The 144,179-nt window shown below is 41.1% G+C and overlaps 1 non-coding gene and 1 pseudogene across 1 annotated transcript; both read right to left on the bottom strand.

Annotated features, from left to right (window-relative positions):
• Positions 1-69,878: 69,878 nt before the first annotated feature.
• On the bottom strand, positions 69,879-136,364 carry LOC147431194 (uncharacterized; annotated as a pseudogene).
• Positions 136,365-137,811: 1,447 nt separating this feature from the next.
• On the bottom strand, positions 137,812-137,883 carry TRNAW-CCA (transfer RNA tryptophan (anticodon CCA)). The gene has a single exon. It is a non-coding gene; the product is annotated as a tRNA-Trp (tRNA).
• Between the last annotated feature and the right edge of the window lie 6,296 nt (positions 137,884-144,179).

Below are 144,179 nucleotides of genomic sequence, written 5' to 3'. Positions count from 1 at the left end.
ACTATCCCTTTGATATATCTACTAATGCACATTTTACACCTAATAGTTCACATAAACATTTAATATTGATCTTTGACCATATACACATGAGTAAAGTTGACCTAGGGCTTCTTTGAATAGTGACCTTTTGGTCCTCACACCTCCAACCAGTGCCATCTCTCTTCTCCCTCTTCATTCTCGACCGTCCTTCCCCTACAACTTCAAACTCTCACTTAATTGACATCCCCTCTTTTTGAAAAAATACTAAGCATGATACTCACTCAAATTACTCAAAATAACTTGTTCCCATTAATCTCCATTTGCTTGCATTCCTTATTCTCTTCATATAATCATCATCCTCTCTATCATGGACTTGAATTGTGGATTCAAGTGGCAAAGGCTACCCAAAGTAAATACTATAATAACCTCCATGCAAGATGACCAAGTTTGGAATGCCACACTTACAACATATATATCGTTCATAAGATTCATATACAAGCTTTAGTAGAGGGTATAATTCTTTTGAATAGCATGCAAGTTCATAAGATTCATATACAAGCTTTAGTAGAGGGTATAATTCTTTTGAATAGCATGCAAACTGGTGTCCATCAATGGAAAGTGTCCTAGAGAATCTCCCTTCTCCAAGCATTCTTATGTAATGCTTTGAAAACAAAGTGTACTCAAGCTAGGCAAGGCTCAAGCTCTTGAGTGTTTTGAACAAATTCTCCATGAGGACATTCTTGTCTGCCAACATGTTAAGTTTAAGGTGGGTGTCATCAATATTATGGGACAATGATAGTCTCCATAAAGCTAGGCATGAATAGGTACATATGCTCTCTCTTGACATTTCATTTTGATGTTTTATGTACATGGTAACCACGTGACTTGGACACGGAATTATGATGGTTGTGTAATTGATTATGTGATTAGAGGTGTGCTATGTGGTATGATATGCATATCATATTGCTACTTGGAATCTAGTTTGGTTGAGGTTTCTTGAGTTGATTTGCTAGGTTACTTTCAGACTATGGCAAATATGTTATTTTCTATCAATACTTCATAATATTCTATTGAATCAAAACTACTTAGAAATGATGCTTTTTTTAAAGTTACATTTCAAGATAATAAGAGATGTGCATGAGCATACATTACCACAACAAAGATATGCATATTGTTACATTTGCTTTTTGGTGATTGAAGGATTGCACGATCTAATGTAGACTTTTCTTATGCCACGCTAATATTTAAAGATATTTTTAATGTAATGGAAATGGCCTATGAACTTTGAGAGTAGCAGAACTAGGAAATTAGATGAAGCACTTTTGTGAGATTAATTTGTGAGCATAGCGGGTGAACTTAATTGATGGTAGCAACATAAACATGGTACTTAGTTAACTTGGCACGAATTATACTTTTTCAAGAGAGAGAGTTTAGAGAACATGACAATAGTTGAGGACCGGATTCATATGGAGCCGGTCCCCCCTCCAATAGGCATTTGTATTATAGTTTATCCCATCAAGAGAGACTTGGTACAATACAATCTTTCTGTTCCTTGTGACCTAGGTGATGCAACAAAGGTGGAAAGCTTCATGCATCACAAACATAACGTAAGCTTTGTAGAAAGCAATATTAACTATCCCAAGGCCTCAAACACCTTCAAAGGTGGAGAGAGCTAGCGGGGAATGAGGATAGGGAAGAGGAAGAAGAAACATTCCATAGGAGAAAGAAATAGTTGCTCACTTATCATCACTCTTCTTGCTAGCATACATAATAGCATAGTAATGAAGATGGAGAATATGGTAAGCTTAAGCATTGAAGCATGGCTCTTGGTTGGATTTGCATTCCATAGTTAAGAGTGTTGGTGTAGGCTCTCACTTCTCACAAGCTTGGAGAAGGAGGTAGAGTTCCTCAACTTTCACCAAGTGAGAATGAATCCACAAAATGAGTGTGTGTGTGTGTGTGGTGTATATCCTCCCCCATCACACCCCTTGCTTGCTTGGGGCGAGTTCTACTTTTTGTACATGCCTTTAGATCATTGGACTCCTCTCCCCCTAGAAAATCACATGCAACATGCATTTCAAGTACATGGGTGGTCTTTGGACAAGACTCCTTACCCCTTAGAGAGAGAGAGCTTGACAATATCTAGATATTTGTTGGATGGAACTAGAAGATCATTGGACCCCTCTTTAGCCCAACCAATAGCATTCAAGCACACCATGTGGTTAAGCATAGGGAGAGTCTGACATGTGTCCCATGTGCCGTTTGAGAAAAGGAGTGCCCTTTGGGTGAGTGGAAGGATAAGTCAAAGATTCCCCTAACTTTGGGACTTTCATGCATAGGAAGCTTCTCAAGCACCTTCCTCATTAAGTTTGTAGGGTCTCTTTTTGACTCAAGCACCTTACCCCCCCATGCATGGGAAGCTTCTCAAGCACCTTCCTCATTAAGTTTGTAGGGTCTCTTTTTGACTCAAGCACCTTACCCCCCATGCATGGGAAGCTTCTCAAGCACCTTCCTCATTAAGTTTGTAGGGTCTCTTTTTGACTCAAGCACCTTACCCTCCATGCATGGGAAGCTTCTCAAGCACCTTCCTCATTAAGTATGACAAGCACCTCAAGTACCTTATCCATCAAGCATGGCAAGAACCTCAAGCACCTTAGCCATCAAGCACGACAAGCACCTCAAGCTTAGTTCGGGTTCCTGTTGAGATGTCGAGCTCTCCATGAGATGGCACTCTTAATAGGCCTTGGTGACTGTTGACCACATTTACATCATCGACAGGGTTGGTGACCGACATGGCGTATCCTCGGCAGGGATTCTACAGATGGCATATCTATCTAGCCAGCATAGCTACTTAGCGGGCTCACATTATGGACCACATCTCTCTTTTGGTTGTACTACTGATATAGTCAATTTTTCATTATGTAAATACACACTCATTTTGTGAAGTAGATGAAGAATAAAGTTCAGCCCTCTACCGTGTGTATCTTCTTCTCTGTGTGTGTTTGTGTGCAGCTTGGGAGAAGGTCTCTCTCTTCTCTCCTCTCTCTTTTCATATGGGGTATCAGAGCCAGGTTAGAGCTACTGACACACTGTACTGACATGCTGATCTCCAGCAGTCTATAAATGCAGTCTACAAAGTTTGGTACTAGACTCAATTTAGGATCTATTTGAGAGATAGAGTTCTGGTACAGGTAATCAAACATGGACGACCAGATTTGCAGTTTTTTGGTTTCTGTGCAGGTTGCATATTTTCATGCAAAATTGTGTGCAAACAGAGTTAGTACATGTATGCCTGATTGTGGATACATGTATATGAGCTGTGGTCACTCTTGTTGAGTGTTTAGTAGATCACATGTACCACTATAGCAAGGTTGCAGGTTTTGTGCAAGTTGCAGATTTTTGGAGCTGTGTAGGAATATGGAAAACAAGTTCAACCAAATCGTTAGTGAGAAGTTGGACAATAATAATTTTGCTACATGGAGGTTTTGGATGACAAACTTCCTACAAGGAAAGGGCTATTGGGATTACATTGAAGGTGAAAATGATGAACCTCCATGGTGTCCCAAAGAGAACGCTACTCCAGAAGAGAAAAAAGCCTTGAAAGATTGGAAGCAAGGCAAAAGCAAAGTCATGTAATGGATATCTATGAGTGTCTCAGATAGTATGATGGTTACTTAGAGAGTGTAACCTCTCCTGCCATAGCATGGAAGAGCTTAGAAAATCTCAATGAAGACCATTCCAGAGTCAGGAAGTTGCAGCTCAAAACAGAGCTAAATACAATGAAGTGAGGCAATATGTCTCTCGATGACTATGCCTCAAAGATCAAGACAATAACAAATTCTCTTGGATCTATTGGTGTCACAGTTGATAACGATGATATTGTTGCTGCGACATTAGAAGGGCTTGGAACAGAATACAAAAACTTCAAGTCCTCTATGAATAATAGAGCAGATGTTCCTAACTTTACAGAATTGACAACCATGTTAATTCGTGAAGAGAATAGTCTTGGTCTTGGTGCATCCTCTTCTCAGAGAAATATCAGTTCTGATCAACAAGCATTCTATTCAAATAGAGGCAGAGGTAGAGGTCGTGGCACAGGTGGTGGTCGGGGCGGTCAATATCAGAATTGGCAGCAAAATTAGAGTCAAGGTCGTGGAAGAGGAAGACAAAATTATAGAGGTAGGGAGAGAGGTGGAAATAAAAATGCAAACAGAGATCAAAATAAAGCATCTGATGTTGAATGTTGGACATGTGGTGAGTGGGGTCACTACTCAAATGAATGTCCAACAACATGAAGGAGGCCAAATAATAGAGGTAGAGGGAGAAGGCTGCAAAACAATTATGCTGCAACAAATAGGAACAACAATGATGATGACTGGTCCGAGCAATTATTTGTTATGAAGCATATGGTAAATGCTATGACTGCAGATATACATGCTAGTGACAATGTACGGTATGTGGATTCAGGTGCTTCTAAACACATGACATCCCATGGTGCGTGGTTCAAAGAGATGAAGCAACTAGATGGACCAGGTTATGTAGAAATAGGTGATGATTCAACTCATCCTATTGCACATGTTGGAGAAGTTTCCTTGCAAATGCAAGATGGAAAAATGAAGTACTTGGCTGATGTGCTTCATGTTCCAAATATTACAAAGAATCTTGTTTTAGTTGGGAAAATGATAGAACAAGGATTGCAGGCCCGGTTTAATCCATATGGTTGCTATGTGGAAGACTACAAGAATGACTGCAGGTTGATTACAGAAGGAAGACGTGTTGGCAGGATGTTTACTTTGGATGTGAATATGCTTGCAGTAAAAGCTGCTATCTTTGCACAAGGTGCAGGTGTTGTGGCCGATGTAGATATATGGCATAAAGGCATTGGTCATGTAAATGAGCATCAATTGCGCTCTATGCAATCAAAATAGATTGTTGCAGTTTTGCCAAATTTTAAGGTTGATGGCATGAAAAAAGTATGTGAGGCATGTCAATTTGGTAAGTAGTCACATAATTCCTTTCCACAAGAACGTAATGTATGTAAGAGGCCACTTGAGGTGGTACATACAGATGTATGGGGCCCGATAAAGACTAACAACATTCATGGAAGCAGGTATTATGTGTCGTTCATTAATGACCATACTAGAAAAGTGTGGGTCTATTTTATGAAGCAAAAGAGCGAAGTATTTGATCATTTCAAAAGCTTCAAAGCTTCTGTTGAAAAGGAAACAGGTGAACAGGTAAAGACACTAAGATCAGATAGAGGGGAAGAATACTTCTCCAAAGAGTTTTTTGATTTTTTGCAAAAAAATGGTATACACAGGCAGTTCTCATGTTGATACAGTCCACATCAAAATGGAGTTGCTGAGTGGAAGAACAGACATATTGTAGATGTGGCAAGAGCCTTGATGGCTAAAAAGGATATGCCTCATCATTTTTGGGATGAGGCAGTAAATACAGGTGTTTACAGTATGAAAGGACTCCTACTGCTGCTGTGCACGGAGTCACTCCTGAGGAAAAGTACAGTGGCAAGAAAACAGATTTGTCACATTTAAAAGTGTTTGGGTGCATTGTGTATGTGCACATTTCAGACAAGTTGTGCACAAAGTTAGATCCCAAGGCTGAAAAATGTATTTTTGTGGGTTACTCAAATGAGCAAAAAGGGTACAGGTGTTACAATCCTGGTACTCATGAATTGCATGTAAGCAGGGATGTTGTCTTTGATGAGATGGCAGGCTGGTACAGTGATGTAAAGGACAATATTGGGGTTGATGTAAAAGGGCCTGTGGATGCTTCAAGTGGGAAGCAAGAGTCAGATGCTTTAAGTGGACCAAGAGAGTCCTCTTCTAGTGGTTCTATTAACAGGCCATGGAGTGGTAGATTCCACACGCAGGTTACACCGCAAAGTGCAGCACAGGTCTCTCACAAAGGAAAAGAGAAGGTAAGTGAGCCCCCATGTATGACTAGTGTGTCTTCAGGTTCCTCACACATTGATGCAGATTTTGATGGTTCATATCAGAGTCTTGATGAGGAGCTTGGTATACGAGCATTCAGAACCCCAGGTGTTAGAAAACAGATTGCAAGGACACCTGGCAGTGATTCAAGACCACGCAGGTCTAATAGGGTCATATTTCCTGTGGACAGGTTGACTTATGATGGATATGTTACTCATCATTATGCTTACATGGAAAAGGTTGTTCAAGATGTAGAACCCACATGTTTTGAGGATGCAATTGGCAATGAGAATTGGGAAAATGCCATGGATGAAAAAATGGCTGCACTTGATGTAAATCAAACTTGGGAGTTGGTGCCATTACCAAAGGGCAAGAAAGGCATTGGGTGCAAATGGGTGTATAAAGTAAAGCATAAGGCTGATGGTACAATTGAAAGATATAAGGCAAGGCTAGTCGCAAAAGGGTATGCACAAACTTATGGTAGAGATTATGAGGAAACCTTTGCTCCAGTAGAAAAGATGGCTACAGTACGCATTGTCATTGCGGTGGCTGCAACAAAAGGGTGGTTTATGCATCAAATGGATGTCAAGAATGCCTTCTTGCAAGGGGAGCTACAAGAAGAAGCGTATGTGGAGCAGCCACCTGGTTATGAAGATGGTAAGCATCCAGATTATGTTTGTCATCTTTGTAAGGCCTTGTATGGGCTGAAGCAAGCACCTAGAGCGTGGCATGAAAGAATTATAGAATTTCTTTTGCGCATTGGATTTTGTATGTCACATGCTGATGATAGTCTGCATGTACATTAGAGTGATGCTGAATTTGTGCTTATTACCATCTATATAGATGACTTGATTATTGTGGGTGACAAGGAGATAGAGATTGAGCATGTTAAGGGTCTTCTCAAGAAGGAGTTTGAGATGAAGGATTTGGGAGAGCTGTGCTACTTTCTTGGACTTGAGTTGATTCATATGATAGAGGGCATATGGTTGTCTCAGAGATAGTACGCATTGGATATGTTATCCAAATATGGTATGGCTGATTGCAAGCCTATTTCTATGCCCTTGGATGTCAATACAAAGTTGAGTGCACATGATGGTGATGTACTTGAGGATCTCACTATGTATCGCAGGATTGTGGGTGGTCTCATTTACTTGACTATCATGCGGCCAGATTTGAGCTATACAGTGGGACTTCGAGTCAATTTATGCAGCTTCCATGGAAGCCGCACTGGGATGCAGTGCACCGTACATTACACTATGTAAGGGCTACATTGGACCATGCACTATTTTATGCTGCAGATGTTCCAGTGGAGTTGCATGGTTACACAGATGTAGATTGGGCTAGTAGCACCACTGATCAATGGTCTAATAGCGGGTTTATGTTTACACTTGGGAGTGTTGCCATCACTTGGAGCAGCAAGAAGCAGCCCACAATTTCCTTGTCTACTACAGAGGCTGAGTATAGAGGTGTTGCAGTTGCAGCATGTGAGGTAGCTTGGTTATGAAAGCTACTTATGGATTTGAGGTTGCAGGTGGACAGAGAGGTTGTCATTTATTGTGATAACCTTAGCAATATTCAGTTGGCAAGGAACCCAATATTTCATGCGCGGACCAAGCATATAGAGGTCCATTACCATTTTTTTCGAGATCAGGGTAGGCGACATTGACTTGGTTTATGTCAGCACAGAGGAGCAGGTAGCGGATATCTTCACCAAGGCCCTAGAAGCTGAGAAGCTCCATCATTTTTGGACTATGCTTGGAGTCCTTTAGTTGGCGTCGAGCTTGAGGGGGAGTGTTGAGATGTTGAGCTCTCCATGAGCTGGCACTCTTGGTAGGCCTTGGTGACCGTTGGCCACATTTACATCACCGACACGGTTGGTGACCGACATGGCGTATCCTCGGTAGGGATTCTAAAACTGGCATATCTATCTAGCTAGCATAGCTACTTAGCGGGTTCCCATTATGGACTGCATCTCTCTTTTGGTTGTACTACTTATGTAGTCAGTTTTTCATTATGTAAATACACACTCATTTTGTGAAGTAGATGAAGAAGAAATTTCAGGCCTCTACCGTGTGTATCTTCTTCTCTGTGTGTGTCTGTGTGTAGCTTGGGAGAAGGTCTCTCTCTTCTCTCCTCTTTCTTTTCAGTTCCCACCTCAAGGTGAAAGGACTTTTAACCCTAACCATTGGAGGTCTTTAATGAAGCTAACCCTAAGGTCTTTTAAGCTCCATTAGATGCACATTGCTCTTTGATAGACTACCTCCTTTTGGACCCATATTGAGATGTAACCATCTCCCCTCTTGGTCCCTTGCTGAGATAAGTCTAGAAGCACTTATTGCACATTGCTCTTTGGTAGACCATCTCCTTTTGAACCCGTATTGAGATGCAACCATCTCTTATTTTGGTCCGTGCTGAGATAGGTCTAGAAGCACATGTTTCAATTCTAACTCTTGTTCCGGTTTATTGCACATTGCTCTTTGGTAAACCATCTCCTTTTGGACCCGTATTGAGATGCAACCATCTCTCCTTTTGGTCCTATGCTGAGATAGGTCTAGAAGCTCATGTCTCAATTATAACTCTTGTTCTCCCACATTAAATGATCAGTTTAATATGAGAAAATCATTTTGGTAAGCTAGATATTAGATTTTATGACATTACCTCTCTCTTGAAATCATAGTCGTCCTCGACCATGAGGTAGAGAAGATAAAGCCTAGTCATTAGTCCATGTTACTTAGCGGGTAGAGGATCCCTTTTTACCCTTCGATATCATTCAAGATGGATGACTAATCCAGTTAGTGCTTGGGAGACGTAGCTGTTGCAAGCATGTATGCTCTTTAGTCCATATCATTCTTCCAAAGTAGAGTGACAAGTTCTACTTTTGGTGGTTGGGAGACGCCGTCACCACAAACATGATTCTAAGCATGTATACTATTTAAATTTGTGCACAATAAAAAGAGATCTAGTCTTATAAGACAAAAACATTGTTCATTTAAAATGCATTTTCATATGCTTATTCTAGTGCAACCTTGTAAGCATTGACAAGGTTCATATTATCCTTAAGCTAGGTTCCTTGCATCCATTTAGCATCTTTAAAAGGATACTTCTTTAACTTAATAAGATATCATCAGATAATCTTACTGTTTCTTAATACCTTGTCTTCATGTCATAGGATGGACTCAAATTGAAGTACTTGATCTCCGATGTTTGGAGGGTCTGCAACCATCTCTCCTTTTGATGGTGCTCCTTTGCAAGGCTTACGTAGGCTCTCATGGAAAAAATGGTGCATGAGCCAATGGTTGGGGCAACTTTAATTGAGAAGCCATCTCATTGATCGGCTTAAGAATTTAAAAAGGAACATAGTATCTTTTTGCTAGGTAGCATAATACTCTTGGTGGCCCATAGGATTCTTGCTCGTAGTATGCCTTGGACGAGCTTTGAGAAACTTTAGCAAGATCCAATCATTTTACTTAAAGGCTAAGGCTCTTCTGTGCTTATAAGCAGTAGCTCTTTTTGCCTTTGCTTTGAGATGGATGCAACCTCTTTAATCTCTGGAAAAGATTCTTGTGAGTCTCGGTTATATTCATCAGCAGTGAAGATCTTCCCATGTACTTTAAGTAGTAAGGGACTTTTGGATCTTCCCTCTTTAACCTCGAAAGGTGCTTTCCCCATAGAAGTATGTACAATGTCATTGTACGCATACTCCATAAGAGGTAGGTACTTCTCTCATTGAGAAGTAGGTACTTCATAAGAGGTAGGTACTTCTCTCATTGGGAACATTGATTCACTTCCATGACATAGGCTTTTAGTAGATCAAGAATCATTAGATTAGTTATTTCATTTTGGTCATCCGTTTGTGGATGATAGACTGAAAGAGAAATTTAATCTACTTCCTAGATCTCAAAGAGACCCTTCTAGAAATTACTGGTCATTCTAGGATCTTTGTCTGACACTATGGGTGTTGGAAAGCCATGATGCTTGAAAATTTGAGATATGAAGAGGGTTGCCATTTGATGTGCCTTAATAGTCTTTTTGACATGCATAGAGCGTGTTTTCTTGTTAAGCCCGTCGAGCGACTGCAACAATCCAAGTTGCTTCCCTCGATCAAATTTCAACTTTTTCTATACCACGCATTTGAAACATGCTCTTGTATGTTTACTTTTCATGGTAGACCAACAGAAATACATCTCTACTCTTTGAAGAGTAGATTATGGATTCCCTCTTTGCCCCGCATAAGGAGAAGTATGGGATTCATACATGACTCTCTTATTGTATGGGTGAGTAACACATAGCCTATTGGCGTTTGGAAGATAACCATCCTTCAAGGTGAATGGTTCTTTTTTTTTTCTTCCCTAATGCAAAGGCTGTAATTACATACTTAAAGTCTCGGTTAGTAGTGATAGCCGTTTTTCGGCTCTTTGTAATTGCCACAGTGAGTTACCTCACCCTACCAAAATCACCCAAACACTGTGGCTATCCCTACCATTTCACTGTACATAGGCGTGCGTGAGTTAGGGGACTTTTCCCATATCTCCTTACTGAAATAAAAAACCCTCAATTAGCTAGTCATTGGGCTAGTTGAGCCAAAAATATAAAAAATATAAAAAATATAAGTATATTATGGCCCATGCGTATGTAAATATTTCTTTGTATATAGGGCCTAAATAAAAGATTTTTTCATAATTATTTTGGTATTTATTTAAATATTTCTACCTAGGTGTGTGTTATTTATGCTCTGTACATTGCCTCACCATTACCACAATTTTTCTTACCATTTTTCATACTCTTTATTCCATATAGAAATATTTTCATGTAAGCTTCTTTTATATTTGGTGTAACTCCACCCCAACAAAAATCCAAAAAAACTAGTTTTATTTATGTGTATATTTTTTCACTATTGTGATTTTTCCCTTCCTACATCTATTTTGTTTTTTTTCTAAAAAATTAGAACACCAAAAATATTTATCTTTTTATGGTAGCCTCATAATGAGAGAGATTTCTTTTGACCCCTTTATATTTTTTCCACTTATATTATTTATATTTGACATGTACATATTTTTTAGACCCCTCAATATTTGATTTTCTTAGTTGTACTATTCACTTATATCATGATCTCAACAATATCTTCAATTATAGACCTACCAAATAAGGTCAAGGGTAGGTGGCATGCATACATGCACTATGGAGGGCTCACTCTTGGAGGTATTCAAAAGAATCATCCAAAGAAGGACCTCACAAGGACCTTGTGCATTGGAAAAAAACGATCGGTTTTGCTGAATTTTTAAAGTTCACTTGCTCTCCGAATTTGAAAAGGTGATACAAACAAAAGTTGTAGCTCGTGGGCTGAACTTTTGCCTCAAATTTTTTCATATTTTTTTGAGCTACGAGGTGTGAGCTTTGATTTTATTAGTGGACCCCAGTTTTTCCATGCTATGCAGCCACACTCTCTCTTCCACTTTATCATTTTCCTCTTTCACACACACTTCTCCACTCAACTCTACACCCTACTCACCTTCTCCTCAACCTTGAAGAATAAGAGAAACCATGGTGAACTCATACCTCCCGCACACAATTCCATTCCAAAATTGACCACCTAGTCTCATTTTTCCTCCTCCAAATTACCCATATCTATAAAAAAAACCACAAAATTCAGCCTCTTCTCTTAAAAGACAGCATCATGGTGGTTGATTACTCAGCTTCAATTACCTTGTCTCTCAAAGAAGGTCAAGAGTGGAGAAAAAATGTACCGTCAAGCTAGTGGACCGTCAACAAGCGTCAAAAATTGGCCCTACTCAAAACACTTGGAGCATCAACCTTGTAAGAAATCCACCTTTTCTTACCTCTTAAGAGTTTTTCTTCCTTATTTGTGGATACTCCCATTGTAAATATCCAATTCCATTTGTAAATTAATACTAACTCTACTAACACCAACCCACTATGAAAAGTCCTATTACCTCCATTTCTCTCCTCTCTCTTTCCCCACCAACTTCTTGATAATTCCAAGCAAAAGAAATTAGATAAATTGCTGAAAATCTAACCCAACCATGGTTAGAGGAGTAACCCTAGCCTTCAAAATTGCTATAAAAGGAGGGTGTAGCTAGCACAAAAGGGGGAGCCATAAGCAAGAGCGCTATGCTATAGCTTGAGAAGCCAAGCTCAAACTCTCTAGAAGGAGCTCTTGAGTGGAAGCTCATTGTCTTATGCATGTGCATGTGTTGTAATAGGAGATTAGCAAGGGAACTCTATGCCATTGTAAGAGAGAGAGTGATCATTCAATTGAGAGTAGGAAATCTATCATTTCTCCTACTATTGTAAGACCAACATTTGTTGAATCAAGGAGGGTGGATTTGGACTAAGCTTGGATACTTTGTCTCCCTTCCAACGTGAAGTAATGGACAACAATGATGCGTAAGTGTCTTGGTGTTTTTTGTTAAGTTCTTGATAGCTTGTCTCTGGTGTTGTCATCAATCTAGCCATAAATCCCACATACTGTAAGAGGGCGACAGGGTGGAGAGGACTCCCCTGGCCTTAAGACAGTGATTGGGGTGGCTTTTCTTGTGATGTATTGTGGTGAAATTTACGCAAGCTATGTTGAACAAATACTAATCTCACTTTGATTTGTCATGACAGATTTGTAAGAAGGTATTAATGCAACAAGCACCCCCTCCCCCTTTCTCTCTCTTTCTTAAACATATAGTTGTGTTTGCTTGATCATTGCCGATACGTTTCAAAGCAGCCCGAGCACTATCTCTCTCTCCCTCTCTCTCTCTCTCTCTCTCTCTCTCTCGTGTTTTAGTGTGTGAGAGTGTTCCATTGATGTTAGGGTTAGTGTAAATTCCTTGCTTGTTTGTGGGTTGCTCTAACGATTCTCCTCATTTGCGTCCTAGTTCGCTCTTAAACTAGGTGGTGCCCCTTGTGTAGTTGGGATTTGGCTGTGGGTTTGTTGTTTTGGTTTGTGTTGTGTTGTGCCCCAGCCCCATTGAGCAGCACGGGAGCCTTGAAGGGTGTCTAGAGGTTGCTCTTCTTGTTGCCCGCCCCGGACCGCCTCAGTAGCATACTCATCTATCATAAAAGATAGATCATTGTGAGTTGCTATAGACACCACATTTACCCTTGGTCGTTGTGAAAGTGCATCGACCACTTGATTGTGCTTGCCAACAATGTGAGCAATATGAAATTTAAATTGCAAAAGAAAATTTGCCAACCTCATTTATTTGTCGGAGAGCTTGGTTTGCATCATGAAGTTCTTGAGGCTTTGTGATCCATTCGTAGGATGAATGAAGTCCCCAAGAGATAGTGTTTCCATGTGTTTAGGGCATATAGAATAGTCAGTAGCTCTTTTTCGTATTTGCCCAAAACTCACTTATCAAAGTTGAGTCTTTGACTCTCATATGCTATGGCATGCCCTTCTTCAAGCAAAATAGCTCCAAGGCAATTACCACAAGCAGCACATTGGACTTCAAATGGCTTTGAGAGATCTAGTAGTGTGAGCACATGTTGAGAAATAAGATTCTCCTTAAGCTTCTTCAAAAGCTTCTTGTACTTTTGTAGTCTATGAATACTTAACGTACTTTTTTGTTAAGTCATGTAATGGGCTTGCTATTAGCGAGAATTTTTTTAATGAAGCATCTTTAGTATGGACACATACCTATGAAGCTTCGTACCTCCTATAGACTCCTTGGATTAGGCCATCTTTTTATTACCTCTAACTTTGTTGCATCCATATGGGTGCCATCTTTAGAGATAATTTGACCTAAGTATTGAATCTCTTGTAGGAAAAATTCACTTTTCTTTTGATTAATGAAAAGCTTATTCTCTCTCACAACTTGAAAGATTACCTAGAGGTGTCGATTGTACTATTCAAGAGAATTTGAATGGCCTGAAGATTTTTGTCCATCATGAGTTTGAATGCGTCTGGAGCATTTGTCAGGCCAAAACTTGTAAATTATCAAATAGATCTTATACACGCAGCACGGGAAATCTATTTTTAATAGTTATCTTATTTAGTGCTCTATAGTCGACACACATGTGATATTGTCATCCTTCTTTTGCACTAAAAGTAGTGGTGAACGAATTGGAGAGGAGCTAGACCTCACCATCCCTTTTTCCACCAATTCATGCACTTGCCTCGTGATCTCCTCTTGTTGAGCTTGTGAAACTCGATAAGGAGGCTTGTTAAACAGTAAGCTTCATGGTAGGAGCTCAATTGCATGGTCATCATCCCTCATTTTAGAGGTAGATCACTAGGGATTTCATCAATGAAAACATCTTGGGATCCATTTAGGAAATTAGACAACTCTAATTCCTCTTGATTCCCTTTATTGCAAGGATATGGTGTTCCCCGACTCATTAGCATCTATGTACATGCTCTTTCCCCTAAAGGTGAAGTAGATTCTCCTTTCAAGGAAATTCATGTTGGAAACCGTGCGGTTATACCATGGTGACCAACGATAAAATTCTCATGTTTGAGAGGGGAGATGAAGAAATCCTTTTTGTCCACATAGCTTTGGACATAAAGCCTTAATTTTCCAATTAAGGAAGTAACTGAGACGTCTTGTCCCTTGATAGCTCCATTGGCTTTCAATGAATCTCCCATCTCGTGGGCTTGTATGCCTAGCTTAGTGGTCAACTCCGTGGATATGAAGTTGTGAGTTGAACCAGGTCACTCAAAATAAAGGCATCATGCTCTTGCATCTTTCCCCAAGCAAAGGAAAGGAGAAATCCTTGGCAATGAGCATCCTCTTTTGAAGCTTCAAACATAGAGGCTCTAGGAGTCTCATTGCGTGCAATTCTCTTGGAGAAAGGACGATAACCATGGCCTTGCTCCTCACACTTAAAACATTTGTTGTCCTTACGAAAAGCTTCTAGCTCTTTAGGAGAGAGTTTGTATTTACCTTTGTAAACTCCTGTCTCCTTGGACCGATTGTTGTTGTTGTTGGAATAGCCTTGGTACAAATTTTGGGCACTAGTTTTTCTCTTGGCATCAGTTTTTTCTTTATTTTCCATGCGCTTGACATTCTGTCTAGCCTCTTGTTTGAAATTGATGCGTGAAGCAACCATGGTATGGTGGATTGCTTTGGTGATAGAACCACGCTGTTGAGAGTTGACATACTCGGCCATCTCTTTGGGTAATCCCGCACCAAATTGTTGCTTTTGCTCGACGAAGTCTATCTTTTGAAAGATAATAGCCTTGAGATATAAATCCCAAAACTTGTCCATATATTTGTGGATAGACTCATGAGCGAGAAGATTTAAACTTCTCCATTTGGTAAGCACTTTGTCCTTTGCATCACTTGCAAGGAATTCCTTCATGATGGAAACTTGTAGAGTTTTCCATGACTTTGGGGTGTCGCCGTTGCCATGAAGGCTAGCCCACCATTGACGAGCCAATTTTTGGAGACCTCGTCTCCAAAGGCCCATCAGATTGTTGGATGAATGCCAATACTTTGTTAGTAGCACCAAAGGTGCCATCATAGGTGAGAAAAGAGGCACTCTTTCCCCCCACTTTGAACTTCTTGAGCTTTTGTGATCTTCCCCATGCAGGGTAAGATTTGTGATGTCCTCCCCTCTTGTATTCTATAGGAGAATAGCCATAGCTTTGTTAGCACCAAGCTAACACGGACACCATTTTTCGGAGTTCTCTTTGTAAAACATTTATTATTTTGATAAATTGGGAATATTGTAACTCCTATTTTCTTGGATAAACTCTGTAATTAATGAGACGGGGCTACAAGCTTCCATATTGTATCAGTCAGTCATTACCCAGCTTTGGTAGAACTCCAGATTATTAGTTTTGACCACCCAAAAACCTTGGCTAAGGTATAAAAGCCAATTTTTGTAAGTTTTTGGATAAGAAATATATAGCATGAGCTAACGGCGGTCACTTCTCTCCTTTCGCGCTTCCTACTCCCTCTTCGGTTGTCACATTGCGATTACGTTTGTTGCATTGCAATCGCAGGTAAGAGCTCTACGCTTTGACGTAAGCAGTTCACAGTATTTCATAGCCTTTGGCGTCGCGGACCTTCGGCCTAATTTCATCAGAACTAGGAATTTACACTTTTAAATAAAAAACTAATCATAGGCGGGGTATTGGAGCATCATTGCTAAGCATTTAGATGCATTTTGGGTCGAAAACAACTAGGTCAAAAATCCACTGCTGGTAATAATCGTGATTTTTGAACTTGACCTAAAGTGGGGTTTGAGACCATAAGCATGTGTGCTTAGGTCTTATAAAATTTTCCTAGAAGTTTTGTTACGTTTGGATGTCATTTGATGCTGTAACGGATGTGATTTGTTTGCCGATGAGCGATTGGCTTTTGGTGATTTCAGTCACTTGAGTGTAGCCTGAGTTAGATGCGAGCTGTTAGTTGTTTTTCGAAAGATTGACAACCTCTTGTAGCCTCTATGCACTAGTTGAGTCAGCTTCGTCCCATGGTTTGACCCCGGGAGGTTACCTAATAAAAATGTAACCTATCACATGAGTTCAAGAGAAGGGTATTTAAAGTTCTTGAAACTTACAGAAATATATATACAGCAGGGCTTTATTTTTTCAAATTTGAAAAAAACTTACAGATTTTAAAACAAAATGGTACAGTATGTTCCTAACAAAATTCACAAATAAGGGATTTTACAAACATGTCTTGAATGCACGTGATATGGTAGGTTTACACATAGTGAACCCCGCGAGGGTTTGACAAATTAATCGTAGTTCTCGCTAATACTGCAATAGGATAGGATGGTGAGGTTAAACATGCATCCCACATTTGGCGCCGCTGCTGGGGATCGAAGAGACCTGAACTACGTAAAAACAAGAGCGTCTTGTGTAGTTGTCCTTTAACTTCCTCTAGGTTCGCCTAGAGTTCAAAACTTTCTTCTAGAAACCGCATAGCTTAAGATTGTCGTCTTTTGTTGTGTAGAGATAACTTGGAAGTAATCGTACTTGTCGAGTGCCTTTAAGATTGTAGGATTGTAGATTTAGATTAGGATTTTGAGAGTGATTGATAGACGAGAAGAGTCTTAAGATCAGTACTCAAATAAACATAAAACACAAGAAAACGAGTGTTTGTGGACACTTTCCACAACCCCATTGCATGAGAATCTAGGAGTAGGGTCAATAGGATCCGAGGTGGATTTTAGAACATTTCTCTCTGAAAGAATCAAGTGTGAGTTGTTATTGGAAGTTGCAAAATTTCAGGTCTACGGCTAGAAATAGCTCAAAAAGACTCGAAACCACTCAATCCGACTAGAGAGTAAGCTTAAGAGTTGTTTGAACCCGTTGGTAAGCTCAAAGACACTTCGATGTAAAAAATTTCAAGAATTGGCCAAAACTCAGATTATTTACTTTTTTCTTGACATTTTAGGCCAAATTAAGTTTTAACTTGATTCATAGGCTTAAAATAGCTTATATAAAGACTGTCTTTGAAAAAATTGCAAAAAAGTGTTCATTTCAAGCCTAAAGTAAATAATCACGATTATGAACTTTCTGCTCTAAATTGACCAAGGCTCATACCATGGACTCATTCCATGTGTACAAACAACTTTTGTAAAGGCCCAAGAGATTTGGATCACTAAATTGGCAAAAAACTGGGTAAAAAGTAAAGTTTGTACTGACTTTTTGAATCTTGAGTGTAAATCGGAGAAAAATTTATCCAAACTTGTTCAAAATTGATTCATAGGCTTATATTGATGTGATAAACATGTGTACATGCTCTGTTGACAAAAAATTTGCAAAAATTTGTCAGTAGTAAATAATCACGATTATTGACATCTGCCATATTTTTAAACTTTTTTGACCAAGTCAGCATACCACTAGTTTCACTATGTTGTAATAAGCCCACAAACCAAATTTGGTAAGGTTTGGATCACTGCATTGAAAATTGTGACTAAAATTACAAAGTTAGTCTGCGGACAGATAATTGATGACCATTTGACCAAAAATTGTCCAAACTTGATGAAACTTGGCTAGTGATCTTAGCTTAAGGTGCTTGACAGATCTTGTCAAAGTTAGGGTAAAAACTTGTAGAATTATAGCTGGAGTAAATAATCGCGATTATTTACATCTGCTTCAAAACTTGATGATTTTGCAAATTTGAGTAGACCACAAGGTCAAGCACATCAAGTAGACCTCACAAATCCATTTTGATGAAATTTGGATCCCAAAAGTGAGACTTAAGCCAGATTCTCAAAATCAGAGTCTGCGGATACAAAACAGTTGATAAACTTGATCAAATTTTGTTCAAACTTGTTGAAATTTGTCCAGGGACTTTAACAAGTTGTATACTTGGTAAACCAATCAAAAAAGTACAAAAAACTGACAAAAGTAAATAATCGCGATTATTTACTTCTACTATCCAGAGACATCAATTTTGACTTTTGAACTTATACAGTGATAGACCAACATAATATAAAACCACAGGGCAATTTTGGATTTAATCAGATCAAAATTGATACATGTACACTCAGTTTACAAGTTGCAGATCAAACCTTTGATTTTTTGCTAAAGTTGAATTTGAAAGTCAAACTTGACTCTCATAGCTCGATTTGAAGTGATAAGAGACCAATCACGAGAGTTCTCAAGAGCTCTACTGTCTTTATAGAAGAATAGCTAACTTGATCAAATTTGTATAAGAATCAGGTTGCAAACGAGAAATCAGTGGCTTGACAGAAAGTTGCAATTGAATCAAGTGGAAATTGACGACAAGTTAATCCAAAGGTGAGTACTCTATCCAGGGCTTCATAAGTCTATATGAACCTTAGATTTGGTCGTGTACTAGGAAATCAAGGCATACTCGGAGAAACCTCTAGTAGAGTATCCACCGAAGAAAGCGCGAATCAAGGCACTTCCTTGCACACAATTCCTGAAGAAGTCTTAGACACTTTTTCAGATTCAACATCCAAAATGTCTTCTTACTCGACTCACTCAAAAACCGGAACGACAGTGCGATATAAAGAAGTATGCTATTTGCATTGATGACCATGGTATTGAGTTTGAAGAAGAGGTTAAGGCAAACAAACAAGGAAAAATGTACATGGATCAAAATGGAACTCAGTATTTACAAGTCGAAAACCCTGACGTGATAGACAAATGGGGGTTAGAAGTAAACACCATAACCCCGGATATGTCAGCAAAATAAGGACTTGAAGCCTTTGAAACGTCTTAGTACGGATAATCCTACGATCGGAGTCTATTGTTGGAAAGATAGAAACATAAAAGATCTTTTGTGGACTTCTCATGCCAAACCAGGACAATTAACAGTCATGAAGATCATCTATATCTTCAAGATCAAAGATAAGGGATCAGCAGACCTACCAACCTACCTGTTTAGGGATTGTTATAACAACAACTTTGTCATGATGACTCCTGAGGAGGTAGAACAAACCAAATACCAAGGGTATTCCATACGGGATTGGATATTGGGGCAAGGACCAGAAACAATTCCAAGAGATGAAAACCGTGAGAGATCATTTGAGAGTAATGTGAAGAAACTAGAAACCACCTCATCACGTAGAAAACCGGGTGACACTAAGGCCAGTTCAGGGCTACATGAGTCACTATTTCCAACAGACTGGTTTGAAGGACTCGGAACATGACCAACTTCCAGAAGACCGGGAGTTGAACCAAACAGACGCTTCAGACCAGTTGATTTTCAAAAATGGGTCAGAAAATACAGTGGATTAGGGGATCCATACAACCACTTAGCAAGTGCTAAGAGCAGAGCGTATATTCGATTTCCATACTCAATTCGAGAGGTTTGGAATGACATTAGAAGGAAAAGCATTGACATGGTTCCAAAACATTCCACCAAGGTCAATCATGGACTTGAACACATTAGCTCAAGGATTTGTAGCCGCTTGTTCCAAAACGGGGATCAAACATGGTAGCTCAAAATCTACAGCTTTAAACAGAAACATGGTGACTCTGTTAGGGATTGTGCAACTCGAATGAAACAATACATTGCCAAATGCCCAGAACTGGAGATACCTGAAGAACGACTTGTATCTTTGTTTCTGGAGGGACTGCTAAACAAAGAACTTCATGCTATACTCTATAGTAAAAAGAATACAATCCTAGAAGCGTGTGTGTCGGATGCTATTGACCTAGGAGACAATTGCAAGATTTTCAACGAAGAAGATGTCCCTAAGGATAACCAAAGCAAGAAAACAGTATCCACTAAACCAGCACAAGTGGGAACAGCTGTTGTGGCACCACTCATGGCCATAGAAGATATGCTTAAAAGGATGAACGACATGATGAACAACATGCAAAAAGCACTTATGAGGGGACCAGGACAAGGGATACCTCCACAGGGACAACCAATTTAGGCCACAAAAATGGTGTGCAATCGAGAATAAATGGACCAACCATGAGACCCACGAGTGCTAATTCATACCAAAGTATGATGGGAACGTTCAATACGTGCCCATGAGGCAACAAGGACAACCCATGTACAGATATCAACCTAATATGACCCAAGCTCAAAGACCACCAGTGGGTATGGAAAGACCTCAACCTGTGCTGGGACAAAAACCTCCATATCCAGGACATAATGCAGTGCCTATAAACTACATGCACTCTGAAGGAGTCATAGATGAAGAAGCATTAGTGCTTGTTACACCCTATGCAGAGCCTAGTCCATCTATAGTAATGGTAGAAGGAGATTGGTTTAATCCACATCCACCACCAATGGAAGAAATAATGACTTATGCTCCACCAGAGCTCGCACCAATGTATTATGTAGGTAATCAAGGTGTCAGACCTCCCATGGTAAGACCCATGATGAAGCCAAGAAGAGGAAACTGTCATAACTGTGGTGCTGATGATCATTGGAAAAATGAATGTCCAGAGCCTGACAAAAACCTTAAACCAATTGAAGCCAATTTCATACAATGTAGCAAAAAGGGAGGACACTTTTCAGAAGATTGTCCTAAAAATCCTTTGAACAAGGATAAAACGATAGTAAACGTAGTTCAAGTGATACCTAGTAGCTCATCAGAGAGTGAACCAATTGTTCCAATTAAGGTGATCACTAGAGCCCAAGCAAAGAAAAAGAAACACAATTCCTCTGATGATTCAAAAAATACGAAAGTTTCCTCTCAAAGAATCAAAAGAATCAGAAGTAAAAGATATGAGATGAGAAAACAAAAATAACGGATTGAAATCGAGGAGAAAGCAAAGAAGTTATTCTAGGAAAATTTGAAAGAAACTGGAAGTGAATTCAAGGAAACAACCGTGAAATCTAAAGGATCCATTCTGATTGATAAAATTTTTGAGCCTATTAATGCCGCCTTGGAAACCTACCAAGCAGGACTTAAAGCAGGCCAAAACATGGAAAACAAGTGGAAAAACTATCCTTCTGCAGACATGGAAGCAGCTAAGCTGGAAGCTTATCAAAATTTGGTAAGAATCACTCAAGAAATGCTAGAAAAACAAAAAGCCAAGCTTGAAAGTATTGCAAAACTTGAAGAGCTTGTCGAAAGCAAAATCCGATGTGGTGGCAGAACCTCACCTTGACACAAACGAATCAGACCTTATAGTGCCTGACAATGAAGATGCCTTATACGAAATTCCATTCGTAGAGGAAGACTGGCCATGACACTTATGGGAAAAAGTAAGAGAGATCAATGATGGGAGCCTAACTCTAAAGTCAGCTCCTATAGAGGAAGTATGGTTGGATAACCTGCCTTTTGTTATGAACATGGATTTACAATCCTTGTACAGGGATTACGGATCGGAAACTTCAAGAATGTCGAAACCATTGACATTAAAAACATTACCTTCTTACTTGGGAAATAACGAACATGAATCCATCGTGTGCAAGACCACTCAAGTAAAAAGAGCTGAACAGACCCTAGAAGTAGACAACATTCATTCAAGCATGTCTACACCCATCCAATGCACTCTTACCTTGGGAGAACTCTTAAAACACAGACCATACTTGTGGAATTACAGAAAACCCTAGAGAAGGTGGGTATTACTGGGTTAATCTCGAAGAATTTGGAAAAATTGAAAAATGAAATGGAAAACAAAGAGATTCGATCAGTTCCAACGAACAATTCGGAGAATATTATGAAGGGGAAGAAGGAAACACCACCCTCCCAATGAAATATAATGACATTGAAACCATGGAAATACTGGATAGTGGAGCTGGCATAGCCATAGCCACTAAAGCAGTATGGGAATCCTGGGGACAGCTAGCCATTAGAAAAACTCGAATGAAATTGCAATTGGCTGACGGACACATTGAGAGACCATTAGGGCTGCTTGAAAAAGTGATAGTCAATTCCTGTGGAATTGAATATCAACACACTTTTGCCATAGTAGACTTTGGGAAAAAACTCAACTATGAAATCATATTGGGAATACCTTTCATGCAACAGGTACAACTTATCCAAGATTGGGGAAACAATTATCTGTACTTGAAGCAAGTGGGATCGATAATAACAAGAGTAAATCTAAAAGATCACACTTATAGAGATGTTTTGAAAACACCCATCCAAGAGTTTGATTCAGTCTCTTCGGCTGAAACTAAACTCCCATCGTGGTTAAACAAAGACACTCCTATTTGGATGTGTGGAGCTTCATAAAATGGAAGCTTAAGACGAGAAGAATGTATCCTAGAAAGGGACTTCACAGACGAAGCCTATATTCCTGAAGCCTTTCCACAGCATTTATTTGAGCCATTTGAGTGGACTCAAATTTTAGCGACAATGGATGTATGTGTGAATACGTCTATGCCTACTCAATTTTGCAATGAGGATGACCACGATATAATTTCCATCCAAATGATTTCAATCCTCAACATTGAAGACAAAGATGAGGAACCCAAGGACTTAATGAAAGCTCAACAGGTCTTTTTGGACCTCTATTACGATGCAACTGATGAGTTAGATGGACACTCAGCTACCTCAGAAGATTCGGGGCCAGGAAAAGAGCATACGAGAGCTAAGTTACTCTTAAAAGGAGGGGAGGAAAAGTTTTTTGACTTTCCAAACCAGAAATCAAGAAGACAAAAATGGTATAGACGAAAGAGAGACACCAGAATTGTGAAAACACGACCTATGCCATCAGTCTCCAGTAAAACACAATTCCTGATGCAGATAGATGCTAATGATTATGTCAAGGACAAAATAACTGGCAGATATCCTTCAAACAAAAACTCAAAAATGTCTCAGACATCGAGAATAACAAGGAAGGTACTCAAGAAAAATCACAGGATAAGCACTCATGACCAGAGTCGAGCCGAAAAAGAAATATCAAGACTTGAAAAAAGCTCTAAAGGAGATGTGCACAACTGAAATGGAAACCACGGAAGAAGACGATAAGGATGTAATGCATGTTCCATCCCATTACAAAAAGTATACTCTTCAAGACCAAAAATTATAGTTGAACAACCTGTTAAGGAACTAAGGAAACAGGGCGAGTCCTACGAAGGACCTAAAAACGCTAAAAGGATAGACTTGGCTGAACTAGGAGAAGAACCTCGACCTGCTTACATTGCGAATGACCTAACAGAAGAAGAAGATGCGAAACCTAGTAGACAGAGACCATACACGTATAATGAAACATTTGCTAGGAAGATAAAAGAAGAGATTGAAAAAATGAAGGAAGCCGAATTCATTTATGAAATTGAACACATAGATTGGGTGTCTCAAATTGTGGTAGTACCCAAGAAGAATGGAAAACTACGAGTGTGTGTTAATCTCAAAAGGGTGAATGAAGCTATAGAGACAACTTTCCTCTTCCAATAACTGAGCATGTTTTAGAACGAGTTGCAAAAAAAGAAGCTTACAGCTTCTTAGACGGCTTTTCGAGATACAATCAACTTTTGGTTGACCCAAAAGATCAGCACAAAACTGCTTTTGCAACAGAATGGGGTATATTTGCCTATCCGGTTATGCCGTTTGGGTTAACTAATGCTCCAGCCACGTTTCAAAGGTTGATGAGCCATGCTTTCAAAGAATACCTTAGGAAATTCTTAGAAGTTTATATGGATGATCTATGCATACATTCATCAATCCGGGCTGATTATTTTGAACACCTCAAAAAGGTATTCAAAAAATGTAGACTTTATAGGATTTGCTAAAATTCTGAAAAGTGCACATTCATGAGTAGACAAGGAAAAATTCTTGGACATATAGTGTCTAAAAATGGCATAGCTACTGATATTGAGAAGATTCATGTCATTGTTGAAATTCCTAGATCAACAACAATAAAGGGGGTACAAGCCTTCATGGGACATTGTGGATATTACCGACGGTTCATTGGCATGTACACTATAATTGCAAAACCCATGTATAGCTTGATTACGCACTTTGAATGGACCGAGGCATGTGAAGAATCCTTCATGAAGCTTAAGCAAGCTCTCACCTCAGCTCCGATATTGAAAGCATCAGATTGGCATAAGGTATTCCACGTATATGTAGATGCTTCCAATTTTGCTATTGGTTGTATACTAGCTCAACCAGGAGACGGGAAAATTAACTTTCCTATTTCTTATGCTAGCCGACAATTGAACATGGTGGAAAAGAATTACACCACCATCGAAAGGGAAGGATTAGGAATGATCTATGCCGTTAAAAAGTATAGACATTACCTATTAGCCAACAAGTTTGTGTTCTTTGTGGACCACCAAGCTTTGTTGTATTTGGTCAACAAGCCATGCAGCACAAGGAGAATAGTGAGATAGTTCATCATTCTTCTGGAATTTGATTTCATAGTGGTTGTAAAAAAAGGCACTACACATCAACGGGCAGATCATTTGTCAAGGATTGTTTAGGGGAATCACCTAAAGGGGTAGATGGTGATCTACCAAATGCCTATTTGTTCTCCATGGAAATGATACCTAGATGGTCGGAAAACATTGTGTCATTTATGACAGTAGCTCAAGTGGATTCACAAATACCACTTCCTATCACAATCGGATTAATAGAGAAATTGGCTATGTATCAATTACTAGCTGGAAGGCTATACAAAAGAAATCGGGGCATTAATCCTGAAGAAAAAGAACAATACATAAGACAAGCACATGTTACTATAGTAAGACTTCACTTTGCGGAAGACCAAACTATGCAATGAATCTTGAGACTTGGAGTATTTTGGCCGACTATGAGGAGAGATGTTCGATCTTTTGTAAAGGATTGCCCTCAATGTCAAAACAAACACCCATACCTCATGTAACATTGTTTCAAATGTCACCTGTTCCTAAGTGGAGTAATTATCTGGTTACTTATCGAGCCAAACGTTTCCTGAGGATATGAGTAAACGCCGTCACAAAGAGCAATTGAAACGGAAGCAAGAGACTATGCTCTTATTGAAAACCAATTGTAGAGGAGAGGTAAAGATCAACATTTGTGTCTTTGTGCAAATGAAAACGAGTATATTCCGATTATAGAACAAGCACATGCTGGATTAGCTGGAGGTCACTTTTCTAGTGGGACCACCGCAAGAGCAATCTTGATGGAAGGCATATGGTGGCCAACACTTTTTGTAGATACCAAAGAGTATGTTCAAAGGTGTGATGCTTGTCAACGAGCAAAAATGCCAACACGAGTAGATAGCATGCCCTTAAGACCAATGATGGGGACTAGAGCTTTCACAAAATGGGGTATAGATTTTGTTGGACCAATACAGCCACCTTCTTATAGAACTCAAGCTCAATATATCATTGTAGCTATGGGATATTTGACCAAGTGGTTCGAGGCTAAAGAAACTCAAAAGAATGATGCCAAAACCATTGTTGCGTTCTTATATGAGTATGTATTCATAAAATATGGACTGCCAATAGAGATTGTTAGTGATCGGGGAACTCATTTCCTCAATGAGGTAATAGAGTATTTGCTTAATGAGTTTATGGTCATCCATAACAAATCAGCTTCGTATCACCCACAAGCAAATGGCAAGCTGAGCATACGAATAAAATTCTTAGGTCGATGCTGACTAAAGTGGTTAGTTCAGGAAGCACAAACTGGGAAATGAATTTCCATGCTGCTCTATGGGCTTACCGAGTCTCATTCAAAACAGCTCTAAATGCTACACCCTTTAACCTTGTTTATGGTCTTGATTCCATACTTCCAATAGAATTTCTATTGACGACATTAAGGGTAGCACAGAATCTTGAGTGGACTGGACATGAATTGTTAGAAAGACTCGAAGATTTAGGAAAGCTAGACGAGCAAAGGCTAACTGTTGTAGCTCATATCCATTCACAAAAGCAGAGACAAAAACAGTTTTTTGATTCCCACTTAATCACAAAAATCTTCAAGAAAGGGGACTTAGTTTTAGTCTATTCCCTTAAGCAACACATTCCCAAGTTTAAGAAAAAGGGAAACGAACCGTTTATCATTGAAGATGTATCTCCCAGTGGAGCAGTAAAATTTTCCACCCTAGATGGTGAACCAATGGCTAATTGGATTAGTGGATGTCGTTTAAAGAATACAATAATTTGCCACTAACCAATGAATTGCTAAAAAGAATGCATGCAGCCAGGCAAAGAAAGATCAAACAACAGGAGGTTATTGATGAAGCCATAGAGGAAGCTCGACTTCAGGTACTCAAAAGGAAAGCTGCTCACAAGAATCAATAGATACCGATTCTCATCAACACTCTGGAAATAGATGATCAACAATGGGAATTACCTAAAGACGCAGTTTCAACAGATGATGACTGGTTAGATGGAATGGACCTGCGCATCAAAGTACAGCTCAAAAATTATAGCACCAATGCTTTGGTCGACACAGGAGCTAGAGTAAATGCAATCAATTATTCCACATACAAGAAGGCAACAAGTCAAGCATTGACGGCATGAATAGCGACAATCAAAAGATGCAATAAGAACCCAACTCCAACATTGGGAGTAGTCAACTTGAACGTGATAGTACATGGATGTTCATGTCCTCATCAATTTGTATGCTTACCGGATGAACACATGAATGAAATGATGATTCTTGGAATTCCCCTAGATGCGAACATAGAAAGCAGTACCAGATTGGGATATAAATCAGCTAAAGCTATCACCTAAAGGAGGGCAACTCATTGTTCTAGTTGCACCAAGCAAGGAGGAATGAAAAGGAAGCAATCAGCAGACCAAACCACGAAGTAGTCAATCTTCTCCATCCCCTCGACAATCAAATGCTACAAGTAGCATGCAAGGAGTCAAGAAAATTTGGGTACCAAAAGCACAGCTTAAGGATAAACCGATTCAGATCTGGGTGCCTAAAATTTCACCGACAAAACAAAAGAAGGTTCCAAGGGTTAAAACAGAGAGACGGGCATCTCTGAGCAATGAACCTAACATGGATATGGTTTGGAAGAAAAAGGAGCACTTATCTTCTCCACAAACCAATAAACCAATCAAGCAATGGTGAGTTAAGTCTCAAAAGACTCCACCACACCATGCAACACCAAGCCGACCAAGATACCAATGGCGAGAAAAAGCTCGACAACAGTCAAAAGTGCTACCAACAGCTCAAGCAATTAGTGTGCTGAAGCATCCGGACGGTACAATCAAACAGAGAGCACACAAGCTACAAGATTTTCTCTTTGCAAGACATCAACAGCAAACCTCGACATCGAAAACCCTTGAGTTAATTACTCAAGACCCAGCTCTTGCACAGCATATTGGTTTGAATTGCATTGATCTTCATAACATAGTAGAGCCAACCACGGCTATGCATAGACACAATTGTTCAACTCATGCACACAGTCATCCCGGAGTACGCCATCTAGGAGGGGTGGAAGGGCATTAAGTACCAAGTAATTAAGGGAAATGTTTGAAGAGGGAGGAAAAGTTTGATGATAACGTGTGATTTTTTGCAAAATTACCTAATAATGCCCTTATAATTCATCATCAAGGGACAATTCACTGATAATATCTTCCCGATGAGTGTAAATAGTGTATATACTATCAAAAAATCATCAAAAATAGTCCTTTTTTGGGTATTTTTCATTATTTTTATTGATAATGAGCCTTAAAAATAGAAATAACCAACAAAAAACAATAGAGCTGTGTTTTCCAATGGATTGTTTCTTAATTATTGGATTTTTACTTTACTTTTTTAGAGCATCTTGATATTTTCTTTGATTTTTTCAAATAAACAAGTCAAATGTAACATTTAATGGCCTAAAAACTTGTGTGTAGCGGAAATTAGCATGAACATAGTGGGCATTTCATTAGAATAGATTCCTAATGAGAATTACAAGAGTGCTTGGGTGGAGAGAGCAACAAAAAGCATGACACCTAGTTAGATAGCATGAACAATACTTTCAAAAGAGAGAGAAATTAAGCTATTGACAACAGTTGAGGACCGGATTTGCATGGAGCCGGTCCCCCCTCCAAAAGGCTTTGTATTATGGTTTCTCCCATCAAGAGAGACATTGTACAATACAATTATTTGCGTTCCTTCAAGACTAGCTAGTGCAATGAAGATGAAAGCTTCATGCACTAAGCAAAACACTTAGCAAACACAACATCAATTATCCCCGGTCTCAGACCCAAGACCTCACATACCTTTGAAGATGGTGAGAGCTAGCAGGGTATGAGAGTAGATATAGAGGAAGAAGGAGTATCTTACGAGAAAGATGTACATCTCCTCACATAATCACTCATATTAGCATAGCTTAGCTTAGTAATTAGCATGGTAGAGGAGATGAGCATGCATTGAAGCTTGGCTCTTGGTTGGATTTGCATCCACATGCCAAGAGTGTGTCGATGTAGGCTTCTATCTCACAAGCTTGGAGTAGGTGATGAGCTCTCCATTAAAGCTTGGGAAGAGATAGTCTTCTTTTCTTCACACATGAGATTGTGTGAGTGTGTGTGTGATAATGCCCTGTAAAAATCAGCCCCCTCTCTCTCTTGGGCGAGCCCTCTTGCTAATTGCTCTTGCTATCCTCCCATTGGACCTCCCCAGGGCTAGCCAATGACTATTAATTAGCATAAGTGATAGCCTTCTGACATGTGTCCCCCTTTCCCCTTTTGTGAGAGCTTTAGGTAATTTAATAATTCAACTAAACTCTCATTGTACCCCTTTGCCTCCTGGCCAATAGGAATCAGGCAAGCCATTCGTCTGTTGAATGCTCATTGGACCCCTTGGGAGACTGTCCAATAGTCTTCTAGAGGACTTAATTCTCATTGGTTCTTTTATTAAGTGTTTTTAAATTAATTAAACTAGATTTACTCTAGCCTAATTCTCATTGGTCCACCTCCAAGGCCATCCAATAGGAATTGGGTACACCTTGTGGACATCTGGCCTAGGGAGCTGACATGTGTCCCTCATTCCCTTTGTGTAAAGGGAGCTTGTGTGTGTGTGTGTGTGGCTTTCTCTCTCATCCCCTACATGCTAGGCTCGCCCCCTCCTATGTAGGGATGTGCAAAGACTTTTTTGGACACACACGCATCCAATTCCCCTATGGTTGACCTTCGGACACAACCTTTGAATTTTGAAACCTTAGCAATTTGGAAGTCTTAATGGGCTGAACCTTAGGGTCTTTTTAGCCCATTATTGAACATGGATCTTTTGCAGATGGCCCCCCCTTTGGATCCCTATTTTCCCTCCTTTGGATCCCTACTGTGGCCAGTCTGCTAGCTTAACCAATATTCTATCTTTTTCTCCCCTGGCACTTCCCCATATTAAATGATCAGTTTAACATGAGAAAATCATTTAGGAGAATTAGATGTTGATTATTATGACATTACCTCTCTCTTGAAATCATAGTCGTCCTCGACTATGGTGTAGAGAAGATAAAGCATATTCAGGAGTCCTTTTCTTAGCAGGTAAAGGATCCCTATGTTACCCTACGACATCATTCCACAATGGATGACTAGTCCATTTGGCGCTTGAGAGCCTGAGGCTGCCGCAAGCATGTTTGCACATTAGTCCTATCAATCTTCCATAGTAGAGTGACAAGCTCTACTTGCTGTTTGGGAGACGTTGTCTCCGCAAACTTGATCTAAGAATGCATACTACTTCATTTTTGTGCACAATAAAGAAAAAGAGAGTCTTATAAGACAAAAACTTTGTTCATTTTTAACATTTTGTACATTTGCTTACTCTTGGGAAGCATTGTAAGCATTGACAAGGTTTAGGTTATCCTTTAATTGTATGCCTTGCATCCATCTAGCATTTTCAAAAGGATAATTCTTAAACTTAATACGATATCATCGGATAGTCTTACCGCCTCTTAATACCTTGTCTTCATGTCGAAGAATGGACTCGGGCTGCAGTACCTCCTCTTGGTCCCGATCTCCGGTGGGTCTTCAATAGTTGGTTCTTGAGGTGGCTCTCCTTTGTAAGGCTTTAATAGGCTCACATGGAAAGCATTGTGTATGGGCCAATGATTGGGCAACTTGAGTTGATAGGCCATCTCATTGATTGGCCTAAGAATCTGGAAGGACCATAGTACCTTTTTGCTAGTTTAGCATAGTCCTTTTGGTGTCTCGTAGGATTCTTACCCATCGTGTGCCTTAATCGAGCCTTGGGAAACTTTAATAAGACCCAATCATTTTCTTTAAAGGCTTGGGATCTTCTGTGCTTGTCAGCAGAGCAGCCTTTTGCCTTTGCTGTGAGATAGAGATAGCATCCTTAATCTTTTGAAAAGATTCTTATAGGTCTCGGCTATACTCATCTGCAACGAAGATCTTCCCATGTACCTTAAGTAGCAAGGGAATTTTTGATCTTGGAAAGGTACTTTTCTCGTGGATGTATGTACAATGTTATTGTAAGCATACTCCACTAAGGGTAAGTACTTCTCCCATTGGGATCTTTGATCTACTTCCGTTACATAGGCTTTTAGTAGATCGAGAATTTTTAGGTTAGCTATTTCACTTTGGCCATCCGTTTGTGGATGATAGGCCGAAGAGAAGTTTAGCCTTGTCCCTAAATTCTCAAAGAGACCCTTCCAGAAATTACTGGTCATTCTAGGATCTCTATCCAACACTATGGACATTGGCAAGCCATGGTACTTGAAAATTTGTGAAATGAAGAAGGTTTCCATTTGATGGGCTTTGATAGTCTTTTTGACAGGTATAAAATGAGCTTGTTTACTGAACCTGTCTACTATCGTCCATATTCCCGTATTCCCATGGATAGACTTAGGCAATCGAAAGATAAAATCCCGTATTCCCATGGATAGACTTAGGCAAATCCAAAGATTAAATCCATGGATATGCTCTCCCATGGTGAATTAGGGATTGGCAAGGGTTGAAGCAATCCAAGTTGCTTCCCTCTATCAAATTTTGTCTTTTGGCATACCACACATTTAGAAACATACTCTTGTATGTTCACTTTCATGGTAGGCCAATATAAATATGTTTCAATTCCCTTTAAGGGAGACTGAATCCCTCTATTCCCTGCATAAGGTGGAGCATGTGATTCATACATTACTTTCTCACGTAGTGAGTTAGTAATGCATGGTCTATTGCCGTAGAGAAGATAACCATCTTGTAAAGTAAATGGTTCTTCTTTCTTCCCTAATGGAAGGGCTGAAATCACATCTCTAAAATTGGGATCAATAGCATACTCATCTATCATTGAAGATAGATCGTTGTGAGTTGCTATGGAAACCGCATTCACTCTCGGCTGTCTTGAGAGTGCATCAGCTACTTGATTATGCTTGCCAGCAATGTGAGCAATATGAAAATGAAATTGCGAAAGGAAATTTGCCCACCTCATTTGTTTGTCGGAGAGCTTGGTCTGCGTCATGAAGTACTTAAGACTTTGGTGATCCGTTCGCAGAATGAAAGGAGTCCCCAATAGTGCTTCCATGAGTCTAAGGCATGTAGAACTGCAAGGAGTTCCTTTTCATATATGCCTAGAGCTTGCTCAACAGGGTCGAGCCTTCGACTCTCATAGCCTATGGCGTGCCCTTCTTGGAGCAAAACAGCTCCAAGGCAATCACCACAAGCATCACATTGGACCTCAAATGGTTTTGAGAGATCCGGTAGTGTAAGCACAAGTTGAGAGATAAGCTTTTCTTTAAGCTTTTAGAAAGCATTGTTCTCCTTAGCAGACCATGTTTACCTAACGCTTTTATTTGTTAGGTCATGTAATGGTCCCGCAATTTGTGAGAACTTTTCTATGAAGCGTCTATAGTATGCACACATACCTATAAAGCTTCTTAGTTCATGAAGATTCCTTGGTTTAGGCCATCCTTTTATTACCTCTAACTTTGATGGATCCATTTGGATGCCATCTTCAGAGATAATGTGACCTAAATACTGAATCTCTTGCAAGAAAAATTCACTTTTCTTTCGATTAACATAAAGTTTATTCTCTCTCAAAACTTGAAATATTACCTGGAGGTGTTGCTTGTGTTCATCTAATGAATTAGAGTAGATGATAATATCATCAAAGAACACTCCAGTGAAGGTTCGATGAGGCTTGAACAGCTTCTCCATCAAGCGGTTGAATGTGGCTGGTGCATTGGTCAAGCCAAAAGGCATGACGAATACATTGTCATGCCAAAAGGCATGACAATGTATTCGTAAAGACCAAATGTGGTGCGAAATGCGGTCTTTACATTGTCTTGATCAACTATCCTTATTTGATGATAGCCACTTTTTAGGTCAATCCTACTGAAGTAGGTCGATCCTTGTAGCTTATCAAATAGGTCTTCTACCCGTGGAACGGGAAACCTATTCTTGATAGTGATCCTATTTAGTGCTCTATAGTCGACACACATACGATATGTGCCGTCTTTCTTTTGCACTAATAGCACAGGTGAGCAAAATGGAGATGAGCTAGGCCTAACCATGTCCTTCTCAACTAACCTATGCACTTGCCGCATAATCTCCTCGTGTTGAGCTTGAGAAACTCTATAAGGAGGTTTGTTAGGTGGTGAACTTCCTGGAAGAAGTTCAATTGCATGGTCATCATTACCTCATTTAGGAGGTAGCTCACAAGGGATGTCGTCAATAAAAACATCTTGAAACCCCTTGAGAAAATTGGATAACTCTGATTCCTTTTGGTTGATTTTATTTTCTTTTGCTAAAGCATTAGGTTCATTTTGAGAATCTTTAACAAAAATCATGTACACGGAAATAGAACTCTTTATTGACTTGTTGAAAGCTGGTGTATGTACAATGGGGATAGTGTTACCCATTTCCTTAGCATCTATATACATGTCTTTTTCCCTAAACTTAAAGGAGATTCTCCTTTCAGGGAATTTTACATTGGCAGCCAGGCAATCAAACCATGGTGCCCCTAGGATTACATCCTCATGCTTGAGAGGAGAGATAAAGAAGTCCTCTTTGTCCACATAGCTTTGGACATGAAGCCTCAATTTCCCGATTAAGGGAGTGACTGAAGCTTCTTGCCCCTTGAAAGCACTGTCTGCGGGTAGGACATCTCCCATCTCGTAAGCTTGTATGCCTAGCTTGGTGGCCAACTCTATAGATATAAAATTGTGAGTAGAACCAGGGTCAAAGAGAATAAAAGCATCATGCTCTCTTACCTTTCCCCAAGCATGGCATAGAGAAGATCCTTTGTGATGAGTTTGGTGAGTCTCCTCCTCTTGGATTTCAACCAAGGAAACTCTAGGAGGATCTTGGCGGTTGTTATTTTGGGGACAAGCGCGGTACGCATGCCCTTGTTCGCCGCACTTGAAACACCGGTTATCCTTGCGATAACGCTCAAGCTCTTCAGGAGAGAGTTTGTTTTTACCTTTGTAAACTCCCTTCTCTTTAGCTTTGTTGGAGTTTCCCTTAGGAGACTTTTGGACATTGTCCTTCCCCTTAGGCTCGTTGGAACCCTTGTTTTCCGTGGGCTTATTATTTCTTTTAGCCCCCGTTTGGAAATTGATTCGAGAGGCCACCATAGTATGGTGTATTATTGCCGATATGGTACGTTGCCTTTGGGAGTTGACATACTCCACCATTTCTTTGGATTCATAGGGAGAGAGCTTTAAGCTTCGCCATTCGGTGAGTACTTTGTCTTTGGCATTGGTGGCCAAAAACTGCTTCATAATGGAAGCTCTTAAAGATTTCCATGTTCGCGGAGCTTCACCGTTGGCTCGTAGGCTAGACCACCATTGCCTAGCGGACTTTTGAAAGTGCATAGCTACATGGCGTAGCTTAGAGGACTCCGTGAAGCCCTCATCTCCAAACGCCGCATCAAACTGTGGATAAAGGCCAAGACTTTGTCTGTAGCACCAAAGGTGCCATCATAGGTAAGGAAAGAGATGCTCTTCCCTCCCTCTTTGAACTTCTTTAGCTTGGATGACCTCGTCCATGCGGCATAGGATTTCCTATGGCCTCTTCTTTTTGATGGTTCAAAGGTTGCACCTTCACTTTCTTCAAAAGGTGAAGAATTTGAAGAAGGTGGAGAAGAGAGTGACCTCTTTCTCGCCTTTTTCTTGTCTTGATCTTCGTCGTCTTCACCATCACTTTCATAAGAGGAAGAGGATGAAGAAGATGGAGAAGAGGGTGTCCTCTTTCTCGCCTTTTTCTTCTCTTGCTTTTTATCATCCCTCTTTGAATTATGGTGTGGAGAAGAGTGTGATGGTCTTCTCCGCTTTGGTGGTGATGGAGAGCATTTAGCCCGCCGTCTTCGTGGAGCCATCTCCGCCGAGGTGGCGGGAGACTCACTTCTTTCTCATTCCTTCGGTGGAGGCTCTTGAGTTCTCCTTTGGGAAGGAGATGCATCATCAAGAAGTAAATTCTTGAGCCCTTCGTATGGATTCTCTTCTTCTTCCCGAATCGGAGAGAGACCTCTGTTGGGAGTCTCACAAGGAGGCTTCCTAGGTGTTCTCTCATCATGGTGATGAGCTTGGATAATCCCATGAGCACGGAGCTGCCGTTGCACTTCACTTTGGAGTGATGGATTGCCCATGGCTTCTTGAAGCCTAGAAAGAAGATAGTTAACAAGCATCAGAGCATCATTAGTAGCTTGCTCATTAGCAAAATCAAAGTTATCAACATTAATTTCACTCTTTTTACTATTGTCAGCCATTCTAACAACTTTTAGGTGTAAACTTTTTAGGTGTACTTTGGCACTTCAAGCCCTAGTTGCTACTCCTCTTTACCCCTTTAGAAAAAGCACTCAAGCTACCGTACCTGTGGCTCGAATACCATTAATTGCAAGGAATAGAAGCGAGGGTCTTTCAACACCAAAATAGCACCGGCTCCTGTCAAGCTTCTAATAGCTCAATAGTGGTCAAGCCGTAGGCAAGCCCCATAGCACTCCACTATTAAGACCATAGCTCTCGACGATGATGCCCCGTTCACTGCACGAAGGTAGGTGCACTGCAAGGCTGAAAAATTCATATTCTACTTACTCACAGGCAATTAATAATACCAACCATTTATAGCTAGCTTGAGGACCTCCCTTCTTGAGCAAGAAAAGAGAAACCTTGTGCTCTGATACCAATGTAACATTTAATGGCCTAAAAACTTGTGTGTAGTGGAAATTAGCATGAACATAGTGGGCATTTCATTAGAATAGATTCCTAATGAGAATTACAAGAGTGCTTGGGTGGAGAGAGCAACAAAAAGCATAACACCTAGTTAGATAGCATGAACAATACTTTCAAAAGAGAGAGAAATTAATCTATTGACAACAGTTGAGGACCGGATTTGCATGGAGCCGGTCCCCCCTCCAAAAGGCTTTGTATTATGGTTTCTCCCATCAAGAGAGACATTGTACAATACAATTCTTTGTGTTCCTTCAAGACTAGCTAGTGCAATGAAGATGAAATCTTCATGCACTAAGCAAAACACTTAGCAAACACAACATCAATTATCCCCGGCCTCAGACCCAAGACCTCACACACCTTCGAAGATGGTGAGAGCTAGCAGGGTATGAGAGTAGATTGAGAGGAAGAAGGAGTATCTTACGAGAAAGATGTACATCTCCTCACATAATCACTCATATTAGCATAGCTTAGCTTAGTAATTAGCATGGTAGAGGAGATGAGCATGCATTGAAGCTTGGCTCTTGGTTGGATTTGCATCCACATGCCAAGAGTGTGTCGATGTAGGCTTCTATCTCACAAGCTTGGAGTAGGTGATGAGCTCTCCATTAAAGCTTGGGAAGAGATAGTCTTCTTTTCTTCACACATGAGATTGTGTGAGTGTGTTGTTGAGATGTCGAGCTCTACACCTTGAGCTGGCATCCACTACGGGTCTTGGCCGCTTACGGCATTTACTCACTGGCGCGTTAGGTGACCGACACGGAGGATCTCTGCCAGTGATTCTACAGCTGGACTACACTTATAGTGCCAGCCTAGTACGCTTCTAGCGAGTTCACACTTAGTGACCGCATGTACATATGTGCTACTTTTCAGCTTTAGCACTTAGTCATTTTGTACTCTCTTTTCTGTAAAGAAGAAGAAGAAGCTTTCCATCTCTGTGTGCTTTGTTCTTGTCTTGTGTAGCTCTCTTGCATCCTCATTCTTTACATGGTATCAGAGCCTGGTGCAGGCAAGAGAGGCTAAGAGAGCAAGAGCATCACAATCCCTTCGTTCGCAATCCACGACCAGATGCGTACAAGTACAGTGGTTTTTCGCACAAGTTTCTGAACAGGTCTCCAAAGTGCAGTATACAGAGATTTACTGTACAAGTACAGTGGTTGTGAAACGCTTGATTGTGGACACTCGTTGAGTGTAGAAAGCGTTACAGGGACCACGATAGCAGGTTCAGCAGATTTGCAGGTTTTTGCAGATTGCAGCTATTTTGTCTTAGTGCTTCAAGATGTCTGACGGTTTCAGTCAGATTGTTACTGAGAAGCTTGAGAAAAATAACTACCCTGCATGGAAGTTCAGAATAACAAATTTCCTAAAAGGAAAAGGTTATTGGGACTATGTAGAAGGAGACAATGAAAAGGAACCAGAGATTCCCGAGGCAAATGCTACAGCAGAACAAAGGAAAGCTTTGAGGGACTGGCAACAAGGCCAGAGCAAAGTGATGTATTGGTTGTCTATGAGCATCACAGATGGCATGATGGGCTATCTACAGGATGCTGAAACCCCCGCCATTGCATGGAGAAACTTAGGCAGAGTGTTCGAGGTGAACACCAAGGCCAGGAAGCTTCAACTAAAGTCGGAGCTAAATCAGGTTAAGAGGAACAACCTCTCAATCAATGATTATGCCTTGAAGATCAAGAGTATCATTGAGGCTCTTGGATCTATTAAAGTCTCAGTGGAAGACGATGACATTGTCCGTGCATGCTTGGATGGTCTAGGAGATGAGTATGTACATTTTAGGTCTTCCATGAATACAAGAGACGACATCCCCGTGTTCCAAGATTTGATTTCTATGCTTATTCTTGAGGAGAAGAACCTTGATACATCTTCTTCTCATGGCAGAAATAATTCTGAATAGGCCTTCTATTCTAACTCCAACAGAGGTAGAGGTAGAGGTCGTGGTCGAGGCCCAAGGGGTTGCAGGGGCCAATTTTTGGAAGGTCAATCAAATCAAAACAATACAAGTGGCAGGGGAAACCAGTCTCAAGGCAGGGGGAGTCAAAGAGGTCGTGGTGCAGGATCAAGCAGGCAGCAACATACTCCAGATAGTAGAGAATGTTGGACTTGTGGTGAAAGAGGTCACATGTCACGTGACTGTCCAAAGGGAAAAGCAAGTAGAAAGAGAGAACAGGGCAACTATGCATCTACTAGCAGAGATGCAGATGATAGCAAAAACGAGCGCATGTTTGTTATGTAGCATGTAATGAATACAATGACTGCAGAGAATTCCACCCAAGATGATGTTTGGTATGTGGATTCAGGTGCCTCTAATCACATGACGTCTCGTGGAGAGTGGTTTAGAGATATGCGCAAACCAGATGTGTCAGGCTATGTGCAGACAGGAGATGACACAGCTCACCCCATTGCTCATGTAGGTGACATACCTCTAAATACGAAGAGTGGGAAATCAAAGTACTTAGCAGATGTACTTCATGTCCCAAACATTACAAAGAATCTTGTTTTTGTTGGACAAATGGTTGAGCAGGGTTTGCAGGTTCGCTTCAATCCAAATGGCTGTTATGTAGAAGATTTCCAGAATGGCTGTAAGCTGATCACAGAGGGCAAATGTGTGGGCAGAATGTTTACGCTGAATGTAGACATGCCTGAGGTAAAAGCTGCATTATTTGCACAGGGCACAGGTGTTGTGGCTGATGTTGACATTTGGCACAAACGCATTGGCCATGTCAATGAGCAGAGATTGCGCAGCATGCAATCAAAACAGATTGTAAAAGGTTTGCCCAAATTCAAGGTGGATGGTATGCATAAAGTGTGTGCAGCATGCCAGTTTGGAAAACAGTCAAAGGGCTCATTTCCACATGAGCGCAATGTATGTAAAAGGCCACTTGAGGTGGTGCACACAGATGTTTGGGGTCCAACCGATACTGCAAGTATACATGGTTGCAGGTATTATGTCTCTTTCATTGATGACCATACAAGGAAAGTATGGGTCTACTTCATGCGTAACAAAAGTGAAGTGTTTGGTCACTTTCAAGACTTCAAAGTCATGATTGAGAACGAGACAGATATGCAAATCAAGACATTGAGGTCAGATGGAGGGGGAGAGTACTTCTCCAATGATTTTTCAGATTTTCTGCGAATGCATGGTATACACAGGCAGTTTACATGCAGATATACTCCACAGCAGAATGGGGTCGCAGAAAGGAAAAACAGGCACATTGCAGAGGTTGCACGTGCATTGATGAATGAGAAGAACATGCCTCATCATTTCTGGGCTGAAGCTGTAAATACAGCTGTGTACATTATGAACAGGACACCTACAGCTGTGGTGCATGATGTAACACCTGAGGAAAAGTTTACAGGTACAAAGCCTGATTTGGCACACTTGAAAGTGTTTGGCTGCATAGCTTACGTGCATGTACCAGATGAGTTGCGTAGGAAATTGGATCCTAAAGCACAGAAATGTATTCTTGTGGGATATTCCCTTGAACAAAAGGGGTACAGGTGCTACAATCCTACTACACGAGAATTACGAGTGAGCAGAGATGTAGTCTTTGATGAGATGAGCAGCTGGTACAGTAATGCACATGGCACTATTGGGGCTGATGTAAAAGATGATGTGGTCGTACAAAATGTGAGGCCACAGTCACAAGTTTTGAGTGGACCACAAGAGTCCTCTTCTCGTGGCTCTGTTGAGAAACCATGGAATGGTAGACTACGTACGCAGGTTACTCCACCACCAGGTACAGGGAATGTATCACGAAAAGGAAAGGAAAAGGTTGATGAACCTCCCTTTATGGTTGATGCATCATCAGGTTTTTCACATGTAGACATGGATTCAGATGGTTCTGAACAAAGTCTTGATGAGGAATTTGGAATTCCGGCTGTCAGGACACCTGGTGTAAGGAAAGTACAAGAAGATGCTAGAGGGCAAAGGAGTGATCGAGGACCGCGCAGATCTAATAGAGTCAGAAATCCAGTTCAAAAATTGACTTATGATGGGTATCTAGCGCATCACCAAGCCTACATGGCTAAGGTGATACAGGATGTGGAGCCCACATGTTTTGAGGATGCAGTTGGAAATGTGCATTGGGATGATGCAATGAATGAAGAGATGGCTGCATTGGAAGCAAATGACACATGGGAGTTGGTGCCATTGCCAAGTGGCAAGAAAGCTATTGGCTGTAAATGGGTGTATAAAACCAAGCATAAGGCTGATGGTAACATTGAGCGTCACAAGGCAAGGCTGGTCGCAAAGGGTTATGCACAGACGTATGGCATAGACTATGAGGAGACCTTTGGTCCAGTGGCAAAGATGACGACTGTGAGAGCTGTCATAGCAGTGGCTGCATCTAGAGGATGGATTATGCATCAAATGGATGTAAAGAATGCCTTCTTGAATGGTGAGTTGCAAGAGGAAGTGTATATGGATCAGCCACCTGGTTATGTCGATCCAGGTTACCCAAATTATGTATGCAGACTTCTCAAAGCTTTGTATGGTTTGAAGCAGGGCTCTAGAGCATGGTATGACAGGATTGCCAAGTATCTTGTCAGTATTGGTTTTAGGAGAGCTCATGCTGATCATTCACTCTATGTACGTGAGAGTGATGTGGGGATTGTGGTCATTACCATATATGTAGATGACCTTATTATTGTTGGTGACAATGCTATGGAGATTGACCATGTGAAGGGTCTTCTCAAACAGGAGTTTGAAATGAAAGATTTGGGCGAGTTGCGCTACTTTCTTGGCATTGAAGTGATCAGGACTCCAGAGGGTGTATGGCTGTCACAGAGACAATATGCTTTGGACATGTTGTCAAAGTATGGTATGGCTGATTGTAAGCCGATTTCCATTCCCTTGGATGTGAATGCAAAGCTGAGTGCAGAGAAGGGTGATGTTGTTGAGGATGTCAATATGTACAGGAAGATGGTGGGTAGTCTAATCTACTTGACTATCACAAGTCCAGACTTGAGCTACACAGTAGGCTTGGAGAGTCAGTTCATGCAGCTTCGGAGGAAGCCACATTTGGATGGAGTACGACGCACACTTAGGTACGTGCAAGGGACTCTTGACTACGCATTGTTCTATGCAGCAGATGCACCATTAGCATTGTATGGGTATACAGATGCAGATTGGGCAGGTAGCATTGTTGATAGGAGATCTACGAGTGGTTTCATGTTCTCTTTTGGGAGTGCTGCTGTTACTTGGAGCAGCAAAAAGCAGCCTACGGTTGATTTATCGAGCACAGAGGCCGAGTACAGAGGTGCAGCAGTTGCGGCGTGCGAGGTAGCTTGGCTACGCACATTACTTGAGGACTTGGGAGTGCAGGTGGACCAGCAGATTGTCATTCATTGTGACAACCTCAGCAGCATGCAGTTGGCTAGGAACCCAGTGTTCCATGCTAGGACCAAACACATAGAGGTCCATTACCACTACGTTCGAGAGCGAGTGTTGGCGGGCGACATCGACTTGGTCTACGTCAGCACAGAGGAGCAGATAGTGGATATCTTTACCAAGGCCCTCGGAGCTGAGAAGCTTCGACGTTTCCGGACTATGCTTGGACTCTGCGACATGCAGAGCTCGAGGGGGAGTGTTGAGATGTCGAGCTCTACACCTTGAGCTGGCATCCACTACGGGTCTTGGCCGCTTACGGCATTTACTCATTGGCGCGTTAGGTGACCGACACGGAGGATCTCTGCCAGTGATTCTACAGCTGGACTACACTTATAGTGCCAGTCTAGTACGCTTCTAGCGAGTTCACACTTAGTGACCGCATGTACATATGTGCTACTTTTCAGCTTTAGCACTTAGTCATTTTGTACTCTCTTTTCTGTAAAGAAGAAGAAGAAGCTTTTCATCTGTGTGTGCTTTGTTCTTGTCTTGTGTAGCTCTCTTGCATCCTCATTCTTTACATGTGTGTGTGATAATGCCTTGCAAAAATCAGCCCCCTCTCTCTCTTGGGCGAGCCCTCTTGCTAAGTGCTCTTGCTATCCTCCCATTGGACCTCCCCAGGGCTAGCCAATGACTATTAAGCAGCATAAGTGATAGCCTTCTGACATGTGTCCCCCTTTCCCCTTTTGTGAGAGCTTTAGGTAATTTAATAATTCAACTAAACTCTCATTGGACCCCTTTGCCTCCTGGCCAATAGGAATCAGGCAAGCCATTGGGCTGTTGAATGCTCATTGGACCCCTTGGGAGAGTGTCCAATAGTCTTCTAGAGGACTTAATTCTCATTGGTTCTTTTATTAAGTGTTTTTAAATTAATTAAACTAGATTTAGTCTAGCCTAATTCTCATTGATCCACCTCCAAGGCCATCCAATTGTTGGTGTATAGACGTCTGTGCCTTGCCCGACCGCCCAGAGTCTGGGCGCCCACTGACTTGTACACCTTATACATAGCATAAGTGTATAGGGGGCTGCTCACTCTTTGCAATCTCCCCACCCATATCTGTGTGTCGTGTGTCTCCTTCTCTCTCTCACTCTCCGTCTGTGGTGCTCCCCGATCCCCTTCAATTGGTATCAGAGCGACAGGTGTGAGAGAGTAGATGGACGGCTTCGCGATGAACTCGTCAGCTATGGCGGAGAGGTCACAATCTGATCGATCACCTGTCTCTGCCATGAGCACAAGTAGCAAGCTAGATAGCAAAACCACCTCACCAACAACACCTTGAAACTGTCTACAAATATGGCCAGAAACACAATGTAAAACCTGTGAGACACACTCCAAAATAGAGCTCCCGCAATGTCAATACAAGCCTCGCCTGCTCTAGTATCACACTACAATCTGTGAGCTAATCACCAAGCCCACACTGTGCGGTATCGATGCATACACACACACAAAGAAGCACAGAAGAAAGTCGTTCAGTTTTTGGCAGTTTGACAACAGTCTACTATTTTGCTCATAACTTGAGCTACAGAGCTTCGATTCCAAAACTTTTTGGTTCAAAACGGAGCTCGCTTTGAGCTCTACGACTTTGTAGAAGGAATTGTTTTCTGATTCGGAGTGCAGGTGGGTCTGAAATTAAAAACGCAGAGACTGTTTTTCATGACAGTTTTGGACTCTGTTGTTTTCTTTGCTGCAGACAGCTTACCCATGTACACTGCAGGTAGCAGGCACATATGAGGTGTTACAAGATTGGGTTTGACTCCCTGGTACAGGTTGAGTCTAGTACTCCCACAGGTGTTGCCAGTTGCAGTTAAGTGGTTCTTCTGCAGTGTTGTGGCTTGCATACATGGTGTTTGAGTAGGTAATGCTCTATGTATGCTTATGTGGTGAGCAGTAGATCTTGTGAGCAAGTGCAGAGGTTGGTTATGGATGACATATATGATCACCTGTGGTACTCTTTGTGAGCATTTGTTGGACACAGGTTTGCAGAGCTTATGCATATATGTTGAGTGTAGTTTGATGCGCATTGATTGCTCGTTGTATTGAGCTTGCAGGATAATGGTTATTTTGTGTTGATAGCCATTGTGCGTCATAACTCTGGCGAAATTTTCCCAGGAGTTTTATGCGCATCATTTATGCGATCTAGGTAGAGATTGCAGGTTGCACTCAGCATTTGCGTGCGGTGTTCTCTGCAGGTGGGAGATTTGTGTGTGTGTATGCATCGATACCGCACAGTGTGGGCTTGGTGATTAGCTCACAGATTGTAGTGTGATACTAGAGCAGGCGAGGCTTGTATTGACATTGCGGGAGCTCTATTTTGGAGTGTGTCTCACAGGTTTTACATTGTGTTTCTGGCCATATTTGTAGACAGTTTCAAGGTGTTGTTGGTGAGGTGGTTTTGCTATCTAGCTTGCTACTTGTGCTCATGGCAGAGACAGGTGATCGATCAGATTGTGACCTCTCACAGATGCGCGTGTTTGATGGGTCAGACTTTGCGGCATGGAGAGAGTGTATGCTTTATGCATTGACACAGCGAGGGTTGCATGGACCATTGAGTGGTGATGCAGGTAGACCTTCATGCTTGTCTGACGATCAGTGGCAGGAGCTAGAGGAGATGGCACTATCTACACTCTCTTTGCACCTTGCGGAATCTGTATATGCTCTTGTTATGTATGAGACTACTTCGAGAGCACTTTGGTGCAGATTACATGAAATGTATGATAGATATGAGTCATCACGGACTCGTGTGAGACATGTACATTCACGAGTACGCCGACAGGTGACATGTTGGTATTGTGGTCATTCTGGACACGTTAGACGGCGCTGTTTTTGTCGTATGCGATATCGTAGGAGACATGGCAGTCTCAGAGATGTATGTAGTGATGCCATGGACTCAGTTGCTTTGACAGTTGAGGCACATGTAGTGTCGGAGTATACTAGTGACGGGGATGTCACTTTTACCTCGAGCTATACACGAGATGCTATACATGTGGATAGTGCACTCCCTTCGCAGTGGTTGCTAGACGCAGATGCTATGTTTCATGTCACGCCGCATCGTGCATGGTTTTGTAGCTATTCTAGCGGGATGCTTGGCAGTGTACGTTTGACCGATGGATCGATGCATGCGATAGCAGGTGCAGGAGATGTGAGACTCTCATTACCGAGTGGTGCATCTTACTTGTTACGACATGTGCGCTATGTACCAGATTTGACAGTGAGTTTGATCTCGATTGGTCAGCTTAGAGATTGTGGATGTCAGATTTCGCTACGAGAGTGAGATTTTGTGATGCATTTGGGTTCGCTAGTGATTGCGAGAGGTGTCAGGAGTGGTACAGGTTACCCATTGCATGTGGATCACGCAAGAGACGGTGTTGTCTCTGTGATCATGCAGCCAGGTAGACAGCGAGAGAGCAGGCGAGTCTCTTTTGCTCATGGGTTGCAGGGTACTTTGCATGGAGTGCAGAGTAGTGAGCTCGTTGTGCACACAGTTGGGGCACGACTTGAGCAGTCACACAGAGAGGTGACAGAGTCAGACATGCATGCTTTGCTAGTGACTGAGCAAAGCAGAGAGTCATTTGTGCGAGATACTTCTATGCAGGATAGACAGGTAGAGCAGTCTTGCTCTAGTGAGTCACGACAGGAGGACGTTGTGCAAGAGTCTATGCATACGGAGTTAGAGCATGAGAGCTCTAGTGAGTCACAGCAGATTGAGTGGTCATGTTTGTAGTGGACGATTGCAGAGGAGACTGAGATGTCAGCGATTATGCAGTCATTCCTTTCTATGCTCGACAGTGAGCATGGGGATATAGTTGTGCAGGATATGTCTTCCAGCAGACACCTAGAGCAGCTGGTTTGCTCTCAGGTTGCACGACAGGTTGATGCGTCTTTTGTGGACAGTCAAGAGATGCATGTGGCTGACACGCCTTGTCAGTCAGAGATGCCTATTGCCAGGGATATATATGTTGATGCATGCTCCGTAGAGCTAGCGGGGCCCGCTAGCATTGCATCGGCATTCGGTGGTCTCATGTATGAGATGCTGATCTTGAGACCGGATATCGCAGCTGTAGTGGGAGCATTTGCAGTTGGGGTTGTCAGTCGTTTGTTGACTGATGATGGCATAGTGCACGAGGGAGATATGCAGGTATTGCATACATACTTGCAGTACGTGTGCGGTACGTCTTGTGGTGTATAGACTTACACGGGAGCAAGACAGCCGGATGCACACGATCGTAGCCAGCCAGTGGGCATCGGTTGAGAGCAGTTTTCTCTCGCCTTTTGTAGTCTTTAGACTAGGTTCTCTTGCTTAAAGGCACAGTTGCCTTTAAGTGGGAGGTTGTTGGGGTATAGGCGTCTGTGCCTTGCCCGACTGCCCAGAGTCTGGGCGCCCACTGACTTGTATACCTTATACATAGCATAAGTGTATAGGGGGCTGCTCACTCTTTGGAGTCTCCCCACCCATATCTGTGTGTCATGTGTCTCCTTCTCTCTCTCACTCTCCGTCTGTGGTGCTCCCCGATCCCCTTCACCAATAGGAATTGGGTACACCTTGTGGGCATCTGGCCTAGGGAGCTGACATGTGTCCCTCATTCCCTTTGTGGAAAGGGAGTTTGTGTGTGTGTGTGTGTGGCTTTCTCTCTCATCCCCTACATGCTAGGCTCGCCCCCTCCTATGTAGGGATGTGCAAAGACTTTTTTCGGGACACACAAAGCATCCAATTCCCCTATGGTTGACCTTTGGACACAACCTTTGAATTTTGGAACCTTAGCATTTTGGAAGTCTTAATGGGCTGAACCTTAGGGTCTTTTTAGCCCATTATTGCACATGGATCTTTTGCAGATGGCCCCCCCTTTGGATCCCTACTGTGGCCGGTCTGCTAGCTTAACCAATATTCTAGCTTTTTCTCCCCTGGCACTTCCCCATATTAAATGATCAGTTTAACATGAGAAAATCATTTAGGAGAATTAGATATTGATTATTATGACATCAAAAATTAATAATAAATAGCAGAGAAGCTCAAAAACGGAAGACAAAATGGTGATCAGAAAGACAAGGCAGAGGAGCACAAAAATTTTCAATGAAATCAGAAGATGGAAGCGGGAAGCTTAAATTAGGCGGCCAGGCCTACTTTTGCAAAATTCTTGCAGAATGAGCTACAGGAATCTAATCAGGGAAATTTTTGAGTCTAACATAGATTTCACGGCCTAATAGGACTAATGGGGGAATCTGGGAAAATTTGGTTCGGGAAGTCCGAGTATAGATATCCAAGGTAGGCTAAAACCACTTCATTTCCACTTGGAGCTTTTGCAGAGAGAGATTTCGGCCTCTTTTGTGCGACTTTTTTGGAGTCCACAGTTGACCATTTTCAGTGCCGTCTCACACGAGACATGAGGGCTAAGTTCTATACTCGTCAATGATCTATTTTGTACGGCCGGTAGCTAGTCTAAAGCCCTAGAAAAAACCCTAGAAGCCGAGCAGTGCACAAAGACCTACAACCTAAAACTGACCATAGCGGCCTGCCAGCTTGACCAAATCAGATGGGATTTGAACCATAGCATGCCCTAACATAATAGAACCTTTCTATACCATTAGATGACCATTCGACAGGGGTCGAGGGGGTCCCCAGTAGAAAAGTTAGGTGTTTGGCAAATGCCAGAATTCCGACCTGACTCCACAGATGGCTTGCTTATGAGGTCCATATACAATGTATATTGGTTTGGTGAAATCCATCAAGCAAAGCCCTTGAAAAGCAGAAAATGGCTCGAAGGTTACAAAGCGTCAAATTTGACATACGAGGTCAAACTGACTCCAAATGAGCTAGAATTGGACAGATTGCTTCACGGCTATGTTGCGGACAAGTCCAAAGCCTCAAAGTTGACCGACCAACCCAACAGAAAGAGTAGTCACAAAAAACGGTGATTTTAGAGTCGACAAAGCACAAAGTGATGTCGGCATGACCAAACTTGATCAAATTCACTTTAGGACTTATATTAGGTGTATGGAATATGTGTAGGTCAAAATTTGTGAGTTCTGCAAAGATTTTGTCACTATTGTAAATAATCACGATTATTTACTTTTGCATCAATTTTGCTTGGAAATTGTCATCTCATCTCATCTATCATGTGTACACACCTATTACATGCCAAAAATCAAGTATGAGCCAAAATGACCACCCATTACTTGGAAAATTGTCAAAAAACAGAAAGAAGTCTTTGCAAGCCAAATTTTGGGTTATGGACCACATTTCTTGATTTAAATCACATTATATCTCATGTACAGGGTCTATACAATACCTAGAACCAATTTGTACCAAAAAATGTCAATTTTGGAAGAAAATTTAATAATCGTGATTATTTACTTTCTAGTCAAAATTGGGGAATTTTGATATTTTGCCATCATACATCCAAAGTATATGATGTCTTAAGCCCACTAGCCAAATTTGAACCAATTTGGAGCCCAAAATCTCAAATTTCTTTTATATCTATTGTTTCAGAGATCTAAAGCCAAAATTTGGTACCATTTTCACCCTATGCATCCAAATAAGCCCATATTTCACTCAGAGCATGTATTTGGTATATACTTCAAGCCTATGAAGCCAAGTTTGCAAAAAGTTGAAAATTTTCCTCAACTGTAAATAATCACGATTATTTACTTTGGTTGCAAATATTTGTTTTGACTTTACAGTTTTGTTCCTTGCGTGTTTATATGCATCTTTGCTTGTTCAAAAATTGATTTGAAACAAATCGGATCAAAATTGTCAGCATTTCAGCCTAAAGGACATTTCAAAGAAATTTCGACAAATCTGATAAATCGAGCCATGCAAGTAGCGGAGAGGGCTAGAAAGAAGCTCAACCAAAAGGAGAAACTACAAGAACTGCCCGCTTATCAACTAGACCCCGAGTCAGTCAAAGCAGCCAAGGCATCATACCTCTCTAGGGAACAGCTAGAAGAGCACCACACTACAGTATTCACTGGCATATTCAAGAGTGAAGAGGGGCATTAGGTGGAGTTGCAACTCCTACCCAAAGAAGTCTATGATGTAGCCGCAAAGCCAGAGACAAAAGAGGCTAACCACAGGTTGGGACTCAGGGATTTCTACGAACAAGAGCCTTGTGGAATGGATTTTCAGAAAGCTTACGAGCTTCTATCCACAATTGAAGAAGATGGAACCGCACGGATATCCGACACCCAAGGGAACAAGGTCGAAGTGGTCATCACTAAAGAGATAGTGGTAGAGGCACTCAGACTGCCCACAGAAGGAATGACCATGAGAGCAAGGGACAGGAAAATAGCAAGAACATTTACCAAAGAGACAGTCGCGGTTAAATTCACTGACCTCATTCACAAATAAGTGGAAGAGCCAGCCCGTTTGTACCACCAGCACTTTTTGGCAAAAAGTCCACCAAGGTACACTACGCCAAATCACTCCATGGCCACCACATTCACTCAAGTTCTCAAGTCAACAACAAGACAACCAGTGGACCATGCGCAATATGTCCTGACTACTTTGAAGGGCACCAAGAAGGAAGGGCACCAAGAACGAAGGCAAAATCACTTACTTGGGTGCGCCAGAGGTCTTGACGAGGATAGCATATCATGCCATCGGCATGGTCGACAATTTACCACTTGCTCCTGATCAGAACACCGAGATATTGGCAGCACAACCCTCTCCAAGAGCTACAAGGTCAGGAAAAAGATCATATAAATCTGATGAAGAGTCAGTTGATAGCTCGTCGGAAAGGCACAGCATCGAGAGCTCTGACAACAAGGAAAAGAAAGCTCGCAGAGAAGAAATGAAAAGAAAAGCTGTGGCCGCACATGAAGAAGAGCCCGCACAAAAGCAAGTGCACTTTGAAAGAGAGAAATAGGCCTACCAGCGCAGTAGACAAGCACAAGGGAAGGACCCAAAAAATTGGATGCCTGCTGGACTCAAAGGCCCTAGAACAAAGCACCACACAAGAAAAGAAGTTGAGGATCCAACATAGCGTTTGGAAAGAATGTACCAAGAAGCTGAAGCCCTCAAGCTGAAGGATGCAGAAGACGTGGCAAGAAAAGCCAAAGAGGCGGAAGAACAAAGACAAGCCGAAGAGACGGCCAGAGAAGAAACACAAGAGCAAGGATATGGATCTCCCAGACCAACCTCACCGCCTACCAAACAACAGGAACACCCCATGCCAAGCCCACCACCATCACCTAAGAAAGAGAAAGATTCTGAGCCCACCAAACAAACAGAATCCGCACAAGAAGCTGACCAGCACGAGAGACAAAAAGAGAAAGAAGCCGATCCAAAACAGGAAAAGGCCGCCGAAGATACTCAAAAGTCTGAAGAGAAAAAGGCAAGTGAATCTGCACAAGAGACTGATAAGAGGCAGATCCAAAAAAAAGAGTCTACCACTGCACAAGAGAAAGAACCCGAGCCAAAGAATGAAGAGAGTCCGGCACCAGAAGAGACAACAAGGTCTGAGCCATCACCTTCTACTTACACTTAGCCAGAAACCGCTAAGGCATCAAAGCCTCAAGATGATGAAGCAAAAGACCAACCATCTACCTCCACACAAGAACAACCAGCAGTTATGACAGATCAGAAAGACACACATGAGGCTGCAGGCACATCTTAGCTGGAAAGACAAGAGGAGTAGCAGTCAAATGACAAGGTAATAGTACAAGTCAATGAATATGCACAACAGATGCAAGAAATGATGGAGAGACTCCATTCAGCAGCATTAAACTGCATCACAAAGGCCAAAGAACTTGAGATGGTGATCGACACTCTCCAAGGAGAGTTAGAAGACAGGATGACTATCATCACTGATCTTCAAAGGCAGGTGCAGGAGATGAAGGCAGAAGCTGAATAGCACCAGCTAGCTAGGGATAGGCAGCAAAAAGAAATGGAGGAATTAGGTGATTTTCTCACCAAACTATCCGACGCCTGGAAAGCAAAAGACAAGCAGCTAACAGAAGTTACAAATGAACTTCTTACGACATCTCTGTCAGCTCAAAAAATTCAGGTGCAATCAGATGATGTTGCCAATGCTTCTCTGTAGTACTCTGAACAGTGGATCAATGATCATGCAATTTTCTTACAGCAAATAAGAGAAAATCCAGTCGTTGCCTCGATCAAAGGGACTGACGAAGTATACAAGGCACTTGAAAAGAAAAAAAAAGATCTTGAATTAGAATTAAAGCTGGAACAATCACATCACAGGGACCTAGCACTGGTGCGGGCTCAAAGAGAAGAGGAGCTCCTAAAGGAAATAGTAGAGCTCAAGCGATTTAATCAACTCCTCAAAGATGGGAAACCAGACACGCAGGAAGATGCAAGCACTTCAGAGCTACCGTAGATAGACATACCCTCAATCTTGTTTGCTAAGTTTGAGACAAAGTCCACAACAGAGCCGAGTGGTGATGAGGATTTTTAGGTTCACATTACAGATGCAGACATAGTGCCAATGGTCCAGCTGTCCAAAGCTGAAGAAGACGCACTGAAAGAGAAAATCACCCTAGAGGTGGATGAGCAGTGGAAAGCCGCAATGGATTGGGAGTTGAGACTTTTACACTCTGTCAACATCACTCAACTCACTCCCAATCATATCAATGCGCAAACCCTCTCATCAAAGTGGAATTACTACAGGAAAAAGAGAGACTGTACAAAGATATGCAAGAAGATGGCGCAGATAAAGACCACCCAAAGTGGAGGTTAAGCAGGTTGAACAAGAATCCAAGATAACTGATTCTGTTCACAAGAGCACATGCAACCCTTCAAAGAGATCCAACATTTTGTCATGTACCCAGAGTAAGGTCATGGCAAGAGCATGAAGCATTGACAAAGAAGAGGCCAACTTGGCTTAGCTACCCTAGGCTGCCAGCTCCAAAGAGAGGACAAGCGACAGAGGAATACATGGTGAAAACCCTAACGGGCACCATGTCTTTCTTCAAAAGTCTACTAGATCTCTCTTGTGCCATGTTGTATAAGATCTGCAGAACGTTGCTCACATGTATACAAGATTTTAATGAGCCTGAGCAAATAAGAGCCCCATGGATATCATTTTTAGAAGGTAACAAAGGCTTATGCTACGATCTAAGTGGGAAACCTTCAGAAGAAGTTCTTTAGGGCTTCTATGCCAGATGTATGTTCTTGCCATCGAATAATATGTTGGCATTTGAAGAAGCCTTCTACATTGGTTTTTCAAATGGCGAATGAAGATATTTGCAATGGTGATCAGCAACCTCACATCCAGGTTTGTAGTCTACTCAACGGTGGAGCTGAAGAATAAAGTGACAATGCAATTTTTGCAAGTGCCCAACAAAGAAATAAGAATGTGATACTAGAAGGAACTGGATGCGCTTAAAGACCACCTCGCCAGCCGTCAATCCAAAGACTATTTCAGCCCATAAAGCTGTGTCAAGGGACGACACAGGCGAGGAGGGGGAGAATGTTAGTAGTAGCAAGCTAACACGGACACCATTTTTCAGAGTTCTCTTTGTAAAACATTTATTATTTTGGTAAATCGGGAATATCGTAACTCCTATTTTCTCGAATAAACTCTATAATTAATGAGCCGGGGCTACAAGCTTCCAAATTGTATCAGCCAGTCATTACCCAGCTTTGGTAGAACTCCAGATCATTAGTTTTGACCACCCAAAAACCTTGGCTAAGGTATAAAAGCCGATTTTTGTAAGTTTTTGAATAAGAAATACACAGCGTGAGCTAACGGCACTCACTTCTCTCCTTCTCGTGCGTCCTACTCCCTCTCCGGTTGTCACATTGCGATTGCGTTTGTTGCATTGCAACCGCAGGTAAGAGATCTACGCATTGACGTAAGCAGTTCACAGTATTTCATAGATTTTTGCATCGCCAACCCGCGGCCTAATTTCATCATAACTAGAATTTACACTTTTAAATCAAAAACTAAGCATAGGCAGGGTATTGGGGCATCATTGCTAAGCATTTAAATGCATTCTGGGTCGAAAATGACTAGGTAAAAAATCCACTGTTGTTAATAATCACGATTTTGGAACTTGACCTAAAGTGGGGTTTGAGACCATAAGCATGTGTGCTTAGGTCTTATAAACATGTCCTAGAAGTTTCGTTACGTTTGGATGTCATTTGATGTTGTAACGAATGTGCTGTTTGCGATTGGCTTTTGGTGATTTCAGTCACTTGAGTGTAGCTTGAGTTAGATGCGAGTTGTTAGTTGTTTTCCGAGAGATTGACAACCTCTTCTAGCCTCTATGCCCTAGTCAAGTCAGCTTCATCCCATGGATTGACAAATTCATCGTGGTTCTCGCTAATACTACAATAAGATAGGATGGTGAGGTTAGACATGCGTCCCACATTTGGCCCCGCTACTGGGGATCGAAGAGACCTAAACTACAGAAAAACACGAGCATCAAGAGAGACTTGGTACAATAAAATCTTTTTGTTCCTTGTGACCTAAGTGATGCAATGAAGATGGAAAGCTTCATGCATCACAAGGATAGCATAAACTTTTAGAAAGCATTAACTATCCCAAGCCTCAGTCCCAAGGCCTCAAACACCTTCAAAGGTGGAGAGAGCTAGCGGGGAATGAGGATAGGGAAGAGGAAGAAGAAACATTCCATAGGAGAAAGAAATAGTTCCTCAATTATCATCACTCTTCTTGCTAGCATACATAATAGCATAGTAATGAAGATGGAGAAGATGGAAAGCTTAGGCATTGAAGCATGGCTCTTGGTTTGATTTGCATTCCATAGCCAAGAGTGTTGGTGTAGGCTCTCACTTCTCACAAGCTTGGAGAAGGAGGTGGAGTTACTCAACTTTCACCAAGTGAGAATGAATCCACAAAATGAGTGTGTGTGTGTGTGTGTGGTGTATATCTACCTCACCACCCCTCCTGCTTGCTTAGGGTGAGTTGTATCTTTTACACATGTTTCAAGCTCATTGGACCCCTCTCCCCCCTAGCCAATTACATGCAGCATGCATTCAAGTACATGGGTAGTCTTTGGACAAGTGTCCTCCTTACCCCTTAGAGAGAGAGAGAGATTGACAATATCTAGATATTTATTGGATGGAACTAGAAGCTCATTGGACTCCTCTTTAGCCCAACCAATAGCATTCAAGCACACCGTGTGGTTAAGCATAGGGAGAGTCTGACATGTGTCCCATGTTCCCTTTGAGAAAAGGGGTGCCCTTTGGGTGAGTGGAAGGTCAAGTCAAAGACTCCCCTAACTTTGGGACTTTCATGCATAGGAAGCTTCTCAAGCACCCTCCTCACTAAGTTTGTAGCGTCTCTTTTGACTCAAGCACCTTACCCCCCCATGCATGGGAAGCTTCTCAAGCACCTTCCTCATTAAGTTTGTAGGGTTACTTTTTGACTCAAGCACCTTACCCCCAATGCATGGGAAGCTTCTCAAGCACCTTCTTCATTAAGTTTGTAGGGTCTCTTTTTTACTCAAGCACCTTACATCCCCATGCATGGGAAGCTTCTCAAGCACCTTCCTCATTAAGTTTGTAGGGTCTCTTTTTTACTCAAGCACCTTACCCCCATGCATGGGAATCTTCTCAAGCACCTTAGTCATTAAGTATGACAAGCATCTCAAGTACCTTAGTCATCAAGCATGACAAGAACCTCAAGAACCTTAGTCATCAAGCACGCACCTTAGTCATCAAGCACGACAAGCACCTCAAGCTTAGGTCGGGCTCCCACCTCAAGCTCAACCCTAGCTTGCCTAAGGTCAAAGGACTTTTAACACTAACCATTGGAGGTCTTTAATGAAGCTAACCCTAAGGTCTTTTAAGCTCCATTAGATGCACATTGTGGTTTGATAGACAACCGCCTTTCAGACCCGTATTGAGATGTAACCATCTCTCCTCTTGGTCCCCTGCTGAGATAAGTTTTGAAGCACTTATTGCACATTGTCCTTTGGTAGACCATCTCCTTTTGGACCCGTATTGAGATGCAACTATCTCTCCTTTTGGTCCCGTGCTGAGATAGGTCTAGAAGCACATATCTCGATTCTAACTCTTGTTCCCGTTTATTCTCCCACATTAAATGATCATTTTAATATGAGAAAATTATTTGGGTAAGCTACATATGAGATTTTATGACATTTAGTGTAATATGAGCATTAAAAATCTTGAAAATAATGTTTCAATTCCAAAAGCTCAAAAATGGAAGGTCACAAATATAAAATCCCCCACGGGCCAAAAGCAACCTGCATAATATCAATGATCATAAGTCAAGGAGGTGTCGGGTGGGAGTGTTTCTTCCTCTTCCCCTAGTAACGTTACGAGACTTTCCTAGCCTCTGTTAAAGTTAGAGGATGAACTAGGTGTCAAAAAAGATGTGAATGAATTATTGGGGGTGGTTAAAGAGTTAGGTCTTTTTAGCGAGGGGGAGTCATCATCTTCAGTACAAGGCTTAAGTAGACTGGTGATTATCTTAACACCTTAGTTTTTTAAGGATATCCAGCATAAGCCCACAAAAGATATTAAAAGCAAATTGAGCAGCCACTAATTGTTTGGCTTGGCCTTCTAACCAAGAGCAGATAAGGGATAAATGAAAGTCCATAGGTTTCCTGGGGAAAAGTTGTTCAAGATCGTTGAGGATATACCAGATAGCATAGTCAAACCACATAATGCTAGATTCACATGAGGCTTTGGGGTCAAGAAAATTGCAGGCACATTTTACATATGGCCAAAACACATTCCAGATTGATTCAGTGTATAAGTCTAGATTGCTTTTAGAAAACTCCATGTTCCCTTTTGTCCGAATGTACAATTCTACATTACAAGAGCATTTGGAATGGTCAATAAAGTTAAGGTTGAATGGGGCTTTAATGATTTTCCCTTTGTCAAGGAACTGTCCTCCTTTTAGAATCCTGAGTCTGAAATCCTCAACTGTGGAAGCAGGTAGATTAGCCAAATATACCCAAGTTTCACTAAGAATTGGTGCCAGAAAGGCTTTGTTAGGTAAAACCCAGAGCTGATGGTCCACTCCAAAGGACTCAATTTCAATTTTTCTAACAGGTAAGAAAGTAAAAAATTTTCACTTTGGGTACCACTTCCAAAAGATTAGAGTCACTAAGAAAGCAAAGATTGTTTTGAAACTCCTTGACAGATTTAAGCACAGAACTATCTCTGCAAAATATGCCACCTGTTTGAGGGATAGTTGGCGTAGCAAGGGTACTGATAAAATATGGATTGATGCCACATAACAGGGCTAGCTCTTGTTGGTATGTAAAGAAAGTAAAGGTAGTTGGGCTATGTATGGGAAATCATAGCAACCCCATCTTTGGAGTCCTTGTCCAAGGTAGCCAAAATCTTGACCCAATCATTGAAAGAAAGCATATGTAAGATTGATAGCTTTTTATCTGTGGCTAAGACCAAATCATAGATTAATTGAGAAGCATCCATAGTGAAAATACAACTCAGGACAAGAGAGGTTGCCACAGAGAAGGGTTTAGAGGTTAATTCCAGGCCTTGCAAAAGAGCAAGGGGTGCAATAGACAAACTTGTTAGTAAGCAAGGGATTCTTTAGGGTACGAAGTAACAATGCTTTTGGCACGTTGAGCCAAAAAAGGTCTAGTCCTAACAACCAAGGCTTTTTTTGGAGAATGGTCCTTTAGATGAAACCTGTTTTGTTCTAAAATACTTGTATGCTTCTCCGGGTCGTGGATGACACTCTTGCGAGCAGTCAGTTTATAATGTTTGTGATCCTAAAAGATAATGGAAAATTATGATTAGTACTATAGGTTGGACCTGCAACCCTTAAATCAGTAAAATCAAAGACTATGATAGCTGTGAGCAGGTATCCAGAAATATAGCCGAAGAGGGACCACCTAAAACCAGCCAACCAAAATAGGAATTATAGACAGTGGGTCCAACTTAGAATTATGATTCAAGCTAGTTTCCAAAGCCAGCGCCCTGGTTTTCCCAAAGAGTTGGAAAAACCTTATGTATAGAATGTTGGAGGGGGGGACTAGGGAACACACCCAGCACACAAACAGCTGCCCCTATATAGCTCACGTTATTCACAGTACCCCTATCCTCTTGAAAACACCTTTGAAAAATACGATTCCCACTAGCAAGGCCTCGCCTGCACTTCACCCAACGCACAAACGCTCTGCAAAATCCTCACACAGTGGTCACACCGATCTTGCCCGCTTTGTGCTCTTCCACATCCCAACACCTCTCTCTCTTTCTCTCTCACACACATAGAGGGCACGAGGGGTGTACATGCTCACACACACCGGCACCACACACCCTAGAGACGAGCAAAGAAGAAAGGGGGGAAGGGAGAGATTCGACGCCAAAAAATGACAATGACAACGTCTCCTTCAAAGAAAAACACCATGTACAAAATCCATATGGCCTGCTCTAGGTCGCACCATGGCCATCACAAATCCGTACAAAGGGGCACACACCTCCCTTGAAGCTCGACTCCATCAACACATGCCTCGATGAAAAAATTCACCGTTGGCTTCACTTCGGCAGAAGCTTTTCCTCTTGCCAGCCCTTGCTAGCTCCTTCTTCTGCAAGGCGCTCGCCCTTCCGATCCGTTTCACAGATGATGCTTCACCATGGTGTGCCGGCTTCGATCGCCGAGCGCACAAAACCTCTTTTCTTCTCTCCCCCCACTTCTCTTCTCTTCCCTTAAAGAAAAAAACTCTTCAAAAAAGCTTTGTCTTCACTCTCTTCTTCCTTTCCTTTTTTTTCTCAAGATTGCTAAAAAGGAACTCTTTTTGCACTAGCGCCCGCCGACGCCAATGTCTTTTGGCTCTCCACGCACCTCCTTTTTGGCTTGCACAAAGGGCAAAGGCTATAGAGATGCCTTCTCTTTTTGTTGACTAAAATAGAAAAAAAAAAAACGGTTGAGTTATATTTTCAAGCATATTTTGATAGGCCAAAAATGCCGATTGAGATAGCGGGCACTCATTTAAATGAAGAGTGTGTAAATCTAATAGTGGACATGTCTTGAGTTTAATTGTTAATGAAAAAGCGTTGGTTCATTTTGGAAAATACATAATTTTTTGATTGGTTGATGGCAGCAAAACACACTCGTTACAAAGCCAAAAGACACTCATTTCAAAGATAGAGGACTCCACATCTATTTAATTTTAAATTGAAAATTTAAATGATGGCCTCTAGAGCTAGTGCGCATTCAAGGCATTCATTAAAAGGATGCCATGCACCAAACTTCTATCTGTCGTGTTGCTTGATTTCTCCCAAGCCTACTAGCAAGATCCCAACAGGCCTTACGTTGAGTCCCGAGTCCATATTTCTTGAACCAAGCTGTGTGTGTGTGTGTGTGTGTGTGTGTGTCTGTGTGTGTGTGCGCGCGCGTGTGTGTGTGTGTGTGTGTGTGTGTGTGTGTGTGTGTGTGTGAGAGAGAGAGAGAGAGAGAGAGAGAATGCTTGAAGCCTCCCCAAATAATATCTACAGTGGATAAGGAAGCTTTCCACTGGCGTTCTACGTCGTTTCTTGACCTTTGCCTTATGTTTTCAACCACTTCCAACAAGCTCCTTTTCCAAGTTTGGCATAGCTTCTCCCTTGCCCCTTCTCCATCGTATAGCTACTTGCAATTTTACATCCTATTGATTCAATACCACTATTTTTGAAAGGGTATTGATCCAAGGACGGTTGGGGTCTGCAGACAGCTATGGTTGAATGGTTGGGTTGTTCATACTTGTATATTATTTATGGTTTACTTACTACTTCCCTCGTCTCCATGGATCAAGAAACAAAGTATTTGGGAGCCAGGTTTTGAGTAGCTATATCCACTAGTGGGAGCCAAAGTCAAGATTTTTTGGTTGCCTTGTGTCTGATGGTGCCTCCAGCATGTACAGGAGTTGGAGCAGATGGTTGCACCAGGTTTTGATGAATCGAGTCTGCAGCCCTTCCGGTTGGTGAAGACTTAGCAATAGCATGCTTGAAGGATCCATCATCACTGTAGCTTCTCATGCTCGGGAGGATTGCTCTTTTTAATGCTTCTTCCTAGTGTTTAGAGATATTATTGATAGTCGCAACCCCATACCATTAGAAAAGTGCTTGGTAATTTTGTACTTAGAAATAGGCAAGTACTTGGTTATTTGTATATGGTAATGAGGAAAGCTTGTCATAATAACCAATATCTAATTCTCCTAAATGATTTTCTCATGTTAAACTCATCATTTAATATGGGGAAGTGCCAGGGGAGAAAAAGCTAGAATATTGGTTAAGTTGGCAAACCGACCATAGTAGGGATTCAAAGGAGGAAGATAGGGATCCAAAGGGGGGGCCATCTGCAAAAGAGCAATGTGCAACAATGTGCTTTAAAGACCCTAAGGTTCATCCCATTAAGACTTCCAAAATATTAAGGTTCCAAAATTCAAAGGTTGTGTCCAAAGGTCAACACTAGGGAAATTGGATGCTTTGTGTGTGTACCAAAAAGTCTTCAAAACTCCTCCAAAGGAGGGGGCAAGCCTTGCAAGTAGGGAATGAGAGAGAAACACACACACAAACACACACACACAAACACACACTCACAAGCTTCCTTTACACACAAGGAATGAGGGACACATGTCAGCTCCCTAGCCCACATGCCCACAAGGTGCACTCAAATCCTATTGGATGGCCATGGAGGTGGACCAATGATAATTAGGCTAGAACAAATCTAGTTTAATTCATTTAAAAACACTTAATAAAAGAACCAATAAGAATTAAGCTCTCTAGAAGATTATTGAATAGTCTCCCAAGGGGTCCAATGAGCTTTCAGCAGTCCAATGGCTTGCCTGATTCCTACTGGCCAGGAGACAAAGGGGTCCAATGAGATTTTAGTTGCATTAATTAATTACCTAAAGCTCTCAAAAAAGGGGAAAGGGGAACACATGTCAAAAGGCTATCACTTATGCTACTTAATTCTCATGCTAAGCCTAGAGAGGTCCAATGGGGTGTCAGCATGAGTAATTTGCATGATGGGTCGACCAAGAGAGAGAGAGGGGGCTTAATTTCTCAAGGCATTAAAACACACACTTACACAAGCTCATGTGTGAAGCAAGAAGATTCTCTCTCTCCTCTTCTCAAGCTTTAATGGAAAGCTTATCACCTACTCCAAGCTTGTGAGAAGGGAGGCCTACACCAACAACTCTTGGATTTGTGATGCAAATCCAACCAAGAGCCAAGCTTCAATGCATGCTCATCTCCTCTACCATGCTAATTACTAAACTATGCTATGCTTATATGAGCGATTATGTGAGAAGACGTACATCTTTCTCATAAGACTACTCCTTCTTCCTCTCAATCTACTCTCATACCCCGCTAGCTCTCACCATCTTTAAAGGTGTGTGAGGTCTTGGGTCTGAGACCGTGAGGGAAATGATGTTGTGTTTTAGAAGTGTTTTGATTAGTGCTTGAAGCTTCATCTTCAAGGAACACAAAGAATTGTATTGTAAACTGTCTCCCTTGATGGGGGGAAACCTATAATACAAGGGCTTTTGAAGGGGGGACCAGCTCCATGTAAATCCGGTCCTCAACTGTTGTCAATAGCTTAATTTCTCTCTCTTTTGAAGTATTGTTCATGCCTATCTAACTAGGTGTTATGCTTTTTGTTGCTCTCTCCACCCAAGCACTCTTGTTATGCTCATTAAGAATCTATTCTAATGAAATGCTCACTATGTTCATGTTATTTTCTGCTACACACAAGTTATTAGGCCATTGAATGTTACATTGGTATCAGAGGACAAGGTTTGTCTTTTCTTGCTCAAGAAGGGATGTCCTCAAGATAGTTATAAATGGTTGGTATCATTAATTGCAATTGAGTAAGTAGAATAGGGATTTTTCAGCCTTGCAGTGCGCCTACCTTCGTGGAGATAACGGGGCATCACCGTCGAGAGCTATGGTCTTAATAGTGGAGTCCTACGGGGCTTGCCTACTGCTTAACCACTATTGAGCTATTAGAAGCTTGACAAAAGTCGGTGTTGTTTTGGTGTTTTAAGACCCTCTCTTCTATTCCTTGCAATTACTGGTATTCAAGCCAGGGTACAGTAGCTTGAGTGCTTTTCTAAAGGGGTAAAGAGGAGTAGAAACTAGGGCTTGAAGTGCCAAAGTACACCTAAAAGTTTTTAGAATGGCTGACAATAGTAAAGAGAGTGAAATCAATGTTGATAGCTTTGATTTTGCTAATGCAGGCTACTAATGATGCCCCTATGCTTGTTAAATACCTTGTTTCTAGGCTTCAACAAGCCATGGGCAATCCATCCCTCCAAAGTGAAGTGCAACGACAACTTTGTGCTCATGGGATTCTCCAAGCTCCCCACCATGATGAGAGAGTACCTAGGAAGCCTCCTTCCGAGACTTCCAAAAGAGACATCTATCCAATTTGGGAAGAAGAAGAGGATCCATACGAAGGGCTCAAAACTTTGCTTCTTGATGACGCATCTCCTTCCCAAAGGAGAACTCAAGAGCCCCCACCAAAGGAACGAGAAAGAAGTGAGTCTCTTGCCACCTTGATGGAGATGGCACCACGAAGACGGCGGGCTAAACGCTCTCCATCACCTCCTAAACAGAGAAGACCATCACACACTTTCCACACCATAATTCAATGAGGGATGACAAAAGGCAAGAGAATAAAAAGGCGAGAAAGAGATCACACTCTTCTCCATCTTCTTCATCCACTTCCTCTTATGAAGAAAGTGATGGTGCGGACAAAGAGAACCAAGGCAAGAAAAAGGCGAAAAAGAGGTCACCCTCTTCTCCATCTTCCTCAAATTCTTCATCTTCTGAAGAAAGCAATGGTGCAACTTTTGCACCATAAAAAAGAAGAGGCCATAGAAAATCCTATGCCGCGTGGAAGAGGTCGTCCAAGCTCAAGAAGTTCAAAGAGGGAGGAAAGAGCATCTCTTTCCTTACCTACGAGATGGCACCTTTGGTGCTATGGACAAAGTCTTGGCCTTTATCCAACAATTCGATGTGGCGTTTGGAGATGAGGGCTTCACGGAGTCCTCTTAGCTACACCATGTAGACATGCACACTCAAAAGTCTGCCAGGCAATGGTGATCTAGCCTACGGGCCAACGGTGAAGCTCGACAAACATGGAAAGCTTTAAGAGCTTCCATCATGAAGCAGTTTTTGGCCACCGATGCCAAAGACAAAGTACTTACCAAGTGGCGAAGCTTGAAGCTCTCTCCCTACGAATCCATTCACAAATATGTAGACAAGTTTTGGGATTTACATCTCAAAGCCACTGTCTTCAAAAAGATGGATTTTGGAGAGAAAAAACAACAATTTTGTGCGGGCGGGCTTAACTGAAGAAATGGCGGAGTATGTCAACTCCCAAAGGCCACGCACCATATCTGCAGTTATACACACCATACTATGGTGGCTTCTCGAATCAATTTCCAAACAGGGGCTAAGAGAAATTCTAAGCCCACGAAAAACAAGGGTTCCAATGAGCCTAAGGGGAAGGACAATGTCCAAAAGTCTCCTAAGGGCAATTCCAATAACCACAAAGCTAAGGAAAAGGGAGTTTACAAAGGCAAAAACAAACTCTCTCCTGAAGAGCTTGAGTGTTATCGCAAGGATAACCATTGTTTCAAGTGCGACGAGCAAGGGCATGCATACCGCGCTTGTCCCCAAAAGAACACCCGCCATGAGCCTCCTAGAGCTACCTTGGTTGATATCCAAGAAGAGGAAGCTCACCACAAAGGATCTCCTCTATGCCATGCTTGGAGAAAGGTAAGAGAACATGATGCGTTTATTCTCTTTGACCCTAGTTCTACTCACAATTTCATATCCACAGAGTTGGCCTCCAAGCTAGGCATACAAGCTTACGAGATGGGAGATGTCCTACCCACAAACGGTGCTTTCAAGGGGCAAGAAGATTCAATAACTCCCTTAATCGGGAAATTGAGGATCCATGTCTAAAGCTATATGGACAAAGATGACTTCTTTATCTCTCATGCTTCAGGATGTAATCCTAGGGGCACCATGGTTTGATCGCATGACTATCAATGTTAAATTCCCAGAAAGGAGAATCTAATTTAGGTTTAGGGAAAAAGATAAGTACATAGATGCTAAGGAAATGGGTAACACCATACCCATTGTACATATGCAAGCTTTCAATAAGTCAATAAAGAGCTCTATTTTTGTGTACATGATTTTTGTTAAAGATTCTCAAAATGAACCTAATGCTTTAGCAAAAGAAAATATAAAAAATCACAAGGAATTAGAGTTATCCAATTTTCTCAAGGGGTTTCAAGATGTCTTTATTGATGACATCCCTTGTGAACTACCTCCTAAACGAGGCAAAGATGACCATGCAATTGAACTTCTTCCAGGAAGTTCACCGCCTAGTAAACCTCCTTATAGAGTTTCTCAAGCTCAAAAAGAGGAGATTATGCGGCAAGTGCATGAGTTAGTTGAGAAGGGCATGGTTAGGCCTAGCTCAGGCCTAGCTCATCTCCATTTTGCTCACACGTGTTATTAGCGCAAAAGAAAGATGGCACATATTGTAGGGTGTCGACTTAGAGCGCTAAATAGGATCACTATCAAAAATAGGTTTCCCATTCCACGGGTAGAAGACCTGTTTGATAACCTACAAGGGTCGACCTAATTTAGTAGAATTGACCTAAAAAGTGGCTACCATCAAATAAGGATAGTTGATCAAGACATTGTAAAGACCTCATTTTGCACTACGTTTGGTCTTTACAAATACATTGTCATGCCTTTTGGCTTGACCACTACACCAGCCACATTCAACCGCTTGATGGAGAAGCTATTCAGGCCTCATCGAACCTTTACTGGAGTGTTATTTGATGATATTATCATCTACTCTAATTCACTAGACGAACACAAGCAACACCTCTAGGTAATATTTCAAGTCTTAAGAGAGAATAAACTTTATGTTAATCGAAAGAAAAGTGAGTTTTTCTTACAAGAAATCCAGTATTTAGGTCACATTATCTCTCGAGATGGCATCTAGATGGATCCATCAAAGTTAGAGGTAATAAAAGGATGGCCTAAACCAAGGAATCTTCATGAACTAAGAAGCTTTATAGGTATGTGTGCATACTATAGACGCTTCATAGAAAAGTTCTCACAAATCGCAGGAGCATTACATGACCTAACAAAGAAAAACGTTAGGTATACATGGTCTGCCAAGGAGAACAATGCTTTCAAAAAGCTTAAAGAAAAGCTTATCTCTGCTTACACTGTCGGGATTCTCAAAGCCATTTGAGGTCCAATGTGACGTTTGTGGTGATTGCCTTGGAGCTATTTTGCTCCAAGAAGGGCATGCGATAGCCTATGAAAGTCGAAGGCTTCACCCTATTGGCAAGCTCTAGGCATATATGAAAAGGAACTCCTCGCATTTCTACATGCCTTAGACTCATGGAAGCACTATTTATTAGGGACTCCTTTCATTCTGCAAACGGTTCACCAAAGCCTTAAGTACTTCATGACACAGACCAAACTCTCCGACAAACAAATGAGGTGGTAAAATTTCCTTTTGCAATTTCATTTTCATATTGCTCACATTGTTGGCAAGCATACTCAAGTAGCCGATGCACTCTCAAGACGACCGAGAATGAATGAGGTTTCCATAGCAACTCACAATGATCTATCTTCTATGATAGATAAATATGCTATTGATCCCAATTTTAGAGATGTGATTTCAGCCCTTGCACTAGGGAAGAAAGAGGAACCATTTACTATACAAGATGGTTAACTTCTCTACGGCAATAGGATATGTGTTACTAACTCACTACGTGAGAAAGTAATGTATGAATCTCATGCTCCTCCTTATGAGGGGCATAGAGGGATTCAGTCTACCCTAAAAGGGATTGAAACATGTTTCTATTGGCCTACCATGAAAGCAAACATACAAGAGTATGTTTCTAAATGTGTGGTATGCCAAAAGACAAAGTTTGATAGAGGGAAGCAACTTGGATTGCTTCAGTCTTTTCCAATCACTAATTCACCATGGGAGAGCATATCCATGGATTTTATCTTTGGATTGCCTAAGTATATCCATGGGAATACGGGAATATGGACGATAGTAGACAGGTTTAGCAAACAAGCTCATTTTATACCCATCAAAAAGACTATCAAAGCCCATCAAATGGCAACCCTCTTCATTTCACAAATCTTCAAGTACCATGGCTTACCAATGTCCATAGTGTCAGATAGAGATCCTAGAATGACCAGTAATTTATGGAAGGGTCTCTTTGAGAATTTAGGGACAAGGCTAAATTTCTCTTCGGCCTATCACCTGCAAACGGACGGCTGAAGTGAAATAGCTAACCTAACAATTCTTGATCTACTAAAAGCCTATGTAACGGAAGTAGATCAAAGGTCCAAATGGGAGAAGTACTTACCTTAGTGGAGTATGCCTACAATAACACTGTATATACTTCCATGAGAAAAGCACCTTTCGAGGTAATTGAGGGAAGATCAAAAAGTCCCCTGCTACTCAAAGTACACGGGAAGATCTTTGCTATAGATGAGTATAGCCAAGACCTACAAGAATCTTTCCAAAAGATTAAGGATGCTATCTCTATCTCACAGCAAAGGCAAAAGGTTGTTGTTGATAAGCATAGAAGAGCCCAAGCCTTTAAAGAAAATGGTTGGGTCTTACTTAAATTTCCCAAGTCTCAATTAAGGCACACGACTAGCAAGAATCCTACAGGACACCAAAAGTACTATGCTAAGTTAGCAAAAAGGTACTATGGTCCCTTCCACATTCTTAGACCAATCAATGAGATGGTCTACCAACTCAAGTTGCCCAGCCATTGGCTCATACACAATGCTTGTCATGTGAGCCTACTAAATCCTTACAAAGGAGATCCACCTCAAGAACCAACTATTGAAGACCCACTGAAGATCGGGGACAAAGAAGAGGTGCTACAGCTTGAGTCCATTCTCCGCCGACATGAAGACAAGGTATTAAGAGGCGGTAAGACTATTCAATGATATCTTATTAAGTTTAAGAATTATCCTTTTGAAGATGCTAGATGGATGGAAGGCATACAATTAAAGGATAACCTAAACCTTGTCAATGCTTATAATGCTTCCCTAGAGTAAACAAATGTACAAATATTTAAAATGAACAAAGTTTTTGTCTTATAACACTCTCTTTTGCTTTATTGTGCACAAATGTGAAGTAGTATGCATTCTTAGAATCAAGTTTGTGGAGACGATGTCTCCCAATGTAAGGTCTCCGACCCCGAGCTAAAAGAGCACCATTGTACCATGAAAAGATCATAATGAAAAAAGTTACTATTTTTAGCAGTTTTCAAATTCTGTCAGTGTCATGATGTTTAGAATATTTTTAAGCTTGAAATGTGAATTAAAATAATTTTTGTAAAACAATTTCAAAAATAGTAAGTTTTTGGTCTCCCGACCCGTCTAGTTTTGACCGTCTCAAAAAACTGCACCCATACCCCGAATTTGAAAAAAATGCATTTTTGGACCTCGGGGGCTGCTAAATATGGCAGGTACTCAGTCTAGTACGTCTTATTTCGAGCTCCGTGTAGCAATTTACGGTGTCAAAATCCGACTCATATGACCCGTTTTAGCCTAAAACCAATTTTTCATAAAATTGTCCGGGGAGGCACCGGGGGCTCGGGGCTGTGTGGGAACAGGTTCCAAGCCACTCCATACCAGCTTTAGCAGCTAGGGGGCGCCCTCTTGCCTTGTGGGAGTCTTTGGGAAGTTTCCAAGCTTGCAACTAAGTATGAGAACCAGTTAACTAAACCAATTGGACACTTGGTGGGTAGGCAACTAGACTTGCCATGCAAGGACTGAGTGCTCACTCAGATGCTTATAGCAGCACAAATCGATTTTCAGCCTGTAGGAGCCTATTTAAAGGCCTACACACACACACACACACACACACACACACACACACACACACACACACACACACAGGCTCACACACACACCCAGTGCACACACACACCTACACACACCTTGGGGAGGTGCTGCCGGTACACACACACACACACCTACACACACCTTGGGGAGCTACTGCCGGTACACACACCTTTTGAAGGAGAAGCAAGGAGGGAGGTGCTGTCGAATTCTCGCCTCAAGAAGCTCGATTAGATCAGAGAATCGAGAAGATTATCAGCCCTTAATCACGATAACCAAGGTTTAATTAATGCCTTCTGTAAATTCTTTTCATTATCATCTAAATTCCTCGTCTATTATGCTTACTCCTAGTCGTAATTCTCTATAATTACTCTCTAAATTCTCCTTAACCATATTCTAATATGTAATCATTACACCATAGCTGAATTATCAGCCATCCATGATCTTTAATTAATGATTAGTACATGATTAATAGAATTTTCTCTCTCTAGATAGCATAGTAATTAACCAGTAAGCCGGTAATTGTGTAGACCGACGAGAATCGCACTCTTTTATCACTCATTAATATTGTAGCTGAATTAGATTCATTTCTCTTATGTATTAAGATATAATTAAGGTAAGATTAATATGTCATTAAGTCTCTAAGAGGTGGTTTTTCTCACACCTATGCATGCGGTGATTCTGCACCCTCTAATTGCTAGGAAAGAGATTAATCGTGCTTAATTCATCTCTCTGGTAATTCCATTAGTGAAGTCCTATTATTCCTAATCATGTAAGCCGAGTAATTATCCTTAGAGCCAGTTCCCATAGGATTATGTGTCATCCATAATGATTGCTATATGAAAAATCTAGACCTCTCCTATAGGAGGGATTAATTGATGTTGCTAATCTATCTATTGGGTTGTTATGACGCTTGCGAACCTTAGCTTTTTCTCCAAGCTAATTATTTAAAGTAGTGAGTAAAATGGCTCCAGTTAAGAGAACTCGCTTCGGTGGTGCCCACGACCGCGAGGCAGGAACAAGCAATGTCAATGGAAAGGGAAAAGCTCCCATGGAGGAACAAATACCGGCCATCTCATGGGCCATCAACGAAGAAATGGAAGAGGTAGGTCATAATTTCATTCAAGCTGTTTAATTTAACATTGCACACGTTTAGTTAGGAATGAACATATCCCCAAACATGTTGGAGAAATCCGACAGAAACCTCGGCATTGAATTCATTGTACATTAAGTTCTAAAGTAGGAAGGAAATGATTGATGGGTATGCTGGTTGCAATAGGAAAGAATGTCTGCTAGGGAATCAGTCCAATGTTGAATCAGTCCCGACCCCCCTACTGATCACAGGGGGCAGAGTTCCTCGTTAAGGGCTCTTAAATCCACGACTTGCTTTCCATGCGGTGGATACCCACGACTTGCTTTCTATGCGGTGGGAACCCACGTCCTGCTTTCTATGCGGTGGGAGTGTCCATGACGTGCTTTCTATGCGGTGGACATACCTAGTTGTATGGGCAGCTAGGCGACAACGGGAGGAGTGAACTCTCGCTCGAGGGGGGATGTTGTACCTCCTGAACATTGGAATTTTAATGAATAAGTTTGAGTAGAATTTTTACTAGAATACTGTCTTGGTGTTGTTTGCAATACTGGTTGAAGGGCTGTCTTAACAAACAATGTGCTTCGGAATTAAAACAAGGAATGTTTATGTTGAACAACCTTTGTGGTAGTAATTAGGTCACACAAGGAAGTGTGAGTGTGGGGATGGAAAGTGGGGGCTTGGCTCAGGTTGCCAATGCCTACGAGATGGGTGGTCCCGATTGGTCGAGAACTCTCTGTCCCCATTGTGCTTACTTCGATATTAGTAATACTCATTGCCCCTAGAGTGGTGAAATCTCAAGGGTACGTGCCTCTGAAACATGGGGAAAAAGGCGCTCGGGGTTTCTCTCCTCTTGGAAGGTGGGTCTTAGGATCGCTAGATAGTTTAAGTACGCTTCCCCTGCGAGGTGGAGCTAGATCTCCTTGCTAGTAGGCTCGAACTCGACTCACCTATGATGAGAGATCGTCCGCTAGTCGAACCCTGAACCATTTTGTTTGCTTCCGCAATAGATCTAGTGGCCATCAGGTTCACCATCAGATCCGTCGTCCTGATATGGCGGGGTGGGGACCTCACACCCAAACACCAAGTAGAGCTTGTCACTCTACTATGGAAGATTGATAGGACTAATGTGCAGACATGTTTGCGGCAGATTAGGCTCTCAAGCGCCAAATGGATTAGTCATCCATTCTAGAATGATGTCATAGGGGAAGATAAGGATCCTCTACCCGCTAGAAAAAGGACTAATGAATAGGCTTTATCTTCTCTAGTCCATAGTCGAGGACGGCTATGATTTCAAGAGAGAGGTAATGTCATAATAACTAATATCTAATTCTCATAAATAATTTTCTCATGTTAAACTGATCATTTAATATGAGGAAGTGCCACCGGAGAAAAAGCTAGAATATTGGTTAAGCTGGCAGACCGACCACAATAGGAATCCAAAGGGGGGGGGCATCTGCAAAAGATCAATGTGCAACAATGGGCTTTAAAGACCCTAATGTTCAAGCCATTAAGACCCTTCTTCCTCTCAATCTACTCTCCGCACTCACCCTATTCGTCGGGGTTCTGCAAAGCATTCTAACTTTGAACTGCTCTATCTTTCACATCGTGGCTCCCTTTGACGAGCCATCTAGATAGGCTCCTAGAGAATCTTGAGCACTATACTCCAGGGCACATTCTTGCACTTTGGACACCGTCATCATTATCTCACTTTGGAGGCCCCCCTAGCCTTAAAAAACACTTTAAGCATGCATTTTTGCTGGCACTGTCCTGCCGAGGTCTCCCACACTGGCTTTAGCCGTTCACCATGCACTTGTCAGCATACACAACATTGCACTACCCACTTCCTAGCATGGACCAACTTTGGTTGTACCATTGTTGCCCACCCCCTAGTTGAACATTATGTTCAACCACATGCATATGCACAAAGCTTAAAAGCTAGCACACCACGTAAACACACTGTACAAACCAAAACGTACTACCATATGTACAAAACCTAGCTCCTGCCACCCGCATTCGTTGCTCAAGCGGGTTGCCTAGCCCCCCGGTTTACAACATGGACACCACCTGGGTCAAACACTTGCCATTGGTCATGCCCATCCACCTGCATCAGGCTCACATAGTGTCGCACCGAGGCATATAGCCAACCACATACCCAAACTGCCAAAGCATAACCTCACTGGGCAAAGCATCCATCGACAAACCGCCCACTTCAAAAAACCACCAAGCATACCATCACTGTCATCGGACACACCATCACTCACACCAATCATACCATGCATACCTGCCCCATCCTCCCAACCATGTAAAGTGGGATCCTCCTCAAGAAAATATTGTACCTGCTCAACAGCCCACTGCACAGCTGCTTTTATCAACATACCCTTCAACCACCAATCACAAACCCCTTTAGAAAGCTCAAACACAATATGGGAATCCGCACCCTCTGTCAGAGAGCTCACTTGGATCATAGGAAGCACTTCCGCCTTTGGCTCCATGTTTGCCTCCTCACTTGCAAAGCACTCAATTCCAGCATCATCAAGATCTCCCTCATCAATTGGCCCCTCAAGGTCTACCAACACCTCTTGCATGTCGTCTTCAATTACATGCCCTTCAAGCATCTCTTCTGTTGCTGTATCATGCTCCATCAAGGAAGAGAGAAAATTGTTCTCTATCGCATTATCCTCCTCTTCCCCCATAGGCAAGGTTTCTCCATCCCTCTTAGCAAAACTCTGCACCTGTTGCACCACCAAAGCACATTCCACCGCCACTTTCATCAACATGGCCACTAGCATGGCACCACACATCGCCTTTACCTACATATCATCACCTGTAAGCCTACACTGCTCCACTTGGTCTTCACTGAACATAAGCTTGCATTTTTCCCTACTCTTCACACATATCCATCGTATCTCTACTCACATGCAAGAGATCGAACTCATCATACAATGACTAAGAGGACTCTATCTCCCAACTCGTGTCAGTGTCCATAGAGCTACTATCACTCGGATCAACTTCTTCCTTTGTCTCAATCTCCCCTAGCTTCGTACTCTTTGACCTCTACCACACTTCAATCCAGCTGAACCGCCATACCCTGACTTGGCAGCACATCCTTTGCCCAATCTGGAACCACTTGTACATCCTCCACAATTGGAGCCGCTCTAAATGGCATTCTCGACATAGGAACCACCATGTCTTTATGCAACCATAAGACCCTTGGTTCTTCTTGCTCAAACACATGTCTCTACACCAATTTTGACTCAACCACCATCGCATCAGCTTGCTTTGGCACAACAACATTTGGCAAACCCTGCCTCGCTTCGTGCTTCTTCAAAATCTTCTGGGTCCACCCTTTTGCTAGAGCCACCGCTTCCTCGTACGACACCGGGCCATCTATCTCCACTTTGTCTTGCACTTCTTCATGCAGGCAATCCATGAACTTGCTTAATTTTAAAAACCCAACATTCTCAGTAGCACAGTTACCTTTACCAGCTTTCTCCAAAGGGCTCCAAACTTTCATAGAAATGCTTGAAAATCCCCTTCCAAGATTTGTTTTAATCTGTCTAGCTTTCACTTCACCTCGTCTAGATACACATCCGCTACAAATTTACTCCAAAAAGCCACTTCCAATGCTTCATGATCGGCTTTCACCTCTTCGCACAGACCATCTCGCTTTTCCATGAACTAGGAGTGGGAACACCTGCAGCGCACCCTCTTTCCTCGATACACTGCTCTCCCAGTAGAAACAAACCATAGTCTTTGAGCCAGGTTTCTGCATCTTCAACACCGGTAAAAATCGGGAAGCCTATCCGTGCCATCTCTAGCAGTACCTGCTCTTCAAAGGCCGCACCTTTTGCATCACAAAATTCGTCATTTTGTCTTCAAAAAGGAGCATCGGTGCGCTCCTTCGTGGGGGAACCAGAAGATGGAGGGGGGGAATGGGGAACACACCCAACACACAAACAGCTACCCCTATATAGCTCAGGGTATTCACAGCACCCTTGTCCTCTTGAAAAAACCTTCAAAAAAGACGATTCACATTAGCAAGGCCTCATGTGCACTTCACCCGATGCACAAACACTCTGCAAAATCTTCACACAGTGGTCTCACCGATCTTTCCCGCTTCGTGCTCTTCCACATCCCAATACCTCTCTCTCTTTCTCTCACACACACAGGGGGCCCGAGGGATGCACACACTCATACACACCGGCACCACACACCCTAGAGACGACCAAAAAAGAAAGGGTGGAAGGGGAGAGAGACGACACCAAAAAATGACAATGATAGCTTCTCCTTTAAGGAAAACACCATGTACAAAATCCATATGGCCTGCTCTAAGTCGCACAATGGCCATCACCAATCTGTATAGAGGAGCACACACCTCCCTCGAAGCTCGACTCCCTAGGCACACGCCTCGACGAGGAAATTCACCATTCGCTTCACTTCGGCAGAAGCTTTTCCTCTTGGTAACCCTCGGTGGCTCCTTCTTTTGCAAGGCGCTCGCCCTTCCGAACCGTTTCACAGATGATGCTTCACCATAGCGTGTTGACTGTGACTGTCGAGCGCACGAAACCTCTTTTCTTCCCTCCCCCAATTCTCTTCTCTTCCCTTAAAGAAAAAACTCCTCGAAAACTCTCTTCTTCACTCTCTTCTTCCTTTCCTTTTTTTTCAAAATTTCTAAAAAAAAGGAACTCTTTTTGCACTGCCGGCCAGTGTCTGTTGGCTCTCCACCCACCTGCTTTTTCCTCTGTTCTCTTAACTTGGAAGTTTACTTGACTCTTTTTTTTTTTTTCCTCCCCAAAAGTGAAGCCACTATGTCCCTTTGCACTCATAAAGAAAGAACTATAATATAGGATTCCCATGACGTCGGTGCTTGCATGTGTGTGGGCCTATTGAACACCCGCAATAGCTTCACTCTACTACCACCGAACCCCAAGAGCTCTGTCACATCTTGACCATGCTTTGACTAATCCAAAACCGCAAACCAAAGCGAGGAAAAATGGGCCCAAATCATTTGTACATACCTCTTCGTAAATTGCACCCAAATTTGTCGAGCCGTATCTCAATAAATGTAAATGCGATCGTCAAGCCATCACTTTTTGTTGGCCCCACATAGTGCATAGTCGCTTCTAGAACCTTGGTGAGAAGAAGAAGACTCCAGATGCGGCATGCCCACTGAGACGGTCAAACTATGCTAAAACTCGCTCCCAACAAATGTTCATCGGCCCATAACTTGCACATCCGGATTTCGATTGACAATTCGGAAAGACTGGCATGCATTGCAACTTAAGCTCTTTGTATCCACCCATCTATATCAGCTCTGACCACGTGTCCGCACTTGCCCTATCCATCGGGGATCTGCAAAGCATTCTAACTTTGAACTGCTCTATCTTTCACACCGAGGCCCCATTTGACGAGCCGTTTGGACAGGCTCCTAGAGCATCTTGAACACTACACTCCCGGGCATATTCTTGCACTTTGGACACCTTGGCTTGCCATCATCATTATCTCACTTTGGAGGCCCCCCTGGCCTTAAAAAAACACTTTTAGCATGCATTTTTTTTGCCACTATCCTGCCGAGGTCTCCCACACTGGCTTTAGCCGTTCACCATGTACTTGTCAGCATACACAACATTGCATTGCCCACTTCCTAGCACAGACCAACTTTGGTTGCACCAACGTGTATGTAGCTGTTTTACTTATATAATAAGACATAAATGAACTTTTACGCTCAAAAGACAACTAACTCAAAAAAAACTAATTCTTAGAATTATTTATATACAAGGCTATAAGAATGAGATCTCATTCTAGTGTAAAATACAATAGCTGATTGAAAAAGTATATCCCAAGCAGTAGTCATAGCCGATAATGTCACGGACAGTCATTTTCTTCAAGCCACAAAAAAATGAAAAAAAATTATCCCAAATATTTATGGAAGTACTTATAGGTATGGTTTCTATATAGCCCCATTTTTTTAGACTTTAAACAGATAATAGCATACAAATGGTTCTTGATCAGAAGGCCAACACCCCTTCTGATCCAAGTGTCATAATCACCTATCATCCCATAGATGAGTTTTTTCAATTTTCAAATTATATTTCCAGATTTATTAAGCTCAAATTCGTCTAGCTTTCAAGTATCATAAGTCATAAAGTTCTCCAAATGAACAGCTTTAGAACAAAAATTTCCATTGATAGTTTCATGGTAACCAACTTGGCTAAGCAAAACCAAATCCCATATGGAATCTACCATACCACAATTAGTATACCAAATGACGTTAAGACCTACTAAATCTAGTCAAGTTGGCCTTTCAAAGTGAAAACACTATCACATCATGGCATACAACATCAAACTGATTTCTTTAATTACATTAATCAAGACCTCAAAAATGTATTTACCACTTTTAATTGTGCCAGAACTATCAATCGCCTTTATGAACATTTCTCCCCCGGACAAACCAACATTACATTGATCAGTGGTCTTCTTTGAGCATTAGACCAACCATCACTCACTATTGTGCATCATAAAAGTGAACTATTCCAAAGTATTATTTTGGAAACACGCTCTTTGACTTCGATGTAACATTTGTCCAAGAGACATTTTGTATTGTGTGATACAAAGGGGCTGAAAATCATGGGTCAAGCTCACTTATTTTCTTCCAGTGGCCTTCCAATGATTGCTATCTACCATGACCAGAGCACTTCCAATGAAGAAAATCACTTTGGCGAGTGTGGTTTATGCTTCTTCTAGAGATTGCATTCGAAAGCTTTTATGTAATGATTTTTGACGCATTTTCTCGACTCCGCCTTCATTGTGATGCTTAAAAGGAATGCTGCTTGACATTTTCTCTCCCTGTGTAGGTTGTTCTGCAAGGTTAGTTGGTGTCACCATAGAATCAACAAAGCTAATATTTGGCTATGACTGCTCTTGATTTGCACCCATAAGAGAGCTATGTATCCTCTATCTCTTGCCAACCTTTTTCGCAAGCTCTTCTCTCAAACGCTTTGCAATTGCACGTGCCTGAGGATGTTCACATTTCTTACAATTTTTTTTAATGCTACCCAAAAAATGGCCCCTAATATGTGGTGCACCGCTTGATTTTGTAGTGAAGCAAAATTTGCATTGCCACTCCATATATTGATCGCATATGTTGTGAGCATAATCCAGCTCTTTGCCAGGGGCTTTTTTATTCTTTGCCTTCTTCGTACCACTTGTGCTGACATTTTGCTCCATTACTTTCAATTTAATACTGAAGGCATAAGAACAAGATGTTCAATTTTTAAAACATTTTTTTTCTTTTCAATATATATTAGAAAAACAATCACTAAGAAAGTAATCAAATCTGCACAATATGATCTCCACATGGCAGTATGAATACAACAATGCTATGAATTTGTCAATGAAATTATAAATATGATGATTATTTATACATCCTCTTCGATTTGCAAACGATAAGATGCATCTACTTTTCAAATGCTACAAAGAATAATCAACTTCTACACTGAAACGATAACAATTATTTGCAAAACACACACGAAAGAAATAATGTCTATGATTGGTCATGCAATGTACTAACAATATTTATAATACATAATGTGCTCCCTATATAAACCAATGCATAAAACAACCCAATGAAATCTTCAATACAATCAATACTCAAAGTATGTATTGTAAGGCATATAGACATGTCTAGAATAATTGCAAGATAAGAATCCACCACTTTAAGAAGGGTAAGGACTTGTCATGATTGCACTGACCAACCCAAAAGTGGTGAAGATGGACGGAGCATCTTGCTCTAGGGAAAATTATTCCAATATGAGTGCTAGACCTAGTAGAAGAAGATATTAGGGGGGTAATTTTCGAGGGTGGGGTAGAATTGATTTTGGAAAGAGAAACTTCAGCTACTCTATCTATGGAAACTATGGTCATTTTTGTAGCCCACTACCTAATAATGCAAAACCAAAACGAACTATGTAAAAGCGAGTAGAACTAGTTCCAATTTGTGTGATCAACAGAAGAAAAAAAGTGGTGACCAAGGATCTCCAAGATGAATCCAAAATGGAAGTGAAGTAGGCTAGCTAGAAGGCAAAAGGCAAGGCAAATGTGGTTAACAAATGGCAAGAGAAAAGCACTCTAGCAACAAAGATTACAGAAGATCTTGCAAAGAAGATGCCAGAGCACCTAGAGTGCGTGGAGGCTAAGACCATCTAGAGGTTGTCACCTTGGTCTACAGTGGCTCAGTAGGACAAGTTTATTTAAGGTTCTGGTGAGAAAAAGGTAGAAATGGATTGGATAAGTTTGTAATAGCAGTAATCAAAAGTCTAGCTGAGGAAATGAGGCAAGTCAGAATAGACTTAGTTAGAGCTAAGAATACTAACCTAGGATGGAAAAAGCTAGAGAGTGACTCGAATCTCCATCAAAAAGTCAACCAGCCACTGTATCCAGCAGGCCGCTTGAGTGGCGCTACAAAGATAGTCAGTTGGAAGAGAGATCTTCCATCTTAGATAATAGTTCTGATAATGAGCAAGACAAAATATATGTTAAGGTATGTGAGCAAATTTGGAAGGTCAAAATTGAATTGGATGATATTAGATGAACCTTACCAAAAGCTACAAATATCATAAGTAGGAAAAGAAAACAAGCATCAAAAGCCATGGTAATGGATCTATCATCCATAAGAGATGATGAGGTCCCTCTTATCTAAGTTGACTACAAGATTAGAAAGCAATGGGAACCCTTGTTAGGAGTTATATTGGATGGTGGGGCATGAGTGACTATCTTAGGAGAGAATCTTTGACAAAAACTTGGTATCTAGGATCTCAAACGAACACCTTTCATAATCAAAATGGTTGATCAAAGAGTGGTTCAAGCCACTGTCTTGATAAAGAACATGCAAATCAAAGTTGGAAAAGATAAGTTTAAAATCAGCTTCTGAGTGATGGATGTACAAGGGGTGTATGGAATGTTATTTGAGCATACCTTGGCTCCAGACTATTGAAGTTGTACATGATTATGCAAGTCAGACAATGCTAACTATCCAAGGGCCTGGTAGGAGAATTCAGGTGAAGACTGGCAATACTAGAAGCTAGAAAAAGGCAATGAGGCCAAAAAAACTCTGCACAAAATACAAAATGAAGAAGATCAATCGTATACTTTTTCAATTCCAAAGATTGCTCTGAATGTTATTCTGATGGACAAAGAGAAAACTGAAAGACAAAGACAACACTACCTTGACTACTTTACGGAATCTAATCTTGAAGAGAGGACAGTTTAGCCTGACGAGCAAACATCAGAACAGTCTGATCAGGAGAAGCAGGACTTTAGGTTAGAGGGAGGGTAGGGCCAGACTATATAGAAAATTTAGACCAAGTTGCTGAGAGGGTAAATATGGAACCAAAAATCTTTGAGTTAGGAGATCCATTCAATGAATATGCAGCTAGTATTCGAACTAAGAAGGAAGTTGAATCGTTGGCCAAGAGAAAAGGAGGCGGTTTGGCTTCTTCCATATGGTCAAGAGATAGAGGAATGGAATCATAGCTCAAAGGAAAACCCTAGAATGGTCAAGATCAACAAACATCTGAAGCCAAAGATTAAAAAGAAATCCAAGGAATTATTTCAAAAGTATAAGGACGTATTTGCAAGGAACAACTGATATGAAGGGTGTCGATCCAAACGTGTGCCAACATTGGTTACACTTAAAACCAGATATGAGACTATCATAATTATCCTTAGAAGGCCACAGAGGAGATTGATAATCTTTTTAAAAATGGACTCATAATAGAAGTGGAGAGCAGCAAACTAGCTATTTCCGATTGCGGTGGTACCTAAGTAGAATGGGAACTTGAGAGAGTGTGTGGATTATTGAGGTTTAATGAAAATACAAAAATATCTATTTATTGCAATTGACAAGTGGCAAAAGCTATGGGATATGTAAAAAGATAGCAAGCATGTATAGTTATTAAAGAACTTATTCTAAGCTATGGTCACTTCATGTTTGAGTGGATAGTTTGTATTCATTTTGAGCATTCAAAAAATCTATAAATAAATACATGCAAGAGAAAAATGCTCACTATTACATGGGGGGAGATTGCACCTAGTGCTCTGTGTCATTCTTCTCTTTTCTCACATATCCTCTCATATTTTGTCGATATAGCACTCCGCTCTAGGAGGTGCACTTACACGTTTCTTCTCTCTCTCTCTCTGTCTCTCTCTCTCTCTCTCTCTCTCTCTCTCTCTCTCTCTCTCTCTCTCTCTCTCTCATTGGTTTTGTTGTGGATTCATTGTGTTTTTTATCTTTCAAGTATACAAATCTATGGATTTTATCATCTATCGCGTACTATTTGTGTATTTTGCAGGCCCTCTGCACTCTCGATTGTTGCAGTGGTATCAGATTAGGCTATGCTCTAACAACTAAATATTTTGATAGAATAAAACTAAATCTTTTTCTTATGTTTGTAAATGTTGTTAATTGCTTCAAGTTGTAGAGATTAGTGTTGATGATTTGAGATAATTTGTAATGGAAATGGAATGTGAACTTTGAGAATAGCACAATTAAGAGAATTAAAGTGAGCCTTTTCATGAGACTACTTTGAGAACATAGAGGGTACACTTAATTAGAGGTAGCAACATAACCATTAGACTTAATTAATTTGGCATGTACAACACTTTTGCAAGAGAGAAAAATAGAGAATATGACAACAATGGAGGACCGGATTTATGTGGAGCCGGTCCCCCCTCCAATAGGATTTTGTATTATAGATTCTCCCATCAAGAGAGACTTTGCACCTCACACAATTAGAGAGAGAGAGAGAGAGAGAGAGAGAGAGAGAGAGAGAGTATACCCCACAAGCTAGCCCCTCCTTGCTTGTATCAACCCCCTCTTCTCGCTCATGGTGGAAGCTCATTGGACCCCTTCAAACCTAGCCAACCACATGCAGAGTGCATATCAAGCAACCATTGTAGCCTTGGGACAAGTGTCTCCCTTTCCCCTTTGAGAGAGAGGACTTGATAAATGCATACACAAGTAATTAAATTATCTAATTTATCATTGTACCCCTTGAGAGGCCAACCAATAGGCTTTAGGAACCTTATGAGGGCAACATGGAGAGGAACCTGACATGTGTCCATGTTGCTTCATTAGGCAATGCTTGACTTGTGTGAGGGTGTGTGTGTTCTCTCTCTAGCTCCTACAATGAGGGCTCGCCCCCCCTTGAGTAGGGATCTTGTTGACTTTTGGGAACACCTTGAACCCCTTAAGCACCTTAGTCATGGAGGACCTTAGCACCTTATTCATTAAGCACCTCAAGTACCTTAGTCAGCAAGCATGATAAGCACCTCAAGTACCTTAGTCCAGCAAGCATGACAAGCACCTCAATCTTGGGTCGGGTTCCCACCTCAAGCACAGCCCTAGCTTGCTTAGGGTATAAGGACTTCTAACACTAACCTTTGGATGAGATTTAGAAAAGCTTGATGAGAAAATGCTAACAGTTGTAGCTCACATCCATGCACAAAAATGGAAACAAAAACAGTTTTTTGATTCACATCTAATCACAAAAATCTTCAAAAAAGGGGACCTAGTTTTAGTTTATTCCTTTAAGCAACACATTTCTAAGTTCAAGAAAAAGGGAAACGGGACGTTTATCATTGAAGATGTATTTCAAAGTGGAGCACTTAAGTTTTCCACTCTAGATGGTGAACCAATGGCTACTGGGATTAGTGGATGTCACTTAAGAAGTACAATTTGACACTAACCAATGATTTGCTAGAAAATAGCATGCAGCAAGCAACGAAAGATGAAACAATAGCAAGTTATTGATGAAGCCCAAGAGGATGCTTGACTTCGATTACTCAAGAGGAAAGCTCCTTTCAGAAATAAACAAACTCCTATTCCCATTAACACTTTGGAACCAGATGAAAGACTATGGGAATTGCAGAAGGATGGAGTGTCAACGGATGATGAATGATTGGATAGAATGGACCTTCACATCATAGTACAAATGAACAATCATAGCAGAAATGGACTGGTAGATATCAAAGCTCGGATAAATGCACTCACTTATTCCACTTAGTTTTTAGCATCGGGAATATCGGCTATCAAAGGATGCAACAAAAACCCAACTTCGGCATTGGGAGTAGTCAACTTGAATGTGATAGTACATGGATGTTCATGCCCTCATCAATGTGTATGCTTACTAGATGAACACATGAATGAAACAATGATTCTTGGAATCTCATGGATGCGGACGTACAAGGAAGTAGCAGATTGGGACAACAACCAACTCAAGCTATCACCTAAAGGAGGACAAGTCATCGTTCCAATTGCACTGAGCAAAGAGAAATGGAGAAGAGGTTACCCATAAAAGAAACCCCGAAGTAATCAATCTTTTTCATCGTCTAGACAAAAAAATGCTACAAGTAGCATGCAAGAAGTCAAGAAAATTTGGGTACCAAAAGCACAACTCAAGGACAAGACGTTGTCAGGAGTTTTTTGGAGCAAGGGATTGCGCATATGTACATACCCATGCATGGCGCATCAAATAAAGTATTGCCCATTTTCCAGAGCCAGGTGGTTACGTGGGGCCCACATGTGTACAGGTAGGACACCATGTACATAGTGCATCGATTTTCATCGTTACTAGTACCATTGTGTTTTTCTACAATAAGGAGGAGTTGGTAGCGCGTAAAACTTCTCGAGGAAGCTATCCGCGGGCCGACGACGTGAGGTCAGCAGGTGCGTCAGATGGCATCTAGTGGCGTCAGGAGGGCGAACGAGGTCAATATTTGCACGCAGATGAGGACGGACACAACGTGGGTGTTTGCTTGTGAGAATTATGCAGAAAGTTCATCATGAGGACCTTTTTTTGGGGCCACTTCACATGGTGGCGAGGTGCATTATTGGAAAAAAGCTGAGTGCCAGGTGTGCGAATGATGCAAAAAGGTGACAACTATGCACTGCGAGGTCAGTTTTTGGCCTGTTCGGGGTCCGTTTGAGGTCATCTAAAATGCCAAGGGTGCCAACTAAAAAATCTAAGTGTGGGAACTGAAAAAACTGAGAGAAGACCAGAAAAAACGTGGAGAAGAGAGGAGGAACAGCCGCAGCTGTGTTTTTGCTCATTTTGGAGCCTGTTTTGGCCGTAAACTGCTCATCCGAGGTCGGATTTGAGCACTTTGACATTGTAGACTGGGGTTTTGGGCCGTTTCGGACGCGATGGCGCTGTCCATTTTGCCAAATTCCTCACTCTTTTCCTGCTGTTTTTCTGTGTAAGTTTCTCCTATGAGCGAAGTTTCTTCTCCAATTTGTGATTGTATCTGGCTTCTTTTACCCATATTGTGTGAGCTATTTGCCCCATTGGTGTTGGCCCAAGCTCAATTGTATCTAAAAATCAGAAATTCTCCTCTTTTGAGCTGAGTTTTTTGGGTGTGTGTGTGTGTGTGTGTGTGTGTGTGTGTGTGTGTGTCTGTGTGAAGTGAACAAGTGGATAGTTTCTCTCCTCTCACTCCAGAGGTGTGTTCCCTGTCTCGGCCAGGTGTGTTGTCTAAGCCGAGTGGTGCCCCATAGTGTGTGTGTGTGTATCTTCCCAAGAGTGTGTGTCGGGTCGTTATAGAGGCGCTGTGTGTGTTTTCATCCCGCTCACATTCTTTTGGCGCCCCCACGGAGGATCTTCTTCGAGTACCTTCTACTTCGAGCTTCGAGCTTTGAGCTTCGGGATTACAGGTTGCAGGTTGCAGATTACAGGTTACAGGTACAGGTACAGGTGCAGGTGATTAACACAGGTACAGGTAGCTGGAGTACAGTGATATACTAGCAGTGATGTCACTTGCAGTTGTTGTGGGCATGCATCACTTGGCACCTATTTGAGCGCATTGTCTACTGGATTGTACGTTACTTGTGGAAACTGCCATTGTACGCATTTGTGGAGCCATACTTGGTTGTATTTGGCAGTCCCAGCCATTTCTGAGACTTGGTCTGGAAGATAGTCATTTCTGAGACTTGACTATATGCGATTTGCATTAGCCTTCGTGTGAGGGTCGATAGCGTGAGGTTTTTATTGAGTTGGGGGATTCTCAAATGTGGAGATCCTTTCAGTGATACAGGTAGCTGGAGCACCCTTTTTGTGACCTCGCCATAGGCTATGTACTAGTGAGTCCTATTTGATGCTCGGGTTCTATTGTTGGCAGTTTATGCATACAGATACAGTCTATATTTTGGGTTCTCATTGCTCTATTTCTGGGGAAATTCTGTCGAAATTTTCCCAAGTTATGATGGCTGGTTTTTTGGTAATTTGAGCCATTTATGCTGTTATGCTGCTGAAATTTTGGCAAAATCAGAGGTTGAGTCAGGTGTGCCTTCTTGGGAGCTTCATGGTTGGCTTTAATGGATGATCAAAATGGCCCTCAGTTCACTCCTTTTCATTTAACTCAAAGAATTCAGATTAATGTTCATGTGTCCAGGAAGATCTTTTTCCAGCAGCGCATAGTCTTTATGTTTGGGCCAAGAAGATTGAGAGAGATCCTGGAATGTCCTTTGCCTGTGGTAATTCCAATGATCAACTATGAAAACTCATTTGATGTGCATGTGTTTGTCCTTATCTAAAGTTGAGCTCCATTGAAGTTTTTGGGGATTGGGTAGTGAAAAGTTTCGGGTTCTTGCACGTGTGTTCGAAGGGGTTCTCAAAGCATATTAATTTGGGTAGCCATGGCTTTCTCTTATCCCGAGTTTCATGGAAGAAGTGATGAAGATGTGGAAGAATTTTTGGAAAAGATGGAGGTTGCATGCATTAGCAACCAGATTCATGACCCTACGCAAATGTTACGCCTTCTCCAAATTTGTTTGAAGAGTGATGCACGAGCTTGGTCCAAAGCATTTGAAGAGGAGTTGCGTATGGCTGATCCACCTATAAGATTGAGTTGGGACAATCTAAGGCATGGATTGGAAGTGGAGTTTGTGAAGATAGAAGACCCTGACAAGGTGTGGCAAGAAGTACAAGGTTTGGTGCAAAAGGAAGGTGAGCCAGTAGATGCGTACATACGTAAGTTCTCATTGGCATGGGAGCGGATGTGCAAGGCCTTAGCACCACAGGTACCCCCGCCTGACATGATGAAGAAGGACAGGTTCTTAGCTGGTCTTTGGGAGAATATACGTTGGAGAGTGGAGCTAAAGAAGCCTAGGACATATGAGGATGCACTAGAGGTAGCAAGGAACAAAGAGTGGAAGCTGAGGAAAATGAGCCAGTTAGGGGTGGAGTCTTTGCCAATGAGGTCTGAATTTCAGCCTATAGAGTCTTTACAAGGGCGCATGTCAGGGGTTCATCATGAACCAGTGGTTCCTGTTACTACTCAGGTTATGCCAGCAGTGGTCACTACAGCAGTGCAAGATGATGGCCTAAGGCAAGACATGAGGCAAGTGGTTGATTTGATGAAGAATCTCAGTCTAAAAATGCTAGGTCAAGTGGGAAATAATCGAGGTCGAGGGCGGTTTGCAAATCAGCCAGGAGGTGAAGAAAGGCCTAGGAATGGTGTTGGACAAAGCAATGGTAGGTTTTGGAGGCAAACGCCCACATGTTATAATTGTGGAGAGTTGGGTCACATCAGCCCGCAATGTGATAAGCCACCAAGGATGGGGGGAGACATGTATCCATTGCTAAGACAGGTGCTAACTAGGTCAAATGATTATGGCATCGAAATTAAGGGAGACGAAGGAACCAGTGGACTGACCCAGGAGGAAAAGGGAAAGACAAAAGTGCTAAGTGTAGTCACCTTGGAGAAGGCATCAAAGCTAGAGGATACATTAGTGATGCCTATTGGGAAGAGGACCACAGAGGAAAAGGAAGGAAGAAGTGCCCCAGGTCCTAGTAAGAAGAAAGGAAAGAGCCATGAAGGCAAGGATGTCAAGGCCAAGAGGAAAAGGAGAGCTCGTCGAAAGTTTCATGTTTCAGATTTTCCACTAGGGGATGGGCAATTAAGCTATGACTTGAAGGAGGATCTGACGAGCAGGAAGGCAGATGTTAGTTTTGGGCAGCTTATAGAGATGGTGGCTAAGCTAAAGCGACAGTGGAAGAGGATGGTTAACCCAATGGAGAAAGAGCCAGAGAGAGGTTCAGTAAAGGTGTTGGCAATGGATGAGCTACCAGACATTTGTCCAATAGTAGATGTGTGGCATAAAAGGAAAAATTTGGGACAAGGTTATGTGGATGGCGGAGCCCAAATATGCGTCATAACACACTCATGCGTTGAGAAGATGGGTCTCACAGTGGCTGGGGTGTCAGGTTTCGGATCAGATTGGAAAACCATCAAAAAGTAAAATGCTTGGGTGTTGTAAAGAGCTTAGAAGTGGAGGCATATGATGCAAAGGCAGTGGTTGATTTTCATGTGATGCCAGCAGGGTTGGGAGCATATCCTATTATACTGGGCAGACCATGGTTACGTGCAGTGGGAGCTGTTCAAGATTGGCGACATGGTACGATTAGCCTCTATGGAAAGACAGGTACCAAGAAGCTTTATAATATGGACACAAGGAAACGATTAGAGGAGCTTTATGAAGATGAGGATGAGTCTAGTGATGAAGACTCTTCCACGGTGACAGATGAGGATAGTGATAGCACTACCAGCAGTGATGAGGATGCTGATGTTGCATTTCTTTTGATGGACAAAGAAATTCAAGAGATTGGTTTAGTTGCATTTGCGAATCAGGTTGAAGATGAAAGTGAAGGGCCTTATGAAGTGATTGAAGGGCTGATGCAAACCAAAGTTGAGTTGTCAAAGAAGCAGGAATTAATGACGCAAATGATTAGTGGAGACCTCTCAGCTATGGAGAAGGATATATTTTTGCATATGCTGGCTAGTTTTCCTGATTTGTTCATTACTTCATATGAAGAGATCAGAGGGTTCAAGGGTGAAGAGATGCATATAGAGCTGAAAGAAGGTGCTAAGCCAGTGAGTCAAAGGCTAAGAAGGATGGGTCAAGAGCAAATGGAAGCCTTGCGGGTAGAGGTGGACAAGTTATTGAAGGCAGGGTTCATAGTTCCAGTGGAGACCACAGAATGGGTGAGTCCAGTAGTAGTCAGTCCAAAGAAGGATGGGAAGTGGAGAATTTGTGTAGATTTTAAACCCTTAAACGCAGCCACTAAGAAGAACCCATATCCTCTTCCATTCATCGATCAGATCTTGGATTCAGTGGCAGGTTATGAGAGGTACAGTGTGTGTGATGGTTTTTCAGGCTATTTTCAATTGAAGATTGCTCTTAAAGACCGCACAAAGACATCATTTATTACTCCATGGGGCTGCTATTGCTACACAGTGTTGCCGTTTGGGTTGTCAAATGGACCATCTTTCTATCAAGAAAGAGCAAATTGGGTGCTGGAACCATTCATTGGTAGTTGTGTTAAGGCTTTATGGATGACTTCTGTGTTTATAGCAGTAGGGCTGAACACCATGAGAAGCTGCAGATGGTATTGGCTCGATATGATGAATGTGGAGGACAACTAAATCTAAAGAAATGTCATCTAGCACAGCCAAGGGTGAAGCTATTGGGCCATATGGTGTCATAAAATGGCATTGAGGCTGATCCAGATAAGGTGAAGTCTATTATTCTTCTTCCATCACCTATGAGTACGAAGCAATTGGCAACCTTTATACACAAAGTGAAGTACATGGCACGGTTTGTTCCATTGTCTTCGCAACTTCTTTATCCATTACAGCAAGTGGCAAAGCATGATCCATTGCAATGGGATGACAAGTGTGAAGAAGTGTTTCAAGAGGTGAAAGAGGTGTTAGGGGGGTTGTCAGCCATGCAGGCTCCTGATTGGGAGAAAGTTTTTTATGTAAATCCATCAGTAGGGGATGATGCCATTGGAGCCATGCTATTGCAAAAGGGGAAGGGCAGCCATTATATGAGGCCAGTGTATTGTGCAAGCCGAGTGAAGTTGGTAGCGGAGAGAAAGTTATCGGAAGTAGAGCTAGTGATGGCCAGTGTAATATTTGCTTGTCGACGATTTCGTCATTACTTGCTACCACGGCCTTTTGTTTTCTTGACGAGTTATGCCTTTTTGCCACAGTTAATTAATGGTATTAACATGTCAAATGTGGTGAAGAAATGGGTAATTGAGCTGCAAGAGTTTGAGTTCTCTTTTCTAGTGGAAGATAGTACAAGGGCTACCCTAGCTGATTTGTTGACCTACAAGGAGAATCCCCTTATTGTTAAGGAAGAGGTGGTGAGAAAGGTAGTTGAAGAAGTGCCACAGATCAGCAATGCACATGTGTTGTTCTTTGATGGTTCATACAGAAAGAGCCACGATGCACGCAGCTTCAGGGGGTATAGCACTTTATGATCCAGAGGGGAAGCTAGTATGCAAGAGAGGGTTCAAATTGGATGCTCATAGTAACAATGAGGCTGAATATGCTACATTGGAAGCCGGATTACACATTTGTTTGAGGCATGGGGTTCGAAGGTTGAGCATAAAAGGTGATGCCTTGTTAGTGGTGAAGCAAGTGCTGGGTGTGTGGAAGAGCAAGAACACCTCATTGAAGGAAATGTGCTTCAGAATTAAAGGCCTGTTAAAAAAGTTTGAAGCATGGAGTATCAGACACATTGAACGTGCTCTAAATGGAGAGGCACATGAAGCAGCTCAAGGCATGATTGGGGAGCTATTTGTGTTGAGGACCACTTTACCTCTTTATCATGGCCGGGAAAGTTTGGCTCAAGAAGAGGAGTTTTTGCTAACAGGAATCATTCCAAAGGAGATTCAGAAGTCTAAGAAGTATGGCTTTGTGCGTAGAGCATACAGGTACAAATTGATTGGTGATGTCTTATACATGAAAGGGGCTGATCTCGTGTTGAGATGTGTACCTTGGCGGGAGGAGCTTTACAGAGTGTTGGAAGAGAATCACGAAGGCGCATGTGGTGGCCATTTTGCTCTAAAGATCACCTTGCATAAGATTTTGCAAGAGGGGTATGTATGGCCTAGTTTGCACAAGGATGTTCACCATTGGTGTAGGTCTTGCAATAGGTGTCAAGCATTTGGGAAGAGAGTGTTGAAGCCAGAGCTACGAAAAACCATTATGGCGTTTGATGTGTTTGAAAAGTGGGGAATTGATGCAATAGGCCCGTTACCTATCACAAGCAGGGGCAAAAGCTATATTTTGACGGCAGTGGACTATCTCTCTAGATGGGCATAGGCTATAGCAGTAAAACAGATCACTGCAAAGGATGTGGCAAAATTTGTGTATGATGAAATATGTTGCAAGTTTGGGGTGCCACTGGAGTTACTTTCAGATAAGGGGCGTGGCTTTAGAGCTAAACTGCTAGATTTTTTATGTGCAAAGATGAAGATTAGGCACCAGCATACCACTCCTTATTACCCGCAGTGTAATGGCTTGAATGAAAGATTCAATGGTGAGTTGGTACAGATTCTTTCGAAAGTGACAGAGCACCAAGGAAAGAATTGGGATTTGGAATTGCCTAGTGCATTATGGGCTTATCGTACTTCGGTGAAGACAGGTACAGGGTTTACTCCATTTCATTTGGTGTATGGAAAGGAAGCACTATTGCCTGTGGAGGTAGAGTTGCCTGCGGTCAAGATGTTAGAGAAGTTGCTTGGGCCGCCTAGTGATGCATTCAAAGAGAGGCTCTTGCAGTTACAAGAGGTCCAGTTGGATAGGATGAGCGCATTGGAGCATTATGGGCAGATGCAGGATAAGGCTTTGACAAAGATAAATGAAAAGGTCAAAAGTAAGGGTATCAAGCAACATGACTTGGTTTTGCGCTACAACAGTAAGCTGGACAACACCTTCCAAAAGAAGTTTCAAATTAAGTGGGAAGGCCCTTTCAAGGTAGTAGAGTGTTTTCCAAATGGCACATATCAGCTGGCTAACCTGGATGGTGTTCTACATAAGTCAAGGGTAAATGGATTGCGTCTCAAATTGTATCATGCTAGATTGATGATGGTGGAGCAAGATGAGTTGTCGGTGGAGCAAGAAATGTTGGTGAAGGATGAGGAGACTTGTGATGCGGCGAGTCTCATATCTCTCTTTGCTGCTGCTGATCATGAATGATCTAGCAGGCTAGGGGATGGGCAAATTATGTCAGGAGTTTTTTGGAGCAAGGGATTGCGCATATGTACATACCCATGCATGGTGCATCAAATAAAGTATTGCCCATTTTCCAGAGCCAGGTGGTTACGTGGGGCCCACATGTGTACAGGTAGGACACCATGTACATAGTGCATCGATTTTCATCGTTACTAGTACCATTGTGTTTTTCTACAATAAGGAGGAGTTGGTAGCGCGTAAAACTTCTCGAGGAAGCTATCCGCGGGCCGACGACGTGAGGTCAGCAGGTGCGTCAGATGGCATCTAGTGGCGTCAGGAGGGCGAACGAGGTCAATATTTGCACGCAGATGAGGACGGACACAACGTGGGTGTTTGCTTGTGAGAATTATGCAGAAAGGTCATCATGAGGACCTTTTTTTGGGGCCACTTCACATGGTGGCAAGGTGCATTATTGGAAAAAAGCTGAGTGCCAGGTGTGCGAATGATGCAAAAAGGTGACAACTATGCACTGCGAGGTCAGTTTTTGGCCTGTTCGGGGTCCGTTTGAGGTCATCTAAAAGGCCAAGGGTGCCCAACTAAAAAATCTAAGTGTGGGAACTGAAAAAACTGAGAGAAGACCAGAAAAAACGTGGAGAAGAGAGGAGGAACAGCCGCAGCTGTGTTTTTGCTCATTTTGGAGCCTGTTTTGGCCGTAAACTGCTCATCCGAGGTCGGATTTGAGCACTTTGACATTGTAGACTGGGGTTTTGGGCCGTTTCGGACGCGATGGCGCTGTCCATTTTGCCAAATTCCTCACTCTTTTCCTGCTGTTTTTCTGTGTAAGTTTCTCCTATGAGCGAAGTTTCTTCTCCAATTTGTGATTGTATCTGGCTTCTTTTACCCATATTGTGTGAGCTATTTGCCCCATTGGTGTTGGCCCAAGCTCAATTGTATCTAAACATCAGAAATTCTCCTCTTTTGAGCTGAGTTTTTTGGGTGTGTGTGTGTGTGTGTGTGTGTGTGTGTGTGTGTGTGTCTGTGTGAAGTGAACAAGTGGATAGTTTCTCTCCTCTCACTCCAGAGGTGTGTTCCCTGTCTCGGCCAGGTGTGTTGTCTAAGCCGAGTGGTGCCCCATAGTGTGTGTGTGTATCTTCCCAAGAGTGTGTGTCGGGTCGTTATAGAGGCGCTGTGTGTGTTTTCATCCCGCTCACAACGTCTCAAATTTGGGTGCCCAAGACGTCATCTACCGTACCAAAGAAAGTTCCAAATCTAACGACTCAAAGAAAAGCATCTTCAAATAGGGCACCTAACACAAGATGGGTTGGGAGGAAAAAGGAGCATTTATCTTCTCCACAAACTGTAAAGCCGATGAAACAGTGGAAAGTCGAGTCTCAAAACACTCAACAGTTCATCAACGGAAAACCAAGCTACCAGTGGAGAGTTAAAGCTCAGCAACCGTCATCATTGATATCGAGAGTTCAAGAAATCAGTGTGCCAAAGCATCCTGACGGTACAATAAAGCAAAGAGCACAAACTACAAGATTTCTCTTTGGGAAACATGAACAAGAAACCTCAACCACGGAAACTCTTGAGTTAATTACTCAAGACCCAAATCTTGCACACTATACTAGTTTGAGTTGCACTAATCTTCAAAGCATGGAAGAGCCAACCACGGCTATGCATAGACACAATTGTTGAACCCATGCACACAGTCATCCCAGAGTACTCCATCTAGGAGGGGTGGAAGGGAACTTCAGTAATTAAGGGCAATGTTTGAAGAGGGAGGAAAAAGTTGAATGTTAATGTGTGATTTTTTTGCAAAATTACCCAATAATGCCCTTAAAAAATCATCCACAAGGGAATTTTAATTGATAACGTCTCCCCGATGAGTGTAAATAGTGTATATATAATCAGAAAATATATCAAAAAATAGCCTCTTTTGCTTATTTTTATCATTTTTCTTGATATTGGAGCCTAAAAATGGAGAAAGCCACCAAAAAGTAATCTAGCAATGTTTCTCAATGGATTTTCTTAATTGTTGAAGTTTCACTTTGATTTTTTAGTGCATTTTATTATTTTCTTTAATTTTTTCAATAAACAAATAAAAATTTTATAATAAATAGCAAATGAGCTCAGATGGAGAAATCGAAGATACACTAATGATCAGAAGAGCAAGGTGAACAGGCACAAAAATTTTCAATCAAAATGACAGATGGAAGCGAGAAGCCTAAATTAGGCCGCCAAGGCCTGCTTTAGCAAATTCTTGCAGAATGAGCTGACGAAATTCGATTGAAGAAATTTTTGAGTATAATGTAGATTTCACGACCTAGTAGGACTAACAGGGGAATTGGGGAAAAATAGTTTGGGAAGTCCGAGTATAGATATCCAACGTAGCCCAAAATCACCTTTTAGTGATTAGCTTTTGGTGACTTTGGTCATTTGAGTGTAGCTTGAGTTAGATGTGAGTTGTTTTTTTTTTTTCCAAGAGATTGACAACCTCTTGTAGCCTCTATGCACTAGTCAAGTCAGCTCGCTATGTCTGCAATAAGATAGGAGTGAGGTTAGAAACCCGTCCCACAGGTATGCATAGACACGACTTGAATACCCATGCACTACACAACATGGGCTACACTATCTCATCCCAGAGGACTCAAGTAAGGAGGGGGGGAGGCATACTCAATGCGAACTCAGATATTTTAAATAGATTAGAAAAAGGCATGTGTTTTGAAGTGCTTGTATGTTAATGTATGAATTTTTGTAAGTCAAAAGTAAAATACCCTTATAAGTAAAGAGAAAGGGGACTATGTAATAAGGTAGCCCCTAGGTGTGTGTAAATATCATCAAAAAAGTCAAAAATATTGTAATATTTACTCATTTTGCGTGTTTTTTTACCAAAAAAGTGATCAAAAAGGGAAAATCCACAAAACTATGACCAAGTCTAGTGTTTATGTGTGTTTAGGTAATTTTTGGATTGGTTTTTTGTTTTTTGGATTGCAATAGTATTTTTTTTTAGTTTGTAATATAAAAGATCAAAAAATAAATAAATAAATAGTAAGCAAACTTAGATGGAAAAAAAAAGATACCCTGATGGTCAAGAAGGGAAGATGGATGAGCATTCACCGATGATGACGAAAAGCCTAAATTGAGAGAAGAATGCTTGATTTGGTGAGTTTCTCAAAAAAAGAGCAATCAGAAGCGGAACGATAATTTTTTTGAAAGAAAAGTGTACTACTTAGTCTACTAGGATAATTGGGAAGTTTGAGAGAAAATGAGTTGGGAAGCCCAGGTAGGCCAAAATCAGTCTCATTTCTACTTTGACCTTGGAGAGAGCTCTCAGAGCTAGTTTCATGAACGCTTTTGCCAGCTTCTATCGGCCTCTATGCTACACAATCTTGCATGAGACATGAGGGGTACATTCCTAACTTACTAACAAGTCTCTTTTGTACATGTTTTTGGGGTCAGGGTAGCTCAAAAAAACCCTAGAATAGCAAAAACTTCTCGAGAAAGAACAAAGACAAAATTGATTATAACTCCCAGATCTGAGGACCAAATCATACAAAACCTAAAAGGGGGCATAGCAACCCGTGGTAGAACATTCCCAATGAGTCATATGGCCATTTGACCCAGGGATAGGGGGTCTTAAGCTGAAATTTATCCCGAACTCGGAGTTGCATTCTGACTTCCCAGATATCTTCTCCATATTAATTATAGCCAATGTATCTGGGTGGAATCAAAAGGAACGTTCAATTGAGGCCCCGAATGTAAGAAAATTGCTCAGATTGCTAAAAAGAGTCATTTTTTAGCTAAGGCTCAAAACTACTCCAACCTGGACCATATTTGACACGGTTACTCCTCAGGACATATGGGACATCATACCATTCAAAGTTCAAAGAAAAATGATCTATCTCAATTGTCAGGAGAAAAACAACCAAAGTCAAAGGACCAAGGGTTGAACAGACTCAAGGAGACCAAAATCAATTCCAATTAGGGATAACAGTTATATGTTAGTCTTATAGGAAAAGTGTATGGCATTGTAAGTTGGAAAAAATAAAAATTTGCAACCCTAGATAATAAGCGCGCTTATTGTCTTTTGATCCAAAGTGGCATATTTTCACTTTTTCTTGCATGCACACTATCCTTATGATGCATCAAAGCCACAAATCCCCTTACAAGTCAAAAAACACTCATTTCTTGTTCAAATCACCAAAAAACACACTAAAGCTTCCAAATCTCAAAATTTGATCTAAGGGAGCAACTTTCAATTTCAAATGTGCAAGACTACATTGAGCAATTGGGAAGACCTCCTCCAACATGCCCAAGTCCAAAAAGTGTAAAAAATGTTGAAAATTGGCACAATAGATAATTAGCGTGCTTAATATCTCTTATGACCAAATGACCCCAAAGTGAAAAATTCTTGATACCATCGGTTATATCATGTTGCTGCAAGATTAAACACCAAAGTTGGTTTATTTAGACACCAAAAAGTTTTTTCATCAACACTTGGTCATTCTCAAAGCATTCAGCCAAAAAGTGATTACAACATGGCATCCATGCATCCATATCCACCCAACCTTCAAATCCTATCTATTTTCATTGCCTATAACCCATGTGCATAGCCAAAACGTAGTTTTGATGCCAAAATGAAGCTCTATATAATAAGTGCACGTGCTTATTATCTCAAATGTAAACTTTTTGTCAGTCAAGGATTTAATATTCACTTGATCACATGAAATTTCTTGTGATCGCAATTTTTATTATCACATTCACATAACACAATCAATGTGATCACAAGAAAACTGATAAGTGGTGATGTCACAACCCACCAAAACCCCATCAGGGTGTGTGCTTTCCCAATGGGACCACTCAAAAACTATAAGAACGCTAAACTGAGCTCACCAAGAAATGAAAAAATCCCGATGGGCTTACCAAATGGACAATTTCTCTAGGTTAATGGGGAAGTCACGTAAATATTTAATGTGATCACGTATATTGAAATGTGATCGCTTAGTTTTATTAACATGCTCACGTATTTGTGATCACATCAATGGAATCCTTGTTGTGTCACTTCCACTTTCTTATGTTCATTCTTATGTCTCAATTCTAGCTTAAAAGGAAATTTTACACTCTAAAATGTACCTAATGCCTATATATGGTGTGATTGCACCAGGATGAATGCAAAGAAAAATATGACGGAAATGCTAACTAGGAATACCACTGCCGCCACATTTCAAGACTTGATCCATAAACCAGAAAAGGAGCCTACATGGCTATTACTAGCACTTCCACTTTTCTACAAAGCAGCCACCATGATTTACATGTTCTAACCATGCAGTGCCTTTTTCATTCACAACCAGGCTACCACAGGCTGCCAATGGCCATTGACCACACATCATGTGTGTTGAAAACACTCAAGATAACAAAGAAGACCAAAGGAATCTTGGAGCCTCTGAAGTTCTCACCAAGATTTCTTATCATGCAATGGAGATGGCAAACAACTTGCCACATACTCTACAACATAATTAATGGTTAGAAGCCAGCTTGAAGAATGAAAAAGAGAGGAGGAGGAAGAAGATGAAGAGGAGCCACCTCCACTACTTAGAAGATAGAATAGAAGACAGCCCCAGACCGCTATAGTAGAGAGCAAGGAAGAGAGTGATGAACGGCCAATGGAGGACCCAGAAGACAAAGAGTCTAAAGAAAGCAAAGCAGATTCAGAATTAGAAGAAGAATAGAGAAGGAGAGAAAAGGGCAAAGACAAGGTATAAGAGAGACCATCAAAGCGAGCTCGCTAGCAAACACTAGTGATTATAGAGGAAACATCTCAAAGAACGGCCGGATTATAACAAGAAAAAGAAGTTTTAGAGAGAGAGAGAGAGAGAGAGAGAGAGAGAGAGAGAGAGGTGTCTGCAAGGAGATTTTGAAGAGTTTTGGCAACCAAAGCCATGAATGAAGGTGCAAACCAAGAACCCTTACTACCATCAAGATCCCCTTAGCGATCTGGAAAAGCTCTACTAGGAAGATGAGCTTAAGCGAGCTCAATAGGCAGTTGGAACCTCTGACTTTCCCATAACACACTTGGAAGATTTATTGCCATCACGAACCTACTACACAATTATCTACTCCATCTCCCATAGAGAAAAATAAGCAAAAAAACATTCCTAGAAGAAACCAAAGAAGATCTAGTGCCGACAACTGTAGGCACAAGCGAAGCACAACAAGGTGAAGATGTACCAATAGATCAACAAGAGGATATAAAGAAGGAGGAATCTACTCAAGAGACTACATCTAAAGAGGACACTCAGACAGAAAAAAAGGAAGAAATGCTCGTAGAAGATACACCTGCAAGGAGTGCAAGATACTACAGACTAGTAGGATACACAAGGGTATGAGCAATCAGATGCGGTGGGCATTTCCACTCAGCTACTCAACTTATAGGACAGTGAAGAGTATGCTCAATTTTCCCATCACATTGCTGAAAAGATGAATGCTGCAACCCCACTGTTTTTTTGATGCCAAGAGTGCGGAGCTATGGTAATCATCAATTGCTCTTAAAGAAACATCCAACATCGTTGAGCTACCCATGACTAAGTCCCGCCAAAGGTAGAGCTACAGAGGACTACATGGTCCCAACTCTCTTTGAAGTAGATTAAATCTTCAAGAGGATTCCAAATCTAGCATGTATAATGTTTATAAAGATTACCAAGATGCTTTTGACATGCATCCACCCCTTTCATTAAGCAGAGAAGATTGATGCACCATGGATGGCCTTCCTTGAGGGCAATCAAGGGCTCTTCTACGATCTATCAGATCAGCCACAAAATGAAGTACTTTAAGGATTTTATGCTAGAGTGATGTTCCTACCATCCTATGCTAGAGGGATGTTCCTACCATCCTACTACATTTAAATGTTCAAGGAAGCCTTCTACATAGGATTCTTCACTTTTATATCAAAGATCTTTGGTCCTATGGTGAAGAACCTTCGTGCCAGGTTCATGGGCTACACGGCAAGGGAGCTCAACACTCCAATTGACTTGCAGCTCCTGGCTGAAGGATATAAGAAACTTAGAATCAAGTGTTATGATGCTCTTGAATCCCTCAAGAAGAAAATATGAGCCCACAAGCTAGAGCACTACCCAATCCCTTGAAGTTGTGTCGCGGACGACCAGTCTAGGAGGGGGAAAATGTTAGTACATAGCTAACATCGAGAGCCTACACACTTAGCCTATGATGTAATTTTTCACTTTTTTTTATCATTCTAGACATGCATAGCCCTAAAATATTGTAATTCTTTTAATTTCAAGATTATTTTATAACTATTATGTGATTATGAGCCAGACTGGGGCTACCATATTGTATCAAGGAAATCCTAGGCTATTGTTAGTTAGAATCTTTTCTCATTTTTGAACCTTGAACCTTTGGCTAAGGTATAAAAGACATTTTTTGTAAAACCTAGAGGAGACTTTTTGGATAATAAGTGTTACGGTTGACTTACAGACCACTGTTCTCTCATGTTTTCTTCTCAATCTCATAACTCCCTTGTGAAATATTTGTTTGAAGTGTTGTCTGCTTCATTGCATTCACATGTGAAATTTCTTCATGACATTGTGTTTTTCTCAAGAAAAAACTATGTTTTTGTTGTTGCTCACCTACTCCTTAATGTGCTCATAACTCTAGATTTACATAACAAAATTGCATTTTATGCATTGGAGGGCTGTAGTGGTATCATTGCTAAGCTCTAGGGTGTATTCACGATCACAGTAGAGTGTAGATTTGGGTAAGACAAGGATTGAGTGTGTTTTCCAAGACATTGACAACCTCTCCTAGCCTCCATGCACTAGTCAAGTTGACTCCATCCCATAGTATGACATTTATGAACATGTGGTTCTCATTGTCACTACAATAAGATAGAGAGACTTGGCATTCGGAGAGCCCCACATGAAGTGTGTCCCCTGATCTAAGCTAGTCTCAATTGGACATCCATATTTTCATATGATATTCTCATACAAGAATATAGCTATTGATCTTGCAGTATTATATGGTGAGGCTTTGGCTTCAACCCACTTGCTGACATAACATGGGGCCATGATGATGTACCCATTCTTTCGGGGAGTAACCTTCTTAAATGGCCCCATGAAATGCTTTGAATATTCCACTTAGGCTCTCCACCGGCTACCACTCCATAATTGTTGAAGGAAAGATAACTAAAATGGGATCAAAAAATGAGAGAGAAAAATGGGAGACTGATCGTAAAAAAATTGTTGAAGGAAAGATAACTAAAATGGGATCAAAAAATGAGAGGGAAAAATGGGAGACTCATCTATTTGAGACTCATCGTATCAAATAGATAATATTTTGTATTCCTTATAGTAAGAATGGAGAATGGGATGTTCATCCAAGTTTAACATCATATCCTTTTCCATGTACACATGTTGAGCCTTAGTCATTGTCGGTCACTTTGAAGGCAAGAAAATGACTTTCCAATGGTTTTTTATTTTACCTTGCTTGGTTCTCTTCACCTTGTGTACACCTTTGCATGAAGGAAGTAGTGTTACCCAGTCATTCACACAAAAATACATGGGTTTCCAAAGACCATCCTCTCTAACGATATGAAAGTCACAAGAAATTATGTTATGAAAAGGGAAATGTGTAGAAGATGCCATGGAAACTCAGAGATCAGACAAGAAAAATGAAAATACAGGGACAAAAAGAAGCAAAGCCTCACAAAATAGAGGGAGGCGAAAAAAGTACACGTTTGAAAATGAAGGAGTACGAGCAGAAGTGCGACGCGATAGAGAGTGCGAGAAGAAGAGCACGACGATATGGTGAACTCGCTCTACTGTAATGTGTAGAGCATAGTGAGTTCTTATTAGGTTTTAAAAAAAGAATATGTGTACACACCTGGCGGCCCGCCCACTTACCTGGGCGACCACATTGGGATTTATACCCCAACAACCTCCCACTTAAAGTCCAATGTGGTACTTTAAGTGTGAGAGAAGCTACTATACAAGCTAATATACAAGAGATGTAGAGAAGTGATGTACTACCCTACACCTAACTGCTTGCAAAAATGCACAAAGCTCTCTAAGGGAAGTCCTTTTGTAAGTAGATCAGCAGGATTTTCTGTGGTGTGAACTTTGACAAGCTGAATTTGCTTATCCTCGAGCATTTCCCTGATGAAATGATACTTCACATCCACATGCTTTGTCTTTGAGAGATAAACTGGATTGCGAGCCAATTGTATAGCACTTTGACTATCACAATATAACACAGGCATCTCTTCTTTGATTCCCAAATCTGTTACTAGTCGATTAAGCCAAATTGATTCTTTGCATGCCTCTGATGCTGCAACATATTCAGCCTCTGTAGTAGACTGAGTAACACAATCTTGTAATCTAGAACGCCATGATACTGCTCCACCAGCCAATGTAAAGACATTCCCTGGTGTAGACCTTCGGTTGTCTAAGTCACCTGCATAATCTGAGTCTGTAAAACCCTTTACACTTAGCTCCTGACTCCCATAGCATATACGCATACTCTTTGTAGCTTTCAGGTATCTCAATATTCCTTTCACTGCCTCCCAATGTTTCTTGCTTGGGTTTGACATGTATCGACTTACTACTCCCACTGCAAATGAAATGTCTAGGCGAGTAGCAATCATTGCATACATCAAACTACCCACTGCAGACGCATATGGAATCTTATCCATTTCAGCCTGTTCTTCCTCAGACACAGGAAAATCTTGTTTGCTAAGTTTCACATATGGTGGCAATGGAACACTCAGTGCCTTTCCCTTCTCCATATTGAAACGTTGCAAAACCTTGTCAATATACTCTGTTTGAGATAACCAAATCAACCTCTTTGATCTGTCTCTCTCAATGCGCATACCAAGTATATGACTTGCCTCACCCATGTCTTTCATGTCAAACGATTTTGCCATCTTTGACTTCAAAGCTGAAATTTCTTCCAAGTGCTTGCCAGCAATCAACATGTCATCCACATACAAAATAAGGATCAGCCAACTACCATCCTTAGCCTTCTTTGTATATAGACAGTGATCGAACTCACTACGTTTGTAGCCTTGAGAAAGCATAAACTTGTGGAATTTATGGTACCATGCCCTCGGTGATTGTTTTAAGCCATAAAGACTCTTTAACAACTGGCATACCCAATCTTCCTTGCCTTTCTCAACAAACCCTTCTGGCTGCTGCATGTAAATTTCCACATCTAGATCACCATGCAAGAACGCTGTCTTGACATCCATTTGGTGAAACACCAAATCTAATATGGCAACCAATGCAAGAAAGCATCTCAATGTAGTCATCTTGACCACCGGAGAGAAGACTTCATCAAAGTCAATGCCTTGTTCTTGCTTAAAGCCCTTGGCAACAAGCCTTGCTTTGTACTTTGGCTGACTATCATGAGCGGTGATCTTATACCTGTAAACCCATTTACAAGGTAGAGCCTTTTTGCCCTGTGGTAATTTAACTAGCTTCCATGTCTAGTTTTTATGCAGAGCTGTCATCTCTGACTGCATGGCCAATTGCCAATTCCCGGAGTCCTTCCTTTGCACTGCTTCCTTGTAACATGAAGGCTCATTGCAATCAGTCAACATGACATAGTTCATAGATGGAACAAACCTATCAGGAGGTCGCGTGACACGTCCAGATCTACGCACAATATGTGGCTCAGGCTCAGCCACAACCTGTGGTTCCACTCTATCTTGTCCTTGCTCCTCTTGAACCCTGACATTTTGTCTTGCACGTGCAGGTCCATCTTCTTGGAAGACAACTCTTCTAATCTCCTCAACCCTCTCTGGTTTAGAATGATATTTGGATTCATTAAAGTGAACATCATTGCTGCGGACAACCTTTCTGGATTCGGGATCCCAAAGTCTGTACCCCATCTCACCAGAATTACCATAGCCTAGAAAGATGCACTTTCTACTCTTTGGCTCAAGTTTGTTCCTAAATTCCTTTGGAACGTGAGTATATGCCTCACAGCCAAAGACTCTGATATGCTTGTATGAGGGAATTTTGCCTGACCATACCATCTCTGGCACTGAATCCTTCTGCAAAACCTTGCTAGGAGATCTATTTACAAGATGAACAGCTGTTGATACAGCTTCAGCCCAAAACCCATTTGGCAGTTGTGCATTAGACAACATAATTCTGACCTTCTCTTGTATGGTCCTATTCATCCTCTCAGCAACACCATTTTGAGGAGGATTGTCAGGAGCAGTAAGTTCACGTTTTATACCTTTTGACTCACAAAAGTCCTGAAAGGCCTTTGAAACATACTCTCCACCATTGTCAATGCGTAAGCATTTAAGCTTCTTGCCACTCTGATTCTCCACAAGTGTCACAAACGTTTAGAAAACACTAAACGCTTCATCCTTGTGCTTGAGAAAGTAAACCCATACTTTCCTCGAGTAATCATCTATAAATGTCATAAAGTAAGAAGCTCCCCCTAGAGATAGGTTAGGCATAGGTCCACACAAATCACTATGAACAAGTGCCAACTGTGTATCTCTTCTACTGCTTCTATGCTTATGTGGCTGCTGTGTTTGCTTACCATACAGATAATGTTCACAGAATTCAAAATCATTAAATGAAAAGCCAAGGAAATAACCAGAACGAGACAAGATTTCCATTCCCTTCTTGGACATATGTCCTAACCGGCTATGCCACAAAGAAACGTTCGGCTGCTCGGTTACATTGATTACATTTTTAGAGACATTTGATACATAAATCATGTAAAGTCCTCCAGACTTTACTCCATGTGCTACTGTCATAGAACCCTTGGATATCTTCCACATGTTCTGTCCAAAAGTGGTGACGTAGCCAGCATCATCAAGTAAACCTGTGCTGATCAAGCTCTTTGTAATTGCGGGAACATGTCTCACATTCTTCCGCATGAAAGAAGAGCCATTCTGAAACTTCAATTGAACATCTCCAACACCTAAGATCTCACATGTCTGTCCATTGCCTAGCCGAACATGATCTTTACTGGTCACATAAGAGGTAAACCACTCCTTGTTTGGAGACACATGAAGTGATGCCCCTGAGTCTATAATCCAGTCACTCAGTGCATTTCCATCAGATGCTCTAAGAAGAGCTGAGTCCATTGTATTCTTCAAGAAGTAGATGTCTACTGACACTAGACTGTCATCTTCTGCAACAGTGTTTATCACATTTATTTCTTGAATCTTCACTGAGGACTTGTTCTTCTCACCATGGTCTTCAGCTTTCTCTTTGACTTTTTCTGCTTTCCATTCTCTGCAGTCTCTTTTCATGTGACCCTTCTTGCCACAATGGTAGCATTCTATGTCACTCTTGCCTTTAGCACTGCGGGACTTGCTACAAGGCTGATTCCTCTTTCCACCTTTGTACTTTTCTTTGGTCCTTCCCCTGACAACTAAGGCTGTTCCTTTGCCTTTGTCCATTGTCTTTCTATTGGTTTCTTCAGTAAGCAGACTTCCTTCTACACCTGCTATGTTCAAACCATCTGGAGGTGCAAAATTACTCAAAGCTGTGCGAAAAGTGTCCCAACTTTCCGGCAATGTGATCAACAGGAACATAGCTTTAACAGGTTCATCAAACTTGACACCTTGAGCTGACAACTGACTATAGATTGTGTTGAATTCATTCAGATGATTGGACATAGATGTCCCTTCTTTCATCTTCAAGTCAACAAGCTTCTTAAGCCAGTATACCTGTGAAGCTGCACTCTGCTTCTCATAAAGATCACTCAGCTTTATCCATGCTTGATAAGCCGACATCTCGTCTGCTACATTGAAGTAAACGCTCTCTGCCAAAGTCAGCATAATGGTAGAAAGTGCTAATTCATCCATTTCGCTCCATTCATCTTCTTCCATATCTTCTGGTTTTATCCCCTTGAGCTTTATAGGTTTTATCTAGTTATTTTGTACCAACACGTGCCAAATATGCTTCTTCCACAATGGGAAATTGGTTCCATCCAACTTCTTGATATTGTAAAGAGCAGTGTCCTGTGATCCAGCCATAGCTATGCTTCACAGTAGTTTACTTTCCTGGGAAAAATTCGGCAGAGTTTCCCCTGTAAACTGACCTCTGAACCAATATCAACCTGTCAAATGAACCAAGAAAGCTTCAGATTCTGCAGAAATTTTGGCAGAGTCTCCTTTGTAAAATGGCTCTGGTGTACTAAAAACATACCAAAAAACAGCTCACAAAACCACTGTCGCTCTAACACTGTAAGCTGTGGGTAAACGTGTCCTGCACCTGTACTGTCTCTAACTAACCTGTCATTGTCCTGTAAGCATAGACTGCGACAATGCCTCAACGGCAGTAAAGCAAAGATGCAATCCCAACTGTCTAACTCATAGTCAATACATCCTAGCTGCCTATCTAAGGGTGCTCGAGGGATCGCTCCAAGACCTGTATCACCGAAAGGATCTCAACATTCGAGAATCCCCCAGCTCAATAAAACCTCACTCGACCCTCAACAAAGGCTGCAGTAAATCTGACAGTACATAGACTTCCCACAAAGTCATACATCCACAAATTTCCCACTGTATGTTGTAACCGCTGCGGCGGTTGTTCGCTGCGTGACTCACAGCCAGCAAACCCTCAACAGACATACATCATCTCTGACAATACATCCCATGTGGAAGTACCTGCAATGTCAGGATGAAATCTGGAATATCAAGTAGCAAACACAAGCTACCTGATGAACTAGTGGATGTCGCCTACAGTCTGTGTGTAGATGCGCTCGTGTCGTATGTGACACGCCTCCAAGAACTGTGAGCCGTCCTTCGATGTGTAGACAGCCACAAATCAACACTCTGGGAGTGTCGATATCCTCAGCACCTGCAGTCGTAGGCCGAAAACCCCAAATTTGTAGTCGGATCTGCACCCTCTGAGACCACGTAGTCGAAAATGGTCTGCGCAGAACTTTGTCGAAGCCCAACGGTGACCGAGATGACCTCAGAATGAAATTATGAGCACACCTAGTCCTACGGGCTATCCCACAAGATTTGGGGTCATGTCTTTCCCAGTCGAATTTCACTCCAATCTGAGCTGGTGACTCTAGCTTCCTGCAGTGCTGCCCCGAGCCTTGATCTGAGCTCTGATACCAGTTGAAGGAGTACGAGCGGAAGTGCGACGCGAGAGAGAGTGTGAGAAGAAGAGCACGATGATATGGTGAACTCGCTCTACTGTAATGTGTAGAGCATAGAGAGTTCTTATTAGGTTTTAACAAAAGAATATGTGTACATACCTAGCGGCCCGCCCACTTACCTGGGCGACCACATTGGGCTTTATACCCCAACAGAAAAAAGTAGGTGATTTGTCGTTAATGACCTTGTTTTTAGAGCCTTCAAACATAGATTTCGTATTGACAATGGTTTTGTGAAATATTAAATAGAATAAAAGGTCAGACTTCATTACTTTGAGTCGGAAACCCATTTCATGAATATTCCTAATGGATGCACTGGAGTTAGAAGTGTCATGTCAGTTGTTGTAGGTCTTCCCATCCTTTAGCATGTCACATGTCTTGTAGAATTCTCTCAAACAAATACTTTATGCAAGCAAAGATTCTCTTCAAATTTTGTGCTTCCTAAGGTTCGAAGGTTGTCCTCCCTTGACCCCCTCCCCATTTTCCCATTCCTTCCTTATGCATTATTGAAATTGATACCCCATACTTACTTACTCCAAAATAATCTTAATATCTATTTTTTAAATCCCTACCTTTATTCTTTGTAGCCCAACCTCTTTTTTGAAACCCGATCGCATGCCTTTGTCATTGTTGTGCTGAAAAGGGTGCCTCAAATTTCACCTTTTCTCAAAAACTTGCGCACATACTCGCTGGGTCTTTTAACATAAAAATAAAATTCATGAAATATACCCCAGGTTTGAGAATCCCTATGCCTCCTTACTCCACTGGTCTCACGATAGATTCCCCTTGGGCCATTTCCAAGCATCGTGCGTAGTACACAATTCTGTACTTTGTTTGTAAACTGCATAGTACCAAATTGGATCCCTAGTACCAAGATGGATTTTCTAGGTAAAGAAATGCACCAATGTTGGTACTATGTATCCAATTTTGTACTTTGCAGGATACTCTTAAGGCACCAAGTCTGTTTACAAACCCAGTTTGTTATTATAATACCAAGTGTGAATGATGCTCAAAAGTACCAAATTGAGATTGTGGATCTCTAAGGTGATATGCAAGAAAACTCAAAGCACCCTGCATAGTACCAAATTGTTTACATCTCCTTACACTTCATAGTAACAAACTAAATTCATAGCACGAAACAAAAACTTTTTGCATACTGCATAGTGTCAATCTAATTCAATAGTACCAAATGCGATACTTTCCATTTTCCAAGAAGCTTAAAAATTGGTATTATGCATCTTGTTTGGTATACTTTGCAGGTAACACTGAAAGCATCCAATTTGGTACTATACATTTGAGTATAAGAATCTCCCAAAAGTATCAAATTGATATTGTGGATCCCTTTAGGTAGTATGCAGAGACACCTAAAGTAACCTGCGTAGTACCAAATTGTGTACTTTTTTGTATATTGCATAATTACAAATTGAATCCAAAGTATCAAATTGGGAACTTTTGTAGATACAAAAAAGAGCCAAATTTGGTACAGTCTCTGTAGTTTAGTACTTTGCAAGATATACTAAAGGCACCAAATTTGTTTCCAAAACCTGATTTGGTATTACAGTACCAAGTGTGGGTGGAAATCAAAAGTACCAAATTGAGAATGTGCATTTATACCTTTTGGCATTGCAACCAAAAATTGTATTGTGCATCCTCTTGGGAACCATGCAAAATCCAAAAAAGCACCAAATTGGTACTATGGAGTTGTGAATGAATAGTTCTCAGCAAAACTACACCCAAGACAATTGTTTTTACAAAAAGGCCTTCAAACATTTATTGTGTTGATTCGCCTACCATCTTTATGTAGAATTGTGCTTGATAAGTGTCTTCGTGCACAGTTTAACCTCTTTCACTAAATTGTTGATTGACAGTTTCTTAATCCACAGATTATTTTTTCGCTTATGATCATACTCCCTATTTTGCATGTGAATTTCCTCAAAAATTTGCACAAGAACTATCTTTTTTGTCTCCATCACTTCACATGGGCAAAACTTGAGCTTTTTAACTTCACTCTTTTTGTAGTCACGCATGAGACAATTACACTGCTAAAAAGGAGAGTCTTCCTTCTTTGCACATACACAAATTTTCCACAATTGTGTAATTCCAGACAAGGAACTCCCTTGGGCTTGACACTTTTCCTTAAACCCGCCTGATTTGCATACATCACAGCTGCATGTACATGATTTTCCATGAAACCCAAATGAATGCAATCGTAAATGGTTGATTGCATCTTTTAAATATTTCAATTCAACATGCTATATACAACATAATTGTTCCAACCATTAAGCTTTCGTATAAACCAAGGTTTGAGCTTCTCAAAAAATCTATGTCCTATTTGGATATGTGGGTTGGCCTCCTCAAACTTGGTAAAGTACTATGGCTGCATTGGAAACAACTTATAAACTCATGCTAGACACCAAAAAATTGGTGCTTCCACCTTATGTTATATAGTCCTCAGTAAGCTAGTTTAGTAAATCCATACATGATTTTCATGCCACATTCTCTATTGCTATGTAGTAAACATACTCTCTATGTATTGTAACACACATCACACAATCTCTCATAGCACATAGCTATGTAGCACATATGTGTTGTGAGCCATTCACTATTGTGCTATATAGCACCCAGCATTATCATAGCACGTAGTTTTTAACTATATAGTGTACCTTCATTTCATAGTTCCAATGGTGAAGCCAAATACCACATACACTTTGTCATGAACCCTACCATGCTATCTACTTTAATATATGGCACAGACATAATGAAATAACTTTTAGTTGTGGACACTAGTGCTATCATAGCTTGAACTAGATTCATAGCTTCTACCCTACACCAACGTGGTGCATAACGTGAAATAGAATTTTTGTCCTTGCTATTCTCCTTTGTACGGAGCACAAAGGTTTTTCAAAACAAGACACTTTGTGCTATATAGCATACAATAGTTCAAACAATATATCTAGATTCAATAAGCTATGTAGATTATAGTCTATAATAGGATGTAATATATGTAGCTTTTACTATTTGAAATGACATATACTTCTAATAGGAGCGGGTTCACTATGTAAAGTTACTTTTACACATGTGCAATAGCACAGGTATTCTCATTGACAATGGTTATCTTTATGGAGTGGAACCAATGGAACTGGAGGAAGTTCACTTGTATGATCATACTTCAATGGATGAGAAAGAGATTGATCACTATGGAAAGTTTCTTTTACGCATGTGCAATAGCAAAGGTGTGCTCATTGCCAATGGTGTATCTTAATGGAGTGGAATTGATAGATTTACATGTAGAACATACAATGGGGATAGTGTGCTCATTGCCAATGGTGTATCTTTATGGAGTGGAACTGATAGATTTACATGTAGAACATACAATGGGGATAATGTAGAACTTAGTTTTATGCTTGGCCAATGGACCCCAGAATTAGACCATCAGAACGTATGTATTGAAATTACATGTGGAGAAATAACTTAGTATGAAAATCTTAGCCAAAGGGAAGAGAAGTTATCTCTTTGTACAGATTTCAAATGGGCATCAATGTATATTGAAATGGTTGAGCAAAAAGTTATGGATGAAAAAGCTTCAATTGAGGGAATGTAAAGAATGTAAATAACTATCAGACTATAACGATTGGGTCTCTTATGGCTAAAAATTTTGGGTGCATAATGAAGATAAAATTGAATGGCAAGCGTACAAAAGTACAAGTGAGTTTACATCAATGCCATAGTACCATTGATCGTCTTGTCACTCTTTGTGTTCTCATGGAGGAAATTTAGCTGAAAGGCAAGCGATTGTATTGCTACTTTGTAGACTTCAAGAAAGCCTTTGATATGATTCAACGTAATAATTTGTGAAGAAGGATCGAAGAACTCCAAGTTACAAGTGAGCTTATGCTTACAGTTTCTCAAATCTATGAGAAGGTGATATGTCAATTGCGCATCAGAAGAGGAATTTCAAAAAAAATTGCAAGTACTATAGGAGTTAAACAAAAATTTCCATTGTCACCAATTCTCTTTGTTCTATGCTGGCTTTGTGCTGCACCCGCAAGCACCTGCAGTGGCTATGGAGGACTAAGAGAGGGGAGAGAGAGAGAGAGAGAGAGAGAGAGAGAGAGAGAGAGAGAGAGAGAGAGAGAGAGAGAGAGAGAGAGAGAGAGAGTCATGATCTCGCAAGCCTGCAGAGGCTGCATGAGCCCGACAGTGGAGACTATGGGGGAAGGGGGCGGGGGGGGAGAGAGAGAGAGAGAGAGAGAGAGAGAGAGAGAGAGAGAGAGAGAGAGAGAGAGAGAGAGAGAGAGAGAGAGACGTAGGGACGCATTGCGGCAGCACTGCAGAGAGCCCAGAGGAGTGGCGGCGAGAGGGAATTTAAATGTGCAGGCAGTTTGCTACTTTAAGATTTAGTATAAAAGTGAAATGGAATTTCCAGCCTGCCTAAATTCCTACCTCTCAGCCAAAAAGATTTTATTTGTTGGGGTATAGGCGCCTATGCCTTGCCCGGCCGCCCAGAGTCTGGGCACCCACTGACTTGTATACCTTATACATAGCATAAGTGTATAGGAGGCTGCTCACTTTTTGAGTCTCCCCACCCATATCTGTGTGTCATGTGTCTCCTTCTCTCTCTCACTCTCCGTCTGTGGTGCTCTCTGATCCCCTTCAATTGGGATCAAAGCGACAGGTGTGAGAGCATAGATGGACGACTTCGCGATGAACTCGTCGGCTATGGCGGAGAGGTCACAGATTTGAGAAAATAAATAGAGGAGGCTTGTGGACATCCATACAGAGGCTTGCAGGAGAGCTCTAAGGAGCTTCCTAGTGCTCACAGATCAGTCCACAGTTCCTCTACAGATCAGCCCACTGTGTACAGCATCTTCCCTCTTCTCGGCAAGCTTTGCAACGGCTACATCGACGACAGATTGGAGCTTGGATCTTCCATAGACATGGAAGCATTGTGAGATTGATGCATTCAGCTCATGCATCGAGGTGGGAAGTGAGTTTGAGCCTTTCTATGAAGCACAGAAGAAAGTCGTTCAGTTTTTGGAAGTTTGACAGCAGTCTACTGTTTTGCTCATAACTTGAGCTACAAAGCTCTGATTCCAAAACTTTTTGGTTCAAAACGGATTTGGCTTCAAGCTCTATGACTTTGTAGAAGGAATCGTTTTCTAATTTGGAGTGCAGGTGGGTCTGAAATTAAAAACACAGAGACTATTTTTCAGGACAGTTTTGGGCTCTGTTGTTTTCTTTGCTGCAGACAGCTTACCCGTGCACACTGCAGGTAACATACACATTTGTAGGTGCTACAAGATCGGGTTTGACTCCCAGGTGCAGGTTGAGTCTAGTACTCCCACAAGTGTTGCCAGTTGCAGTTGAGTGGTTCTTCTGCAGTGTTGTGGCTTGCATACATGATCTTTGAGCGGGTAATGCTCTATGTATGCTTATGTGGTGAGCAGTAGATCTTGTGAGCAAGTGTAGAGGTTGGTTGTGGATGACATGTATGGTCACCTGTGGTACTCTTTGTGAGCATTTATTGGACACAGGTTTGCAGAGCTTATACATGTATGTTGAGTGTAGTTTGATGCGCATTGATTGCCCATTGTATTGAGCTTGCAGGACAATGGTTATTTTGTGTTGATAGCCATTGTGCGTCGAAACTCTGGCGAAATTTTCCCAGGAGTTTTATGTGCATCATTTATGCGATCTAGGTAGAGATTACGGGTTGCACTCATCATTTGCGTGCGGTGTTCTCTGAAGATGGGAGATTTGTGCGTGTGCATGCATCGATACCGCACAGTGTAGGCTTGGTGATTAGCTCACAGTTTGACAGGCGTACAATTATCTTGGCACACTCACAGGAGTGAATATTGTGATGTATGCTTGTGTGGCTACGATCTAGGTAGCCGGATTCGAGTCATATTGACTTGTGATTTTGTGCAAGTTTTTGCACGGTTATTGGTGCAATTTTACATCAGGTTTTGAGCCATATTTGCAGACTTTTGTTGATGCGATTCGAGCCAGTTTAGGGCTGATTTGGTTGACATTTGCTACTTATTGTTGGTTGCTCTTTTGCGAGCATTATGGCTGATTTTTCATTTGACTTCCAGTGTTATGGTCTGACACAGTTTGATGGTGCAGATTTTGTTGCTTGGAAGGAGCATATGCTTGTTGCATTGGCGGATTTGGGGCAGGATAAACCCTTGCGTGGTTTATCAGCGAAGCCCAAGTCTATGCGTGATGATGATTGGCAGGATCTTGATGAGTTAGCCATGTCTACGATTCATTTGCATCTCGTTGAGTCTGTTTACTGGCAGGTCTCGAGGGAGACTACAACTCATGCTTTATGGTAGAGTTACATGCTATGTACGCGACATCCATGTCTACAGGGGAGTCTAGTCCCACTTCTATGTCCATGGGAGAGATTGGTCCCACACGCAAGTCTCGACGGCATAGAGACTTGACATGTTGGCATTGTGGAAATAGAGGGCACATTAGGCGTCGATGTTTCAGGCGTTTGGGACAACGGAGGCGACAGATGCGTGATGCATATTTGGGCATGACAGATGCTAGTGAGATTAGTACGGTGGTTACTGAGTATGCTTGTGACGGCGATGTCACATTTACATCTAGCTTGTCTTCAGACAATCTTATGTCTACGGATTGCATATCGGATTGCACATTGTGTTCACATTGGTTACTAGATCCAGATGCTACTTTCCATGTCACGTCTCATCGTGAGTGGTTTAGCACGTTTTCTAGTGGGAGACTTGGTTGTGTGCACATGGCTGATGGTGTTGTGTATGACATTGAGGGTGCAGGAGACGTATGTTTTTCCTTGCCCAGTGGTATGAGATTTACCATGCGTCATGTGCGTTATGTGCCAAATCTGAGACAGGATTTGATCTCAGTCAGACAGTTACGGAATAGTGGATGTCGGGTATCGCTCCTTGAGTGATCTTTTGCGTTGCATTTGGGTTCGCTAGTGATTGCGAGAGGTGCTAGAGTTGGCACATGGTACCCATTGCACGTAGTATTGGTGCGAGATGGTCGAGTCTCAATCTTGTCACAACCATGCACAGAGCGAGAGACCTGGACAGTCTCTTCTGCTCATGGGTTGCAGGGTGCTTTGCATGGAGTGCAGAGTAGTGAGCTCGTTGTGCACACATTTGGGGCACGACTTGAGCAGTCACACAGAGAGGTGACAGAGTCAGACATGCATGCTTTGCTAGTGAGTGAGCAAAGCAGAGAGTCAATTGTGCGAGATACTTCTATGCAGGATAGATAGGTAGAGCGGTCTTGCTCTAGTGAGTCACGACAGGAGGACGTTGTGCAAGAGTCTATGCATAAGGAGTTAGAGCATGAGAACTCTAGTGAGTCACAGCAGATTGAGTGGTCATGTTTGCAGTGGATGATTGTAGAGGAGGCTGAGATGTCAGCGATTATGCAGTCATTCCTTTCTATGCTCGACAGTGAGCATGGGGATATAGTTGTGCAGGATATGTCTTCCAGCAGACACCTAGAGCAGCTGGTTTGCTCTGAGGTTGCACGACAGGTTGATGCGTCTTTTGCGGACAGTTAGGAGATGCATGTGGCTAACACGCCTTGTCAGTCAGAGATGCCTATTGCCAGGGATATATATGTTGATGCATGCTCCGTAGAGCTAGCAGGGCCCGCTAGCATTGCATCGGCATTCGGTGGTCTCATGTATGAGATGTTGATCTTGAGACCGGATATCACAGTTGCAGTGGGAGCATTTGCAGTTGGGGTTTTCAGTCGTTTGTTGACTAATGATGGCATAGTGCACGAGGGAGATATGCAGATATTGCGTACATACTTGCAGTACGTGTGCGGTACGTTTGGTGGTGTATAGACTTACACGAGAGCAGGACAGCCGGATGCACACGATCACAGCCAGCCAGTGGACATCGGTTGAGAGCAATTTTCTCTCGCCTTTCGTAGTCTTTAGACTAGGTTCCCTTGCTTAAAGGCACAATCAAGTGGGAGATTGTTGGGGTATAGGCGCCTATGCCTTGCCCGGCCGCCCAGAGTCTGGGCGCCCACTGACTTGTATACCTTATACATAGCATAAGTGTATAAGGGGCTGCTCACTTTTTGAGTCTCCCCACCCATATCTGTGTGTCGTGTGTCTCCTTCTCTCTCTCTCACTCTCCGTCTATGGTGCTCTCTGATCCCCTTCATTATCTTTCCTTTATATGAAATGAAAATGAATAGCCCACCATCCATTTCATCTCCTCCCAAGGAGTGTCCAAGACACTCCTTTTTGGTACCACCTAAACATGCTATCAAAATATTGCAACCATTCAACTTAGCTTCCACTTCCTTCAATGCAAGAGAGAGTATTGGAGGCAATGGAGAAGAGTCAAATTGATTGTGCACATTATGTTCACTATAAGTTTGAGAGTTTGAGTACCACACACTACTAGAGTGCTCAACTTTTGGGGTCACATCTGAACTTGCTTCCCTCACATTTTTAGCCATGAGTACTTAGACCTACACACTTTTCTCTCCTAGCCACAGTGTGGCCTCTCCTTTGCACCTATCATCAAGTTGCGAGCATTTAGAATCACTTATCACCCTAATACATAATATGTCACATATAAATTTAATCCCACACAACATATTTGATATCCGAGGAGGATACTAGAATCTCTCTCTCTCTCTCTCTCTCTCTCTCTCTCTCTCTCTCTCTCTCTCTCTCTCTCTCTCTCTCTCTCTCTCTCTCTCTCTCTCTCTCTCTCTCTCTCTCTCTCTCTCTCTCTCTCTCTCTCTTCACTATGAAAGAATCCACTTGATACTCCAATGCACTAGTCATATGAAATATTCTCTCTAATTTTTCTATAAATACACCACCAAATGTGTCAAATTTTAACAAGCTCACATTCTTAGAGACATGTATTCACCTTCATCCTGCAAGGTTATTTTGTTTTTGGATACTATTTGTGTCAAGCCAATTCTTCTCAATTGCGCGACAAGATTGGCAATGGTCAATCCTATAGATTTTTGGGGATGTAGCAATAGCAAAATAATTGCAAGCTTGTACACCCTGAGGAAGACATTCAAACACAAGTGAACGATTGTGTGTCATTATAGGATAAATTCCAATTCAAATTGGACTAGTTGCTATCTAGGAAATTTCTTTTAGTAAGAAATAAGGGATCATCTAGCAACATGGGGAATTCAGTCACTACTAGTCTAAACATTGAGTTGGTAAAACTTTCAAATAGTTCATCTAAAGGAAAAGATCCTTATGCTATCTATCACTCCATTGAAAACAAATCAAATGCAAGATGTCATTCCTTTGATAACAAAGCATTTATGGAAGAAGTGGGGATCAAAGAAGAAACATGGACCATCGCATTCCAATGAGTGCACAAGAGACTTGTTCAATACAAAGTAGTTGGTGGATGATGTTCCACAAGAATATAAGGGGGGTAATAGGTTGGATTTCTAGGGTTAGCCAGATCAATTTAGGTAAGCAGACATCATATACAAGATCAAGACTGAAATAGAAACAATAGAGTGAGATCGAAACTGGAATGTATATTCACATAGGAAAAGTACAACTAATATTTATAAAGTACAATAGTGAGAGCTAAGGAATGCTTTGAGCTAATGTCAAAAGAGTATGAGTACAACTAACTCCAAGAGTGACAATAGACTGAAAAATTTGAATAGACAAAGTAGAATCAATAGACCAATAGATAGACCCTGCCAAATGAGTAATGGGCTCTATTTATGGGTATCAAAATGGGCCTCTAATTGACTACTCCATGTATAGCTACCGCAATAACTAGGTTTGGTAACTACGAGTCTTTACTATTGATCTGATTTTTGACTAGGGTCTATTGTTCCCACTATATATATTTCCTTCCCCCCTTTATTTGAATTTTGGAATATTTTCAAATTTTCAAATGTGTTGCTGAAAATTATAGGATTGCTAATGAAAATGGGTCTGAATCCACCCACTTTCCTTCTAGCTCGCTCCATTGCAACAATAGATTGGAGTCTACTCTAGGTGCACCTTACTCCTTGCCAATTGAGGTTAGGCTTATCATCTTTCTATGCTTGTGCACAAGGTTGCATATCTAAACACTTTGTGGATGTCATCATTTCCTTTTATCTGGATCTTGCATATCTAAACAATATGTGGCTTTCATATATCAACACTGTGTGGATGTCATCGTTTCCTTTTATCTTGATCTTTCTTCTTTGTGGGTTTCCAGATGGCCCAAGGTGGATCATGAATCACCAAAGGTTGACACATACTATAAGCATTGGTGGTAGCCGCATTATTCTTCTGAATTAGTTGGTAAATAGCTTCTTGCTCCTTGCCTTTAGTCATCATTTCTACCTCATTGGGCATCAGAGCATTCATGTCTTAGTATCAACATCATACAAAGTGTGTTTTTCTTTGGTTAGCATGGATCTAGGAAGCTTATGACAAACTAAATCTATATGAATCCACCCCTCTGGTAACAGTTGGTTTTCTTTTATCCTAACCTAAAATAGTACTTCAACCGTATCTCTGAACTAAGGTTTTGATGCCACCTTGATTGCAAGTTCCATATTTGGAATTTTGTAGGCTTCAACAAATAATTGAAGTAATTCATTAGTAATATTAATCAGCTACCTAAGTTGATCCCTCCACTGGTGCATTTTGCTTTTGAAAGATGCAAATCAATAGTAAACGTCTATAGTAAACGTCAATAGTCGTGCAAATAAATAGTAAACGTCTACTCAATTTCTCATTCAAGACATCTCTCGAAGCCACCAACTCTGCTTTGCTATGCTGATACCATTCCCATAGCTGATCTTGATATAGCATTGTTGACTAGATGGCTCATTATATTTAGGATAGAAAGTAGCCCAAAAGTCCCTCATTCTTCACAGATCATGCATACAACAAAATTGGTAAATCTGGAACAAATTCAATAAAGATCATGACTACCTATTTTTCCTGGAGTAGCATGTTTCTGAAGATTTCAATCAGATGAAATAATCTTTTCAAAACCATCTCTTATTTTCTAAGATCATTTGCATTTTAAGACCTCCCTACTGGTAGCATTATTCTTCAATAGTAACTTCACTTTTGGATCTAACACTCCTCTAGAAATTTGCATCTTGACCAACATAGCTTTGATTTTATTCTAGATATCCTTCATACATTTGTATGTTGGCTTATCTCCCAACAATAGTTTGAGTTGAATCTTAATACTTTGGAGATTCATAGTAGATGGTTCTTTTAGATGTGGATTGACAATGATATCATGAGTAGTAGTAGCGTCCATTTTGGTACTCTCTCTAGCACCTGAATAGTACTTGGATGGGGAGGTAACTGATAAGTAGCTTGCTCATGATAATTGATTATATGACATTGCTTTACCATTCTCCTCGCTCTCATATATAGCATCTGAAAATGCTCTAGATTTGAATAGGCACTCTCATCATGCAAATACTCCTAGATTTGTGTTGCCTTCTACTTTCTTAGTTACTCATTCAAAGTCAAGAATTTGGTGGAATAATTTGGATTTGTGTTCCTTGTTGGGTCTGTTGTTTGGTTCTAATCTTATCCTTTAGTTTTCCCCTTGGATACATTTGTCTCTTGTGTCCCATTGTGTTGATGACCACCAATTGCACTAACGTTCTGCTAGAGGGAGGTAGTTGATCATGACCATCGTTTATCATCGATCATCATTGATATGATGTCTCGTACCAGATCCATCCTCCTGGTCTTGCTCATCTTCATTCACATCATAATCCCATCAAGCTCCTAGTTCTTTAAGTAATCCACCAGTGCTTGGTTGACTAAAGTATTTGTATATTATTTGGCCTCCTCATCCAGATCAAACTTGATGGACCCGACTAGATTCTACAAATCTTCTAAGTTGAAGGTGAGATTACCATATGGATCAAAAATATCAACCATTGACTAATAAATGTACTTTTCCATAATAGACTTCTTTAGAGTGTTGTGAACCTCATGGAGTGTATTCAAAGCAGCCTGTTTCTTATTTAGCATACTTTCAAGTGCACCTTTTGCTTTGATTGCTTCCCTCTTCTCTTCTTCCAACACCGCATTGTCAGCTATTAGCAGTTCTATCCTCCTCTAATGATGAGTGGACATAAGGCATTCATCCTTTTCTTGCCCGATCTCATACTTCAAAACTAGATCTTTTAAATGGAATACTTCTTGTTTTCATTCTTCAGCTTGATGATTGGCCTTTTACTTATAGTTCCTCTTGGAGACTAGTCACTTTAGAACTAAGAATGGAGTCTTGTGCTTCCATCATCAAACCCACAGGACTTACGATTGTGTTCCAGATAGATTGGATGGTAGAAACAAATCCATCAATAATAGTGTCTTTAACATTCTAATCTATCTCATAGTCTAATAGGGGAGGTTCATATGGCACCAATAGCTTCTCAAATGTTTTCAGTACCGAATTTCCCTACATAGGTTTCTTCTGTAGTCACTTGCAACCGATTTGGTCCAAACTATTGAATATTGTGTATACTACTAGAGCTATCTGAGTCTGAGAATTATTGGCAGGCATGTTATCTTTTCCCTTGTCAGTAGCAGTATCTTTATCCACAATGGCGTCCGGTGAAGTACTAGGAAATTTGATCTCCTTGTCTACTAAGGTGCCCTTTTTTTTAGTTTTGCTAGTAAATGTATTCTATTGGGTTGATGTTGTCATATTTAGCTTAGCCTCAAGTTGTGCCAGCAAATGTGTTGTTTTTTTTTCTTCTTGGCTCTAATGTGCCTACTTTTGATTAAGTTGTTTTTCTTTGTAAACCGGATGACATTAGAGCCCATTCCTTCCCTTTTCTATGTGTGATCTATTTTGTCACCTGACCCTCTTTAGTCTCTTGTTGACTTGTCTTATTACCTTCAATCTTGGCACCTAGAACTTTCTTCCAAACTGTTTTGGCATTGATGTGAGCCGGATGCAAGTTTTCTATTACAAAAAATCCCAAGCATACCATGCCTTGAAGAGGTTCTAAGTATTCACCTTAGCGGTCTGTTGTATGAGGATATTGTGCAAAAACATACTCAAATTGATGTTAGCCTAAGGGTTCTTGATTTGAGGTAATAACATACTTAGTAATTTCTCATACACATAACTGGGGTTATTCTTCAAATTGATAGCTTCTACTACAAACTTGTAATCTGGCTTGCATTCCAATGCTGCTAGTAGAATCCACCAACCACCAGTCTTTCTCCTCTTCTTTGTGTGAGCATCTTCTTCTAGAACATTGTTGACTTCATCAGCTAAGCATGGTGTGGCATTAGTCAAAAATGGAAAATGAAAAATGTGGGAAAGCACTATTGTTGTGGCATGTACTGGTCTACCATTAATTTCAGCAATGCCTATGTTTGGATTGAAAGTGTCAAAAACCTGCTGAATGATCTCTACATAAAAATTAATTCTGGTAGCTTTCAATACTACCTTCATATTCCATAGCTTGAGAAGTGACTTTTCATTCTAATGAACACATATCGTTCTATCTTTTGGTGTGGCATTGAGCATTCTTGCTCAATTGGACTAAGCAATGTCTCTACCTTTGCATCTTTTTCATCCGTGGTTGCTTCAATCTTCTAAGACATTGACTACTTTTGTTTCCCCATCTTCGAATCCTGTGAACAGTCTTGTGTGGAGAAAGAAAACTCACTGGATGATGACATCGCATCAAAGCACAAACAATTGGAGGAGAAGATGTTAGCATTGGACAATTGGACATGTCGTTAGAAATGGCAACGCAAACTGTGTAGATGGTGATGAGACACAAACATTGGTGGAGGAATCTCTGCAACCAAGAAGCTAGGCACGCAAGTCTTTGAGGATAAATTGATGGATCATGCACTCTTTGCATAATGTTTTGGGACTAACTACTCCCCTGTTCATGCTCACAAGCACGACACAGACAACATACTTGTCATCTGGTGACACGACTAACCCATAGGTGCACGGAGGCAATCTCGTTAGCTTGTCAGGCTGAGACCAACCTACACATACGCACTTCTATGATGCATCAATCACTAATCCTTGTTAAATCCAACCCACTCTATCCCTAAACGCTCATAACACCATTTACACATCAAATGAACTCGGAATCACTTCAAACTTGCTAGGCACCATCCCCTCCCTAGGATACACTTACTTATAAGTCCAATCTCACCAGATTATAACCCTAGCTACCTCAAATATAGTCGCGATAGACTCATAGGTCATAACCTAAAAGTGTGCGAAACCTAAGTCTGCACCTATTAATACGCTGGTAACTTGCTACGAGCTCAGTATAAGATGGAACAAGATTTACTTCATGGTATGTAGTCAACGGATCACCAAGTGCATATAACAGTCGCACCTTGGTGCTAGTAGTACCAAACCCACCATTACCTTTTAAGGGTATATTATACCACCCTATTATTTAAAAACCAATTTTCAGGCGACGTAGAGCTAAGACAAAGATTCTACGGCAGAAACCAGAAGCTAATGCGCCATATTGGCTTGTCAAAACATAGCCTTAAACAGGAGCCAGAACATCATTTATGCAGGAGTTCCACCAAGCCAAAGGTGTAATACAGTTTTACCCAAAAGTTGCAAGTGAAACAACTTAGCACGGTAATCAAGTCTACAAGATCCAGTTAATAATCACTCGTGCAATGCTAGGTGAGAGCAGAACCAATGCAGACGTACAAAAAATTGTTAGTCCAAAACGGACGTAATCACCATTAGCTATCAAATCCAAGGTATCTCAATAACTTAGCATGCTTTGAAGTGGTGCAGAGTACTGCAAAAAGCAACCAAAATAATCTTATATAACCAACCTGAGATGCCTCTTTGTGTTCCACCATCTCCATTGCAACACAGTAAGAAGGTGTTCAAGCACTCAAAAGCTCACTTTTTATGTACGCACATAGAAAAATGCAAGATCCAAGGCTTAGTGAGGGGTAAAGATTATCCCTCACTTGGTTATAAATACCCGACTTGGTACATGTTCTAAGGAGCCATATTCAAAGCGAATCGTGAACGATCTGTTATCATGAGAGTACAATCGAGCGGCAACCGCCAACCTTAATCCAATTTTGGGGGGGGGGGGGGGGGGGGGGGGGGGGGGGGGGGGGTTGTTTGTGTTAGAAGTAAGCGAGATCATAGTGTAGCAACACAGAGGAGTAGGAGTAGTAAGCGCTGCGTAGAGAGTGGGGGGGAAGGACATATTGCATGGCCTGCTTCCCAAGGAGGAGAAAAGACTCACTCCCCCCCCCCCAAGAGGGGATTTTTATGAGGCCTAAATCCCAAGGCCAACTACCAATTTAGGGAGAGCATCCCACAAAGGATGAGGCGGTTCCTCGCCCAAAGAATATGTGTGTGTGTTCCAGTAACAATATAACATAAACACCAAAGAATCCTTTCAAATTACAAAAGACACTAGAAACTATGTCAATGAAAAGGTGGTATAATTCCAATCCATAGTACAGAACGGAATTTATACACAAGTACAAGAGAGTTAAGAGCATGAAGATATATAAATCCACCATCTTCAAATTAAGGAACTTTGAAAACCATAATTGAGAAGATAACCCTCACTTGAACCCATGGAAACAACACAACTTTAAGTTAGCATTGGCACCGTATGCACGTGATGCATGGGTATCCCACATGTTATAGATGTCACCCAACTAAATTTCTTTCAAAGATAAATAATAAGAAATGTGAAGCTACTCAATTATTTAGAGATGGTTTCAATTACCAAAAAAAACATTCGGAGCTCTATGGAAGTCTTTAGCTTGAAATTTCCTAATAAGAGACCCCGTTTTTTCTAGGGCTGAAAATACATTAGAGGAAGAGTAGATAATTAAATGAAGAATACTTAAACAGGTATGTAGAGCCATTTTGAATGGTCTGTTGCTCCTTTTTAATACAAACTCAGCAGCAATAAGCCTAAGGTGATCCTGTTTCCAGAAAAATCTAGTAGAAGAGTTACCAACAGAGTGAGTGTCAATAATCAATTCAATGGATAGATAGTTAGTATGTTTAGTGAAGGTAATACCATTGATGGTATCTTGTTCTAAAAATGTGGGTTCAATTGCTAAGTAAGCAGGATAGATATCCCAACACCTGCTAGGAAAAGTTGGGATTATTAATACTTATATGTCATCCATAAATATAAACGTATGATTATACTTTACAAGTATAGAGAGCCCCTCTGCTTGGGAAGTTTGCCTAATAATACATTTATTTTCAAAATATAGAAAATAAAGGTTACACATAGCGGAGGAACAAGGGAATCCCATAGCAATGCCACTTGTTTGATGAAAGCAGTTGTTACCAAGTACAACATAGCAGTGGTTCAGAACCCACTGAATGATTATCTTAAATTGATTACTATTCATGGGAAGTGGTGAAGCCTTGCTCACTTTCTTAACCCACCTGGCTGTCTTAACAAAAGAGATTCCAGAGAATCCATCTTTTGGTTTATTAGAGAAGGCCAAGTCTACGAGACAATTTAATACATTTACGAGACCATATTCACCTACTAAAGAGATATTTTCATAGCATTGGGTAATATTTATGTATATACCGAATAAATGGCAAATGGTAGTGAAGCGGTCCGGGGCGGGCAACAAGAAGAGTAACCTCTAGACACCCTTCAAGGCTCCCGTGCTGCTCAATGGGGCTGGGGCACAACACAACACAAACCAAAACAACAAACCCCCAGCCAAATCCCAACTACACAAGGGGCACCACCTAGTTTAAGAGCGAACTAGGACGCAAAAGAGGAGAATCGTTAGAGCAACCCACAAACAAGCAAGGAATTTACACTAACCCTAACACCAATGGAACACTCTCACACACTAAAACACGAGAGAGAGAGAGAGATGGTGCTCGGGCTGCTTTGAAGTGTATCGTTAATGATCAAGCAAACATAAATATATATATGTAAGAAAGAGAGAGAAGGGGGAAGGGGGTGCTTGTTGCACTAATGCCTTCTTACAAATCTGTCATGACCAATCAAAGTGAGATTAGTATTTGTTCGACATAGCCTAAGTAAATTACACCACAACACATCACAAGAAAAAAGCCACCCCAATCACTGTCTTAAGGCCAGGGGAGTCCTCTCCACCCTGCCGCCCTCTTACAGCATGTGGGATTTATGGCTAAATTGATAACAATACCCGGAGACAAGCTATCAAGAACTTAAATAAAACACCAAGACACTTACACATCATTATTGTCCATGACTTCACGTTGGAAGGGAGACAAGGTATCCATGCTTAGTCCAAATTCACCCTCCTTGATTCAGCAAATGTTGGGCTTACACTAGTAGGAGAAATGATAGATTTCCTACTCTCAATTGAATGATCACTCTCTCTTACAATGGCATAGAGTTCCCTTGCTAATCACCCCTAATACAACACATACATATGCCTAATGCCAATGAGATTCCACTCAAGAGCTCCTTCTCAAGAGGTTGAGCTTGGCTTCTCAAGCTATAGCATAGTGCTCTTTCTTCTCCCCCCTTTTTGTGCTAGCTACACCCTCCTTTTATAGCAATTTTGAAGGCTAGGGTTACTCCTCTAACCATGGTTGGGTTAGATTTTCAGCAATTTATCTAATTTCTTTTGCTTGGAATTATCAAGAAGTTGGTGGGAAAAGAGAGAGGAGAGAAATGGAGGTGATAGGACTTTTCATAGTGGGTTAGTGTTAGCAGAGTTAGTATTAATTTACAAATGGAATTGGATATTTACAATGGGAGTATCCATGTAGGATACAAATAAGGAAGAAAACCTCTTAAGAGGTAAGAAAAGGTGGATTTCTTACAAGGTTGATGCTCCAAGTGTCTTGAGTAGGGCCAATTTTGATGCTTGTTGACGGTCCACTAGCTTTGACGGTACATTTTTTCTCCACTCTTGACCTTCCTTGAGAGACAAGGTAATTGAAGCTGAGTAATCAACCACCATGATGCTGTCGTTTAAGAGAAGAGGCTGAATTTTGTGGTTTTCTTTATAGATATGGGTGATTTGGTGGAGGAAAAATGAGACTATGTGGTCAATTTTGGAATGGAATTGTGTGTGGGAGGTATGAGTTCACCATGGTTTCTCTTATTCTTCAAGGTTGAGGAGAAGGTGAGTAGGGTGCACAGAGGAGTGGTGAGAGAGGTGGGGATGAGGAGTGGAGAAGTGTGTGTGAAAGAGGAAAATGATAAAGTGGAAGAGAGAGTGTGGCTGCATAGCATGGGAAAACTGGGGTCCACTAATAAAATCATAGCTCACAGATCGTAGCTCAAAAAAATATGAAAAAATTTGAGGCAAAAGTTCAGCCCACGAGCTACAACTTTTGTTTGTATCACCTTTTCAAATTCGGAGAGCAAGTGACCTTTAAAAATTCAGCAAAACCGACCATTTTTTTCCACTGCACAAGGTCCTTGTGGGGTCCTTCTTTGGATGATTCTTTTGAATACCTCCAAGAGTGAGCCCTCCATAGTGCATGTATGCATGCCACCTACCCTTGACCTTATTTGGTAGGTCTATAATTGAAGATATTGTTGAGATCATGATGTAAGTGAATAGTACAACTAAGAAAATCAAATATTGAGGGGTCTAAAAAATACGTACATGTCAAATATAAATAATATAAGTGGAAAAAATATAAAGGGGTCAAAATAAATCTCTCTCATTATGAGGCTACCATAAAAAGATAAATATTTTTGGTGTTCTAATTTTTTAGAAAAAAAAACAAAATAGATGTAGGAAGGAAAAAATCACAATAGTGAAAAAATATACACATAAATAAAACTAGTTTTTTTGGATTTTTGTTGGGGTGGAGTTACACCAAATATAAGAGAAGCTTACATGAAAATATTTCTATATGGAATAAAGAGTATGAAAAATGGTAAGAAAAATTGTGGTAATGGTGAGGCAATGTACAGAGCATAAATAACACACACCTAGGTAGAAATATTTAAATAAATACCAAAATAATTATGAAAAAATCTTTTATTTAGGCCCTATATACAAAGAAATATTTACATACGCATAGGCCATTATATACTTATATCTTTTTATTTTTTTATTTTTTTGGCTCAACTAGCCCAATGACTAGCTAATTGAGGGTTTTTTATTTCAGTAAGGAGATATGGGAAAAGTCCCCTAACTCACACGCACCTATATACAGTGAAAGGGTGAGGGTAACCACAGTGTTTGAGTGATTTGATAGGGTGAGATAACTCACTATGGAAATTACAGAGAGCCAAAAAACGGCTATCATTAGCCCTCCCCCAGGATGATGGTATATTCATTTACCATCATAAAGAATCTTTTCCAAAGAGAGTGCCTCAGAGTCCTTGACAAGATCTTCATTGTTTGGCCCCTTGGAATTTTGGTTTGTGTTACACTCATGCTTCATGGAACAATACTTACATGAGATAGTTGCCTTTTGCTTTGGTAGATCCTTTGGTAGAAGGCGACTCAAGTAAGGCTTCAAGCGATAGCCGTTTACCTTCTTGGAGTGCTCTTTCCCATTCAAGTCCATAAGTTGATAGTAACTTGAATTGAAAGCCTTCTTGACTATGTATGGCCCCTGCCATCTTGTTTCAAATTTGGCATCAAAACGATTATCGAGTTGATTGTCATACCTTAGCACAAGATTTCCTTCATTGATGCCTTTGTCCTTCAGTTTCTTGTCAAGCTTCTCCTTTGTCTGTGTGGCTTTCCTCTTATAGCACTCGTATGCTGCTTCTCTTTTCCACTCAAGCTCAGCTAAGGTAATAAGTCGATCCATCCATGCTTCTTGATCATCTTGTGTTGATTTGCCATGAAGTCGCATTGTTGGAATGTTTAGTTTGATAGGCTGCAAAGCCTCTTGACCATAGACCAAGTGAAATGGTGTGAACTCCGTGGCGTCCCTATATGTGGTTCGATATGCCCACAAGGCACCATCCAAGAAGTCATCCCATAATTTTGTCTTGTTTTGCACCATCTTTCTAATGATTCCTGCAATGACACCATTAGCCTTCTCCACCAAACCATTTGACTGTGGGTAGTATGGTGTGCTATGATGATGTAGAATGTGAAGCTCTTCACAAACTTCTGTGAGCAAGCCCTTCCTAAACCCTGGACCATTATCAGAAACAATCTCCAAAGGTGTGCCAAATCTGCAACAAATGTGATTGTACACAAACTTGCTAACTGTCCTCTCATTCACTCTTGCCACACTTTGAGCTTCCACCCACCTAGTCATATAGTCTACAGCCACTAGAATGTAGAGTTTATCATTTTTTGTCCTAGGCAGAGGACCCATAGCATCAATGCCCCACTTTTCAAAGGGTCCATTTGCAAGCACAATTTGCCTTGGACCATAAATCAATCTTCTATTCCCATTTACCTGACAATTGTGACAACTTTTACACCAATGTTGGACATCCACATGCAGACTTGGCCAAACATACCCCGCAAGCAAAATCTTCTTCACAGTTAAGTTTGGGAAAAATGACCACCACATGCCTCTTCATGCAAACCTTTTAGAATGGCTGGAATTTTTGCGATAGTTGGTACTCTTCTGCACACTTTATCCTTCCCTCTTTGATAGAGGGAGCCTTCTAGGAAGAGATACATGCTTGCCTTCTTCATGAGTCTCCTCTTCTGAGCTTTTGTGAAGTCTGGTGGAAACTCACCCTCCAAAATGTAGCCAATGATGGGAGCCAATGACTCCAATCCCTGGTACCTCGGTTGCTTCACAGCAGCCGCCACCATGATGACCTGCACTTCTTTCTTTACACATGCAACGGCTTGTTGTGCAAGTAAATCAGCATCTTCATTTTGTTTCCTAGGAATATGATATAGTTGTACTTCTTCAAACTGATTAAACATCCTACGAATGGCATGAACTTTTGTCCTTAAGCTTTCATTCTTGCATGCCCAAATGCCTAAAATCTGTTTAACAATGAGAAGTGCATCTCCCTTTACCATGAGACGTTTTATCCCTTGGCCAATGCACATCTTCAAACCATGAAGTAGTGTGTCGTATTCTGCTTCATTGTTGCTAGTTGAACCTGGTAGATTGACCTTCTCTTTCATGACCACCTCTCCACTTGGGTTGAGCAACACTAGCCCTCCCCCTGCTTTCCCTGTGGCTCGTCGAAAAGCTCCATCAAAGAACAAGGTAAAAGCATTGGGAATACTTTTTGGTGGTGGCAATGGTAGGGTCTTTACTTGAGGCACCTTAATTTCCTTCTCATGTACCCTATAAGTGAGAATCCCTGCCAATTGTGCACGCACACTATCTTCTACCTTGAAAGAGTATTGGAACTCTTGCAACTCCATATCCCACTTTGAGATCCTAGTACTAAGATTCATTTGAGATGACACCCAACGGAACAAATTTTCTGTAGTGAGAATTACAAAAGGTTTTGGTAGCAGGTAGGATCTAAACTTTCTCACCGCAAACATGAGAGAAAGCATCATGAGTTCTGCTTCTGTGTAGTCTCTCTCCAAAGCATTCATGACCCTACTAGCAAAGTAGATGGGTCGCATCCTTGTACTGTGGGGATCTTGTTGTAGCAACACAGCACCAATTGTTTCCCTTCCAACACTAGAGCTAACAAAGAATGTGTACTCCCAACAAGGAGGCATGAGTGTTGGTAGCTCTGACAAAATGGCTTTAATGTTACAAAAGTACTCTTCAAGCTCATCAGACCATGCAAATTCTACTTGTTGTGTCAACTTTTGCAAAGGGTGAAGTAACTCCGAGGCTAAGTGAATGAAGCTGACATATACTTCACCTTTTGAATGAAAGAGATGACCTCCTTAAGACTCTTCGGTGATGGGAGCTCAATAAGAGCCTTTGCCTTTGAAGGATCCATCTCAATGCCTTTATAGGAAACCTTGTGACCGAGCAAGATCACTTCATCCTCACCTATGTGGCACTTGTCGGGGTTGGGTTGACCTCCCATGTCGTAGAGCTTCTTTAAACCTTATTCTACCCTTTGTAGATGCAATGATTTTGAGCTATAAATGCAGAAATCATCAATGAACACCCTAATTGACTTTCCAAAGAATGCTTGAAACACCATGTTCATGAAATGTTGGAATGTTGCAGGAGCATTTGTCAGACCAAATGGCATGACTCTAAAAGCATAACAACCCCAAGGAGTGATAAAGGTTGTTTTCAATTGATCTTCCAATGCGATACCTATTTGAAAGTAGCCTGAGTAGCCATCACACACAGTGTACTTCTCATGACCAGCTACCTCATTTAGTATCTCATCCTGAAATGGGAGGGGAAAGTGATCTCTTTTTGTTGCCTCATTGAGTGGATGGTAATCCACACATACCCTCCACTTGCCATTTTTCTTAGGAGTGACAACAACAGGAGAGACCCACTCTGAATTCTCCACTAGATAAATGAAACCTGCTGCTAGAAGCTTTCTTACCTCCTTGAGTAGAGCCTGCTCCTTTATAACTCCTAGCCTTCGTAGCTTCTGAGCTTTAGGTGTGGCCTCAGGCTTTAACTCAATCTTGTGTTGAACAACATCTACCCCACGCACGTCGGTGTAGTCTTTAGCAAAAAGCCTAGGAAACTTCCTTAGCACACATTTGAACTCCTCTCTTTCATCCTTTGTAAGTGTTGTTGATAGCATACCTTCCAGCATCCCTTCATCTTGAACACCTTCGTTCTCTTGAGGACCTACCTCCTCCAAGCCTTGACAAGAGGTCTCTTGGTTGCTTGGCTTAAACCTTACCCCCATGACTTCGATGGAAGACTCCTCTTCAGTAATGCTACCGCTACTTTCTTCTTCTGAAGTGCTATCGGTCCAACCTTCTTCCTCAAGGTGAATTGACAAGCTACTTAAAGATTCATTTAACTTCTCAATCACTTCCGCCGTTACCTCAGGAAGCTCCTTACATGTTGATGCTTGTGACTTACCTTTGGGTCTAAGACCTTCTATTGGAACCTCCCCCCTTAAGCACTTGAGTTTCCTATATTTCTCAGCAGCCCTAGTTTCATCTGCATCAAAGGTAGCAGGTGCACCCGCCTCAACTTTTACCTTAAGGTCAGGAAAGAGTCCGGCTATGAACCTCTCCTTCTTTAGAAATTCTGCACCATCACCAGGGTTAGCAACATTTCGTATCCATAGAGCCCAAAGACGTAGAAACTCTTGCTTGTACAAGTAGTAGTCATCTAAGTCTTTTTGCTTATGAGAAACAATGTCTTGCCATAATTTCTGAGTGTTTTGGGGATCAAAGAAGTATTTCTTGAAACGATTCAAAACTTCCGTGTAATTCCCTTTAACTTCCTCAGGCAAAGAGTCAAACCAAGTGCTAGCATCTTTCCTAAGGACCACCTCAAACATTTCTACACGTTCTTGATCATTTACTATCCTCTTCATACGGCAAGACATCTTGAAATTCGCTAGAAATAATTCTGCATCCTCTCCAAGCTCTCCAAAGAAAAGAGGATATCCAGACATTTGGCGTTGGCTCTCCATTGAATTGATTTCAAAGTGACGCGTTTTTGTTTTTTCTTTCTTTAAAAGATTTACACAATAATATTTTCTAAATTGCAATCTATTCTACAACAAAATAAAAATATTCACATCAAATGACCTATGATAATCAATAAGAGGTAGAATGACAGGGTTTGGTGATGCGAGAATTTCTCCTACTCTTTGGGCACCAAACATGAATACCATACGTTGTTGAAAATGGATTTTTCTACTAATTACAATGTTTACTCTAATGTGTGGAGTGAAACGAAAGGGAAAAACCTGTATTCCTGGGCCATTATCCATGGTCTATGCATGACCTAATTCTTAAAACAAAACAAAAATATAGACGCCCAAACTAAGGTCGTACCTAATGAGAGGCAAAATAAAAGGATTTACTGATGCGTTTATCTCTACCAACCTAAGAGGACCTAAAATTCTACGAATAACTCGTTGAAATTCCAACTTAGTACTAACAATTATGTGTACCTTTTGCCTTGCAATGGGAATGAAGGGATCATACAAATTCTCGTGATTCATGCAAGCTACTTGATTATGCTAAAGGTTGAGCCTTCACAAAACATACACAAGCCTTTCCTCTGTGGGGGCACCAATTTGAAGCGGTCCGGGGCGGGCAACAAGAAGAGCAACCTCTAGACACCCTTCAAGGCTCCCGTGCTTCTCAATGGGGCTGGGGCACAACACAACACAAACCAAAACAACAAACCCCCAGCCAAATCCCAACTACACAAGGGGCACCACCTAGTTTAAGAGCGAACTAAAACGCAAAAGAGGAGAATCGTTAGAGCAACCCACAACAAGCAAGGAATTTACACTAACCCTAACACCAATGGAACTCTCTCACACACTAAAACAAGAGAGAGAGAGAGAGAGAGAGAGAGAGATGGTGCTCCGGCTGCTTTGAAGTGTATCGTTAATGATCAAGCAAACATAAATATATATATATGTAAGAAAGAGAGAGAAGGGGGAAGGGGGTGCTTGTTGCACTAATGCCTTCTTACAAATCTGTCATGACCAATCAAAGTGAGATTATTATTTGTTCGACATAGCCTGAGTAAATTACACCACAACACATCACAAGAAAAAATCCACCCCAATCATTGTCTTAAGGCCAGGGGAGTCCTCTCCACCCTGCCGCCCTCTTACAGCATGTGGGATTTATGGCTAAATTGATAACAATACCCGGAGACAAGCTATCAAGAACTTAAATAAAACACCAAGACACTTACACATCATTATTGTCCATGACTTCACGTTGGAAGGGAGACAAGGTATCCATGCTTAGTCCAAATTCACCCTCCTTGATTCAGCAAATGTTGGGCTTACACTAGTAGGAGAAATGATAGATTTCCTACTCTCAATTGAATGATCACTCTCTCTTACAATGGCATAGAGTTCCCTTGCTAATCACCCCTAATACAACACATACATATGCCTAATGCCAATGAGATTCCACTCAAGAGCTCCTTCTCAAGAGGTTGAGCTTGGCTTCTCAAGCTATAGCATAGTGCTCTTTCTTCTCCCCCTTTTTGTGCTAGCTACACCCTCCTTTTATAGCAATTTTGAAGGCTAGGGTTACTCCTCTAACCATGGTTGGGTTAGATTTTCAGCAATTTATCTAATTTCTTTTGCTTGGAATTATCAAGAAGTTGGTGGGAAAAGAGAGAGGAGAGAAATGGAGGTGATAGGACTTTTCATAGTGGGTTAGTGTTAGCAGAGTTAGTATTAATTTACAAATGGAATTGGATATTTACAATGGGAGTATCCATGTAGGATACAAATAAGGAAGAAAACCTCTTAAGAGGTAAGAAAAGGTGGATTTCTTACAAGGTTGATGCTCCAAGTGTCTTGAGTAGGGTCAATTTTGACGCTTGTTGACGGTCCACTAGCTTTGACGGTACATTTTTTCTCCACTCTTGACCTTCCTTGAGAGACAAGGTAATTGAAGCTGAGTAATCAACCACCATGATGCTGTCGTTTAAGAGAAGAGGCTGAATTTTGTGGTCTTTTTTATAGATATGGGTAATTTGGAGGAGGAAAAATGAGACTAGGTGGTCAATTTTGGAATGGAATTGTGTGTGGGAGGTATGAGTTCACCATGGTTTCTCTTATTCTTCAAGGTTGAGGAGAAGGTGATTAGGGTGCACAGAGGAGTGGTGAGAGAGGTGGGGATGAAGAGTGGAGAAGTGTGTGTGAAAGAGGAAAATGATAAAGTGGAAGAGAGAGTGTGGCTGCATAGCATGGGAAAACTGGGGTCCACTAATAAAATCATAGCTCACAGATCGTAGCTCAAAAAAATATGAAAAAATTTGAGGCAAAAGTTCAGCCCACGAGCTACAACTTTTGTTTGTATCACCTTTTCAAATTCGGAGAGCAAGTGACCTTTAAAAATTCAGCAAAACCGACCATTTTTTTCCACTGCACAAGGTCCTTGTGGGGTCCTTCTTTGGATGATTCTTTTGAATACCTCCAAGAGTGAGCCCTCCATAGTGCATGTATGCATGCCACCTACCCTTGACCTTATTTGGTAGGTCTATAATTGAAGATATTGTTGAGATCATGATATAAGTGAATAGTACAACTAAGAAAATCAAATATTGAGGGGTCTAAAAAATATGTACATGTCAAATATAAATAATATAAGTGGAAAAAATATAAAGGGGTCAAAATAAATCTCTCTCATTATGAGGCTACCATAAAAAGATAAATATTTTTGGTGTTCTAATTTTTTAGAAAAAAAAACAAAATAGATGTAGGAAGGAAAAAATCACAATAGTGAAAAAATATACACATAAATAAAACTAGTTTTTTTGGATTTTTGTTGGGGTGGAGTTACACCAAATATAAGAGAAGCTTACATGAAAATATTTCTATATGGAATAAAGAGTATGAAAAATGGTAAGAAAAATTGTGGTAATGGTGAGGCAATGTACAGAGCATAAATAACACACACCTAGGTAGAAATATTTAAATAAATACCAAAATAATTATGAAAAAATCTTTTATTTAGGCCCTATATACAAAGAAATATTTACATACGCATGGGCCATAATATACTTATATTTTTTTATTTTTTTATTTTTTTGGCTCAACTAGCCCAATGACTAGCTAATTGAGGGTTTTTTATTTCAGTAAGGAGATATGGAAAAAGTCCCCTAACTCACACGCACCTATATACAGTGAAAGGGTGAGGGTAACCACAGTGTTTGAGTGATTTGATAGGGTGAGATAACTCACTATGGCAATTACAGAGAGCCGAAAAACGGCTATCAGTAGGTTTAAGAAGACACCAGACAAGTTACCAACTATCCAAAAGGGTTGGATGTCTACTCTTGAGAAGCGCCTTACATCTTTTCTTTTAATAGCACATATGTTTTTTAGTTCGTCACATATCAAATTAAGTCCTTCCGTGACATGTTTCGTAATTTTGGAAAAAAGGCAATTGGAAGCATCTGAGATCCATCAAAATTTACCTTTATGACTTTTAAAAGTTGGAAACAGGATGGGAAGCTTGTTAGTTTCTTCCTAAAATCCTATCTCGGTCATACTTTTACATGTTCTCTGGATAATAATATCCAGGTCTTCTGTAATGTAATAGAACTCACTACCTCTAAGTTGGTTTTCAGCTGCTTCAAAGGCAAGTTTTTTGCACAGATGAAAAATTTCATGTTAGATGCTTTATCTAAACCCACAATGAACCATTTCAACTTAAGCTTGCAAAACAATCTGGAAAGTTCATAGGTGAGCCAAGTAGACTCAATAAGTATCCACTCATGTGAGAGTTGTGAAACTAGGCTAGAAAAGACAACCACCAATGTTTTTTTCAATTCATGTTGAATTGATAACTCCAATTGGAGTTTACTGACCAAGTCGGCTAGACATTCAGTAAGTGCTTTTAAAGCAATATGAGGATTAAGTGGTTGAGCAGGTATGTGATTGAGGCCTTTAGTAAGGAGGCATCTTACAGAGCTATTCTTAATAATAGAGGGATCTGTGGTACAAACATGTCTTTCAAAATTTCCAAATTTAATTGTAAACGCATTCCTTAAGTGACAATCATATGACAAAGGTTTTCCTTTTCTAGGAGTCTCAACTTTTACATATTAAATCTCGTTTTTATTCATATATATTTTTCCTTGTTTGTTTGTCCTGATTTCCTCTTCAAACTCTATTTCATGGTCATCAATGTGAATGGCATACTCTTCATTAGGATCCAGGTAAATGTGAGCTCCATGGACATTAGTCTTATAAAAGGTGAGTATGTGCTTATATTGCATTGTTGTTTTGGTTCCTGACTGAGTTGAAGGAAGACAGTTCAGATGTTGAATCAGAATAAATATATGGGACTTCTTCAAAGATAGTGCCCAATTGATCTCTTTGGTGGATACCCTACTAGCGGTCTCTCCAAGTATGCCTTGATTTTCTAGTATACGAACATATCTAAGGTTCATATAGACTTGTTAAGCCTTGGATAGACTACTTACCGACGGATTGAATTGTTATCCGGCTTTCCACTTGACTTGAATTCAACTCCTGTCAAGCTCCGAGTTCTTTGCATGCAAGCTGGTTGTTATGTCAATTTTAACCAAGTTAGTTGTTTTTCTCTCAAAGACTGTACAATTTTTGCTAACTATTGTGATTGGTCTGTGTATATCACTTCAACCCGAGCTAAGTGAGTCAGCAAATGAAACTTCCAAATTCTACCCTTGCAAGGAGCTAAAGGACTAATCTGCAACCTGGAAACTGAGTTAACATGTACTAAATTGGATCCAATGAAACCCAAACTTGACCATTGACCGTGTATTATGTTGCTCTAGCACTGTACGAGCTCAAAAGTCCAAAATCTTGTCTCTGGGGCTCATAAGTAAATAATCGTGATTATTTACTTTTTCACGCTTTTTAGGCTTGTTTTTCCATAAAGACACCTTGTTGTAGTCTCTAGACAAGTTTCACTAAATTTGAACAAGATTTGTCCAATTTATCAATTGTTTAGTGTCCATAGGCTCAGTTTTCAAGAATCTGGTTTAAGTCTCACTTTTGTGATCCAAATTTCACCAAATTTGATATGAGTATTCTACTTAATAAGGTTAACCCTGTGGTATACTAAGTTTTGTGCAAAAACTCTCAAATCTTGGGTAGATGTAAATAATCGTGATTATTTACTTCTGAGATTTTTTAGCATTTTTTTTGCCAAGATGATGATACAAACAAGTAAAGCATCTCAACTTAAGCTCCCTAGCAAAGTTTCACCAAGTTTGGATAAAACCTGCTCAATTTGTCAACAGTTTTGTGTCTGCAGACTATCTTTACAAAACTGGCCACAATTTTCACTTTAAAGATCCAAATCTTACCAAAATTTGATATGAATGTTCAATACAACATGATGGAATATGTGGTATGCTTGGTTGGCCAAAAATGTTTGCAAATTTGGTAAAAGTAAATAATTGCAATTATTTACTTCAGTATCATCTGAGTATATACACATGATAAACACTTCAAACTAAGCCTTTGAGTCAAGTTTCACAAAATTTGAACAAGATTTATTAAGTCAAACTGAATTTCTCGACAATCAGTATAGTTTTTAGTTTTTATCAAGTTTTTGGTCTGTTTTGTGATCCAAACTCTAAGAGCCTTCACAAAAGATGTTTGTAATCATGCATAGAGTCTCTGGTATCAACCTTGATCAATTTTGAGCTAAATGTAAATAATTGTGATCATTTACTTTTGGCCTAGAACAATTTTTTGCAATTTTTTCAATACTCAGTCTTTTTGTGACTTGTTATAAGCCTCTGAGTCAAGTCAAACTCAATTTGACCTAAATTCTCAAGAAAATATAAATAATTTGAGTTTTTGCCAACTCTTGAAAATTTATCTCAAATGCATCCTTATGCTTACCCACTGGTTCTTACAACTTTTATGAGCATAATCTTCAGCCGGTTTCGGTGGTTGACAGTCTTTTGATGCTATTTCAAGCCATAGACCTGAAATTCTGTAACTTCACATAAACAACTCACAAATTATTCTTTTGGAGTAGGCAATTTTTGAGATTCATCTCGGATTCTACTTACCCTACTCTTAGGTTCTGCTGCAATTGGATTGTGGAAGGTGTCCACAAACACTTGTTTTCTTTTTTTTTTTGGTTTTCTAAGCATTGATCTTAATACTTGTCTTGTCCATCAATCATTCTCAAAATCCCAACCTAATCTTATAATCCTACAAGGTACTTAGCAAGTACAATCTACTTCCAAGCTACCTCTATACATCAAAAGACGACACTCTTAAGCTATGCGGTTTTAAAGAGAAAGTTTAACTCTAGGTGATCCGAGAGAAAGTTAAAGGACAACTACACTAGACGCTCTTGCTTTTCCTATTTTACGTCTATTCGTCCCCGAGAATGGCGCCAAATGTGGAGGGTTTCCTAACCTCACTTATATCTTATTGCAAACATAGCGAGAACCACGAACATAATTGTCAATCCATGGAACGAAGCTAACTCGACCAATGCATAGAGACTACAAGAGGGTGTCAATCTCTTGGAAAACAAAAGACGACTTGCATCTAACACAAGCTACACTCAAATGACCTAAGTCATCAAAAGCTAGTCGCTAATCGGCAAGCAAACCATGATCTTTACAGCATCAAACGACATCCAAATGCTATGAAACTTTTAGGACAAGTATATAAGACCTAAGCACACATGCTTATGGTCTCAAATCTCACTTTCAATGAAGTGCAAAAAATGCGATTATTAACAGAAGTGAGATTTTGACGTAGTCATTTATGACCCCGAATGCATCTAAATGCTTAGCAATGATGTCCCAATACACCCCCGCCTATACCTAGCTTAAATTCCTACTTATAATGAAATTAGCCATGGATCAATGACGTCAAATGCTACGATTTGTCATGATATGTCAATGTCAATGCGTAGAGCTCTTACCTGTGGTTGCAACGCAACAGACGGCGCTGCAATGTGACAACCGACAAGGGAGATAGAAGCATGAGAAGGAGAGAAGAGAGAGCCGTAAGCTCACGCTGTGTATTTTTCATCCAAAAACTTAATAATAACTTTACAAAATTGGCTTTATACCTTAGCCAAAGTTTCTTAGGTCAAAAATTAACCATCTAGGAGCTCTAACTAAGGATAAATTGATACAATTTGGAAGCTTATAGCTCTGGCTCATAAATTACAACCTCCACTCGTCAAATAGGAGTTACAATATTCCCGATTTATCAAAAAAAATAAGCTCCCAAAAAATGTTACATGAGTTAGCTTGCTGCTAACACTACACGTTCATCACATAAGGGTTATGTGTATCCTTGATGCGTAGACCTTTTCATATATTCTACCATCATCAAGCTTCACTATGAAATGTCATTCACTTCCTTCAAGTGACACCTCATAGTCACACACGATGATAGAACCTTTGGTTGAGTTGTTGCCATGCACCAAGTGGTCCATGATTTGAGAAGTAGAAGATGCAGCCAAATGCTTTTGAGATAAAGGCAACAAAGCATGGCATGTATGGTAGCATATTATGCAAGATTCATCAACAAGAAGAGTCTTACTACAACAATGAGGACAATAAATACCCTGCCTTTTTTTGAAGTGCACACGACTTCACCCTCGTTGGTGTTTGTGCCTCAACGAACCTGTGAGCCTCCTAGTTTTGTTTGGCTGTGAGCTACAATCTAGTGCATCCGAAAGAGAATGAATGATAATTGATAGCCTTCCATGCCCAAGCCGTGTTTGCGTGACGTTGGCTTGAATTTGTTTAATGCTACCTCTACATGGTATGCTCGCCTTCTTTGGCTCATGGAGATTTTTCAGGTTCTCCATAGAGATCTTCAGTTGTCCAAGAGCTACCTCCTTTTCCACCAATGTCCATGTGGAAAATTTATTCGGAAGTTGTTGCAAGATATCTCTAAACTCATGAATACAAGAAACTATCTCCATATCAATCTTGTCCATATCTTTCTCAAAGCTATGCATGTCAACACCCAATTATGCGCCATCACAACCACTCTCTACCTCCACAGCCTGAGGACATTCTTACATTCCATTGTTTGTAGGAAGTTCATCCATTGCATGCAAACTATCCACAATAGGCAAAATTGCATGTAGCATCGAAAAATGTCTTTGTAGTATTAGGGGCACTCCGTATAAATGTTTGCATTGGGAGGACCAATCTGGAAATCACAATAGGAGGACTGTAAACTCACGTGATACGAATTGTCCGAAGATATTCTCTGAATCGTGAAAAAGCAACATAGATTCGTTCACCCCCTGAAGAGTAGATGGATTAAACTCATATCATTGAAATAACTTCTCCCCACTAGTTAGTGCTTTGGTCGCACTCTTGCTTGAGCCATACACAGCAAAACGTACAGAGTCCACTGTTGACATACACACAATGAACTTGTTTAGGGAAAGTAGCTTATATGAGAAAAATGCAAGGAGAATGATCAATGCTCACCTAGCTCTTTCTTCTTCTTGAATAAATCCAATAGAGATCCTCCCATTCAAGTTCCACTCCTTGCATCACCAACAAGTGCATACAATAGGTTAAGCACCGACATGTTTATCCGTGCATCCAACAAAGTGTACTTGATATACTGGCATAATCTCTCCACCAGATTTGTAGTGTCCACATTGCCATGGAAAAATAAGCGCTCAAAATTTGGCCAACGCTCACGCCATATACATGACTTTGAGCACCATCCGTTGGATACATACCACTGAATATTTGCATGCTCGAAGTAGTCCAATAAGAGTTTCTGAAAGTGAGTTTTGAAATCATCCTCACACTTTGAATGCATAGGGTTTCCACATCATAGAATATACTTGATCTTGCAAGTCTTTTGGCACTTAGGGCAAAAGATTCTCTACCCAAAATTTATTGGCATCATGGCATGCAACTTGCACTCGACACCCTCCGTTTTCTTGAGCCCAAGAAGCCCATCATCCCTAGTGGCTCTCAAGATAGTATTCAGCTCTTAAGGACACTTATCTATTAGAATTGCATTTGTCCGAATGCTACCCATCCTTGAGAATATTATGCGGATGGTCAATTCAAGGGCAATGCACTCTTGACATGTCCCAAGGTCACATGTGCACATCATCAACCACACAGGCTATCTCATTCCGGCTTGATTAGGTAAAACGGTGTGAGCGGGATGAAAACACACACAGAGCCTCTATAACGACCCGACACACACTCTTGGAAAGATACACACACACACTATGGGGCACCACTCGGCTTAGACAACACACCTGGCCGAGACAGGGAACACACCTCTGGAGTGAGAGGAGAGAGACTATCCACTTGCCCACTCCACACACACACACACACACACACACACCCAAAAAACTCAGCTCAAAAGAGGAGAATTTCTGATGTTTAGATACAATTGAGTTGGGCCAACACCAATGGGGCAAACAGCTCACACAATATGGGTAAAATAAGCCAGATACAATCACAAACTAGAGCAGAAACTTCGCTCATATGAGAAACTTACACAGAAAAACAGCAGAAAAAGAGTGAGGAATTTGGCAAAATGGACAGCGCCATCGCGTCCGGAACGGCCCAAAACCCCAACCTACAATGTCAAAGTGCTCAAATCCGACCTCGGATGAGCAGTTTACGGCCAAAACAGGCTCCAAAATGGGCAAAAACACACCTGCGGCTGTTCCTCCTCTCTTCTCCACATTTTTTCTGGTCTTCTCTCTGTTTTTTCAGTTCCCACACTTAGATTTATTAGTTGGGCACCCTTGGCCTTTTAGATGACCTCAAACAGACCCCGAACAGGCCAAAAACTGACCTCGCAGTGCATAGTTGTCACCTTTTTGCATCATCCGCACACCTGGCACTCAGCTTTTTTCCAATAATGCATCTCACCACCACGTGAAGTGGACCCAAAAAAAGGTCCTCATGATGACCTTTCTCCATAATTCTCACGAGAAAACACCACTTTGTGTCCGTCCTCATCCGCGTGCAAATATTGACCTCGTTCGCCCTCCTGACGCCACTAGATGCCATCTGACGCACCTGCTGACCTCACGTCGTCGGCCCGCGGATAGCTTCCTCGAGAAGTTTTACACGCTATAAACTCCTCATTATTGTAGAAAAAACACACTGGTACTGGTAATAGTGAAAATCGATGCACTATGTACACCCTGTCCCACCTGTACACATGTGGGCCCCACATAACCACCTGGCTAAGGAAAATGGGCAATCCTTTATTTGATGCACCATGCATGTGTATGTACATATGCGAAATTCCTTGCTCCAAAAAATTCCTGACAACGGCTACTATAATGGCAACACATACACATTTGTCTTGAATGTGCTATCCACAATCCATGTGTTATGTCGTGAGAAGTGAATGCACATCTCCAGCATCCAACTGTCTTGAATGATGATAACAAATGGATTGTGGATGTCTTGCAATGCATTTGGATTGTATGGTTGGACATATGCAACCTTTCAAAAGCAGCATCCACATAAGGATGCAAGGACAACATATAAAAGTGAAAATGAAACTATTGTTGTAAAAGAGGCTACCTTCCCATCACCTTATAACTTCAAAGCCTCCATATGCAGCCCCGACCAATCATTTTTCGATGCTCCATCTAGAAAAAAAATCTTAGGTCAAGAAAATGTTATATAGGTTGAGAGCATAAGTAATGAAAAGTACTACCTTGAAGTCGCACGCTATATGCAAGTTGTTGGACCTCCTTTGGGATCATGAAGAATCGAAAAGTCACCCAATCTACTGGAGGCACTTGTTGCATGTGGAAGTTTTGTTTTGAGACAGACATTTTGGCAACGTGGCGAGATGTACCAACATCAAAGTAATCTTCTATGCAACCGGTAGATAGTATAAGTCAAGCCGAGAGCCAAGAATATGATCGTGATGCATAGCATGAGAACAATAGTGACTTCATTGACTTCTTCTTTGGATTGCACTCGTGACTTGAAAACACAACCACACTTCTTTGTTTTTCTCTCTCTGTGCTTGTCTCTTCCACGATGCCTTCTTGAACCACCACGATGACAAACGTAGATGTCCTCTACCTTACCAAAACTTACTTGGGCTTATCTTATCTTGAAAAGTTTCACCTTATGCTTAAGCACAATACTCTCTAGTGCATCATTCACGTGGGCTTTATCTGTTAGAATTTTCTCACTTGGGTTATTCTCATCAGCATTCAACTTTCCTTCAACCTTATTTCACATAAGCAATTGGGGAAGGAGTGTTGGATCCTTGCTGCACACTTTGCAAGATCTAATCGCGTCTTTGATAAAGGAAATAGGCATGCCATGCTTTCTAACATATGTACGCCATTTCGATTGATAATATCGATAGTTTTTGACATGCCTAGGTCAGCCCCTTGCGGATCAATGTGACATTCTTCTATCCGCCCACTGTTCCAATTGGTGCAATTGCTAGGGGAGGCATCTTCAAGAAGAGCTTGGTCGATCCATCATGTTCCGGTCCTCGAGTATGTAGATTTCCCTTCATCCTATTCCATCTCTTTATGTCATGGACACCTATGTTTCGAAGTGTAGCCAAACTTGGGTTGCAAATCCCCTTCATATCTTGAAGCATTAGGTCGTAGCTTGCTCGATCAAAACTACAGAAGTGGTGAGAAAGATATAAGGATGGATCGGGAGATTGGATCCTAGGTTTGACCATGTGGATTGAGTCCCCACTTGAGGCCCCACTTGGTAGGCTTTCGAGGGAACTGGGCTCCAGCTTTTGGATGGTCGTGATTGCTTGAGTTCCCTTCATTCAGCCAACCATTATTAAAACCCAAGGAATCCTCAGAATCTGGGCTTGAATCTGATTCAGATTCGTTGCTCGCCTCTATACCCTCATTCAAATCAGATATAGGCCCATCCATTTTACACTTCATGGCTTCCTCTTCCTGTGAAGTCACATTGAGATCGATGTTGTGAGTGTCTTTGATCCTCTCTTTGTCGTGCATTACCTCCTCTTCCAGCCAACCTACATTTAGGTCCATCCTCTCCCTCTTTCTTGCCAATTAACCTCCAAGAACACCCAAAAATTTGAAACCCTGCAATCACCCGAATTTTTTTTTTTGTTGGGCGGGGGGGGGGGGGGGGGGGGGGGGGGAGAGAGAGAGAGAGAGAGAGAGAACGATTAAGGAAAAAACTCGCTTCAAAAATTACGAAGCAAAAAAAAAAAAAAAAAATTGTTGAGTTGAGAAAAAATGTGAGAAAGATTTCTCCAAAGCTCCCTCAAAACATCAAATCTACAGAAGTCTACTTATGACACGCATTTGTGGTCATAATGAAAGGAAACTTTACCTAGTCCTTCATACATGCTCTTTCAGAAATATGGAGATGGTGTCCTTGATGTAGGAGTGGTGTTGCCAATCAACATTTTAACGAAGCAAGCACGATCTATTAACAATAAGTTGCTTGACAATGCTTGCTATCACAATCTTATTGCCTAGCCTCGTCACTATATGACACGGGGGTATGGCCCAGAGGGGATTTAGGGCCCCAATTTGGGGGGGGCGAACCGGCTTAAATCTCAACCGTTGGATCTTCCAATGAACTAGGGGTGAACTAGGGACGGGTAAACTAGGGTGTGATCATCTTCCATTCTGACATGGGAAACGATGCGTGCTAGCGTGATGATAGGGCTTTCGTGTGGCAACCAGGAGGCTTCAAATTTGATCCACACCCCACGAGGCAGGTGAACAAGGAGTCAACTAGGCAACTAGGGGTGTTGTTTTTGTTCCCAGTTCACCCCTAGTTCACCAAGCGATCGGACAAGTGAGATCAAAGCCACGGTCCTAGATCCCCCCTGGAGTGACCCCGTGTGCGATAGTGACGAGGATACCCCAAGGCAATCAGTCGCATGTGGTATCAGCAGAAGGCTACCAAGGAATCCAGTACCAGTGGTTATGCAAGCCTTCAAAGTCTAATATAGGCATGTAGGATATCTTTATTCCATGATGAAAACCATGTAGTTCATTTAGTCACTTACCAGGAACACGAGATCGGAACGTCGAACGGGAAACGGAGACTAGCACGAATTGTTGTCATTCCCTGTTGTAGATACTCACATCTAAGACATGGAATGGGGATTTGGAATGGGAAGTTAGAATGAAAACGGAGAACGACAGCTTGAATTATGAGTTTAGGGGACTTGTTTTGGAACGGGAAGTTAGAATGGAAACGGAGAACGACAGCTTGAATTATGAGTTTAGGGGACTTGAAGGTGACTTGTCGCATTGCCGCATGAATTGTCGTGGATAGAGCTCTATATATATGAGGGCAAGGGCTGAAGATGATGATGTACTCACTCTCGTACCTTTGCTTTGGGAATTTTCGATGGATTCCTAACCAAGAAGGAATGGGCAACTTTGAGCTTCCTCTTCTTTATTGCCTGTAAAGCCATTATAACGAAAAAATAAAGTGCATCAAAAGCGGCAAAACTGAACCCGACGCGAATCGAACGCGCAACCTTCTGATCTGGAGTCAGACGCGCTACCATTGCGCCACGGATCCGTTGATTGTAAGACAGTATTCGCTTAATTATTACAATTAATAATTTTTCTCAGGTACAGTTTCTTATCACAATCTCAGATAAAGGTTGACAGATGGAGTCCAAGATATGGCCATTTTAAAGTCTATAATGAAAAAGTCCTATGTATTTAAATACTCGCCTTGACCCGTAAAACTCGCAACCATGCACGTAGTCTTTTCCCCCCCCCCTCTCTCTCTCTCTCTCTCTCTCTCTCTCTCAAGTGTTTTCATCATTAAATATTGGTTATTTAATTTAAAGGTGTGATTAGGCAATTTAGACGATGATGTCAATGAGTTATAAATAAGGCCTTAGCAAAGCATGGAACTCTTGGGATCAAGCTTGGCAAATGAAATGCTCTATTTCTAAATACAAAAAACAAGAAGGATTACTACGACCACTATAGTTTCAGCTCATACCTACAAGAGTCCATAAGAATTCAAGCCTCCCTTTAGCAAGAGCTACTCTAACAAGAATTAGTACAAGGAATTAAAGAGACAAAATGATGAAGTGTATACTAGTTTCCAAAAAAGTTGAGAGAGATTATTAAAAACTATATGAGGAGATGTGGGGAGGACCGGGGAAACAGAGAAATCACGTCTGAATGGGAATAAAAAGTTGAGCAAAAAGTCATATTTGAAAGAACACATCCAAACGTAACCAGAAAAGCAAGTCTAGATAAATACACATATGATGTTGTTGTGGATTTGACTTATGGAGATGGGGGATTTGACATTAAATGCTAAAGAATGGCAAGAGTTGATTGAAGTTCAGAAGGATAAGATTGTGCACAATGAAAATAGATAGCAATCCACATTGGCAAATACATTGTTGATCCACTACTTAGAGAGCCCTAAAAAACTTAACAAGCACGTTGAATGGTTGAAGCTAAAAGTTTAAAATGAAGCAACTCAACAATTCTTTGGATAATGTGGATGCTTACACAGAATGAGATGCTTCCAAATTATATGCACACCAGTAAGGGCTAAGAGTGATAATGATCTCCCCATGGCAATTTCATGGTGACAGGGCTTGTGAGTTACCCACATATCCCAATGCAATTTTGATTTTGCAAAGAGTGCCAATCTATCATTTAATTGATATTGACAAAAATATCAGTCACAACAACAAAAAGCTTCCACTTGGGAACACAGAGTCTTGTAGTACTACAAATGGATTTCTTGATGGGGCATATACACAAGTTTTTGTGTCTTCAAGATTATGCAAAAGGAATTAAAGAAGCCTCGTTTTGTTAAGTTCCATTAAGCGTTTAGTAAAAGCGATCATCATAATTTTTAAATTTGCTACCTTTAACGGACCACGTACTAGCAAAATGGAAAATTGTAAGATGACTTCTGCAAAGAAAATTTTGTTAAATCAAAAAATTTATATAGATGGTACGAGAATACGTATTGGTAAGAGAATAAATTGGTTATTAAGGATGTTGAAGAATTTTTATAATTGTCATGAGATTATATATTGAACCTTTGACCATATAATGTAGACATTGATGAGACAAGTAATAGTAGGCCGATCGAGAGTGACACCAAAGTAATTCTAGCATCATGAAGACTAAGCTGCAAAGGTGTCTCTATACATAGCAAGGGCTTGCAATCCTTAAGACCAAATCTATGTAGCAATGTCTCAATGTATTTGTCTAACACAAGCAATGTCTCCATCACGCTGATGAATCTTATGTCTAAATAAGATGCAAAAGCCCCAAATTTAACACTCTAAGAAATTTTTCAACCAACCATAAAAGCATCAATGTCTCCCGCATTTGGTCATCAACACCATGCCACCAACATAGACAACAATGATCAAAAGTACATGATATGTACATCTGATGTACATAGTGCTCTTAATTGGAATGTTTTGAGAACCATGCTAGCCAAATAATCATGTATTCCTCATACCAAGCACATGGAGCTTGCATTAAACCATGCATAGCCTTTTTCCAACCTAGACACCTCGTTTTCCTACCATTTTTTAACAAAATCACAAAGTTGCAAGTGTAAGGAAGCGGATGCTATCCCTAATGGACATGGCTTGGAGGTTGAGAGAGTAGATAAGGAGATAAAAGAGAAGAGGGTGAGAGAGATGAGTACAAAAGCACTAAGACAAAAGAAAAAGAGAGAAACAATTAGATCTTCATAAGCCTTATAAATAGGCTTTACAATGATAAGATGATGTTCACACTCATTTTGGCTGCCCAAGTTGCCCCCTTAAGCCAAACTTGGGGCAAATCATCACAAGTACTTGGTGGTGGGTTCTCTTGCATACACATGGATGTTCTCATTGGATTTAGCACTAATAGTTCTCATCAGATACATCATGGCGAGTCTCGGTGGATTCATCACAGTTCAATTGGATACAACCACCTTGCACACACATGTAGACTCATCACAAGTGGACGAAAGGTCTTACCTACAGCCTTGTTTTTTCTTTAGTCGGGGCAGTGTCTAGTCCCCTTGTGTGCGAGCTATGGTGCTACTTCCAAGATACTCCCGCATGCCTCCTTGCTACGGTGCCACTCAATAGGATACTTCAATGTCAAAATACCCCATTTTGGTTGTGCTTTGTTGCCTATGCACGCATCTTTTTGACCCATACCAATGATGGCCCCTCTGTGTCGAGCCTCCCCACAATGGTGGGGAATACAACTTGAGGTGCATCACCTCTAGCAAACCCAGCCTTCACCATACCAAAACCATTTTCACACACAAGAGGTTGCACTTCCTAGACATCCACCATTTCGTTCGCCTTCTCTCTCCACGCAATAGAATCCTTGTCTACATTCTCCAACAAGATCTCCAAGCTTAGGATTCTATGCCAAGGCTCTGATACCACTTGTAGAGAAGCGGATGCTATCCCTAATGGACATGGCTTGGAGGTTGAGAGAGCAGATAAGGAGATAAGAAAGAAGAGGGTGAGAGAGCAGAGTATAGTAGCGCTTAGACAAGAAAAAGAGAGAATCAATTAAGTCTTCATAAGCCTTATAAATAGGCTTTACAATGATAAGATGATGTTCACACTCAGTTTGGCCGCCCAAGCTGGGCTTATCCCCAAAAAAAAGTCTTGTCAAAATTAATGCACTCCTCTTTAACATAACCTTCATTACAATTCTAGTATCATAGCAGCTCAACACTACCATTAGCATATGCTTCGATTTAAAAACCCACTTTGCACAAATGACAGTTTTATGAAGGGACAGGTCACACTAAGCCCATGTGTCATTCATCATCACAACATCATACTTAGATTTCATTGTAACCAACTCATTTTTTAGATTTTGTTCACGACATAGATTTCATTTTAACTAATTCATTTTTTAGATTTTGTTCATCATCAAATGAGTAAGGTTCCTTCACATTACATATACTAGACACAGTAAAAGCATACCAATGTGGTGAATAAGAGGCACGGTGAGAACTTGTATGAATATGGTTAGACAAAAGTGCACCCAATTTATTATCACATCAAGTCTACGCCACCAACCATTTTTGCATATCTCTAGTTTGCTTATTTTTAGCTCTATCCCCATCAAGTCTATATTGTATATCTGCATTAGCAATAGGCTAATACATAAAATCATTTGATAATTGCAAGTGAAGTGAAGAGGGCGATGAGTTAATTTAGAATTCATCTTGAAGAGGACAAGGAGGTAAGCGACCGACAATAGGTGTGTCAATCAAGGGTTTATGGGAGGTGGGTGTAAAAGGGAGTAGGTTTTAGAGCCAATGTGTGCGCACCACTTGGGAAACACCCCTTAAGACTCTAAAAAATGTATTGAGGTTTTTTCTCTTCACAAAATAGTCAAGATGTTTATGGAATGATCAATTCTTTGTAAATATGTCAATGGTAGTTTTGCAAAAGTTTATAGCATCTTCTATCAAGATATCAACTCCCAATAGTTCCACATTACATAAATAAGTTTCTATTATCTTCTACTTGAACACCATATATAACACAATAAAGTTGTATCTACTAAAAAGTATACTAGCTCTATTGTATCTACACTTGGGTACACTAAACCCATCTTTTAACATGGCTTGATCTTGTATCAACGTTTACTCCATATTTAATTTTAATATCCATCTATAGAGAGATTTCTGTTGCGTTTTTCTCAAGAAATTTAATTTAAATGGATTATGTGGTAGGTAAGCATGATTGGAAGGTGGAAACCTCAAGTATCTATCAAACTTCTTTGATACATACGTGGTTGGAAGGTAAAGGAGTCTCCTTGTTCAACCATTATATGATTGTTGATCGAGAGCAATTCCACTAGCCATAAACAAAGAACCTTGGGACTAAAACATTGCTTATTGAGAGCAATTCCACTAGCCATAAACAAAGAACCTTGGGCCTAAAACATTGCTTGATGTTATGTTTATGCTTTACGAAGACCTAATCACTACCACTACTCATTAGCATCCCTATTTGTTCGCATATATTTTATTCATGTATTGAAGCCCCATATAATCCTCAAGCGAGTGTCAATCATTGACATCACCAAGCTTAATTTTTCTTTACAACTCACCAAATGGTTTAAGATCTACATTGATTTAGTAGACAAAAGGGCTTGAGGAAAAAGTTGTGTCCCTTGATAAGATCATAGGGACTCACTTCCTTTTTCCACCATTAGTCTCCTACATGTCATTGGCAATGGTAGACATGGTGTGCATGTGTTCAATAGTCGGATTTTGAGAGCTATACTTGCAGACGAGTATAGGAATTTTGTCCAAATAGAGAACGTACAAGTGGGCAAATCAAACAAGGTATTTGCACAGAAGCTTATAAAATCTAAAGGAACAATTGAAGGTTTGGAGGAGGAGATTGATACTTTCCAAACAAAGGAGACATTGCTAGGTCTGCGCAAAAGAAAAGAGCCTAAAGATGGTCACAAAAAGAGTAGCCAAGAAAATACTAGATTAGAAGAAGTTTCAGAATATCATTGAGAAGTAGTCTGCTTGTCTTCATGAGTAAGAATCAACTAGAAGCAAGTCAAGTGATAGCCATGCTTGATGAGATCGAAATCTCTCAAAAGTCTTATAGAGTACTAATTAAAGCAATAGCCAAATAATGCCAGAGTAGTAAGCCTAAAGGCTCGTTGTTACCATGATTAGCACATTAAATTATGTACAACAATAAGGAAGCTCAATGGTGTCTTTCATATAGAAGCAAACTTTTCTTCTTATAGTTGAGAAGTAAATTTTCACCGGCATAACAAAATTTTCTTTTCTTGAGGCCCTGCAATGGTATGCATTCCAATTTTTTAAAAGTAAGATAAGAGGAATGTGGTACCATTTTCTGAATGGTTTTGAATTTCATTAAGTGTGACATTTTGAAGAATAGGAATATAGAGAGGGCCCTAGGCCACACTCTGACAAACCACGCCTTGGACCTCTCAATTATACAAAAGGTTAAGGTATTTCTAGCACCCAATTAGAGAATCATTTTGTCGCTTGGATCTTTTGAGGTATGTTCTCATCCACTCTATTGAAAATCCTGGATGGAGAGAGAGAGAGAGAGAGAGAGAGAGAGAGAGAGAGAGAGAGAGAGAGAGAGAGAAGAATTTGACATAAGTGCAAATACTAACACAATAATCATCATAAGAGAATGTACAAGTGAAGGGCTTATATAGCCAACATGAGAGCGTAAAGGACGTTCTAGATTAGGTTATATTGGTGTAGGATGACCTCAGAGCGATGCTAGCATGGAGTTCCCACTATATTCCACCCTTCAACATGACATGGGAAGGTAGATGTTCAAGAGGATCAAAAGGAAAAGGAAACTAGAAATTTATTTATGCTTATGCTTTGGGAATCCCTAATCACTAATACTCCCCCTACTTGTTGGCATATCCTTTATTTGATATTGAAACCCCATCTAAGCCTCAACAAATGTTTTAAAGCTCTACATTGATTCAACAGATTGGGTCGGCCAAGAAAAAAATGCTAATTGATGAAGGCCTTCCTTTTTGGGAGTCTAGATCTAATATAAAATTGTTTCTAAATTTTACCCATCTCACAAGTTTACATCATTGAGGCACAATGCTTTTGTTCGACAATCTTCTTTGAGGCTTCATAACTGATAATCGATGCAAACTTCTAGAGATCTCCTTAAGTATGTTGCCCTTTTTCCTACATGGTAGCTTTCTGTAGCCAACACTTACATGGTCGCTACAAAGAGTTGTCTTCTCCTACTTTCGATAAGTCGCTGGTTCATGGTTGTGACCTCTTTTTTTGACTGCCCATCATGATTTGTAACTAAGCTTCAT

Source organism: Adiantum capillus-veneris, chromosome 21 (genome assembly GCF_014529385.1).
Source record: "Adiantum capillus-veneris isolate H3 chromosome 21, ASM1452938v2, whole genome shotgun sequence".
NCBI classification, from domain to species: domain Eukaryota; kingdom Viridiplantae; phylum Streptophyta; class Polypodiopsida; order Polypodiales; family Pteridaceae; genus Adiantum; species Adiantum capillus-veneris.
This window is presented reverse-complemented; position numbering and strand designations above follow the sequence as displayed.